Consider the following 116,512-nt stretch of genomic DNA (forward strand, 5'->3'; position numbering starts at 1 on the left):
GAAGCTCTTGGTTTAGATGCTCCTTCTCTAGGGAAGACTCCCTGATTCCTCCACCCTGACCCATGTCCCAGGGTCTCAACAATCTTCATAGCACCAGGCTTCCACGCGATTATTTGAAGTCTGTGTCTCATACTGGAATGTAACCAGGGCTTACATGGTTCTCTCCTATGACCTGCAAAGCTGCATGGTGTGCTCACAGTGAGTTTGTATGTCTGAGGTACCAGAGATTGAATCCAGGGCCTGGTGCATGCTGGGAAAGTGCTCTATTGCTGAGCTCTGTCTCCAGCCCTCTTTTTACTGTTTTCATCTCCCTAGTTTCTTGAGTTGGACTCCAATTCACTCTTTAGTCTAAGCCAGTCTTCAGCTTGCCATCTGCCTGCCCACCATCCCCAGGAGAGGGGGTTGCAGATCCTTTGTTTGTTTAACCATTACCTGGTTGAGAACCCACAGGTCCCCCCTTAACAGGGCTGACTAATACACACATGCATTCAGTAAGACTCTTTTGGAAGGCCACCCCAGTTTTAACCCTGATTCATGTGTCTGGAACCTTATTTGATTTTACTCACTCTGTTCTACAGAACATGGGAGTTACTAACTAGGGTCATTCTCCTGAAGGCTTACGTGATGAGCCTTCCTGCAATGTGCCCTACCAGAATCACACCAACTGTGTCAAGCTACAGGCATCACTCTGGCAAGAGGCTTACAAATCAGGGACACAGAAGAAACTACGGCTCACTGTTCAGAGTGTGACAAGGCTTCTATCCTTGGCCTAATCACATAGCCTCCGTTCTAAGCATTCTCTTGGCACATTTTGAGTAAAACTGTTTTAAATGTTTATGTATAATCTTGATTCAGAATTTTTTTGGAGGGGGTGTTTCTATTTCTGTTTAAAAGGTCTGTTCAGAAGTTCTAAAAATACCCTGTATCAGTCTTTTCTAATGCTGAGCTCATTTCTGGCAGACAAATTACAATGTAATTCAGTCACCCCCTAATATGCTGGTCTTAAGAATGATAATGACAAAATGCAAATCCTAAAGGCTAGTTTATCTTGCATCTCTTTGCAACACACCTGCCTGAGAAATTGCTCTGATATAAAAATAATGTCCAAGAGAAGTCGATCATATTAAAATTTGCCATTCTGAATTTCATGTTACTTCATAATAATCTTGTTGGGTGAAAATAAGTTTCTAAAGCTGGGCACGGTGACTTGACAGGTGGCATACTCCTGTCACCCCAGCACCTGAGAAACTAAGGCACGCCACAAGCCTGACCAGCCTGGAATACATAGGTGTCACAGCTATTTCAAGTCTATGAACTAAAATTATACTTAGCTATAAAATAATGTAGTGTTTCAACGCTGTTCTATCCTAAGCTTTCCTATGAAGCAAACAATTGGTGTTCCCTGTCAGCAGGCAGGTGGAGAGGCAGCCATGAGCATATCACACAAAGCAGGAAAAATTTACTATTTGGATTCTCAGTTTGGAACCTGGCCTTTCCAAGGGCATTCTGGATTCCAAATTTGGCAAACGCTGGTTCAGAATCAGGTCTACGTTCTCAATCTTGCTCAACACAACCACTCTGAAGAGAAAGCAAGTATTTATAGAGTGTAGCCAGCCTTACCCAGTTTCTTTTCAGCAGCCTCATTACAAAGGTGAGCTGAACAGATTTCCCCTCTCATGAAAATCATCTGGGAAGAAACCCTGAAGCCACTAACAAAGAGACATTGACCCAGCACAATACAACCTTCATCTGCAGTGCTAAAGGGAACACCTCCCAGAGAAATGAACTTGCTAGGCTGCATTTAAAGTTCCTTGTCAGCCTGTTAGTGGTGGCGCATATCTTTGATCCCAGCACTCGGGAGGCAGAAGCAAAAAGATCTCTGTGAGTTCAAGACCAGCCTAGTTTATAGAACTAGTTGCAAGAAAGACAGGGCTACACAATGAGACTCTGTCTCGAAAAACCAAAAAGAGTAAAAATAAATAAAAAATAAAGTTCCTTCTTTTAGTCCTGTACAGTAAAAGGAAACCAAATAAAATTGTTTTTATTATTAAAAATATTTTTATTGAATGAAACTGATCAGTTCTGGTAGAAAGAACAGAGGCAAATAGTATAATCTTTTAAAAAAATTAAATTACAAGTTAAAATGGAACTTTTGGTCTTCAATACATTTTATTAAAACCCACATAAAACGATCTTCCATCAAGGGCTGTCTTGTGTAAGTGAACTGCCTACTACAAAGCCAGAAATGATGTAGCTGTCGCCTGAGGACAGATGGGCCTGAACTGCAGCACCCCAGGTGATAGTGTCACATTTCAAACTTTACACCACTTTATCTCCTGTCCATCAACACAACAGAGTCCAGCACTGAAACCATAAGAGAAGAAGGAATATGTCACATACAGGAAGCTGACTCTGAGAAGTCAGTCATGATGTGAATATACACCCAAGCTTTAAGAAGGCAGACAACTAAAGCAGCACTTTACACGCAGGGTTCTCAAATACTGCAAGTGTCTGCATCTTGACAGAGTGGTTTTTTTTCCTTTTAGCACATTTCCAAACACGTGTAGAGAGCAAGGCCTCATTTTTTAGGCATGAAAATATCTTTTACAGAAAAATGGCTCATCAAAAACAAAATATAGAAGCTTTAAGAAGTGAACTTCTGAGTTTCTGCTTGCCTTTGTATTAAGTGCTGCTTATATGGGAATCACAGTCCTTTGTCTTCAGGTGAAGTATGGTATCCACTTTCTGCCTTCCAATTGGAGTCCTGCTTCCGGGAGAAAACAAAAACAGTCAACAAGACGAAAAGGAATTAGCACTGGATGGTGCCCTGAGAGTTCCTGGTGTCTGAGACCCTGACTACATATATGGTTTTCATCAATAAAGTCTCATGCTGTACTGTATACGTGAAAAGTTCTCAGCAATGAGAGCAGGGGCAGGAGGGCGAGGGGAGGCAGGCAGGGCCGCTCAGATATCTTGCCCTCCTGCTGGAAAGGGCCTTGTGCTTAACAGGAGACACCTGTAGCGCTTACACCATGGAATTCATTGACCTGCACTAGGAATGAAGGTCTGACAGAAGAAAACAACCCAAGAGTCACAAAGCTCGAAGTCATACATGATTCTTTCTAGACAGACATACAGAAGCAATGCTCAAATTTAGATGTCTTTTGAAAATTTTTATTTTCTGGGTCAAGGTCTCGCTTATGTAGCCCAGCCTGGCCTCCAACTCATCTTTCTGCCACAGTCTCCCAACTTCCTGAATACGAGGATTACCATAGTGTATGCCGCCATGGCTGGCCTCAAGGACCCTTCCTCCTTTTCTTTTTGAGACAGGATCTCACTAGATTGATCAAATGCCTTGAACTCATGATTCTCCTGCATCGGCCTCCCCATAGGGATTACAGACTGTGCCAGCAGACTCACCTAAGATTTTTGTTTTATTTTGTTTTTCAAGATAGGGTTTCTCTGTGCAGCCCTGGCTGTCCTGGAACTCACTCTGTAGATTAGGCTGGCCTAGAACTCAAGAGATCTGCCTGCCTCTGCTCCTGAGTGCTGAAACTAAAGGTGTGTGCTACCACTGCCCACCACCACTAAGATCCCAGTTTTAAAGGTTGGATCAATACACACTTTCCTTAAATTTAAAATTATCAGTATGGAGAACAAAAATATTTTTGGTCTGTATTTCTCTTATAAGCAATTGACATTCTACTCAGGTTAATTATATAGTAAAAGCAGATCAGGCAAAAGAGAAAGAATTACTGATCAGATGACTGTGTGTTCTTGACTCTACATTATCAACGTTCCTAGTTACTTATTAATATTAACTGTGATATAAGGACAAGCAAAGGTGACCTAAACATGGTCACTGTGAATGACCAAGTTGACTTTTGTTTTCCTTCAATGGCTGACAAGGGTGTTTTTTTTTTCATCTGGCTCTTCTGAGGCTTCTAATTTCTAGAAAACAACTCCAAAATTAGTGTTCAGGTTAGAGAAATTAAAAAATACTTTGGACAACTAGACACAGCTATAGTGGGGATGCCTTTCAAAGACCTTGGTGGGGACTGGAGAGATGTTTAGAACAGAAGCACTTGCTAAGCAGGCCTGACAACTTGAATCTGATACCTGGAACTTACAGTGGAAGGAGAGAAACACCTCCCTGACCTCTATGCAGACGCCAGAGCACACATGCAGCCAAATACAGATAGATAAACACACACACACACACACACACACACACACACACACGGTTATGTTTGCAGCTGGCCTAGCCTAAATTCAGATTCTTCTGCCTCGGTCTCCATGAATCTTGGGTTACAGGGACTCACCACTACTTGTATAGTTGTGTGTGTATGTAAGCAGTCACTGTGGCATATGTATATTGTTCAGAGGACAACTCTTGGGAGTTGGTTCTCTCCTGCCACTAGTGAGATCAAGAGAGAAGGATAGAACATAGGTTGTCACTCTTGCTGCCAAGAGCCTTTACTGGCTGAACCATGACCAACCCATCATTTTGTTGTTGTTGTTGCTGCCATTTTTAAAGATTCCTCAAAATTACACTTATTTGTGTATACGTACATGGCATGAGATCAAACAGCCAGAGCCTTTACCCAGAGACTTGCAAAGACATCTCAATGGCTTACTTGTGTGTGTGTGTGTGTCTTTTTGCCTTTTTTGATCTAGGGTCCCTCTATGTAGCACTGGTTGTCCTGTAATTCAGTATGTAGACCAGGCTGGCCTTCAACTCACAGAGATCCTCTTTCTCCTACCTCCAAAGTACTGGGATTAAAGGTGTGCACTATCACTTCCAGCTTAATTTTTCTTTATTTTATTGTTTGCTTGCACATTTGAGGCGGGGTCTTGCTATGCAGCCTAGCTGGCCTGGAACTTGATACTTGATGAAGCTGTACAGATATGGTATAGAATACATACATACAAAACATTCATACACATAAAATAACAATAAATATATCTATTTAAAAATACAAGTGTGGCCAGTCGGTGATAGTACATGCTTTTAATCTCAGCACTCAGGAGGCAGAAGCAGGCAGATCTCTATGAGGTTGAAGCTAGCCTGGTCTACAGAGAGAGTTCCAGGATAGCAGGGCTACACAGAGAAACCCTGTCTCAAAGGAAAAAAGAATACAAGTGTGTTAGTATGGGCTTGTAATCTCAGAGCTGGAGAGGCAGAGAGAGGTAGATCACTGACCAGCTAGACTAGCCTACTTAGTGAGTTCTGGGATTAAAGGTATGTACCACCATCCCTGACCACTTTTTTAAGACAGAGTCTTAGCATGTAGCCCAGGCTGGCCTTGAACTCATGAAACTCTCACCTCAGCCTTCTAAGTTTTAGGATCACAGGCATAAATTTTAAACTCATAAATAGAATGTCCTGTGTACTAGCCACAATGCCAAGCTTCGTTTAGTCTTGAGGTGTCCCCATTTTCATTTTCAGGGAGGAGCTTCCCTGGGTGTGGCCAGGCAGTACTACCATCTACTCTTCCCTTTTCTCTGTATAGTCAGGGTTTAAATTCCTGGAGTGCTGCTGCTGCTGTTGAGTAGTCAATACATTTACTCTGGTTCAAAGGAAAAATTATATTTTTTAAAAAGTGGGGCTAGTGAGATAATCTTTGGCAGTTAAAAGTTCCCGCCACAAGGTCTGATGGCTGAGTTGGATCCAAAGGATGCACATGGTGGAAGGAGAACCGTCTTCTGCAAGTTGTCCTCTGACCTCCACCCATGAGCTGTTGCACATGCACACCCACTCATCCAAACATATTCAATAAATAACAAAACAGAGTTAAAGCCTGTACAATGTAAGAAGGAGTGTGGTCTGCACTTTCCTTTGCATCCTGCTAGGAACAGTTATGGTCCCTGTCCTATGCAAACTTGAATTCTGCTATTAAGCAAAGCTGCAAGGAAAACCCAGAATTAGCCATTTTGTACCCATTCAGAAGTGCCTGGGAAAGTGACAAAGTGACACTGCTTGTCAAAGGATCAGCAGCCTTGCTGTTTCCTGCAGGAACATAATCTGGGGAGCTCCTCAGCATGGCAGGAGGGCATCTTTTCCACAGAAAGGCCTAAATTACTAACCTTTTCTTTAGCTACACATGGTGACGCCTCACAAAGGCAGACAGGCTGCTCAGAGCTTTACCCTGCTTGCTTGTTGCAAAAACAAGAATACTTTTTTATAAAACTATTTGCTTCTCCTGTTTCTGGCTTTAACAAGTTCAAAGGCATGAGGGAAGGATTAAGTGAAGCTTGTTGCCAAGTACATTTCTGCTGTTTAAATTCTGTTTTCCAACATCTACAGAATCAGTTCGTCCATCCAAAAATATATTGTTTGGAGCAAATGGGTTTTTTTGTTGTTGTTGTTGTTTTTACCAATTAACTGATTTTCTGATTTGGCTGTGGAATGCTGAGCAAGATTAAATCCCCTTCTCTCATCTATGAAATGAGGGGTTTGGATTACATATTTCTTTTTTGTTTTGTTTTGCTTTGTTTTGTTTTTGAGACAGCCTTGGTTTGTCCTGGACTCACTTTGTAGACCAGGCTGGCCTTGAACTCACAGAGATCTGCCTGGAGGGATCATATATTTTTTTCTGGGTCTTTCCAACACAAAAATTCTCTCAAACCAAATTTTTGCTGGCCTCACACAGCCTCAGTATCTTTTCAGTCGAGATCTGAGGTCACAGCTTTGCCCCTTTCTCTGCACTTTCCCCTCAGCTCTATTCAAGACCGTTACTGAGGAGCCTCTACAGCAGGTGATCAACCATTGTATACCATGGCGGAAACTCTTATGGAGATAAAATACACAGACATGAAGATCCACACCAAAGAGGCCAACATGACGGAGCTCTAGGTTAGACCTCTGTTAGGAGAGAGGACTGCACAAAAGCCCTACACCCTCTTCTGGCCTCCACCGGCACTGCACACAGACACGGTGCACATAGCACATGCAAGCAAAACACTCGTTCACATAAAAATAATCCTTTACAAAGTACAAATGTGTCAGAATGGGCTTGTAATCTCAGAGGCAGGGAGGAAGAGAGCGCTGAGTTACTGCCCAGCCAGACTAGCCTACTTGGTAAGTTCCAGTAGGAAACCTTGTCTCAAAAAAAGAGATGGGTGGCACCCGAGGAACACCACCACCATCATCCTCTGACCTCCCCCACATCTGCACATATATGCATTTGCCCCCGCACATACAAGCATACTCCTGAAGGCACACATAGTCATACGATGGAATACCAATTGTCAACGGAGAAGAGCAAAGCACCAATGTACCAACAACATGAATGAATCTCAAATTATCAAGGGGAAAGATGAGGCATATACAAAAGCTGGAGAGGTGGCCCCATGAGGGTTCCCAGCACCAAAATGGGTAGGGGAGTATATATTGCATGACTGCATTTCTGTAACATTCTAAAACAGGCATAACTAGTCTGCAGTGATAAAAATCAGAGCAGTCCCTGCCTGTGGGGTGAGTACAGAGGCACTCACTTCAGAAGGCACCCAGGGAGCTTCCTCTTCTCATGCAGTATTACATGGGTACATATGCATGACCACACTTAATAAATCAGCATGATTTTTTTTTTACTATTTTTTTAATTAAAATAGCAGGATAAACATTGAAGACATCTTGCGTTTGTGTGTGCACTCGCGTGTGTGTGTGTACTTATAAGTGCAGGTATGAATGCCTATGCATGTGAGTCAAGGCCAGAGAAGGACATGAGTGTCCTGCTCTTACTCTGCCATATATTCCTTTTTGACTGAGTCTCTCACTGACTCTAGAGCTAGGCTGGCAGCCAACAAGCCTCAGGATCCTCCTGTCTCTGACTCCTACCATACTAGAGTTTAGAACACATATCCATACTTGGCTTTTTATGGATCCTAGGAATTTGAACTCGGGTCCTAGTACTTACACCACAAGCATGCTTATCCACTGAGCTATCTCCCCAGTCCCACATTAAAATCATTCTTAATATTTTTTTTTCATTTTATTATATGTAAATTATACTTAAGATTTTATTTTTATTTGTTTTGAGGGGTGTTTCTTAGCCATGGAGATGGAATCCAGGGACTTGTATATGCCCAAAACACACTATACTCCTGAGCTACACTACCAGAAACGTTAATTTAATATAAAAGCAACTCAGGGCTTGTGAGTGGCTCAGAGGGTAAAGAAGCTTGCTGCCAAGCCTGACAACCAGAGTTCACTCACCAGAATCCACATAATGGAAGGAGAAAACTACCTCCTACAATTGTCCTCTGGCCTCTACACATGTGCACACTCACATTCACACACAATCAATACAATTATTTGTACTGGACAGTATTCTTGTAGACTATTTTATTATTTGGGGTTTTGGTCAGAGATACAAAATGGGTTTAACTGAAATGGCTTTCAAGCATCTTTAACTACAGAATGTCCAAGGAATGCACCTTGACTCTGAAGTGTGAAATGTAAGTTCTGAGCTCTTACTCCACAATTAGGGAATAGGCATCAAGTTTGGTGTGCTATACATTGTTTTGATAGAGACAATAAAATCTACAAGGCGCTTAAGCAACTACCATTGAACTCTTATTAAGTGCCATGACAGTTTTTTGGTACACATCTTTAATTCCAGCACTTGGGAGGCAGAGGCAATGGGTATCTGTGAGTTCGAGGCCAGCCTGGTCTACAGACCAAGTTCCAGGACAACTAAGGCTACACAAAGAAACACTATCTCAAAAACAAAATAAAATAAAAAACAAACAAAATCTTATTATGCTCAAAAGAAATAGACAAAATCAACATGTAAAACTCTGAAAGAATGACAGCTTTTGGGCTAGGGAGATAGCTTAGAAGAAGAATCCAGCCAAGGCCTTAGATCTATTCATCAGTGAAAAGGAGTTATAGAGAAAAAGAGAAAAGTGCTGTACAATACAGTGAGGGAAGAGATGGTAAGAACCAGAATATAGTTCTATCCCAGCCTCAAAACAAACAAAAAAATGATAAAGAATGAAAAGGTGGAGTTGGGAGCAGCAGCAGATGGATCTGTGAATTTAAGGCCAGTGTGATCTATATTGAGAGCCTCAGGATAGCCAGGGCTACATACAGGGACCATGTCAGAGAGAAAGAGAGAGGAGAGAGAGGAGAAAGGAGCGAGAGAGAGGAAAAAAGAAAGGAAGGAAGGAAGAGAAAGAGAGAGAGAGAGTGAGAAGAAAGAAAGAAAGAAAGAAAGAAAGAGAGAAAGAGAGAAAGAGAGAAAGAGAGAAAGAAGAGAGGGAGGGAAGGAGGAAAGGAAGGAAAAAGGAGGAGGAAAAGGGGAGAAGGGAAAAGAAACAATGAACCGCGTTTGGAGAGATTGTAGGGGAGGAAATGCAACAAAGAGAAAAAGATGTGTGAAGAAGTGCACTGCAGGTGAGTCACTAGAGGACAGACACTAAGGACTCGCAGCTGTTTTTCTTGAGTATAGTAACATTTATTATGGGTTGCTTTTTTTTTTTTAATGTCCTCATCTGCTGAGTATGGTGCCACGTGGCCATAATCTGTATTTTATGAAGGAGAGGCAGGAGAATGGTGATTTCCAGGCTAGTTCCACAGTTAGACCTACCCTCCCCCTCCAAAGAAATTAACACACCTGAAAGAGATGCGTCTTGAAGTATCTATGAGTGAAAGGCTATGTCTTAAATGTGCTCTAAAATGCTTTTGAAAAGCGTATAGAGAGACAGTGAAATGGCTCAGCAATGGCACTTGCTGCTAAAGTCTCGTATATCCTGACTCTGATCCTCAGTACCCAATCGTGGAAAGAAGGGAACAACGCCCACACACTGCCCTGACTCACTGCCACAACACACATGTACTATGTTACATATATGTATATACTGTATGTAGTATACACATATACTATGACACATTCTTGATCTCTCTTGCTGTCTCTCTCATACACATACACACACAGAAATACTAGACATACCAGCATATGCCTTTAATCCCAGCACTAAAGAGGCAGAGGCAGTCAGTTTTCCATGAGTGGGAAGCCAGCCTGGGCTCCATATTAATTCCAGACCAGCCAGGGTTATGGGTAAGACACACAAAAATAAACAAATATAACATTTAAAGTATACGAAGGAGCAAAATAAAATTTAAACAGCAAGTGTTTGGTGGTTGTTAGAAATAAACAATTTTATTTTTTTTCCTACTTTTGTGTGTTCTTAAAATCTTGTGTACATATTAAATTTGAAATTTCGAAGCCAAACATGGTAGCACACATTTAACTCCAGCTCTCAGAAGGCAGAGGCAGGAGGATTTTTGTGACTTTGAGGCCAACCTGGTCTACATAGTTCCAGAACAGCCATGTCTACATATGGAGACCCTGTCTCAAAGGAAACAAACATACAAACAAAAGCAAAACAAAACAAAAAACAACAAAAATTAAGTAAATTTGAAACTTTGTGTGTTTGAAAACCCCTCCAGGAATGTGGGCGGAAGGTAAGATACTTGCTACTTAAGGCCTTGGGCTCCTTTCTGGTTTTGTCTTACTCTAGTCCCACAGTATGGGTTTTTCTCCTCAGCACCTTCGGTCTATCAGAACAGCCATCTCACGGATTCAGACCCTGTCAGTGTATGGCTCAAGAAAAGGAAATCTGGGCTGGGGACACAGAACAGTCAGTAAGTGTCTGCCACACAAGCATGAGGACCTGAGTTTGATCCCCAGGACCCACATAAAAAGGCAGATGTGAAACACGTTCTGGAAAGCCCAGCGCTGGGGAGGTGGAGACAGGTGGATCCCTGGGACTTGCTGGCCAGCCAGACTAGCCTAAAGGTTAAGCTCTCAGTCCCAGGGAGAGGCCTTGTCTCAAACAAAAAGGCAGCCAGCCTAACAACATTGAGGCTGTCCTAGACACATGCACACACACACACACACACACACACACACACACACACACATCTCCCTGCACATACACTGATGCACAATTTTTTTTTCAAGAAAAAGAAAAGGGAACGCACACTTCTGTTGAGATTGTCACAGCCGATGGGCAGCAGGGTGCTCAGTTCCAGATCATTGACCATCTGCCGGGACTCAGCCAGCAGGCGCTGGAGCTTACTGGTAGGAGAAAAGTCATCCTGCGGAAACAATGCAGTGCAGCATTGTGAGCTGAGAGACATTTCTAAGTGTCTTTCCACCATCGCAACTTACAGATGCAGATGTCAACTTTCTGTCAACGGTAGGTAAGAGTTATACTATATATATATGTTATATATCTTATTTTAAGTATATATTATAAAAATACTCTATTCCTTTTATTTCTTATAACTATGCAGTAAAATAACACAACACAAACAGAACCTACTATGACTAATTATAAGAAAAGATTCTGAGACATTGTTTGGCTTTCCTAAATACAAACTCCAAGCCAGGATGGGTATGGTTGGCACACCTTTAGTTCTAGTGCTCAGGGGCTGGAGAGATGGCTCAGAGGATAAGAGGACTGCCTGTTCCTCCAGAGGTCCTAAGTTCAATTCCCAGCAACTACATGGTGGCTCACAACCATCTGTAATGAGATCTTGTGCCTTTTTCTGGCATGCAAGTGTACATGCAGGCAGAACACTGTACGCATATTTTTTTAAAATCTTTTAAAAAATTCTAGCACTCAGTAGACAGAGGCAGGTAGATCTCTGTAAACTCGAGGCTAGCCTAGGATACATAATGAGTTCTAGGCCAGCCAGGACTACATAGTGAGACTGTATATTTAAAACAAACAAACAAAAAAACAAACGAACCTCCCAAAACAAGTCATAATCAGCAGGTCAACGGAAAAACAGAACCTTGACACTAAAGGTATGTGGGCTTTTAGAATATGTGGAGATGTACTATGATAATAATATTAATCGTATTATTATAAATATAATAATCTTATCAAAAAGTATTAATAATTTACTATTAATTTTTGGTTTCTTGATACAGAGTGTCTCTGTATACTAGAGCCCTGGCTGTTCTGGACTCACTTTGTAGACCAGGCTGGCCTTGAACTCACAAAGATCCACCTGCTTCTCCCACCCAAGTACTGGGATTAAAGGCATGCGTCACCAATTCCAGATGAGATACACTTTAATTTAACCTTGCTAATTTATTTTCAATAGTTTTTTTTTTTTTTTGAGCATGATGATCAAAGGACAAGTTAAAAGAGTCAGTTCTCAAGCAGAAAATTAAGAGTCTGTACTCTTTCCAACATGTAAATTCTAGGAACTAAGCTCAGGCTGTGAGACTTAGTGGGGAGCATCCTACCCTCTCTCTGAGCCATCTCCATGGCCTTTAATTTAAAAACAAAAACATTTGTTTGTGTGTAGACCGTGTGTTCCATGGCATGAAGTCAAAGGAAAACTTTGCCAAGTCAGTTCTCCATGACTTCCCAGTGGAGTCAGGTGTGCGAATTCAATGCATCAGGCTTAGCTGTCCTTTACCCCAAACAAAAAACACCCTACAATCCAAATAAATAAATGCAAAGTGAGATGGCCACCTTGCCAGCTCTTTTTTGTTTGTTTGTTTGTTTTTTGGTTTTGGTTTTTCCAAGACAGGGTTTCTCTCTCCTGGACTGACTTTGTAGGACAGGCTGGCCTCAAACTCACATAGATCTTCCTGCCTCTGCCTCCCAGAGTACTGGGATTACAGGAGTGTGCCACCACACCTGGCTGGTTTTTGGTTTCTTGAAACTGGCATTTCACTCTGAAGCCCAGCTAGCCCAGAACTCACTGTGTAGCCCAAGTCAACTCAGGCTTACAGTCATCCTGCCTCTGTCTGCAGAGCAGCAGGATACAGGTGTGCACTACTTCTGCAGTGGTTTCCTTCCTTCCTACCAGAGTTGCCTGTTTAAAAAAAAAAAGGAAATAAAGTTTTGAAAAACTATTTGTTGGATCAAAGCTTATTGCTCTCACTTATTATTTGAAATCAGTCAGAAACGCCTCCTTCTTTTTTGAGACAGGGTCTCTGTGTAGCCCTGGCTTCCATGAAACTCCACTTTGGTCTACAGTTTGTGTACACCAAACTGGCCTCAAACTGACAGAGATCTGCCTACTTCTGTCTTCTGTCTTCCCAGTGCTGAGATTAAAGGTGTACACTCAAAGCCTGCTAGGGTTTTTTTTTTTCTTCTATACTTTTATCTTTTGAAAAAGAGGGAAAATGTAGCTGTAGTGGCTCATATCTATAATTCAAGCACTGAAGTGGAAGACTGTATTGAAACAGAGAGAGAGAGAGAGAGAAAGAGAGAGAGAAAGAGAGAGAGAAAGAAAGTGAGCAAGCACCTGGTAGTGGTGGTGGTGCATGCTTTAATCCCAGCAGAGGCAGAGTTCTAGGCCAGCCTGGTTTACAAAGTTCCTGGACAGCCAGGGGTGTTACACAGAGAAACCCTGGAAGGAAGGGAGAGAGGGAAGGAAGGAAGAAAAGAAAGCTGGGAAGTTGTGGCACACACTTTAATCCCAGAGGGAGGCAGAGACAGGCAGATCTCTGAGTTCAAAGCCAATCTGGTCTACAGAGTGAGTTCTAGAGCAGCCAGGGCTACACAGAGAAACCCTGTCCTGGAAAAAAAGAAAAAGAAAAAGAGAAAGGAAGGAAGGAAGAAAGGGACAGAGAGGGAGAGAGAGGGGGAGAGAGAAGAGAGAGAACCTAAAATGGGATGAGTCTTTTCATTGTCTAATGGAGAATAAGAGCAAAGTGTGTTTGTGTGTTTGTGTGCACATATGTGTACAAAATTGTGGAAGAATAACATTTTTCAAGTAACTTTAAAGGCCTATGACTTAAAACAAATTTAATGCCAGGTGTGGTAATACACACCTTTAGTCCTAGCACTCAGGTGATCTTTGAGTTTGAGGCCAGCCTGGTCTATACAGTGAGCTCCAACCAGGACTATGTACAGAGCCCTGTTTCAAAACCCAAAATAAAACAAAAAAAATTTAAATCCCACCATTTAGATGCATTTTATTTTACGTGTATGAGTGTTTTGTCTGCATGTATATGCACATGTGTACCTGATACTTGTGAAGCTCAGAAGAGGATTCCTGAAATTAGACTTTTAGATGGTTGTAAGCCACCAAACCTGGGTCCAAGAGCAGCAAGCACTAACTGCTAAACCATCTCTCCAGTGTGTGAGACGGTTCAGTCACACAAGGCCCATAAGTGTAAAAATCTAGAAACAGCCAAAATTAAGCAACAATGCTGTAGAAGAATAAAAAAAGCGTGTTGAGAAGAAACTTTGCTTGACTAAATTGAGAACTTTCATGCAAAACATAAACCTTTTCATTGGACAAGGCTGCATCTTTGCTGATGAATACACTCTTGGGTGATGTTCTTTTGTCAGGAGGTGCATCTGACTCATCTTCTCTTTCAGGAGACTTTGAGGAACCCAAACACTGAGGAGACTGAATGCCAGTGAGCTCACTGCAAATAATAAGACCAAAGAGAAAGAATGTCACACATGTGCCGCTCATACACTTAAAAAGTATGTTAAGAGGACAAAAAAAGTGACAAGGCTGAGTGCTCATGCTTATAAAGCCTGCAGCATTCAGTAAGGAAGCTAAAGCAAAAAGACTGATCAACCACAAATTTAGGCCAGTCTGAGCAACATAGTAAGTTCCATGCTAGCTGGGAGACAGAGTGAAATGCTATCTGAAGAAAAGGTTAAAAAGAACAAAAAGTGACGGGGTCCTGCTATGTAGGATGGCCTCAGACTTGTTAAGAAGCCCATGTTGGCCTAGAACTCACACTCCCCCACCACAGCCTCTGGAGTGCTGGGCTAATAAGCACACATTACTATCTCTAACATAAACATGTTTTTGAAATGAAGGAGTCAGGTGGAATGCAATAATGCAGATCTGGATAGAATATTATACATTCATGCACATTTGTGTAAGTAAGAATTAAAATATGTAGTTCAGGGTAACTATAAGAATAAAGAATTTCCCTCCTCCAAAATGTACAGAGGTAGGGCTAGATAAATGGCTCACTGATTAAGAGTAAGTGGTTTTCTTACATGGGTCCCAAGTTCATTCGTAGGACCCATATGGTCGTTCACAACCACTTGCAACTCCAGCTTCCAGAGATCTGACATCTCCCCTCTGGCCTCCACAGGCAACTACACTCATATAAACATATACATATACTTCATATACATATACAAAACATACATATATATGCATGCATACATCAGTTAAATAAATAATAAATAAATAAAATAATTAATTAAAATTTTAAACCTTTAGCTGGGCATGATGATCCAGCACTTGAAGGAAGAGGCAGACAGATCTTTGAATTCGAGGCCAGCCTGGTCTACACAATAAGTTCCAGGATAGCCAGCATCATAGAGAGAAACCCTGTCTCAGAAAAAAAAAAGAAAGAAAGAAAGAAAGAAAGAAAGAAAGAAAGAAAGAAAGAAAGAAAGTAAAAAGGAAAGGCCAGCACATGAGCACACCTTTAATCCTACAACTAAGGAACAGAGGCAAATGAATCTCTGAGTTCAAGGCAAGGCAGATCCATATAGTAAGACCCTGTCTCAAAAAAAAAAAAATCAATAAATGAAGCTTTGAAAGTACAAAAGGGCCACCAAGATGGCTCAGCGGGTAAAGCTGCTTGCCACCAAGCATTGGGAACTGACTTCAATTTCTAGAACCCACAGGGTGGAAGGCTAGAACCCACTCCCACAAGCTGTCCTCTGAGCTCTTCACAAGTGTGGCATGCACGTAAAAACAATGAACTACACTTGCTTATTTGTGAGCACAGAGGCTGGCGTGCACCGGGGCAGGTGACTACTTCCCTGCAGGTGCGGGATCTCAGGAAACACACAGGACAGCAGGAACCTGTTGTCCCCCTCATAAACAGCCCTCACTTGTTAACAGGAACGGGGCACAAATGTGAACATTTCTTTAGATAGTAAAGTGGACACACAGGTTCTTGTAACCTGGGGGTAACAGGAAAACACCACTATCTTTTCTACTTAATCACCCTCTTGGGCATGAGGCTCAGCTGGCAAAACAAGTTCACATTTAAATTATTGAAGTTAGTGAGGCAAAAAAAAAAAAAAAAAAAGGCCTTGAGGAAAAACCCTGAATGTAAGTTTGAATTTATTTGTACATTAAATTTAATATATGTGGTGTAAACACACGCTGTCCCCTCAAAACTACCCAATGCAGACTTTCTCCTTATACACTTAAGGCTGTAGCTAGTGTACAGACCCTGCCCAAGCATGAACAAAACCCTTGTTTCAATTCCCAGCACCACACAGACAAGATCTTGCTTACTAGGTACTGACAGATACTTTCTGATACCTGCAACCTTCCAAAGATCTTTAAAAATGACGTTTAATATGGCAACTTTTAATTCTGCATTTAACAGAATATCTGCATGGTTTTAATGACTCAAGCTTTTGTAAAAGTCCAAATACCCTACATATTGTAAGTATTAGCAATTTTAATCATAAAGCCCTGTGAAAGTCAATGCAGTCACTGAAGTAAGCTCTCAGTATAGAAACTCCATCCTTTCTGTGCTCTGAAGAGCTATGCTTTACTTCACAATAGCAGGCATTATCACACTGCCACTCAGCCACAATAAGACAGCAATAAGATTCAGCAGCAATAAGACAAGGCTGAATAACTTAACATATACTAGTTGTCTTAGGAAAAAAGAAACAGTTACTTTTATCAGTCTGCTAAACATCAATGCTCTGTCTTTCACATGATATTTAGAAACTAAGAAAGCCCAGGCAATGAAAAATTGGGAACAGGTGTGAACTGACAGAGGAATGGCATTGCGGGTATGTAATATGTGCAGTGATCCTAGACAAGGACAAACAGAAACTGTGAGATGCGGTCTATCCTGCAGTCTGGGCCTCAAAGGGTCAGTCTGTCAACTGTAAAGCATCCTGGGACAGGAATGCTCCAGAACAGCATTTCCACTCTGCACAGTGACCTGCTTGTTTGTTTTCTAACAAAACACCTTTGCCCAACTCATAAAGCAAAACCAGTGCTTCAGAAGCTGCCCTCAGTGTGAACTCTCCACTGGGGTCTAGAATGTCTCCTTGCACAGACTACACTCTGAAGAAGAGCAAAAGGTTTGTGTTAAGCGGGGCTGCCGTTGCCAGTGCTTTCTCTCTAGCCATAGGCATGGGTGTTACCGCAGCCCTTTCTGTACCTGCTGCAGCTTATGCACCTGTGTTTACAGATGTGACCACCACTGACCTTGCTGAGGAATTATATTTTACCCTGCTGTCGGCTCCTGAACAAGTGCACAAGGTTTTGTGGCGAACAATGCGTTGCATTTTGGAAGGTTTGAAAATGTTCATCCACTCTACGTCAGTCATGTGCCCTGGAGCTTCGATGATGATGTTACTTGGGTGGCAGCACTTGGACTCATACAGGTCACTGTCATTTATACAGGCTTCATTTTGGGTGCAGCATGAAATTTCAGGTGGTTCTGCAGGGTCGTGGCAGTCACCATCCAGCTTTTCTGGCTGTTTGCAGGCAGGGCAGTTGGAAAGGCCCAGAAAAACGTTGATGTCATGCCACTGCTTCTCATCGGGTATTGAGATGGATGTCTCCGAAAGCCGCTTCTCTTCCATCTGAAACTCCACTCCATTGCCTTTTGGTGATTTTGCATGAAGCCTGCATAGTTTAATTTTGCTTTCAGGTTCAGTCTTGATTTTTCCACCCAGAGACCAAGACTTTTGTTTCTCCAGTAAGTCTTTGGTAAATAGAGATGAGAGAGCAATTACACTTTTTTCCCCAAACGAAGTATTAACCTGTAGCTTCTTCTCTTTGCATGCATCACAACAGCTCTTGTCTGACCTATTGTGCTGAGTCAACGTGACCTCAAACTTTTGATCCTTAACCAATGACTTCTTATTTCTCTCTCTCTTAATATCGATTTTTGGGTAGTTATTGTCAAGGTCTGATAAGCACAAGTCTCTGCTACAGTGGCATTACAAAAAAAATAGAAGTTATAAGATAGACTTGATACTATCATCTACTAGTATTACCTCCCTGAAGCTTCATTAGTAGACCTAAGTTCTAATAAAACCCACTAGTTTGACTTTCAGAGCCCAATTTCAGCCCTACCTCCTAACAGGAAATCTTTCTGAGCATCAAGCCTACGTTCCCTCCCCCCTTTCATCCCTTACTCATTGTGTTTACCATCAAAACAAGGCAACAAAGTCAAGACTATTACACAAATGCAGCTGGACCTCTTCCCATGCCTTCCTCTAAAGTTATTCCTAGCGCGGATTCCATCTGTTTGATTTGAGATAGGTTCTCACATTGCATCCCAGGCTGACCTAGAAATTGTGATCTTCCTGAGTACAGGAAATACAGATATACACACTATGCCTGGCTTGTATTTACCAATTCTGATCCCTTAGAAAGCACAGCATTTCCTTCCCATGATGACATGAATTACTTCTTTTTTTTTTTAACTTTATACATAATTTATTGATTGATTTGGGGGGGGTAGGGGAAAATATGGAAGTCAGAGGCCAACTTATGGCAGCTATTTCTCTCCTTCTACTATGTGGGGGATAGGAATTGAACTCAGGTCTTCAGGCTTAGTGGTAAAGACCATTACTCGGGAGCCATTCCACCAGGCATGCATGAACCACTTCCAAGGAGCAAAACTCATTCAGTGTCTCCCAGTGTAGATGAAGTTCAAAGAGGAAAAAGACGTATGTCAAAGACTTGAAAGAGAATACTGAACGGCTCTGGGGTCTGCAGAGGCAGCAATAGAGGGGACACACAGCAACTGAGTGGCAACCGCTGCAGAGGGCATCAGGACAGAGGTGCAGCACAGCACGGTGAACCCTACTGCCAGCTACAGTTACAGACTCTCACAGTCTGACCCTGCAACTACTAGCTCCAGTTTTCCCAGGGAAAAGAGCTGGAGTCACCAGTCATGCCAATCTAGTTCAGACTTCATAGTTCTCTGCAGACTGGGGACTCCCCAATCCCCCCTCTTGTAAAGTACATTGGCTTTAGTTAGGCCTGCCAGCACAGGCCTGTAATCCCAGGAAAGACGAAGGTTGTCATTAGTTTTAAGACCAGCGAGGACAACTTCGTGAGACTATATCACAAAAAGAGAGAGAGAGAGAGAGAGAGAGAGAGAAACACCAGGAGGTGTGGTAGCTCATGCCTTTAATCCCAGCAGGGGCAGGTGGATCTCTGAGAGTTAGAGGCCAACTTGGCCTATAGAGTTAGTTCCAGAACAGCCAAGGGTATACGGAAAAGGGGGGAGGGGAGGGGAAGAGAAGAGGAAGGGGGAAAGAAGGAGAGCAAGAGTGAGCAAGAGAGAGAGAGAGAGAGAGAGAGAGGAAGGAAGGAAGAAGGAAGGGAAAAAAGATGGACTTCAGCTGTATTTTCTTATTTTAGTTTGTTATCTTATTAATTAGTTTGTTCACTTTGTTAGCTGTGGTATTTTATCTGCATTGTCAAACCACTCTTTAAGTGTTTCAGTTTTACAGCATCCCCACAATTCTTATCATAAGTGAGGGAAGGATGCCTCCTATTAACGGGCAAGCAAACCAGAAGATCTGAGCTCCTGCTGTAGCTACTGATGCTACATTTTGCATTATTCTTTGAGGAGGGTACCAAGTCCCATAGATCTTATTCCCTATGGTAAGCCCAGTGCCTAAGTACTGGGAATGTAGCATTAATGAAAGCCTGGCTATCTCTGTAGTGTCTACTGCAGTTCAGAGCCTTCTACCCACAGACATAAAACCTAGTCCATGGTTTTATTGTTAGGTGACTAGTTGACATCTACAGATCACACCTACAATTCTAACATCATGTCCCCCATAGCACTAGGATTATCATAATCATTAGTGTACACCAATTTCTATCCTACTGTACAAGAAACAGCAGCAGATACTGGCTTACATCAAGTACAGAGTAAAACTGACCTAATGAGGAAGTAAAAATCAACACCAATATCGTAAGTTAAGTTTACCTGCATTCCAGAACTTTTGATTCCTCCATCTTTGAGTCATGTATCTGTATTAATTCCTGAGAATTTTCTACATTGAAATTAAGAAACTGCAGGTCACTCTGTTGTTTTACATAAATCTGCCAGAGATATCAACAAATAAATACAATAAAAACAAAACCAAACTGAATTAACAGTTTGGTACTTTGAAATCCTACAACAGACCAGATGGTTTGCTTTGCTGTTTCTGTTTCCTATTCCCAGCATATTCCCACACATCTAGTCTCCTAATAACTAATCCCCACAGCCTAAATATGATGTATGTTTGATATAGTGAAGATCCAGGAGGCATCATTAACAAAATGAACAGGTGCTTGGTGATGGTGGCACTCAGGAGGCAGCAGCAGGCAAACCTCCGTGAGTTCCAGGCCAACCTGGTCTACAAAGCAAGTTCCAGGACTTCCAGGGCTACACAGAGAAACCCTGTCTCAAAAACAAACAAACAAACAATACACAAACACACCAACCCCCACAAAATCAACAGGTAGACAGCTTCCTAATTCCCCAACACTTCCCACCTGTGGTCACAGTGGACGGCTGGGACATACCTGTCTCAGACTGTGCAGCTCTGAATTTGTGCGCTCTTGCTTTGACTTTGCAATATCAAGTAACTCATCTTTCCTCTTTTCTCTCTCAACTGTATAAGGACAAAAATGACTGGACATTTTTCATCAGCAATATCAACACACATTTCTCAGGTTCTAAAGATTTAACAAGTAACACTTTTGTTGTGGTTCTTAAACTTGAAAACTGTAGAATGACTGACTGGGAAGAACTTTAATCTGTGATTCTGACTGGATCCTTCATGAAACAAGAAAATGTAATTAATGCTAAGTCAAAAGGGATTTAAAATATATGCACATGCTTATAGGAAAACATACGCACGCACTCGTGTACACACACGCACGCACGCATGCACACACACACACAAATGAAAGCAAGCCAGGCACAGAAGAAGCACACACCTGTAATCCCATCCAATTGGGAGGCAGAGGTGAGAAACTCAGGAGTTCAAGGCTAGCCTGGGTTACATGAGACCCTGACTCAAAACAAAAACAAACATGATCCTCTTGAAGCCTCTAGACTATTGGGATTATGGTGTCCTACTACCTTTAAAAATTTAACCTTTTCAATTATATGTATGTGAGTGCCTCCATGTATGTATGTGCACCACACACATGCCTTCAGAGCAGAAGAGAGCACCAGATCCCTTGGAATTGTACTTACAGGCAATTGTGAGCTGTTAGCCACCATGTAGGTGCTGGTAATTGAATCTGGGTTCTCTGGAAGAATATTCAGTGCTTTTAACTGCGGAGCCATCTCTCCAGGTCCAGGAATTTATTTTAAACTAGCTGGGTTTGGTGATATGCACCTGTGATCCCAGATACTCCAGAGTCTGACCCAGGAAAATCATTTGAGTCAACAGTTGTAAAAAGAGGGCTGGAGAGATGGCTCAGTGGTTAGGAGTGCTGTCTGCTCTTCCAAAGGACCCAGGTTCAACTCCTAGCACCTACATGGCAGCTCACAACTGTCCATAAGCAGTTCCAGGTGGTCTGACACCCTCACACCAATGCACATAAAATAAAATTAATTATTAAAAAAAGAGTTGTAAAAAGCCTTAGCAACATAGAATGCATTACAAAAATACAAAAAGTTATTTTATAAGATGGGAATATGACTCAGTGGCGGAGTGCTTAATTAACACATTGAAGACCTTAGGTTTGATCCCTACCACCAGCATTGTAGAAAAAGAGTATATAGAAAGAAGATACTGTAAAGGTATAAAAACAAGGTACTACCTGCAAACACACATTAACAGTGTACATAAGAATTGATCTGAAACCAGGTGGTGGTGGGGCACACCTTTAGTCCCAACATTTGGGAGGCAGAGGCAGAAGGATCTCTGAGTTTGAGGCCAGCCTGGTCTACAAAGCAGGTTCCGGGTCAGCCAGGCCTACATAGAGAAACCCTGTCCTGAAAAACAAAAACAAAGAAAAATCAATACCAAGAAATAGAAATGTAATTCTTATTTGGTATCTGACTTAGATACTTAGTATATAGTACTTTAGTTACTGTCTACTGCTGTGAAGAGACACCATGACCACAAAAACTTATAGAAAAAAAGAGTTTATTGGGGGCTTACAATTTCAGAGGATTAGAGTCCATGACCATCATGGTGGGGAGCATAGCAGCAATTGAGATCCTAGATCTTTATTTACAAGTAAGAGATAGAGAAAGGGTTGGATAGATGGTTCAGTGGTTAGGGGTGCTAACAGCTCTTCCAGAGACAAAGTTCAGTTCCCAGCACCCATGTCACACAGTTCATACTTGCCTGTAACTCCAACCCCAGAGGATCTTATGCTGTCTTTTGGCCTCCAGAGCACACATCCACAGATACACACACACACACACACACACACTTAAAAAAAAAAATCTTAGAGCTGGAGAGATGGCTCAAAGGTTAAGAGTACTGGCTGCTCTTGCAGAGGACCTGAGTTCAAATCCTAGCACCCACATGGTGGATCACAACCATCTATGGGATCTGGTGCCCAATTCTGACCTGTAGGCAAACATGCAGGCAGAATACTGTTTGCATAATAAATAAATACACCTTTTTTTTTGTAATGACTTTTTAATTTGCATTGATGTTTGCTTACATGTAAGATGTTTTCCTATGCAAGGGTGTCAGATCCCCTGGAATTGGAGTTACAGACAGTTGTGAGCTTCCATGTGGGTACTGGGAATTGAACCCAGGTCCCCTGGAAGAACAGCTAGTGCTCATAACCACTGAACCATCTCTCTAGTCACCAAATAAATACATTTTAAAAAATACTTTTTTAAAAAAGCAGAGAACGCTTACTAGGAATGACATGCACTCTTGAAAACTCAAATCCTACCCCCAATGACACACCCCCTCCAACAAGACCACACATCCTAATCTGAAACAGTTCTACCAACTGAGCAGCAAGTATTCAAACACATGAGCCTTTGGGGCATATTCTCATTTAAACTAGTATTAAAAATTTCATTGTTCTTGTTTGTTCTGATGCTTTATTTTGATGCTAATTACAGGTACTCAAGATCTGATTACTGCCAGATACACCTATCCTTGTCTTGTAAACCTGCCTAAGACATACCTGATTAGTTGATTAAAGGCCTATACCTGGGCAGGGCAGAACGGGGTAGGTGTGGTTAAGGTTCCCAGGCTTTGGAGGACAGGAGAATCATAGGAAAGAGACAAGAGGAAAGAGAGGAGGAAGGAGGATACCCCAATGGGTTATTGTGAAGAAACCATGTGGGCCGGGAGGAAGGACTCCAGCGTGAAAAGGCCCAGATGAAGAATACAAGCAAGTATCTTGGGATTATGGATAGAAGGTAGTCCAGATGATTAAGGCGGATGGTACTGGATGGGGGCTGGGAGATGGATGGTGGGGTTACTGAGACAGTGTAGGTAAAAATACCTGCCCAGCCCAACAATAAAGCAATTATAAAATTTAACACGTGTCTGTGTCTTATTATTTGTGATAGTGGGTTAAATACTACCACCGTAATAATAATAGGGTTAACAATAAACTTTATATAGCCTAACACTCATTTTTTATTTACTACAACATTTTATATATAATATATATGTGTGTCAAATTAACATATTGTACTTCATAATATATAATTTTTAGTATTATCTATGGTGTTAGAGAGATCAAATATAGGACTGGAGTACGTTTGGACTAATAACAGGTAATATTCTGAATTATGACTCACTTAAAATAAACTTTTGGAGCTGAAGAGATGGCTCAGTGGTTAAGAGCACTGGCTACACTTACTAAGGACCCGGTTCAGCTCCCAGCAACCATATGACAGATCACAACCATCTATAACTCCTGTTCCAGGGGATCTGATGACTCTTTGATACAGGCTCTTGTGTAATTCAGACTGACTTTGACTACCTTATGTAGCCAAGGTAGACCTGGAGCTCCTGATCTTTAGCTTCTATGTCTCAAGGGCTGGGATTATAGGTATGTGCCACCATACCCAGATAAATACTGCATTTTAGAACAACCTATTTCATCTGAAGCAATTGCAGCATAAATGGCCATACTTCCTCAGTCCAGACAGTAGTATACAAAGCTGTTGAGCTGAGGGATCAGAGTAGAGTGAGTCTGTTTATTTTTACAAGTTGGTTACAGAAACCAAAAAGGTAAAGGTGTGCGAATATCTCTGCCTGAGCACAAGACAGCATGGAGGAAGGCAGTCTGGGGTTTGAGTCTGGTTGAAGCTCTACCTTTTACTCACTGTAGCTTGAGGTAAGACTTAATGGGACAAGCCTCCATTCCTATAAGTCAAGACACACTAAAATCATCCTCTTTGCAAACTCCTTATGACCAATTGGTACAAAGAAATGAAACATGTCTCTAAGTTTATGTAAAGAACTTCAACAAGAGGATACAAATTTTTGAACTTCAAAGTAAACTTTAGAACAACTTCCAATATTGAATAAAATGTGTCAAGTTTCTGCCATAGTACTTCCATAGAACATTAAGCACATTAAGAACATAGCACATTAAGCCTTTTAAAATACTTTGTTACTTCACTCATTTTTGTTTCACTGAGTACTGAATCAGGGTCTAGTATATACTAGGTAGGCCCTCGGCTGCTGAGCTACATACATACACTCAATTCTTATTCTTTTACTTACTTCTGTATTTATTTGTTCGTGTACCCAGAGCCTAGAACATGGAGGCTAGGGCTTTACCACTGAGCTCATCCCCAGCCCTCACTTTTTTTCTTTTTAATATATGGTCTCACATAATCCAGGCTGGCCTTAAACAGAATGCTAACCTTGCATTCTTGATCCTTCTGGGATTACAAGTGTGTACCTATACCACCACACACATCTCTTGGTTTTTTTCATTGTTTTGTTGTTGTTGTTTTGTTTGTTTGAGACAGGGTCTTATTATGAAGCTTTGGCTTCTTGGAACTCACTATGTAGACCAGGCTGGCCCCAAACTCACAGAGATCCACCTACTTCTGCCTGCTAGGATTAAAGATGTATGCCATTACACATAGCTATACCTTAGTTTTTGTGAGGCTTGGGAATAAACTCAAGGTATAACAGGCAGGCACTCTACCCTAGCCCTCTGTATTCACTTTTATAATTAAAACATACAAAAACTGGCTGGGCAGTGCTGGCCCAACATTCAGGAGGCAGAGGCAAGAGGATCTCTGTGAGTTTGAGGCCAGCCTGCTATATGGAGTCCAGGACAGCCAGGACTACACAGAGAAACCCTGTCTCAAAAAACCAAACAACAACAAAAAAGTTATTTCCCAAATGGTTTATAGTTTTATTTAACAGGGTTGGGTGTGATGGTACACACCTGTGCGTCTCAGTTCAGGCCAATTTGGGAACTGGTGGTGTAAAGTAGCCTATAAGCTAGACTGCATCCTCTGCCCTTCCCATGTATGTATGTATGTGTGTATGCATATCTTAATATAATATGCAGGTAGTTGAAGGCTTGTATGACATTTACTTTTGGCATATACCTCAGAATACACTAGACAAAAGCAATCATTGTCTCTGTAGCATTTGCTTAGTACTGATTCTCTGTGGCATATAAGTGTCTCAGCCTTAGTGGAATCACATACACGCTGACCCAACTGTAAAGTGACAGATACACTGTATATTTTGTTACACACAATACACAACTAAGACAGAAATCCTAGAAATAATGAACACAGTGACCTCTAGTGGTGAAACTGGCAGTCCTTAAAAAGGAGATTAAAATGGAAGATTCCACTGTATTTGAAAATTCTAAAGGTAATGCTGTGTCTTCCCTTTAAGCTATAGAAATTTATTCTCACCTTAAAACGAGGGGGATTGAAGGCATGAATGACTGGATAAAAAAATGCCCATCTAACTTTCTCTTTGAAAATTTCCCTCTAAATCTGTGATTTTCCTAACACAATAGCTTACCTGAGACCCTACGGAAACCTTGATAGGCAGGGGTATAAACAAGCTCAATGTGTCGCAGTGAGAAGGGAGAGGACATCACCAGTGAAAACCTGAGGTGGGATGGGCAGGGGCAGTGCTGGGAACAGGGTGTGTGATGGAAAAGACTGGGATGATTACACATGAAACTTATTAATGAGGAGAAGTCATGCCTAACTTTCTTACTTTGAGTTACATAAACATAGCATGAGTGTTTTCCCAGCTTAGTAACTATAGGTAATTAATTTGAAAACTGAATGCTGAATTCCTAAAGGTTTTTAGCACTAGAGCTTAAGTCTAGTACTAGGTAAGTACTGTACACACTAGGTTATATACCAGCCTTTGAACTCCTAATTTTTTTCCATAAGATTCTTTTCAAATGATGTTACTTCTGATCCTTTGGCGTCTGCCTCCAAGCTCTGAGATTATGTTATATGCCATCAGGCCCAGCTACTGCTGGGGACTGAACTCACAGCTTTGTGTATTGGGCAGGCATTCGACCAACTGAGCTACACTCCTACTCTGTGGTAAAAGTTCCAGCAGGAATATTGTCTTTTGTCGAGAAGCATAATGACCCACTCAAGCTGGATAAGTATATAGCTCCCCTTTACAGGAAGAAACAGCTATGTGGAGGGAGAATAAAAATGTTAAAACTCAGGCCCAGTCCCTTACTGATTCCTCAAAAGACGGGAAAATATCCAAAAGCCTATTTTGAGGGAGGTGTACATCCTTTAGCCTATGACACAAAGCTGAGGTTACAAACATGCAATTATTCAAATACTTCAATCTATTTCTTTTACCAGTAAAAATCAATTCATCATGTAGACAACTCTTCTCTTGCTTGAGGCGAATGATCTCTTCTCTTTGTTCGTTGTTTTCTGTTGTCTTTTCACTTAGGTCCTCTTCAAAACAGAAGGAAGAAAAATCCTTAAGTAAATACCAGCCTCTGAGGACACACAGACACTACACAAAAGCTGCCTCTGAGGACTCTGTTGGGTCTATAGCCAGTACATGATGGGCCATTCACTATCTCTGGGCTGACTGGTCTCACAGCTCTGGCCTGGCCTTTCTTGCTACAACCCAGGGGACAAAGAGCAATCTCTAACAATAAAAACTCCTATGTCGTTTCTTAGTAAGAAGCCCTCCCTGCTGCATTAAGGATCATTACTGTAAACAACAAAGGCCGCAGTGACACGGTCTTCCCAGTTCCCTACCACTCTCCCTCTTCTTTTCTCTTCTTTCTCTTTCTTTACCTGACTCTCTTTGGGATAAAGAAGAAATAACGGGGGGTTTGCTGCCCATTCTTGGTGAATAGCTTCTGAATCTCTTGGAATTTCCTGAGTGATGAGTATGTCATTTAAAGGGAGCCCTCAGGAAGCTGAGGCAAGAGGATCACAAATTCAAGGCTATCCTAGGGCTATGCTTATGACAAGGCCATGTCTCCAAAATCAAACAAACCCAAATGAAAACAAAAAAGAGACCCTTCCAAATACCACTCCAGTTAGCATCTGGAACCCCACCAGCAAGTCCTAGGGCTGGAACTTTCAGGCCTATTCACCAGCCTCCAAACTAAGGGAAGGCTGAAGACAGAGCACTGGAGACTGAGAGCCCCTGCTACACATGCGTAGAAGGTTCAGGTGGCTCTGCACTTGGAGCCACTTCCATCTGTAGCTCTAGAGTTTCTGTAGAAATGGCAAAGTGCTTCCCTGAGCTGTCTGAGCCTTCCAGCAAATCATAAAGGCAGCACAGGAGGTTGTAAAAACTCTAATTTACTACCAATTGGTATGTAAGGCTCTGGTGGGATTTGGGACTGGTGTCTTAAATGGAAACAACCTAATGGGACATGAACCTATGGGATTTGTCACTAGCTCCAGGTACACAGATAACATCAAAAGCATTAAACTGACTTGAGAATGTACCCAACAAGTATAGGAGAAAGAGAGTTCCTTTTTCTAAGAGGGAAACAAACAAACAAACCCAGAATGTCCTCACTTAAAATCCACTCTAGGCCTTCTGCATTTGCTTTTCCTATCTTATGCCTAGAAGGTTTTCAGTCAGGTTCTGGCTAGTTCTGTCTACAATGCAGTTACAGCTCAAATGCTACCTCTTCAAATTGACTTTCTCAGTCAACCTGGACTAAACAAGTTTCTCGCCCTTGCTCTCTGTTCTAATTCCCATTACCCTACTTTTAAAATGCTTAAATAAATACTGGGCTAATCAAATGCTCAAAATACGTACAACAGACTTCTACTTGAACATTCTGCTTGGCTCACACACACTCAATAAACACTGATAAACCACAGTGTGTCATTGGTACTGTGCTAACTGAAGACGAGACACAGTCTGTTCCCACTACTGCCATGGGGCTTATGAAATGATGGCTTAGTTGACACTACAAATGGAGACAGGACTTATGACCATTGGTGAAGGCATGGTAAGGCCAAGATTATAAAATGCTGAGTCATTTACATTACATTGGTCAAGATAAAAATTTCAGATTTAGGAGGGTGAGGTTGACAGGTAGCCCAGGTTGGCCTTTCAAAAAGAAAAGATGGAATTTAACCACAATTTTGTTATCTTACATCACAAAACTTGTGGCACTAATTCTATATACATGAAAAACAGACACTGCATGTTAGAATCTATAGGCAGGAATAAGGATTAAGGAGACTCTGATAAAAAAATAAATTTCCAAGACAATGTACTACTATATAAAATTGTATTTCCTTACCTTTCAGTTTATTGACTTCAATCCTAAGTGCCTTCAATTTCTGCTTGTAATCTTGTTTTTCTTTCACAATACAAGTCTCTGCTACCTTAGCGTCACGTAAAGCATGCTCTAACAATTTAAATTTACCCGAACAGTCTGAAATGTGATTGACTGCCTCAATAATATCTTTGTCCTAAAAACCAAGAGGAAAGCTGTTAGCTAGATTTTAAATTTCAACTAATCAGTGAGGTTGTTCTTACTTAGACTGTATTATGCAGCAAGTTCCTATCTAAATGCCTTTCAGGTTAACTCAGTTGCTGTAACTCTATGCTAGCACCAAGTGACAAAGGAGTCAGCAGACAGAAAAATAAATTCTTATCTGACCATGGCACTGAAGCAACCACTTCAGTTTAGGTGGCTGCCCTGGAAAACCACCTGCTGCGATGACACCTTACTTTTTCTTGAAAAGTTGAAAAACAGACAATTTTCTTTTAAGACAAAGTCTCTTTACATAGCCCTGGATGTCCTGAACTCAATATAGTAACTGGGCTGGCTTCAAGCTCACGGAGATCCACCTGCCTCTGCCTCTTAATACTGGGATTAAAGGCGTGTGCCACCACATCCAGCAAGAATCAGACAATTTCATAGCCAGGCTAGAGTGTTCAGCAAGTGGCGAGTTGGCAGCTCTTTGATAAGGATGTTATTCTCTGGATCACAGATAAGTCCCGTGAGGGAGAAATCTACTTGCTGAAAGACAATTCTAATCATAATTAATGTATAACCATAAGTAGGGGGAAGTAGCTGTTGGAGATTGGTCTGGTACCCTGTGTACTCAGATGCTGAATCCTGGGCTCTGACATCTGGTTGCAGTTTGGATGTGGGCATTGTCATGTTCAGTGATCAATGTTGTATAAGCTTTGCTCCCCAATTATTTCTGATTGGTTAATAAAGATGCGGACACCCTATAGCTGGGTGAGAGAGGCCATTAGGTGGAACTTCTGTGCCCAGTTCCTGGGTCTCAGGTAGGGACCATGAAAGAAGAAGAGGTAGAGAAAGGACGTGACCATGAATGGAGCAGAAACAGCCCAGGCAGGGCGAAGATGGCAAGTAAATTGGGGCATATGGCTGGGAAATAGCAAAACTAGCATAGTAAGTTAAAATAGATCATATCTGCCTAGTTATAGAGCCTAACCTTATTAATAAATCTATTAACAAATCTCTGTGTCATTTATTTGGGAGCTAGAGCAGGAAAATAGAAAAGGCCCCCCAAACTATAACCTTATCTTTTCAGGTAGCTCAGTGGTAGAGCACTTGCCTAGCATGTGTGAGGTCCCAGGTTCAAGCCTCAGTCTCAGGGACACTTGCTGAAATACCATGATTAACAGGTGTACCTTGCTGAGCACAACCACTGCTACACCACCACCACACATGCTTTCTGGAAAAAAACCATATAAACTCAGAGGACTGATGGGGAGATAAAGGATTGGGGTGAACCACTCAATAGCCAGTGACTGGGCATGGTGGCATACATCTGAAAGCTCAGCATTCTGGAGGCTAAAGGAGAAGGAACAATGAGTCCTAGGCCAGCTTGGGCCACATTAACTTTCAGTCCAGCAGACAAAGCAAAATGCAATCAAAACCAGAGGAGGGCCTAAGGATGTAGCTCGGTAATGGTAGAGTGTGCATGCTTTCTTATTAGAAAGACAGAAGCAGGAACTCCTAAGCTCCTTGTTTAAGGCTGACAGAGACAGAAGGAGTTGTCTCTCTTGTCACTGGTTTAACTGTTTACTATTTTTAAACTGGTCTGATCACAAACTTTTGTTGTTTGTATGATTGTTTTGTTAAATAAAAAAGATTTGTTTATTAATGGTGCTGGGGACTGAACCCAGGGCCTTTTGTTTGCTAGATAAGCATTCTACCACTGAGCTACAAAAATCAAAACCAGAGGAGGGGCTGTTTGTCAGCTGCCTGTTTGTTTGTTTTTTAAGATTTCTTTATTTGGGCTGGAAAGATGGCTCAGCGGTTAAGACACTGGCTGTTCTTCCAGAGGACCTGGGTTCAATTCCCAGCACCCATATGGCAGCTCACAACTGTCTGTAACTCCAGTTCCAGGGCATCTGACACTCTCATACAGACATACATTCAGGCAGAACACCAATGTACATAAAATTAAAAAAAAAATTAAAAAAAAGATTTATTTTATGTATATGAGTACCTTATCTGCATGTACACCCATCTGCCAGAAAAGGGAATCAGATCCTATTATAGGTCATTTCTGAGCCACCATGTGGTTGCTGGGAATTGAACTCAGGTCATCTGAACGAGCAGACAGTGCTCTTAACCACTGAGCCAGCTCTCCAGATACCCCCCCCCCTTTTTTTTTTGGTTTTTCAAGACAGGGTTTCTCTGTGCATCCTTGGCTGTCCTGGACTCGATCTGTAGACCAGGCTGACCTGGAACTCACAGAGATCTGCCTGCCTCTACTTGCCAAGTGCTGGGAGTAAAGGCTTATGCCACCATCACCCAGCTTACTTGTTTTAATAAAAGACTAACAAGTATCTAATAGTCACTATCTTCAGCAGACCTACAGCAGGAAACAGATTTACTGAGGTGAAGTACAGTAGTTTTGGGAGTACCATGTGAACCTGTTTCTTTCATTTTTGGAAGGAAAAGACAAAATGAGTAATGCTGGCAGCTCTATGTTTCTAGGCTAAGGACTCAGGGTAAGATGGAGTGTGTGGGTGAGCTCTGCGAGCTAAGAGGTGTAGTGTTTCAGTTACCTTTAGCTTTATCATGGTAGTGAGGGCCTGTTCTCTAGCTTGCAATTGTCCTACCTGAGCAGAAAGTTCCACTAATGTGCTGCTGAGATTTTCGTTTCTAGCCTACAAAGAAACAACACAGAAATTGAGTCTGTCAACACTTCCTTGATGCTACTAACCACAAACACTCCTTTTTCTATTTTTTAAATTTAATATTTTTAATGAACAAAGTGGGCTAAGTAAGCAATCATCAAGAAGGAATGCAAATACCTATTTCTCTATAACACCAGCTCCCTCTAAAAACTTAAAAATTGTTCTAACACTACTGATTTATATAAGTTATGTTTATAAATATTTTTTTATTTTTTAAGTAAAATTTTATTTTAATTAACTCACAAATAAAACATCACACAGCTGGTTTAAGGAAGCCACTAAAAAAATCTACCCAGTCCCAAATTCTATGCCTTCTCTGACCACAGTTAGGAAAAAGATAATGAACTAATGAAAACTGGATTCTATTAAAGGAAATAGCCTTAGTGAATTCTGTTCATCTTTTTTGAGACAGGATTTCTCTGTGTAGCCTTGGCTGTCCTAGAACTTGCTCTGTAGACCAGGCTGGCCTCACAGAGATCTGCCTGCCTTTGCCTCCCGAGTGCTAGGATTAGAGGCGTGCACCACCACACCTGGCTGCACATCTTTTTTAACATCTAGACTAAAAGAACTTTACACTGGGTTCGGCTCAGTATGCAAATATACATTTGCCCCAATTCTCATATAGAAAGTAAAACACAAAAAGTGAGCCATTACATAAACTGGACTTGGGGTGATAATGAAGTGTCTATATGCATTTACAACAAATAGACCATCATGATGCAGGGCCTCAGAAGTGGGGGAGGCTGTGTGTGTGCATATAGCAAATATGAAAACTCTGTACTTTCCACTCAATTTTGCTGTGACCCTAAAACTGCTCTAAAATATAAAGCTTAGCTGAGCATAGTGGCATGAACTGTAATTAGAGTATTCAGAAGGCTGAGGCAGAAGGATTAAAAGTTTGAGATTAAGCTGGGTGTGGTGGCACATGCCTGTACTCCCAGCACTTAGGAAGGCAGAGGCAGGTGGAACATGTGAGTTCAAGGCCAGCCTGGTCTACAAATCAAGTCCAGGACAGCCAAGGCTACACAGAGAAACCCTGTCTCGAAAAACAAAACAAAAAGTTTGAGATCAGTCTGGGCTACATAATAAGACTATTAAATACATAAATAACAAAGACATAAAATACTGAAAACTAGATCTTACCAATTTTACCCCAAATATGTTACTATGTTCATGCCTGGTTACCATGTTTATATACGTTTGGTGTGGGTGTGTTTATCACATCAGGCAGACTTAGGTTTATCTCAGTACTTCAGAGGGACTGCAGGTGCGACACTAACTAGAGGAGACTTAGGGAGGCATGTTTCAAAATCAAAATTTAAAAACTAAAAATTAAAAAAATAAATGAAAATATAAAGCATTTCCATCTTCAAAGCCCTGGATTTAATCTTCACTGGAAAGGGGAAGAGAAAGCGGAGGAAAAGGAAGGAAGGATAGGGGAAGAATTCAGAATCTAGAAAGCCAAATTTGAAGCTACCAAAACTTAAAGGTTCTTATTTCAGACTTGGAGAAAGATTTTCTGAAGTAACCCATTCCTGGTAAAATGGATAGGGCTTCTAAACCACACAGCAAAACCCTTTATGGACCATGATGAAACTTCACCTCCAGAACAGAACAGTGCTCTGCAGCTAGCCAGAAAGCATGGAGAACACAAAGTTAAGATGGACAGAACACACACACTACACACTTCCACACACACACATACACGCACATCCATTTTTAATGGTGACATTTAAAGTTAATTTTTCTATAACTGAAACCCAGAATTTGGACTAATGAAGTTCATCAAAAATTAAAAGCAACCTCAAGGTCTTCTGAGAGAAGAGCAGAGTGTGTAGCTTTTTGAGCCATTTCCTGAAGCTGTTGCTGAGTCTTCTGAAGAGCTGTCTGACATTCTGTTTGATTGGATTCAAGGATCTTGACCTTTTTCATGAGTGACTTGATTATGTCGGTTCTCTTTTGCAGCTCACCTGAGAGAAATTTCAACCACTGTGTCTGTACTGAGACGTAACAGGCAGCATTTTCAAAATCAGCGTTTATAAAGTAAAGGCGTGTTAGACATCTTAAAAACCTTTTACTGTGAAATGCACAATACCATATGCATTCTAGAAGTAGACACTGGCACCAACTCAGAAGTCATCTGCCTAAAAGAACCTCTCTTAATTTCCACTTTCCAAGCCACTGCCCTCATCTTAGAATAACCACTTTCTTGCTTCCCACCCACTCCTCATGCTAAGGATGGTATGCCAGACACCTGCCCACCAATGAGCTACACTCCAGGGCAACATCCTGCTTCTACTGTTCTTATTCTCCTATCTCTGAATCCACCTGCAAAGCATAATCTGAGCCATCTACAGATGGAATTATACTCAAGAGTTTGTCTCCTCACTTGTAGGATCCTGCGTTTATCGCTAACACTGCTACGTGGCAGCCTATTAAATCATAACACCAACATGCATATATCTGCTCTGCTACCAGTAATTATCTAGGTTGTGTCCACTTTGCACTGTTAAACAGTGCTGCTCTGAATGCACACTCAAATGTGTCTTGGGGCATAACTGCTTTGCTACTCAAAATGTGGTCCTTGAACCTACAACACTGGCATCATTGGGGATACTGCTAGAAATGCACACTCCTAACTCAGGCATGGCAGTGCATATGTGTAACCCAAGGAGCCCAGTACTAGGCAGGTGAAGACAGTAAGACTAGGAGCTCAAGATCATCCTTTGCTACAGAGCAAGTTCAAATTCAGCCTGAACCATGGAATACCCTGGATCAAAATTTAAAAATAAATAAGTAAAAAACAAAGTGCAGAAGAGATGACTCAGCAGTTAGGATCTTATACTGCTCTTGCTGAGGACTCAAGTTTGATTCCTAGTACCTGTACTCAGCAGCTCACAACTGCCTGTAACTCCAGCTCCAGGGGATCAGACTCTGTCACCAGCACTCTCTCAGGCACCAGCACTCACTCATGTGCACATATGCACACACACATCCCACATAATAAAAAAGTAAATAAAGGCTGGAGAGATGGTTCAGTGCTTAAGAGCACTTGTTGCTCTTGCAGACTTAGACTTGGTTCCCAGTACCCATATGGCAGCTCACAACTCCCTGTATTTCCAGTTCCCGGTGATCTAACACCCTCTCCTGGACTCTGAGGGCACATATGTGATGCACGTATATAAATCCAGGCTAAGTACCTACACACATAAAATAAAAATAATAAATTAATCTATTTTAAAAATAAATAAAAACTGGGCATGGTGGCACACGCCTATTATCCCAGCACTCAGGAGTCAAAGGTAGGTGGATTTCTGTGAATTCAAGGCCAGCCTGATCTATAAAGCTAGTCCGGGGCTACACAGAGAAACCCTGTCTCAAAAAACAAAACAATAAAACAATAAAAAATAAGAGATTGCTGAACACGGTGGCTCATACTTTAATCCCAGTGCTTAAGGCATAGTATCTCTCTCTACCTGTCAAGATCTCTGTGAGTTCCAGGCCAGCCTAGGTTACAAAGTGAGTTCCAGGACAGCCAGAGCTACACAAAGAAACTCTGCCTCAAAAATAAATAAATAAATAAATAAATGAAACAACAAAAATAAAAACAACAACAACAAAAGAGGTTAGAGAAGTGGTTCAGGGATTAATAGCACTGGATGCTCTTTCTGATGACCAAAGTTCAAGTCCCATTACCCACACGGTGGCTTACAATCTTAACTCCAGTCCCAGGAGATCCAGCGTCCTCTTCTGGCCTCTCAACACACTTCATGCATGTAGTGTATAGACAAACATGAAGGCAAAAAAACCCATAGACATAAATTAAAAAAAAATTAAATAAAAAAGGCTGCATGGTGCACACCTTTAATCCCAAACACTCTGGAGGCAGAGGCAGGTGGATCTCTGTGAGTTCCAGGACAGGAAAATAACAGAATAAAACCAAAGAAGACTCTTAGTCCTAAATCTATTATATCAGAAACTACTTCTGTGTGTGTGGTGGGGGGTGTTTGCTGGGGATGGAAGCCAGGACTTTAAGAATGTTAAGCATACTTTCCCAATGAGTCATTTTCTTCAGCCCACAATCTGCATTTAGTAAGTTCTTATGGCAACTCAAGTGAGAATTCCTGGAGGTGGAAAGGCTGGGCCATGCTAGAACATCTTCCAGCCTTTGGATCCTTTCTTACAGATATATAAGTTTTCAACTTTACTAGTTACTGTGAAATGATTTCCCCAAGTATCTGGCAACTTATTTCCAACAGCAGCATTAGCCTTCCTGTGGTTGTCTTCCTGTACACGTGCTAAGAAGGCCTGAGCTTCCATGGCTTCCAAGGTTAGAAAACAAGAGACAGATGTTACAGCTGTAGAGCTGGCTCCCTTTACCAACACCTGACAGCCAGTCTAGCAAACATTAAGTGATCTATAATTATGGTTTAACTTGTGTTTCCCTAATGACTAATGAGAATGAGAACCTACTTATATGTTTACTGGCCACTAAGATTTCCTCTTTCCATGAAGAACTTATCAAGTCCTGCTCCTGTATGTGGTGCTAAAGCCTAACAAAGCTCTCTGCATGCTAGAAAAGCACCTCCTCTATTCTGCATACCCAGGGCCAGATCTCGTTTACTTCAAACACTAGATACTGGTGGCTACATACAATGTGTATTATTTAAGAAGCACCTTAGCTGGGCACAGTGGTGCACACCCGAAGTCCCAGCACTTGGGGAGGCAGAGGCAGGTGGATCTTGGTGAGTCTGAGGCCAGGCCAGTCTACAAAGTAAGTTCCGTAACGGCGAAGTCCTATCTCAAAAACAAAAACAAAGACAGGGTCTCACTGGTATCCCTGTCTGTCCTGGCACCCACTATGTAGACCTGGCTTCGAACTCACTCAGATCCACCTGCTTCTACTTCCTCAGTGCTGAGAATAAAGGTATGTGCCACCACATCTGGCTGTTTATGCTACTTAAAGAAATTTAATTACATTTATTGTGTTTGTGCATGTGCTTGTGCACATTTATCACAGTGCCTGTGAAGGTCAGAGGGCAACTTGTGAGAACTGGTTCTCTCCTTCTACCATCAGGCTCTTGGGGATTGAACTATGGTCCTCAGGCCTAGCAGCAAGTGCCTCTACCCACCAAACCAACTTGTGGGCCCTATTTATATTACTTTTAGTAAGCCATCTTTAACCACACACACTCAAGTATATATACATATATACATATACATACACAAATATATACACATATATATATGTATACATACACACATATAGAATTTGTATTTTTGCTTTATTTTACTTGAAATTTTTGAGACAAGGTCTCATGAACCTCAGGCCGACTTCAAATTTACTGTGTAGCCAAGGATGACCTTGAATTTCTGGTCATCTGACCTCTACTGACCAGACTGGTTTTATACGGTGCTTGGGTAGAACCCAATGCTTCATTCATGCTAAGCAAGCACTCTACCAACTGAGCTATGCTCTCAGCACTATTTTACATTTTTCTGAAATTATATTTAGGGAACAAAGCAATGGCACAGTGGTTAAGAGACCTGCTGCTCTTCTAGAGGACCCAGGCTCAATTCCCAGCATAATGGTTTCATGAGCGCCTGTACCTTTAGTCCCAGAGGGGACTCATCACCCTTTTCTGACCTCCTCTGTCATTGCATGTATGTGGTGAGCAGACATACATACACTCATACACATAAAGTACTTTTTAATTATTTATTTATATATGTGACAAGGCTGTGTGTTATAAAAACCAACAGATAATTTGTGAGAGTCAACTCTCTTTCCACTGTGAAGGTACTAGGGACTGAAATTAGGTTAGGCTTAGCTAGAAATACCTTTACCTGCTCAACCATCATGCTATGCCCTCTCTATGCTTTTTTTTGTTGTTGTTGTTTTTGGTTTTTTGAGACAGGGTTTCTCTGTGTAGCTTTGGCTGTCCTGGACTCGCTCTGTATACCAGGCTGACCTTGAGAGATCCACCTGCCTCTGCCTCCCACAGTGCTGTGATTACAGGGGTGCACCATGGTGCCTGGCTCCCCTCTGTGTTTTAATAAATGATTGTGGTGACCCAGGGCTCTGAGCATTCCCTAAGCATTGGGTTATACCTACAGCCATCACTCATGTTAACACTGTGTTTAACTGTAGTTCTGGCCAGCACTTTTCCTGTATTTGAGCACTCTGCCTCTCTTGTGTCTGTACATTTGAGGTGACTGTTTATAAAGTTCCCCCATCATCAGCAGGACTGAATTCCTGGATATCAAGAGCCATATTCTTTACCTCTTCCTTATGAGCCCTTTCAATGCGTCAGCACACAGGCATATACAACAGACGGAGCTACCTGTTTCTGACCTTCTAATTTGCTGCAACGTTCCTCCAAAGTCAACACTTTCTGCCGATCCTCTTCCCATGAAAGAAGTTGTCTCTGATGCACTGCAACCATATCATTGAGTTCTTTATCTCGATCTTTCAGTTCTCCAATGAGCAACTGCAGCTCCTTCCTTTGTTTCTCAATAGTGGAATTATCAACTTCTGATCCGATGTTCTAAACATGGAAGGTGATTCTGAATCAAGATAAAGCCAATACCACACATTGGCCACAATACACTTTCCAAGTAACTATATTCTTTTGTGGCCAACTCTGAATTGTGAAGTTGAGTTTTATCCTCTTTTAAGAACAACACATAGTTATACATGTTTAAAGCAAGTTTAAACCTACCACCCAGGCTGCCTCATACCACATCTTCCATCACACCACACATTCTTAAAGAGTAGGGCCATTCCAAAACTGGCTACACCACAATACACTCATCTTCTGCTTTGGCCCTCCCCACCCTTTTGCTGTCAATCTTCCTGTTCCGGTCAACAATGCTATTCCCTACCTTGCCCTTCTATGTATACACGCACACACACCTGCAGACACCTGTGTGTGCGTGCGTGTGTGTGTGTGTGTGTGTGGTGCTGGAGCTCAAACCCAGAACATTAATGAGCATGTGATTTAACTGAGATGCACTTCCAATCCTTGACCTAGAAATTTTGGAGAAATCAAGGAAAGGTAAATATGAACCAATTATTTTTTTAACAATATTATAATCAATTCTTATCAAAGAATGGAAATTTTAATCTATAAGAAAATAGTTAAGCTAGATGTGATGGTATGTCTTTAAGTCTCAGCACTTCCAGAGGCAGAGATAGGTGGATCTCTATGAGTTCAAGGCCAGTTTGGTCTATATATCAAGTTCCAAGCCAACCAGAACTACTTAGTTAGACCCTGTAGCAATAACAACAAAAATGAAGAAAGGAAAAAAATTAAATTCTAAATATTAACAGACACATTACTGAAATACACTCATTCTATCAAAGGCAATTTAATATTGTCCGAACTCAACATATCTAATTAAAAACAAGGGCAGAGACAATCTGGAGGACTTTGATTCTTAGTACTCACATAGCAGTTCAAAACTGTCTGTACCTTCAGTTCCAAGGGATCTGATGCCCTCTTCAGGACTCCTTGGGCACCAGGTACACACATGGTGTACAGATACACATGCAGGCAAAACACCCATACAAATAAAATTAAAAATAGACAACTATTAAAAGGGGCTCAGCAAATAAAGCTGCCTGCCCTACAGCCTGGCATTCTGAGTTCAATGCCCAGAACCAAGGAAAAGTTGGAGAGAAAGAACCAACCACCTCCACAAAGCTGGCCTTCATGTATGCACTTGTGCTGCATCCACGCATGCACATGTCATATGCACACACATATTTTTAGATAGGCCACGCATGGTGGTGCTTATCAACACAAGGATGATCTATAATCATTCTTGGTTATCATTATTTTGTTTTGTTTTGTTTTTTCAAGACAGGGTATCTCCCTATAGCCTTGGCTGTCCTGGACACACTTTGTAGACCAGGATGATCTTGAACACACAGAGATCTGCCTTCCTCTTCCTCCCCCAGTGCTGGGATTACAGGTGTGTACCACTGCACCCAGTGATTGAATTTTCAAGAGTATTTTGCTGTGTAGCCCTGGCTGTCCTGAAACTTGATCTGCAGACCAGGCTGGCCTCAACTCAACTCAGAGATCCACCTGCCTCTGCAGGGATTAAAGACATGCACCATACCTGGCTAACCATTTTAAAGTCCTGTGTATGGCAGATCCTATCAACCTGAATCCAGAGTTGGCCATTTGATGGTTCTATAACTTTAATCAAGTTACTTAGCACCTCTCAGCCTTAGTTTCTTGACCTGTAAAATGGAAACAACAGTTCTCTAAGGGATTTGCACATGCTTAGCCAAATATGCTATCACTGAGCAATATTCTTAACCAACTACTGGGCCATCGCTCCAGCTTCCACAGCCTTTAATTACAGCTTTTATTTTTTCTTTTAAAGATTTATTTATTATATAAAGTGTGTTTGCACGTACACCTGCACGCCAGAAGAGGGCACCTGACCTCATTTTTGATGTTTGGGAGCCACCATGTGATTGCTGGGAATTGAACTCATGACCTCTGGAAGAGTAGCCAGTGCTCTTAACCTCTGAGCCATCTCTCCACAGTCCCCTCCCCCAGCCTTTAAAAAAATATCTTTTGAGATGTAGTCTCACTAAATTGCCCTGCACTTGGGCTCACTCTGTGGCCTTGAAATTTCCAGCCTCCAAAGTAGCTGGGATTACAGGCCTGTGGCTTTTTAAATGCCTGGCATATAATAATCCCTCAACATTAACTGGTGTTATTATTATTACCATTATTTACAATTAGACAGGGACTTGTTTTGCAGCCCTGGCTGACCTTAAACTCACAGAAATTAATATGCCTTTACTTCCGAAGTACTTCCTGAGATTGAAGGTGTACACCACCACACCTGGCTTAATTCATATGTATGTGTGTAAGAGGACAACTTTCAGAAGTTGGCTCTCACCTTCTGCCATATGGATTCCAGGGACAGCACACAAATCATCAGGCCAGCTTCATGAAATCTTAACCCTCTGAGCCATCCCACTGGCTCAATATTAGCTGCTATTAAGTTGTACTATATACCATATGATAAAGGAATTATGTTTTGGTCTTGTGTATGAAAAGTGTGTGCAACTCTACCACCAAGCTAAGCCTAGCCCCAAAAGTCTTAACGACAGTAATTAAAGCGGGGATATGGTGGCTCATACCTATATACTCAGAACTCGGAAGGCAGAGGCAGGAAGATGGGGGTGGGAGTGATGCCAACATGGCCTGCACAGGGCATGCTGTGCAGTCCAAGTTCACAGGCGATTCGTGTGTAGGATTACACTTTTTTGAAGATTTATAGAGAATGATTTATAGTTACCTACAAGTAACCAAATACACATTCAAAAGAACTTGTAATTCCAAGTCACAATACCTGAATTCCAGTCTATAGGAATGGGCAGCAAGGGGCACGGAGCTCAGTGGAGGAAAACAGGCAATACACCAAGCATACAAAAAGTGGTCATATCATCCTACACTTATGCATGAACGCAAATCTTGGGCAAATTAAAACTTTCAAGACTGTCAAAGAAAGTCCATCCATTCGCTAGGCTACTGTTAAACAAACGAGGAGGGCAACGTCCCTGTCAACGTTCAACAGCAATGCGCTGGTGCTCGCGCCTGGTTGCTGGGTCCCAGGTTTTGCTAGGCCGAGGAAACGGCCCCTCCGTTCCCTCTCTGCACCGTCTCCCGGGGCACCAGCGCTCACCTGGCGCCGGACGAAGAGGGCCGACGAGAGGTTCATGGGTGATGCCCCCGCCCCGAGAGAGGGTCGGTGCCAGCAGCGCTTCACCTCAGAAACGCCATCGGTGGCGCCTGGCCGCAGGGGCGGTGGCAAGGCCGCAGCCCCGGACACCACGCCCTCAAGGCCACGCATGCGCACCCAAACCGCCCGACCACACTGGGGCGTCGCTCAGGAGGACGCTTCAAGTCTCGCGAGATTTGCGACCTTAAACCGGCTTTTCCATGCGCAAGGCTTCGGCACACCAAAGGTCTCCAGAGAAGCGTTGCAGCAGGAAAGACAAGTGAATTAAAAGCCGTCTCTGGGTCTCAGTGGCCCTGGTTCACTTGCTTTGTGGCTTTCCTTAACTCAGCCAGGGGGTGAGCTGTTTGCCTTCCTGTGACTACTTGGCTTGAAAGGGCGTAGCTCTCGGGAGTACTCAAAAGATCACTCAAGACCGAAGGATCAGTTATCCATCTGATCTCAACAGTGATGAGAACCGTGACATTCTATTATAACAATATTCATCATATTAATGCTGGATCCCGAGGCTGAGGAGGAAAGACCGGAGTACTAGGGGGAATATTTTTATGTTTGTACACTCTGCATGACTTGAGAGGAAAACTTATGCTAGACAGGCTGGCCAGCCATCCTCCTGCCAGGGTCCCAGCTCTAGGATTACAAATGCAGGCGACAGGCACCGGCTATTTTGTTTTATGGGTGTTGGGGGTCGGAGGAGGGCAAGCAGAATGGCCCTGGACCCTAAAGTGATTTCCACCCAGGTCTGATAACCTTAGAGCTATCCTAGGAATCCACACCAGGAGAGAATTCAAAGTTGTTCTCTCTTTGCACATAAGCAGACACACCAAAATAAATGAGTAAGTTTAAAATTACGTGTGCTGGGGATCAAAATCCCTGTCTTCATCACTGAAACAAACGCTTTACCACATACATACACACCAAATAAATAACGAACAAATTAAACAAACAAAACTAGCCCGGTAGTGGTCATACCTTTAATTCCAGCACTCAGGAGTCAGAGGCAGGCCGATCTCTGTAAATTATATAGGCCAGCCTGGTTCACAGAGAGTTTCAGGACAGCCAGGGCTACACAGAGAAACTCTCGTAAAACCAAACCAAAAGAAAACTAGATTGTGACAGTTAAGAATTAAAGTCAATCTTTGAACTACAGAGTACATTAAATTTCAAGAGAAAGGGAAAGTCAAGTTATCAATAAGGGCAATTTCAATCCTTCATTTTCTGGCAGTAACATCTGTTGATGGCTATATAAGGATTGAAAATGCATTTTTTCAAGAACTGTTTGGAAGCTGAAGAGGTGGCTCCATGGCTAAGGGTGCTTGCTCCTCTAGCAGAAGACCCAAGTTCCATTCCCAGCATGACAATGGGCGGCTCACAGCCACCTTTACCCTCAGGGACCTCTACGGGTTCTGGCATCTGTGGGAACCCTATCCACGGGGGCATGGTCCGTGGACATTAAAGTGTCTTTTCCATGAACACCATGTTTCTATACATGAGGATCTTACAGCACACCAAGAAATTACAGTGCATATGCCAAATAGCTATGACTAGTGCAGGAATAGCCAACTATTCCTACTTAACAAAATTCAGTTAGTGAAGAATCTCATTGTTAACTTTACATCTTTATTACATATTTTCCTAAGACTTTCAAACAAACTAAAAGCACTCTTTCATTCAAGAAAGGATGTTTTTGCATGGTAATTAACAATTTGGTGAATTCTACATTCTTAAAGGTATTGATAGCAACTTGTGTTTGTGATGCTATGGGCATGCGAGACAAGCAGTCTTTGCGCGGCCCAGCTATATATATCCCCACCTAGAGCAATCAGAAAAAAACGAGACTTTTCACATGTGACACCCGATTTTCAAAATTTAAGTTCATGAAATTCATTCATTAAAACGATCAGTTTCTCCACAAGTTAGTTTAATTGCTACTTCGCAAACTCTAGACTGAGAACAGATACATGCCGTTTTTAAGTCATTTTACTGGCAGGTACAGCCAGAAACAGTTCCTCCCTTTTCTGAGCATATTTCCACTCGTAACAGTAAGAATTAATGTCTAGGGCTAGAGAGATGGCTCAGAGGTTAAGAGCACTGGCTGTTCTTCCAAAGGTCCTGAGTTCAATTCCCAGCAACCACATGGTGGCTCATAACCATCTGCAGTGAGATCTGGTGTCCTCTTCTGGCATATATGCAGGCCAAATGCTGTATAAATAATAAATAAATAAATCTTAAAAAAAAAAAAAAAAAAGAAAGAATGTCTAAATCAAATTTGTGGTCTGACCCTACTCAACATCACCAAGCAGGTTCCTAATATTCTTGAAAAAGTCATTTTCAAATATACAGTATCCAACCACAGGCTGTATCATTTCTTTAACTATTCTGTATTATTCTTAAACTCTAACATCATCAGTAACATTGTGATTGGCACCCTCACCCGTGAGTTGTACAGAGGACTTGTCCTTAGCATAGGACAGTGTTGAAGTGGCTTACTGGGTCAGTGCACAGGCTTCTAAAGCTTTTAATGCACTTTAGCAAGTAATGTGCAGAATGGCTTGAGCAAACCTACCCACCCTGTGTTGCTACATCACAAGTGACCTTTGTTAATGAACTAATCCAACCAAAACTCCATTAGGTTCAAATTCTTTTGAAAAGTTGCTCAGCTTTCTGCCAATAAGATAACAAACAGAAACACTTCCCACAAAAAGGTTTTGGTGTCAAGAGTCTAGCTCATTAGCAGTGTTTCCCCAGCACACACAAGGCCCTGGGTCCCATTGATAGCACCGAATGGGAGGAGAGTATACAGTGTTTTTCTAAAATAAAAAGTTAAAAAGAGGAAAAAAAAAATCAGTACCAAATAACCAAAATGTTTTATTTGACTAAATTCAGATTCATGCATAAGCATGACAGTCTCTCTCTCTCTCTCGTTTCTTCAGACTTTGGCAATAAAAACAAACAAACAAACAAACAAACAAACCAAGCAGCCTTGTACAGAACAGTGAGAACGCCAAGGATGAGGAGTCTACAGCTTTACTGTAGGATATATATATACACATATGTACATATGTATATATTTCTGAAAGGCCTCTCCTCTGTTGGCCGTGTCAACTCTCAGGTCAGCTCGGAAGCACACAACCTCAGAATCACTTCTTCACTTCTCCAAGGTCTTCGATGCTGTCATCATCCACCTGGAAGAAAACAGATAAAAGAACTTCATGAACTGTGGCAAAAATTAAAAAGAAAGGAAGTTACTTGCTTTTAAAACTTGCTTTTATGGGTGCATACACCCCGTGCACTTACCTCTGGCCACTTTTCCTGAATGACATCAATTATGTCATCTGTGAAGTCTCCCTGAATGATGATCTCATCCTCTCCTGTTACTGAGGCACCGCAGGAGAATTTTTGAGCAAAAAATCTTTGTGCTTCTTTGAGATCAATTTCTGTTTCATTTTTTTTGTTTTGTTTTGTTTGTTTTGTTTAGAAAAAGAAAGGGCAAGAACATAATTGAAATTGTAAAACAAAGCCAATTCATTTTGAAATTTCATCTACATTTTAAAACCATTTAACAGTTGGTATTAATGATTTTTTTTTTTAATCTCAGAAGAGTAACTAAAACTACCATAGGCAGAGCTCTTAACACGTATTTTCAAGGTCACATAGCAACAGTACATACAACAGCATTCTTCATATTGCTCCATCACACAGTAAGACCAAAATAGCTGGGCATGGCAACATACAGCTTTAATCCCAACACTCATGACGCAGAGGCAGAAGGATCTCTGAGCTACAGGCCAACCTGGTCTATATAGTGAGTTCCAGGGCAGCCAGGCCCACATAGAAAGACCCTATTTCAAAACAAAACAAAAACAAAAAAACAGAATCCAGGAACACATTACTTACAAGCATCACATTCATTCATGTTTTAGCTACTTACAATAGAAAAACTGAAAACAGGACCAAACCTTTATACACAAGTCTTTATTTTTTGCTTGTTGAATAAACACAGAATTGCTACAGAGCCCAGCTGAATTGAATTTTTATTTCTAATCTTTCCCAAGTGGAGGGATTATAGGTATGTGCCACTTCAACAGGTTAAATCTTGGTATTTAAAAGGCAGGTTAGTGATGTATTTATCAATCTGTACAACTTTTATTGTCACACACAGAGACCTTGGTTTACATTTTACCACAGCCTCTACTATTCAGTTACCCTCTATAAAGGGCTTTGAACAAAACTTTGTGCCATTACCCACCTTCCCTTACCTCTACTGTCATTCCCTGAGATGGGCTATTTTTTCAAACCTCTCTCAAAAACTGTTGGAAACACAGGAACAACTCCTGGGCAGTGTTAAATCCTACCTGCATTCTGTACAAATATCCAAGCAGTAATCCCCAAAGATTACTGCAATCCCAGATACTTAGGAGGCTAAGCAGCCAAAGCATCATAGCAAGATAGCACCTTTTTTGTTTGTTTGTTTTTTGTTTTTCAAGACAGGGTTTCTCTATCTTGATGGACTTGCTCTGCAGACCAGGCTGGCCTTGAACTCACAGAGATGTGCCTGCCTCTGCTTCCACTGGGGCTCCCAGGTAAATAGTATCTTGTAAACAAAAACTGCTGGGAATGGTGCCGCACACCTTTAGTCCCAGCAATTGGGAGGCAGAGGCAAGCGGATCTCTTAGTTCAAGGCCGGAATGGACTACAGAGCAAGTCCAGGATAACCAGAGCTGCACAGGGAAACCTTGTCTCAAAACAAAACAAAAACAACCAGAGCAACAACAACACCAGAAACAGCAAAACCAAGCAAAATACTAGAAAGAAGGTGGTGGTGATGGGGGATGTACTAGTGTCTTCTACAAAAGACTTTAAATGTTAATTCAAAAGCTACAGTTAGAAATGAAAAACCTAGGGCTACAGATTTACTGAGTAAGGAGTCCTTGCCTAGTATTTGTGAGGCCCTCACTTCTATCTCCAGCAGTGGACCACATAAACTAGGCAGGGTGATACACTCCTATAAACCAGTACTCATCAAGGTGGAAGAAGGATCAAAAACTCAAGGTCATCCTTCACTACTAGCAGAGTCAGCCTGAGAGATAAGAGCTCCACTCACTCTTTTCTTTTTTTGAGGCAAGGTTTCATTATGTAGCCCTGGCTAGTCTAGACCTCCCTATGTAGACCAGACTGGCATATGCTTGCTTCTGCCTCCCAAGTGAGAGATTTAAAGGGGTGTACCACCACACCTGGTAACCCTGCCTTTATGGAAAACAAAGTAAGAACAACAACAAAGACAAAAGAAAACAAACAAAAAAAGAACCCTGTGCTGAACATAGCACATGCAACAACTAGAAAATAAGGTGGATGGACTGCCTGAACCGCCCAACATTCCAGGCTAGCCTGGGCTACAGAGCAAGACCTGTCTTAAAAAAAAAGGGAGGGGAGCTGGAGAGATAGCTCAGTGGTTAAGAGCACTGTCTGCTTGTTCGGCAGACAATGCATGTAGGTGAAACGCCCATATATGTAAAATAAATAAAAGCAAAACAAATGAAACCAGAAAGAAAGGTAAAACCTCTGTTAGTACCTTCTTGGCATAAACAGATACATGGCTGCTGGGGATGCTGCTCCCCCAACACCACAAAATCAAGTAGACAGCAAAAACACGGGTTTCATGATACAGACAGACTTTCAGGACTGTAAACAAACTAAAACCTCAACTCACCAAAAGTTGCAAGGCCACACACTCTTGTTACGTATTTTTTCTTTGCTCTGGGGATTTTGGCTATCGTGACCTTCTGTGGAACTGTCTTCTTCTTCTGCTTTATTTGACCTCTTCCACCTTAAGAAAGAATGCACATCAATTGTTTTCTTCTTCACAGTTATAAAACACTACACAATACCGAGTCTTTTATTTTTAAGTTTCTGTTCTAAATACAAAATCACCCAATAAACACTTATCAATTAGTACCTACTATGTGCCTGGTACTGCACTAAGAACTGAGGGTGCAGATAAAAAGGGCAGTTCCTATCCTCCAGACTCACAATCTATTAAAGTGAGTGGGGGGGGGGGGGTTAAAGCAGACATGGCGGCACAGGCCTACAGTAGCAGCACTCATTTCAAGGTCAGCCCAGGCTACTTAGTACGACCAAGTCTTAGTGGCCTGTGGATGTGTCATCCAGTAAAGGTGCCTGCTGTCAAGCCTGACGACTTGAGTTCGATTCCAGAATCCATGTGATACAAAGAAAAACTGTTTCCTCTCACTGACACACATGTGCACACCATACACAATAAATATATATTGTTTTGGTTTTTTGCAAAAGGCTTTCTCTGTGTAGTCCAGGCTATCCTGAAACTCAGAGATCCATCTGCCTCCTGAGCACTGGGATTAAAAGTGTGAGCCACCAATAAATAAATACAAAAAAAAAAAAAGAAAGAAAGAAAGAAAATGTTTCTGAAAGGAAGTACCCTCTAAAGTGAGTGTTAAGGAGCAGGGGAGTGTTTGTGTGATGACAAATGACCGGACAGGTGCAAGACACACAGACATTCAGTCAAGACATTATTGAGGAAGCATGCTGTCTTATTGGAGAAGGCTTAGTTACAAGTCAGTAAGGAACTGGAGCAAAACTTGGGCGTGACTACACTGGGCAAAGCAAAGTCATTGAAAAGAGAGAATGAAGAAAGGATTCAAGGTTTTGAGGACCATGTCAACTCTAGGGAGAAAGCTAGGCTCTATGAAGAGTAAGGTGGAAAGACAGGCATATGCGGTTCTTGCAAACCCCAGCAAACACTAATCAACGTATAAACCAAATGCAGCACCAGTAACAGCCGCTAGAGTACAGAGCAAGAAGAGAAAGAACAGATTTTAGGACTATTTAAAGGGAGCAGAGTCCAACACAGCTTTCAGGTTTCCAGCTCAGATGACAGGACTACTGTGCTATCTCTGCCAAAATGGGAGAAATGAAAGGACTCACTCAGTCAATTTAATTTTGGAAATGCTTCATTTGTGGTATCTGTGGGGACCAAACACATTTCCAGCCAGACATGGGCCAGGTACAGAGGAATAGACTTAGGAATTATAGGTATATAGTATAGCACAAGTTAGAGGTATGACAGAAACATCCTAAGAGAATAAACAGAACGAGAAGGTAAGAGGATGTAGGACAGGGTCTGGGAAGTTACTTTTAATAGACATAAAGAAGAAGAGAAGTCTACACACACAGGCAAAGCAGAGAAATTCACACTTCAGAAAGGCTCATGCGTTTTTCCACTTAGCAAATACCAAGACACTTTGTGACTGCTACCACAACAGTTTCAGGAAGGTAAAAGCCAGGTTTAGACAGAATGGAGTGAACAGTTAAGAGACAGATGTGGGGAGGAAGGTGAGTCAATTTTAGTAAAGACCTCTGTCTAAAAACAGATGAGAAGCAGGGCTTAGCGGCACTCACTGCCTGTAATCCCAGCACTCTGGGAGGCAGAGGCAGGCAGATCTCTGGGAATTTGAGGCCAGCCTGGTCTACAGAATTCCAGGACAGACAGGGCTACACAGAGAAGCTGTCTCAAAAAACCAAAATAAACAAAACAAATGAATACACACACACGTGAGAAAAGTAAGGAGAAAATAGCAAAAAACTCTTGGCAGAGTTCTTTTTTTTTTTTTTTTTAAGGTTCAATGCTTAGCACTGGAGGAGGTTGGGGGTGGGGAGGAAGAGAAGGGGAAACAGGGAAAGGCAAAATCTTTAAAATATTTAAAATTTGGGGCTGGGAAAATGGCTTGGCAGTTAAGCACACTTGCTGTTTTTAAAGATGACCCAGGTTTGGCTACTGGAACTCACATGACTGCTAACAACCACCTGTAACTCCATTTCCAGAGATCTGACTCCTACTGTCATATCTTCCATGGGCAAAACACCCATACATATAAAATAAAAATAAATCTTAAAAAATTATAAGCTGATTTTAGTCACAAAGTAATGAAGAGATGGGCAGGGGATGGGTGCCACAGCATAAATCATCTGTTTTAGAGAAGAGAAACCTAGTTGTAAGTAACAGAAAGGAAGTTCCTTCAACAGAAAGGAATCTTTAGCAGGCTAGTTGCATTTTAAATGCACACAGGGTAAACTCACATACATTCTGAGTAAGTTTTAATTTTTCCTTTTGAGACAATATTTCTCTACATATTTCTGGCTGTCCTGGAACTCACAGACACCCATCTACATCTGCCTCCTAAGTGCTGGGATAGAAAGTGTGTGCCACCATCACCAGTTAGTTTTTGCTCTTTTTGAGACAGAGTTTCATTATGTAGCTGAGGCTGGCCTTGAATTCCCAGCAGTCCTCTGGCCTTAAGTCTCTAAAATACAAGCATGAACCACCACACCTAGCTCATGCTAACAGGCAGAAATTCTTCACGTTGGAGCCCTCATCAACCCACCTGTCTTCTATAAAGGAAAGGTGTTTGTAGAAATCAAACCTGGGCTTAGGCCTTACCTCTCTTCTGTTTTTTCTTCTCCTCCTCTTCCCCTACAGGTCCTTGGCCTTCACTAATTCCAGCTTCTTGTTTGGGTGAATTTTCTGGATATAAAAATGAAATGCAAGAGCATGAATATCATTTTATATTAATATTAAAAAAAAAAAGGAATCAATCACCCGCTGAAGATGTGGCTAGGGCTGAAGAGCACTGGCCTGAATGCAGAGCCCTGGGTCCTACCCCCACTTTAGTTCCAGCACTGAGGTAAAGGCAGAGTATCAGCAATGCAAGGCCAAGATTTTTTTGCTTTCCGAGTGTGTCTGCTGACGTGTTTCCTCACCCCCAATAAATGCTATTCTACAACTGCTGGTTGTCTATAGTGCTTGAGATTTCTCTACTGCTACCAGCTTTTTCCTACTTTTTTTTAATTATTTAACTGGTGGAAAAAGTAACCTGATCAAAACCCTTAGACTGTATCATTTTGGGGGACTTGTGTTAGATTTTTTTTTTTTTTTGAGAACCACTAACAGAGGCATCTCTTACTGGTAAGACACTGACAATAGGCCTTCCTTCTACAGGATTCTAATGTTTCTGCTAGACAGTCCAGCCAGCTACAAAATTATGCCTCATCTTATTAAACAATACTTACATTAAACATGTCAAAAATCTTTCCTCATTAACCTTGTATCTTAATGTTCCCAATGAGGTTAAAATAAAAGAAACTCAATGGCCGACTTAAAAGCCTAAACTGGTTTATAATATACAGTTTGTTTGTTATGGTCTCTGACACAAGGTTATACTCTCTGTAGCCCTGGCTGTCCTGTAATTCACAAATGTAGACCAAGGATGGCCTCAAACTCAGGGCTCCACCAGCTTCTGTTTTCCAAGAGCTAGGATTAAAGGTGTGCACCATCATGACCACTTACTCCTTGAACTCTTAAACCTGACAGAGGGCCTCCCCAATAGTGTATCTCTTATGGTTGACAAAGGTGGCAGAGAAGTCATCAGTCTCACTGATACCTATGACAGAGCCTTCCAAGAATTACTCAGGTGGTTTTCTTACCTGATCTCTTCCTCTGATAAGGGTAAACCTGTCCTAGCTATTTTTTCAACTACACTCTAAGCTGGAATTACAGCTTACTTACTAACAGCCTCACATTTTATGCTACAGATGCTAACTCACTCCTATGACAAGCTCCAAAAATACATACCATGACTATAAGGCTGTCTTATGCTCTAAGCCATTGCCACTGGTTAAGTTTTACTGTAGCCCCTTAGACAGACTGCCCTATGAGGCACTCTTGACTGCTGCCCCATCATCCTGACCCCAAGTCCCCTAAGAACAATTAGAGTGACCTCTGGTGTGTATGGGGGGGATATTAGGAGTTGGGCAGACTCTGTGGTAGACAAACAGACAGGAAAGAGAGGCCATCGCTGGGTAATAAAGGTAGAAATATCCAAGATGGCCAGTTTCCTTCCTCCTCATCCTCCAGACTTGAGACAATCGCCTGAAAACTTAAAAAAGGCTTTATAGGCTTCATCCCCTGCTGCTGATGGACTGGTTCAACAAATTCAAGGCCTGCTCAGGACAAGCCAACAGTTCTGGGCCACCCAAGTATCCTTGTTTTCTTCAAACTGACCAACCCTCAATGAGGGGAAGAAAATGCTCCAGAAGCTTTAAAAGTGGGAAAAGTCCCCACTCTGCTTTGCTGAGGTTTTTTTTTCCTGTGTCTGCTACATTTGTGTTTCCTTCTGTCTTTCCCAATAAACTCTAATAATAAACTGCTAATTAAAACCCAAATCAAAAACAAAAAAAAAGTTCAAGGACATCTTTAGTTTTGTAACAAGTTTGAAGGTAGCCTGGACTACAAGAGAACTGTCTCAGAACAAAATGAAACAGGGCTGTCCAGACAGCTCAGTGGATAAGGCACTTGCTTCAAAGCTTTACAACATGAATTTGTTCCCTGGAACCCACATTGGGAAGAGCTCAGCTCCCACAAGTTGTCTTCTGACCTACAAAGACAGACACACACACACCCCACTAAATGTTTTTTAAATTTCATCTCTGAGCAACCTCATAAGTGAAGCATCCCACACTAGCTGAATATTAGTAGTATCCAGAAAGCAAATGGCTACACTACACTTGAAATTGAACTCTAAAGTATCTCAGTAAGTGGTAGAGTCTGGTTATGTATCCTTCAAAGGTCCAGATGTTGAAGACTAAAACTGCAGAGGGTAATTATAAGACCAGCCTTAAGTGTCCTTGTCCAACAAAGAATGACTATGTAAGTAGCTATCATTGTCAAAGACCTTACCAAGGAAAAGGGTTTTTTTCTCTTATGGAAATATGAAAACTGAACAGCAAAGATAAGGGCAACACGGGATGTACTGGAGTGGATTCTGCCTGTTTTAGGCCTAGACTTTTCCTTGTTCTGCTACTACCTTTACTTTAACCAACCTTAGGAACAGCTATCAAAGGCACTAAGGGATCTGTTCCTCCGGTCTGTGACAGCCCAGCACCTCCAACCCCACTGAGATGCCTGAACCTAAGCCCTACATGCTCCTCTTCATCTTCCTCACATTCAACATTCTCTTTAAAACAGACCAGTTCTTACCACCAGTTTTTAGCCACTGTTGCCATTCTCAGCCAAGTTATTGCCATTGTCATCACTGAGACAAGGATCTTTGAACTGATCATTACCCAGGCTGGCCATGAATTTGCCCTGATGTCAGGTGTCATCTCCTTATTTCAGTCACTTGAGATTATAGGCCTGTACTCTCTGCCCAACTTCCCTAAATAAGTCTAAATAAATAGGTTAGAAGACAACTGTATGGAGTTGGTTCTCTCCTTCCATCTTTACGTGTTCCAGGGAAACTCAGGTGCCCAGGTTTATGTAGCAAGCACCATTACCCATGAGCCATCCTGGCAGCCTGAAGCAATTATCATTTTTCCCCCTTTCTGCTTACCAGTATCTGTATGATACTTGATTTGTCTCCCCTTCAAGAATTCGTTCCCACTGCTTTGTCTTCAGATCCTAACAGCATACAGCATATGTATGCTTTTAATAAATGTGAATATAGCCAATTGTGGTAGAGTATGACTTAATCCCAACATTCCAAAAACAGAGGGAGGTAGATCTGTGAGTTCAATGCCAGCTAAGGATACATAGTAATACCCCTTCTCAAAAAACAAACAAAAAATTGTAAACAAATATATAGATAATAGATATATCCCCTAAATCATTCACTCTTTTATCAACTGATACAAAGATCTATTTTCTCTCGTTAGTTTAAAGTTAACCAAGATTAGCCGGCATAGTGGCACACACCTATAATCCTTGCCCTCAGGGAGGCAGAGGCAGACAGAGCTCTGTGAGTTCCAGGCCAGCCTGGTCTACAAAGCAAGTCCAGGACACCCAAGGCTACACAGACAAACCCTGTCTCAAAGAAAAAAGTTAACCCAGATTGGTGAACTTCATAATATCTTGTAAAAGGACTTTCACATACACACACACACACACACACACACACACACACACACACTGAACCAGGACTCTGCACGTGATAAGTAGGCACCTCACCACTAAGTTACATCCACAACTCTCTTTTACTTTAAGAGACAGGGTCTCTTAAGCTGCCCTGGCCTTGACATCACCCTCCAACCTCAGCCCACCACACAACTGGAGCAGCAGGCCTCCACCTCCAGGTCCAGCTAAACGTTTTATGTTTAAAATGCCCCACCATGTATCTGTTTCATTAATACAATTTTAATAAAAAAAAAAAACACCTATGTTCAAAAAAGGAAAAAGTTCATACCTACAGTCAGTTTTGCAAACTCATTTGGAAAATTCTTCTCTAACCACTGTCTACATTTAGCAACATCAGGCATATATTCACAGTACTAGAAGGGAAGGAAAAGAACAATTATGTGAGAAATCATGCATTTCAATCAATACAATTGCATTAAAAACCATCCATACTCCCTACACAACTAATGGATAAACTACATACTCTCTGTTTCACTATGTAGCCAGGGAGGCCTCTAAATCTAAATCCTTCAGCTTCCAGAGTGCTGGAATTACAGTCACTATGCTCAGCGTCGCCTGACGCATGCTCAGGAATAATTCAAGTAGGAATTATCATGTAGGAAATGAAAACCCAGATCAGGACCTCCTCAGAGCAGCTGGGTCATTAGAAAGAGTAACAGCCAGGTGCAGAAGCATATGCCTGTAAGCATGACAATCAAGAGGATCAGGCTGGAGGACTGTGAGGTCAAGGTCATAAACCATACAGTGAGGCCATCTAGTCTGAGAAACAGGAGGGAAGGGGAGAGGGGAGTCACAAAAAAAAAGTTTCTTGCTTTGGCCACAAAAGGCCCTCATTATTTTCCTGACTTGCCCACAGAGCTTGAGGGAAGGAAAGTCTTCTACACAATTTCCACTCCTCATTCTTCCTCTGCTTAGGCATGCAAATCTTGGCTCTCAGGTTACTTTTGCTCCCATCTGACTACTCATCAATTCCATACAAAAATCTAAAACATACAGCCAAGTACAAAAAAGATGTACAGGTGGGGCTGGAAAGATGCTCAGCAGTTAAAGAGTATTTACAGATCTCGCAGAGAACCTGTGTTCAGATCCTAGCACCTACCCGTCGGCCCTCAACCATCTGTAATGCCAATTCTAGTGGATCCACTGCATTCTTTGACCTGAGAGCACTGTTTACACATGATGGAAATAACTCTTGTAGGCACATGCACATTAAATAAAAATACACATAAACTTTTAAGAAAAGGCACGCATACATGTATGCACGCATACGTATGCACGCACACGCACACACACACACAACTAAGTATTCTGATCCAAAATTGTCTACAGAAGGTTGAAACACTATCAAATGATAGGAAATGAAAGACAGCAGCTCTTAGATTAATAACTCTAAAGTCAAGAATGATCTCACACACAGAAGAGAACAAAAAACCCAATAAGTAGAACTTACCTCTGTTGGTAATGAACAGACTAGAGAAATGGAGAGGAAAAAAAAAATGTGAAATATTAAAACCATGAAAACACGAGACTCAAAACTACTTTTTATCTGACAGAATACTTTTTTCCTTCTAGTGTTTCATTTTGTTCTTTTTAAAAGACACATATGTGTTATCACCTCTCCTACATTTCAATCAAATATTCTACTTGAGGGTTTTCCCTCTCGCAACCTTCCAAGAATATGGAGTATCAGTCAGGAAGCACATGCTAGCTTTAGACTCCACGGCCTTCCTACTGCAGCCTCTCCAGTGCTGAGAGTACAAGCGTGCACCACCTTGTACCACTCACCTTTCAAATACTGCTCTGCAGAGGTTTCCGAGATAAAAGATACATGATTATTTCAAACGACAGTATTCTGACATTTTGATCTAAAGACAACTGTCAGTTAATGTAATAGAAAACCTTTAGCATTTAATAACTTATCTGTGTTTGTTTTTAGTTAAGATGAGAGCTTCCTCAAGACAATTACATCTTACTCATGTCTCTGAGTAAAATACAATGACACAGAGCAGAAACCCAAAACATGTTTTCTAAATAAATTGAAGCTGTTCTCTGAATCCCTGCTAAATCTCCAGCTGAGAGATGAGAGCAGTTTCCTCTAACTTGCCTTTCTCCAGGGGTGGAGAGGTGGTGCAGCACTTTAGCACACCTGCTGCTCTTGCAAAAATGTAAGGTCCCAGCTCCTCCATCAGTGGCTCACACCATCTGTAACTCTAGCTCCAGATCTGACACCCTCTTCTGGCCTCTGTGGGCACTCACAACTGTGGCAAAACACAGACTTCAAAAATAAAAACAGACAGAGACAGGGCTACACAACACTGCTGCCCAGGCTAGGCTGGAATTCCTGGTCTCCACTGATCCTTCCTCAGTCTCCTGAGCAGCTGGGACTACAAATGCTTAGCACCGTATCTCGACTCTTCTAAACCCCTGCTAAATTCTGACTAAATCTTACTATAGGCTAGTCACTACATTTGCTTCCTCCAGCTTTTTACCCTGCTGCCAGACGTGAAGCTATGTGAGAAGACAGCTTCTTTGTTCAAAACCTTCAGTGATGTATACAACAGCTAAGAATAAATCCTGACACTCTGATCCCAGACACCACTGTCCTTCAATTTCCCGCTCCTACTCTGAAGATCCAAATGTTGTAGCTTTGCAGGTATTGCAAACTTACATTCCTCGTCCTTTCCTACCTCTCTTCCTGCTCTTTGGCCTAGCATATCTGCCCTTCAGTGCCTGCTTGAACACTACCTTCCCTCCAAATTCCTGTGTTCACCTCTACAGTCTCTCCTGACTCTACAACTCAAAGACCCTCTCTCTCCCTTTCCACACCACCATTGTGACTGTCCCAGATGTGTATCTGTCTCCCTCTGCTACCAATTACACCTGTATGCCCCTCTCCCACCAAACACTAACAACCAGTTGTTACTCCCAGAGAACAAACAGAGCCTTGCTATTTTACAACCTTTTCATAATCTAGTGCAATACCTTAGGCAAGTATACTGTCGTCACAGATTCATTGTGACATGGGCCCTATTCAGAATGCCACTGCACACAGGTGGTAATGGCACACACCTTTAATCCCAGCAGTCAGAAGGCAGAGGCAGGAGGATCTCTGTGAGTTCAAGGCTAGCCTGATCTACAAAGCATGACTAAGACAGCCGGAGCTACTACAAAGAGAAACCATGTCAAGGGGGAAAAGAATGCCATTGCACCTTCCTACCCAGTTGGCTAATGAAGCCTAACATCACATGCTACAGTTGGACTATAAGTACATCTTTTGATAGCCTCTGCCCTACAGACCTGGTTTACTAAGCCTCGGGCCACAGAAAATACATCTTATCGTTGACTCACACAGACAATCAACAAAAAATGCTGTTTCCCAGGAAGCCATCATTTAATACTTACTAAGGCTTAGTAGAGCCCATTTCCTTGTCACCTCCTTACTTCACTCTTCACAGAGACCGTTCCCTTCCTTGACTCCTAATTCACAATTGTATCACTATTTTTAAACTCAGTGTTTTCTATTCCCTAAGTGATTCTCTCCTTCTACCATGTGGTTCCAAGGACTAAACTCAGGCCATCAGGCTTGGCAGCAAGCTCCTTACAAGTGAGCCCGCTACTGTCAAGTGTCACACATGTAGATCTCAAACTCCAAGAATTAAAAGCACTCCTTCCCATAATTAGGGAGAGAAATTTTTAAAAGTACACTTATTTTAAAAAGGCTAGGGACTGGGAACACAATGATTTGGCAGTTAAAGACACTTTCAATCCGTCTAAGCCTGATTACCTGAGTTCAATTACTGGAATCCTGAGCTCTACTCTTTTACATACACAAAATAATATCAAAATAAACAACAGCAACAAAAGGTTAGGAACTGCTCATCAGTGGGACAGAATGAATAGTGTCTCCCTTTCAAAAGCCAACTTAGAAGTGACATACAGTCTAGCATTGTAGATCAGTTTATTATTTTTTCTGGAAACCCTGGGCTCAATTCCTAACACTCCATAAACTAGGCATGGTGGCACACAGCCAGAAGCAGCACTCAGTGTTAGGATGATCAGAAGTTCAAGGTCATCCTCATCTACACAGCAAACTCAAGGACAGCCTGGGATTCGAGCCTTTTTTTTTTTTTTTTTAATTTTAATTTAGTAGAGAGTGGTGATTCACACCTTTAATCCCAGCAGGTAGGAAGCAGAGGCCAGCCCAGCATACATTATGAGTTCTTGACCAGACAAGGTGACACAGCAAACCCTGTCTCAAAAACAAAAACAAAAATACCTTTTTTTTTTTTAAAGGTGACACAAATGGACTGGAAAGTGGTTAAAAGCACATACAACAAGCTGTAGACACCTCTCACGAATATATATACATAAACAGAAATAAAGTAAATCCAGGGGCTAAAGAAATAGCTCAATGGGTAAGAGCACTTCTTTTCCAAGGGGTAGGGTTTCGAGTCCCAGAACCACCTGTTAACTCCAGTTCTAAAGGGTCCAATGTCCTTTTCTGGCCTCTGTGAGCACCAGACATGCAAGTGCTGCACAGACAGACACATAGGCAAAACACCCATCTATACCCATTAAAAAAAAAAAAAAAAAAATTAAAAAACACAAGCAAGGCCTCAAACTCAAGAGATGTGCCTACCTCTGCCTCCTGGGATTAAAGGTGTGCTCCATGTGTTTTTTAAAGATAGGGTCTTACTCTGTAGCCCAAGCTGGCCTCAATCTTGCAAACCTTCCCCTCTCCATCTCCCAAGTGCTGGAAATACAGGCCTGAGCCACCATGCCCTGCTTGATCTTCATTAGCTTATTATGTGTGTACATAGGTACATATACCATGGCCTGCTTTCAGGGTAGGTTTATTACTTCCACAATGTGGGACCAAGGGTTCCAACTCAGGTTGTAAGGGTTCATAGCAAGTGCCTCTACCTGCTGAGCCATCACAAAGGCCCAACAGATTCAAGGCATTTATTACCACTGGAGACCACTACAGTCACCCTGGTCTGGAGGTTAAAAGCTCCAAGGAAGTAGCCATTGCCATCCAAGGAACTGTCATTTTGGCCAAGCTTTCCACCATCCCTGTGCAGAGGTTACCTAGGTACAAGAACTGCACAGCTCATATAAGATGACAGGCTGCTGTAGCTTTGTACTGGTTTATCTAATCTCCATCATAAAGGACAACGGCAGCTGTGTCTTGGCTCCTGTGTCCAAAGAGCTGGAACCAGTGGCCAGTATTAATGATGACCACTATCCTTCAGTCAGGGACTACACAACCACCTGATCAACTTGCCCAAGGCCACCTCTGATAACTACAAAGACCCACAGCTACTTGACTCTCTGGAAAGAGACTGCATTCATTAAAATCTCCTTATCAAAAACTTACAGACTATCTTGTAAAAACTCAGACGGGAATCTTTATGCATAGGATCCAGGATTTGACTACAGCTACCACATAGTTAATAAACACACAATAAGCTTAATCAAGCTTGTTTAAAAGAACAAAGGGTGGGGGCTAGAGAGATGGTCAGTGCTTAAGAGACCTTACTGTTCTTACAAAGACCCAAGTTTGATTCCTAGCACTCATATGGTAGCTTAGTCCACCTGTCACTCCAGTTCCAAGAGATCCAATGCCCTCTTCTAATCTCCATGAGTTCCTGCACACATGTGGTGCACATACACACACTCAGGCACATACACAAACCCATTGAAAAAAGTAGCCGCAGCTAGGCATGGTAGCATATACCTTTAAATCACCACACTCTGAGCAGATCTTCAAATTCCAAGCTAGCCAAGGCTACAAAGTGAGTCTCTGTCTCAAAAATAACCAATAACAACAATAACAATAAAAAGAACAAGTGAATGATGACTGGAGAGAACCTGTCCCAAGCTTTCCTTGGTGACTGGGGGTGGTGTGCAAAAGAGAGAGAAAAAAAAAAAGCCTGTTTCTCACTAAACTCCAACCATATTTTATTAAAAAGTATAGGCAGAGCCAAGCAGTGGTGGTGCACAACTTTGATCCCAGCACTCAAGAAGCAGAAGCAAGTGGATCTCTGTGTTTGAGGCCAGCCTGGTCTACAGAGTGAGTTCAGGACAGCCAGGGCTACATAGAGATCCTGTCTGAAGAAAAAGTCTGGAGCTGGAAGATGCCTTAGTCTTATTCATTAAAGTACTTGCCACATAAGCCAAGAGTTGAGTCACCTGGGCACGGTGATGCACACCTATAATCCCAGCACTCCAGGACAGCCAAGGCTACACAGAGAAATCCTGTCTTGAAGTTGAGTCAGGATCCCCCAGCAACCTCAGCGTCCATGTAAAAGCCAGCACCGAGGCACAGAAGCTAAGTCCCAACACTGAAAAGGCCAAAAGCCCATAGTGCTTGTTAGCCAGCCAGTGTAGCTCATTAGTGAGCACCAGATTCAGTGAGAGACCCTTTCTCAAAAACATGGTGGAGTATGATCAAGGTAGCCATCTAACGCTAACCTCTGGCATCACGTGCATATACGTCCACACACAAATACACACATAAAACCTAACCATATTATTCAAACTAGACTTGCCCAAGTCTGTTCCACTACATATCACTCTGACCTCATCTTCTCTACTTTTAACCAACACCCTCCATGTACTTTAAGAATTCAAGCCAGGCACACAGTGGTGGCAAAAGCTCTTAATCCCACCACTTGGGAGGCTGAGGCAGGCCTATCTCTTGAGAGTTCAAGACCACCCTGGTCTACAGAGTGAGTTCCATGACAGCCAAGGCTACACAGAGAAACCCTGTCTTGAAAAACTAAAAAAGAATTCAAAATTGCTCAAGGGTTTAAAGCACCTGATAACACGCCTGTGGGCCAGAGTTCAATCCTCAGGATCCACATGGTAGACAGAACTAAGGTCCACAAATGGTCCTTGACATCCACAAATGGATTGTGGCACAAGTGCACACATGGACAAATAAAATTAAAACGTAATAATAAATAAATAAAATTGCTCAAGATTCTAGTTAGACATCAAACTCCCCCCCAGAACACCTCCTCACCCCAGGACAGGGACTGAACCCAGAGGCTCTGAATTTTCTAGACAAGTGCTCTGCCACTAAGCAACATCTCCAGGCCCTGCCTCCTCCTCCTAACACCTCACTTCCTTTAGGATGCCCTTTCTCACTTCTTCCATACTTCACTCTCATTAAGACTCCCTATCTCTCAAGAAGCTCTCCGTAACAGCGCAGTTCACATCGGGCTGCGATAATCTACTCACAAAACTCTATTCCAACTGGACTGTAAACTCCTCCAGGCAAGGAAGCAAGACCCAAATGACTCAGAAAAGAAGGAATATCTGTTAACCTGTCCTTACTAGGAACCCCCTCTTCTATTAAGAATCCACCAAACCACACAGACAGTTGGGGGACCAAACGCGAACCACCAACATTAGGTGTAAAGACAGTGAGCACGAGACATTGCTTTTCCCTTCTAACACTTGCCTCCACAATAAAGAACTCGAAGAGGGTAGTCCGTATCTAACTTGGCACCGTTCCTCGGATCGCCTTTGCAATCAGCAGCACCACTGGACTCAGAAATGTCAGTAGCCATCTCACAAACCTGGAAACAAAACAACACAGCTTCACTGTCTGGTAACTCCACCCCAAAAAGCAGCATTGGCGTGCAGGCTTGGCTTCCACTCTGACAACTATTTCCATATCCCTGAACCCCAAAGCTGTTTCAGTTCTATTTAAAAAAAAAACACAAGTCTCATTAGATTCACAAAACGAGCAACTGTAGGCTTATCTACCTGCTCCACAGACTTACAGGGAAGCAAGAATACATGGGCCATGAAGGCTAAGAGTTGGACCGAGGGCAAAAGGGATACCAGGGCAAAAGAGAAAGCGCGGGGGGGGGGGAGGTAATAGTTGGGGTGTGTGACTTCAACAGAGGCAGGGCAGGTCTGAGGTTGATACGGGAGGGATGCAAATTGCAGTAAAGGCTACAGACATCTCGGGAGGACGGGGGCGAGTCACTCGAGGTGACCAGAATGCAACGTGGGGCGACAGCAAAATACCAAGGGAGAGAGACGGAGCCAGGGACGAGGATGTAAGTGCCAAGGCCTTGGGAGATAAAATCGGGACAGAAGGAGCAGGAAAAGGGCAAGTAGCCCATTGGAGGGCTGAGGCTAAGGGGAGGTTCCGGGGCCGCCACAAGAGGCCCCCATGTGGGCGGGCGTGGAGACGCTCGGCCCGGCCCCCTTCCTTTAGGCAGTGCCTCGGCTGCCCTTACGCGCTCTACCAGCTCCTCAGAAGCCTCAGAGGCGGGAGCGCTCGTTACCCAGCCGGCCGCACAGTCCCCGCCGCCTCCGCTCCCGCCAGCTGAAGCGACACATGCAACTCCTCTTCCCTGGCCACGGCTGCCCAAAAGCCGCCTGCTAGGCACGCTCGCGCGAGACAATCAGTCTCTATCGCGAGATCCCGGCAGCCGCTAGGCAGATGTCGCGAGAATCCGGAGTGCCCTGGGTGGGCGGGGCGAAGAGGGAGGAGCATCCGCCCTGCCCTGAGCAGGGGAGGAAATGGGGCTGAGTTGCGTAGATGCGGATGGCCAGTGGGAGGCGCTCGTTACCTGTTGGCGAAGAGGAGCGTGCGGCTCTTCTGCGTAGTGGGGCGTGGCCTGGACTGGCAGAAAGGCGCTTGAGTCATAGGTGACTCCCTATTAATGATGTGGCCAGCCTTGCCCCAGTGTCTGGGCTACATCCTAGAGTCCCGACCAGCCCGCGGCCTGATAGATAAGTCATCCCTCTGCGGAGAGACTGTGGCTGGATGAGACGGGGGGTTTCATTTCATGACTATTTCCTAAATTGGAATTACTCTTGCAAAGATCGTATCGATTGCTGTTCAAGCTTATCTCACCAGGCTGACAACTATTTCCATAGGCTCATTTGTGCATACCGCACCTCATACGTGTTCTATGCTGGAATGCTTCTATCACATCTCTGGATTTCTGGTTTTAACCACACACACCCTTGCCTTACTTTTGCTTCCTTGTTTTCGCTTTGGGGAAACCCCTTCACCAGCATACTCAGCCTCAGTCCCTCCCGTGAGACGGGAGTAACACCGGGACACTTCAGAGCTCGGAAAGAAAGGGCTTGGTAGATAGCTGCTCTTTTGTTTTGCATCACCTTCGTTCGCACCTGCCGGATTCAACCTCCTTCAACGCCAGCTTCATTCACAGCCGTTGCTCCCCTCCCTTTAAGTTTCTATTTACAGCTTTCTTTGTGTGAACGAAGTTATCCAACACAGTCTTCACCAGAGATTCATCCACCGTGGGCCCCTCCCAGAACTTTCTTTAGGTACTGGGAATTGAACCCAGGGCTTTGTGAATGCTAGACAAGTGCTATGCCGCTGGGCCCGAGCCCCTCTAATAACTTTCATAAATAAATAAATAAATAATTCCAGCTGGACAGTAATGGGGCTGGCCTTTAATCCCAGCATTTGAGAGACAGAGGCAGACATGTTTTTGAGTTTCAGCCCAGCCTGCTCTACAGAATGAGTTCCAGGACACCAGGGCTACACAGAGAAACTCTGTCAAAAAAAAAAAGCACGTCAGCATCCCATGGTGATGCAAATTTTAATCCTATCATGGAGGAGGCAGAGGCAGACAGATCTTTGTAAGTTCCAAGCCAGCCAAGGTTACCTAGGAAGACCCTGTCTCAATTAATTTAATTTAATTTAATTTAAAATAGGACTAGAAAGATGCCTGAGCAGTTAAGAACGCTGGCTGCTTTTCCAAAAGACCCAGCTTTAATCTCCACCTCCTAAATGGCAACTTAGAATCATCTCTGTAACTCCAGTGTCGTCCTCTGGCCTTCATGGATACCAGGCATGTTCATGGCACACAGACATAAATGCAGACAAAATGCCGATACACATAAATAAAATTAAAATAAGTAAATAGAAGTTAACAGTCACAAGCATCTTAGCTGATTTAAACCACACCAAAATCCCATGTAGTGTGACTGTCCCTAATTCAAGATGGTAAAGTCCAAGTTCAGAATTCAAAGCTGTTGACCTATAGCTCAGCTGTGGTGCATTCGCCTAGAATGAACAAGGCTCTGGGTTCAGTCTACAGACTGGAAAAAAAAATCACACAGCAAATAGCACACTTTGCTGAGCATGGTGGAGCACACCTTTAATCCCAGCACTTAGGAGGTGGAGCCAGGTGGATCTCGAAGTTTGAGGCCAGCCTGGTCTACAGAGTGAATTCCAGGACAGCCAGGTGTACACAGAGAAACCCTCTCTTTAAAAAAAAAGAAAAAAAAAGAAAGAAAAAAGTAGCATATGTCTGTAGTACCAGCATCCAGACTGCTGAAGCAAGAGGATTGCTATGAGTTTGAGGTCACCCAAGACTACACAGTAAGACTTGTGTTTAAAACACACACAGGAAGGAAGAAAGAAAAAGGAAGGAAGGAAGGAAGGAAGGAAGGAAGGAAGGAAGGAAAAGAAAAGCACACTCCAAGATGCAGGAGGGCTGGGGTGTGGCCCCGTTGGTAAGCATGAAGACCTGAATTAGATTTCCAGGATCCATGTCCAAAGCCATGCATGGAGCTGGAGACCAGTGAGATGACTTTAGCAGACAGAGGACTGCCACACAAGCCTAACAACCTGAGAGTTTGGTCCTTGGAACCCACAGTAAGCCGGAAAGAGAGAACCAACTCCACAAAGTTGTCCTCTGACCTCCACATGTGTGCTGTGGCACTCCCAATCATATAAAAACAATAAACAAATAAATGTTTATCAAGCCAGATGTGGTGCCGGATGTTTGTAGTCCTTGTGCCGGGGACCTGGAGACAGGAAGATCCCTGGAGCTTACTGGGCAGCCAGCCTACCCTAGCTGGTGAGGTCTAGGCCAAAGAAGAGCCTTTGTTTCAAAGGAAGTGGACAGTTTCTTAAGATGACACTCAATGCTGCCTCCACCTACACACACACACACGAACATGCATCTTCCTATTAAAACATCAAAGTGCTCAGCTACGACTTGTCAGCATTGGTCAGTGTAGTTGGCAACATTTTAATGGTACACAAAATAATTGTGCGAGTAACAATCTAAGTCTTTGGCTCTTAGATGTACTTCCCCAGTCAAGGAGCCTGAAAAGGTCGTTGTCAAGTTTTTCTACGTTTTCCTACTCCGATTTTTCCAGAAGGGGGCGCTGTGTAGACTGTTCTTTCCGTTTCTAGCTCGGTGTTCAGGCAATGGGAGGCAGCCGTGGGAGCAACTTTCGTCCACCCTAAGCAGCATATCTGGCGCCATCTGCTGTGTCGTGTGTCCCCTCACGTCACCCCTATCCCCTGACCCCTTCGCTGTTAGGGGATCCCTCTCCTTGGGGATTCTGTGAAGTCGCACCCACTCTGAATCTAGCCTCTAGCTCAAACCCGTGTAACCTTCCCCATTCTGTTTAACATTTCAACAGTTTCATCCCACATGAAACCGATTTTCAGAATTCAGACATCTTTTGCTCTGCAGGCTTACATGGTGGTTTGGGGTTTTGGCTGGACACTTAGCATTGAAGCCCAAACTTGCATTTCCTCCTCCTCCTTTCTCCTCCTTCCTTTTTGGTTTTTTCAGGCAGGGGTTCTCTGTGTAGCCCTGGCTGCCCTGAATTCACTTTACAGACCAGGCTTGCCTCATGGAGATCTGCCTGCCTCTGCCTCCCAGAGTGCTCGGATTAAAGGTGTGCACCACACCTAGCTAAACTTGCATTTTCTGTCATAACATACAGTCTGAGCTCTTAGGTCCAGCAAGTGCCTCTGAACAATTGGAAGACTCTTCCTCTGAGCTGTGAGGTCTTCTACTCAAGGGCAGCCCTTCTACTCAGGAGCCTGGGAATGTAGCTTAGTTAGTCCTTGCTGAGCAGACAGGAAGTCCTGGGGTTCAATTGCCAGCCTTCCATAAGCTAGGTTCAGCAGCTCAAGCAGTTGGTGGAGGCAAGAGGCTCAGAAGTTCAAGGCTGAGCTGGAGAATTGGCTCAAGTGCTTATGAGTGCTTGCTGCTCTTCTCGGAAGGCTGGACCTCTGTGCTAGCACAACTTACAAAACTCTGACACCTTTCCTGTGCTCAGGCACCTCCACATAGATACATACACAAGATTAAAAACAAACCTTTTAGGGCTGGAGAGAACCCTCAGCAGTTAAGAACACTGTCTGCTCTTACAGAGTCCCCGAGTTCAATTCCCAGAAACCACATGGTGACTCACAGCTTCTGGCATGCAGGTGTACATGCAGATAGAGCACTCATACATAATAAATAAATCAATCTTTAAAAGTAAAACTTTAATGAAAATAATGGCTGCCTGGTACAGGCATCTTCCTGCTCACATATGCTAATTCCTGGTGGCACATGCCTTTAGTCCCAGCATTTAGGAGGCAGAGCCAAGAGATTCTCTGTGAGCTCAAGGCTAGACTGATCTACATAGCAAATTCCTGAACAGCCAAGGCTATATAATGAGACCCTGTTTCAAAAGAAAAAAAAAACAAAAAACAAAATCCTGGCTGATCTGGTCCTAGTGTTCTCTTCCTTGCCACCTTCATCTTTCTCTGTCTTTGGGGTTTCACAATTGGGTAATACTGATGCCAACAGATATGCAATGCAAATGAGTCTTACTTGGAAGGGCTGTGTCTAATCCTCTGTGGATGGTAGAAAGTTTCTCATTTATACTGACATTCAGCTCAGCCTTTCTGATGGCCTGTGTCTATAAGGATGTGAATATTTTGTGTTGGATGCACACACACACACATTGGTTTTCCTTGTTTTTGTTTTGGTGTGTTTGTTTTTATTTACTTGTTTGTTGATGTTTTTAATAATATTTATTAAGAACTCCCCTTATCCCAGCTCCTCACAATGTTTGTATTCTCTCTCTCTCTTAAAACAAAATCACAAGACAAAATGCCAAGCCCAGCTCCTGGACTTCAGACCTGCCCTGAAGTGTGATCAACACACCAGGTCTCTCCATTGAAGAAAACTGATTTTGCTATCCTAGAAGCAATTAAACGCCAACAGCTCCTTAGGCAGGGGTGGGACTGCGCGCCCATCTCTGTTCCTCCATGCTGGATTTTGTCTGGCTTGAGTTTGTGCAGATCTTGTACATGCTAACACAGTATCCATTTATGTGCATCTCTCCTTGTTGTGTCTGGAAGACCTCCTTGAAGTTAACCAGCACCTCAAATCCTTGCAAATCTTTCCATCCCCTCTTACACATAGATCCCTGGGCCTTGAGGGGAGGCTGAGCATTCTGAGGTCTCTTATTCTCTGCACATTCTCCAGTTGTGGGTCTCTGTTAATTACCATCTACTGCCAGGAGCAACTTCTCTGATGAGGGGCTGACCTGTGGGTATAGAATTAAGTCATCAGGAGTCCTTTATTTGCTATGTCCATTTAGCAGGATAACAGTAGTAGGTCCCTCTAGGGTCCATGACATACCTAGCACAGGTTCTTGACCTCAGTGACAGTGTCAAGTGTGGGTTTCATTTCCCTGAATGGGCCTTCAATCCAATGAAAAAGTGATTAGTTACTCTCACAACATTCATGCCACGGCTGCATATACCAGCGTGTACACCTCGATAGGCAGGTCAGCATCATAGCTTGCAGGGCTCATGGCTGATCAATGGTTAGTCTCTTCTCCAGCAGTGTGTACGGCCTATTTTGGGTGGTGCCTTTCCCAGCTTGGTGGTCCTGGGATCTATAAGAAAGCCGGCTGAGCAAGCCAGTAAGGAGCACCCCTCCATGGCTTTTATATTAGTTCCTGCCATTTTGAATGTCATTTTGAATGACTTCCTTCAGAGATAGTGATGGTAAAGCAAAAGCCAAATGAGTCCTTTTCTCCCCCAAGGTGTTTTGGTCGTGATACCTCATCACAGCAATAGTAACCTTAACTAAGACAAGCCCCGAGCTTTTTTTTTCTTTTGGTGCTGGAGAGCGAAGTCGGGCATTCCAGGCCCAAACTGGTCCTTTGAGATACACCCAGGTAGATGTCTTGCTTTGTTTTGAATTATTTTTGAACTTGTAATTAGCATTGTCTCTTGTTCAATAAGGACAGAAATAAAATTTTTTGTCGTGTACCTTTTATATGTGGATGAATCATGGTTTTTTGTTTTGTTTATTTTTAAATATTTTTGTTTGTTTGTTTTTTAAGACATCAGGGTTTCTCTGTGTAACAGCCTGACTGTCTGGCTGTCCTAGAGCTCACTCTGTAGACCAGGCTGGTCTCACAGAGATCCTCCTGCCTCTGCCTCTTGAGTGCTGGGGTTAAAGGCATGTGCCACCACCACCTGGCACAAATCGTATTTTTATCTTTTTAAAAATGGCATAATTTTAAATAAAATCATTATGTTTATTTCTATGTGTGTGTATGTGCCTGCACACACACCTGCATGCCACAGGGCACCTGTGGAGGTCAGAGGACAGCTTGCAGGGGTTGGGTCTTTTCTAACATGTGGGTGCTGAGGATTGAAAGAAGGTTGTTGGCTTGCTGGCAAGTGCCTTTACCCGCTAAGGAGTCTCTCCAGCCCTCAATTTTTTGTATAATGTAACATTTCCCAGATAAAATGGCAAGACTACATTTAAAAAGCTTCACCCTTCCATGGTGAAGCTGTAATCCCAGCGCTCGGGAGGAAGAGGAAGGCAGATCTCTGTGAGTTCAATGCCAACCTGGTCTACAAAGTGAGTCCAGGACAGCCAAGGTTACACAGAGAAACCTGTCTTGGAAAAAAAAAAAAAAGTTTTACCTTTGCTCCCTTCTTGACTAGATCGTATACATAAGGCAGAAGATATAAGTGGCTCCCCTTGGGACCACAAGGACCAAATCTAAAAGTCTAAGAATAGAAGTTCTATACTAAGGACTATGATATTGTGCTAATGACAGCCGCATGGGGCTGCCTGCCTTTCTCCATCCTGGCCTTCTTATTTTGAAAGACAAACACTCAGAGGCTGGAGAAAAATCTCAGTCTGTAAAGCGCTTGCCCTGCGAGCCTGAGTCTGTTTCCCAGAACTAAGCTTACCCGCATATTCTTACAATACCAGGGATGTGGAGGCAGAAACAGGCAGAATCCAGGGCTCACTGTCCTGGAGCCTCTCCAGCAACACAATGACAAATCCTGTGTTGTTTAAAAAAAAAAAGGAGGTGGGTGGCAGCCCAAGGGTGGCACCTGAGGTTGTCCCCTGGCCTACATACACAGAACAACACCAGCCCCGTGTGCTCAAACCAGCACAATAGGGTTTGCTCTTGCACTATAGAACAAACACAGGACTGATACCGCCAAGAAACCAGACATTTCCTTTACCGAAAGAGAGAAATCTGTGGTCATACTAAGCATGTCCACAGTCAGGTGAGAACAGCCTGGCTGAACAAGGGGGAAGTGACGATGCGTGACCAGCCATTCAGCTGAAGCCTGCAGGAAGGGGCGGTGTTGACATCCTTTTCTGAGAAGTCTCCTGCTGAGGAGAACCAGAATGCTCGTCCTGGGCTTTGTGACGGTCACGTGATACTGTACCAAAAAGCCCAGATTATCCAAAACCACAGGCTTTGTCCTTCCCATCTTGGGTCTCTACCGGCACTGAGGCACAGGTCTCTTTTTGCCTGGCTTGCCTGGTTCTTTCTGAAGATGTTTCAAAACAACTAATCAGCCGTGGTGATATGTCATTTGAAAATGGTTTTAATTATGTTTCTCTCTCTCTCTCTCTCTCTCTCTCTCTCTCTCTCTCTCTCGGTGTACGTGTGTATGTGTGTTTGTGGTGGTGGGCATACGTGTCAGGGCAATTGTGTGGGGGTCAGAGGACAGACCTACTGAAGTCATTTCTGTCCTTCCACCGTGCGGTTCCAGGGACCGAGCTCAGATCATCGGGGTTGGTGGCAGGCACGTTCACCTGCAGAGCCATCTTGTGGGCCTGGGTATTCGCTCATGGCCTTGTGAGCAGCCATCGCCTCTCAAGAGGTCCATTTTGCTTGAACAGCTTTTTGAGACAGGGTCTCACTTCGTAGCCCTGGCTGGCCTGGAATTCACTGTGGAGACCTGCCTTCCCAAACTTTAGACATTAGGATGTAAATACCAAAATAAGGGGTTCAGGATGCTGAGGTGACCATTACGGCACACAGACACTCCATCTCCTCAGCAACCTGATCCCAGAGCCCTGTGCAAAGCAAACAGGGTTGGGGGACTGAGGTCGGCTCCTCAGAGGTTAATGAAAACCAACCTGTTTGGCTCTTCCAAAAATTAGACATCTAATAAGGTCACCTGCTATTCTAGCAATACAAGACTGGTAAGAGACTCAACCAGTTTCGCCACAGGCTACGCATGAAACTTTTCCACACAGTAGATCAATTTAGAAAGATAACACTCTGTTATCAAAAGGCAGGCCTGATAAACCGTTTATGCTTAGTCAGCCTGTGAGCTCTCCGGATCTGAGGACCACAAGGCCAGGAGAGTACTGAGAGTTCTACAATTCATGAAAGCCTCCTATTAAAATCTCATAAAAATGTCACAAGCTACTTGTTGAGAAGAAAAAAAAAAGTTGAAGTCTGGTGGACCAGTGAGCTGATTCAGGAGGTAAAACCTGCCTACAAATCTGAAGACCTGAGTTGGATCATAGGTCCACAGTGTAAGGACAAACAAGGCCTCTGATCTCCATAGAAACTCTGCGCTTGAGGGTGCACACACACACAAACACACACACACACACACACACACTAAAGTGGTTTTTTAAAAGCAGCACAGCCGAGGGAAGAAGCATTTGTCCTCTCCACAGCACAGCAATGAAGAAACAAATAATTAACCCTGGATAAGGTGTCACATTTCTATAATTCCAGCCGTTGAGAATCTGAGGCAATCTTGAGTTTGAAGCCAGCCTGGGCTACATAGCCAAACCATTCCTCAAAAAACAGGTGGTGGGGCTGGACAGATGGTCCCTGGCTGCTCTTGCAGACAGCTTGAGGAAGGTGATCCACCTTGCTTACAACTTGCAGCCAGCCAGATGTGGTGGTTCGTGCTTGTAATCTCAGCCCTCAAGAGAATGGGCCTGTTCAAAGCCAGCCGGGGCTGCACAGCAAGATCCTCTCTCAAGAAAAACAAAAACAGAAATCAAAACAAAATAAGGGGCTGGAGAGATGGCTCAGCACTGGCTGCTCTTCAGAGGACCTGGGTTCAGTTCCCAGCAACCACATGGCAGCTCACAATTCTCCGTGGCCCCAGTTCCAGGGGATCTGACACCCTCACACAATGCACAAAAATTAAATCAAATGAATTATTAAAAATAAAACACTACCGCAGAGGGCCCCTGAAAGACTACCTAGCACTGTATCAAAGCACTGAGACCCATAACCAAACCTTCAGCAGAGTGCAGGGAACCATATGAAAGAAGGGGAGTTTGTATGATGTGGAAAGGATAGTTGCTCCACAAGGACCAAATATATCTGGGCACAGGGGTCTTTTCTGAGACTGACACTCCACCAAGGACCATGTATGGATATAACCTAGAACTTCTGCTCGGATGAAGCCCGTGGTAGCTCAGTAACCAATTGGTTTTCCTTAGTAAGAGGAACAGGGACTATTTCTGACAGGAACTCAATGGCAGGCTCTTTGACCTCCCCACCCCCCAAGGGAGGAGCAGTCCTGCTAGGCCACAGAGGAGGACTTTGCAGCCAGTCTTGAAGATACCTGATAAAACAGGGTCAGATGAAAGGGAAGGAGGTCCTCCCCAATCAGTGGACGTGGAAAGGGGCAGAGAGGAGATGAGGGAGGGAGGGAGGGTTTGGGAGGGAATGAGGGAGCAGGATACAGCTGGGATACAGAGTTAATAAAATGTAACTAATAAGAAAAATAAAGAAAAGAAAAAACAATAAAATCAACATAAAAAAAGTAAAAAACAAAAAAACAAAGCACAGCAGAAAGATCTCACAACCTGTGAATTATCTTTAAACCCATGTGGCAGAATTCAGAATATGTCTTCCATGTCCCCTCCCTGCCCCACAGTTGGTGAGTCCTTTACTATTGGATTAAAACTCTAACCCGGGCCCAGATTTCATATATAACATCTCAGATTTTTAGTTGCATGTATGACATATACACTTTTAAAAGTTACACTTACTTATCATGTATGTTTGTGCACCATTTACATGCCCAGTACCCTTGGAGGTCAGAAGACGACATTAGATCATCTGGGTCTAGAATTAGGAATGGTTGTGAGCTGTTATGCGGGTGCTGGGACCTGAACCCAGATCTTCTGCAAAAGCAACAAGTGCTCTTAACCTCTGGGCCATCTCACCAGCCCCATATACATTTTTGAGGCAAGAGCTCATGTTTCAAAGACTGGCCTCAAATTCATTATATAGCCTAGGATGACCTTGAGCTCCTGATCTTTCTAACCTTAAAGTGCTAGGATTACATGTGGTTTATGTAGCACTAGTACTGGGCTTTGCGTGTGCTAGACAGGTGTTCTATCAACTGTGATACTGCCCCAGACTATATATATATATATATATATACTAACATATATATGTATATATATATATTAACATATATATATTAACATTGAGTTGAAAGTCACATAATGTAATATTGATCACTTAAAGTGAATACTGAGCCAAGTATGGTGGTTTGTACCTGGGAGGCAAAGGCAGAGTATCACAAGTTTGAGGACAGCCTGGTCTACATAGCAAGTTCCAGGTCAGCCATGACAACCTAACAAGACCATATCTCCAAACCAGCATGGAAGCAAACAACTGCCCCCACGACCCGATGAGATGTAATCAATCTTTTGAAAGTATTTAAAAGTATTTGGCTAAGCTGGTGTTATCAGCCTGTATGTAATCCCAGCAACCTGGGGGATGAGAGAGCAGGATCACAAATGATGAGTTCGAGCTCAGCGTGTACAGCTTACTGAGACCCTGTGTGATGGCTCGGGTGAGAATGGCCGCCATAGGCTCTTGTACTTGACTGTTTCGTCATCAGGGAATGGCACTACTTGAGAAGAGCTGGAGGTGTGGCCTTGCTGGAGGAGGTGTGGTCTTGTTGGCAGACGTGTGTCACTGAGGGGTTAGCTCTCAGGTTTCAAAAGCTCAACTCAGGCCCAGGGTTGCTCTCTCTTCCTGCTACCTTTAGATCCAGATGTGGAACTCTCAGCTACTTCTTCAGCGCCATGTCTGCCTGTGTGCCCCCATGCTTCCTGCCATGGTGATAACGGACTAAATCTCTGAACTGTAAGCCAGCCCTAATTAAATGCTTTATTGTGTAAGCGTTGCCTTGGTCATGGTGTCTCTTCCCAGCAATGGAACACTGACTTTTCATAAAGCACCTCCTTTCAAGATAAAAAGTAAAGAGATGTAACTCCGTGTTAGAACTGCTTGCTTGGTAGGCTCAAGGCCCAAGTGAAGTCCTTAATACAAAAAAAGAAAAAAAAAAGAATATTTGCTTTTTAAAGAAAACTGTGGTGTGTGTGTGTGTGTGTGTGTGTGTGTGTGTGTGTATGTGTCACAGCACAGAGCATACATGTGGAGAACAGAGGGGAAAGAGGGGAACCTGTAGGAGTCAGGGCCCAGGAAGATAAAATCCATGTTTCCAAGGCTTTGCTTACTGAGCCATCTCAGTGACAACTTTCTTCTTTATTTCTGTTATTATTTCAGTGCAGTCTAGAACCCAGGGCCTTGCAGATCCTAAGCAAGCTCTTGAACACAGAGATAGAATTATAGGCTTGGGCCACCATGATCTGTCCTAGTACGGACTTGTAACATCTAAGGACTGTTGGTCTGGAGAGAGAGCCCAGCGGGTAAAGCTGCCAAGTAGGACAACCTCCGTTCTATCTTTGGGACCCACACGGTGAAACGAGAGACTCCTTCAAGTCATTCTCAGACCTCTACAGTGTGTCAAGGAAAATGCACATTTCTTCACAAAAAAATTAAGGAATAAAAAATTTAAAGGAACCTTTCTTTAAACGTAACCAAAATACCATTATTAGCCATAACTACTAACAATCACTTAATATTCTCAATTTGTCAATCAATAACCATACTTCCCTCAATGTCTCTGACTTTTGACTTGGGACTTTGAATCAGATTTTGAAAGGGTTAGGCTAACTTTGTAACCTATGTCTTCTAAAGCCTATAGCTTTGAGTTTTAGGTTCAGGTTAAGCTAAAGCCTCTTAGTACCTTTCCAGAGAATGGAGGAATGTGACCCTATCTGTGAGGACAGATATAAAAAAGGCAAGCAAGCAATGACCTTCAGCAAAAGAAGGACCAGACCCTTGTCTTTGAGATAGTGTTTCTTAGCAACAAACCTAGACTTCTTCTGAGTAGCTTTTGACCTCCAGCCAAAAGTCTGTAGCTCCTAATCTTCAAGGATGAGCTAACCACCCCCACCTTCAATTGCAGCTGCATCCACACTTGGCAGGACTGGCCAAGCTTGAGCACCTAAGACTAACCAATTATCTTATTTTATAGCTTCCTCATCCAATCCTAAGTTGCCAAAACTGCAACTTCAAATTTTCCGCAATTTTTCTTTTAAAAACCTAAAGGCCTTTGTCTCCCGGTGGTGCCACTCTTTGCTGACCAGCAGGGGTGACCCCACTGTGCAATGGTTAATAAACCTTTTGCTTTTGCAATGAGTCTTGGTCTGGGGGAGTTTCTGGGAAGGGTGCGATCTTAAACTCCTGAGCTGTGAGACCCCAGGTCTTATAATTTCAGTCACTATGTTTCTTAAATCTAGAGTTTTTCTCTTTTAAAACTTTTCAACATTTCACATGTTGAAAGAATCCATCATTTGTAGTTTTGTTTTGCTGTTTTGGAGTTTATTTTGAAATGGCAGGGAACTTCCTTCAGAGCCTGTGACAGGTCAGCCTGTAACATAGTCACACTGTGAGGCAATCCTTGCTTCTCCCCTTAGGAGAACTTTCTCCCAGCTTTAAGCCCTGGGCCAAAGCTGCCTGTAGAAGAAACAAGCAAATAAGAATATACTATGAATCACTTAAACCTTGAATTTAGTCAGTAATTCTTCTTCCCTTCCAAAGAGGTGTTCTGAAACACTCAGGTATAAAGGAACCCCAGGACTCAAACACTGACAGTGAAAAGCCACTCTACTGTAATAGTGTAAAATTATGGCTTTCTATGTCTGTCCTTGCTCTGAATAATGACACAGGAACCTATTTTCTTTATTAAATGCTTTAGGCACTGTAGCTGGACAAATACTCAGCTATTCTACCCGGATAACACTGGCCTGGCCTTCTTCCCAGCCACGCGGCCCATCACCTGCCATCTTAGTCTCTAGTCCTGCCTCCTGCTACTTCATCCATTATCTGCTGGCCACTTTGCCTCTCTCTGGTCCCTGCCTGGGACCCCTCACTCCTGGAAGTCCTGCCTTAACTCAACCCAACTATTGGCCATCCAGCATATTACTTAGCTAATCAGGTGATGGAGAACAATGTTTACAACATACCAAGACAGGAAATGCTTCATAACAATGCCAAAGTCTGGACTGCAAGCAGCTCTCTAAATACAGAGATCAGCATTTGAATACACAGTGCACAAAACAGCCTCCAACATAATAGACTCTCTTAAAACACACATCCAATCCCTGTGTGTGTGTGTGTGTGTGTGTGTGTGTATAATTATTTTGTGTGTGGGTGGGGTTGGGTGTTTTGCCTGCATGTATGTCTGTATAAATATGCATGCCTGGTGCTGGATAGAGGCCAGATGAGGGCATTGGATCCCCTGGAACTAGAGTTACAGACAGTGGTGAGCTGCTATGTGGGTGCTGGGAATTGAACCTGCATCTTGAAGAAGAGCAGCCAGTGCTCTTAGCGGATGATCCTTCTCTTCAGCCTCTCATACTGATTTCTAGAAAGCTGGTTTCAGGTGTCTAGCGACTACGATTTTCTCTGGAGGAATCATATCATTTAGTTGTACTTAAAGATTACCCAGCACATGGGAGACTGAGCCAGCCTTACCTACATAGAGAGACCCTGTATGATAAGCAAAACTGAAAAAACATTGGGCTAGAGAGATGGCCTAGTGGCTGAGTATAAACTGCTTTTCCAGAGGAGCCAAGCTGAGTTTGATTTCCAGCACACACATTAGGAGGCTCACAAATGCCAGGGAATCCACCACTCTCTTCTAGCCTCCAACAGTATCTGCACACACACACAGACACAGACACAGAAACACACACACACACACTATATATATATATATATATATATATATACACACACCATAATTAAAAACTAAACAAATCATTAAAAAAAAGAAACAAAGGTTGAAAGAGGGCTTAGCTGGGCAAAGTTCTTCTGTGCATATGTGAGGACTGAGTTCAGATACCCAGTATCTGTATAATGCCCAGCACAGCTCTCCTACAGTGAGGTGGGAGACAGACAGGAGAATCTCAGGAAGTTCACAGACCAGCTAGCCTGGTGTATGAAGCAAAGACTTTGTTTCATGTACAGAAGAAGACTAGGACGTTGGCACTCATACACACAAATACACACACAGATTAAAAACAAAATGCTAAAATGAGATATTTTTGGACTAGCTAGGTCTTACATCCAATAGAAGATAGAAAAGCCACATGGAGTCTGGGTCCATAGCTCAGTGATGGAACAATTGCCTAGCTTGTATGAAACCCTACGTTCAATCCCCAGCACATACATGCACACACACACACACACTCTCACACATATATACACATGCACACACTCTCATACACACATAAGCACACATACACATACATTCTCTCTCTCACACACACACATATACACATAGAGGCAGAAAGACAGAGACCCGGAAGACTAAGCCCAGAAGGTGTAGAGAAGATGCAGCCACAAGCCAAGGAAGTTGGAGGAGGGAAAAAGCAGAGCCTGTCGAGCCATGGCTGATGGCTAGATTTCAGCCTCCTGGCCTGCAGAGCTAAGAGAGCCTAACTTCAGTCGCCACACGCGTGCTAAGTTGTTACATCAGAATAGGGAAGTCTGGGCACTCCCACCCACGGCCGGGGAAAACGTTTTGGGGAAGCAGGGTTCCTGAATTCATACAACTCCTTCTCCCACAGCCCGCTACGAGGCGGCCCACTGGGAATCTCACTTCCTGCCCTTGTCACTGATGAAAAGGAATGCCAACTTATAAAAGTGCCCGAGTAGGCAGCACCAAAGGGTGTGAGCGCCCTGGGCTGATCCCAGACTGGCCTGGCGGGTTCCAAGCTCTCTCCACCCTTTCTTCCTGCCCATGGGTTGGCAACCACCTGCTCTTTACTTAGGATGTTCTGGCTGCGTGTTTTCTCCATCCCATGTGTTGGGCTCCATAGGCTCTGGGAAGACACATGAGGAAATCATCATTGCAGTCCTGCCTGCTATGCGCCTGTGTGTGGGTGTCTGAGTGCGTGTGGGTGGAAGACTGGTGAAGGAAGTGTTCTCTCCTAAGATTCCTGTACAGTAGCACTTCTCAAACCTCTCTCAGACAGACGTGGTGGTGCACACCTTTAGCGCCAGCACTTTCCAGGCTGAGGCAGGCAGGTCTCCATGAGTTCAAGTCCAGCCAGGACTACATAATGAGACCCTACCTCAAAAACAAACAAACAAAACTAGTTCCTTCTTTTCTTCCCCTGAAGAGATTCTAAGAGCCTCTCCATCTCCCTAAACTCTTCCTGTAATCCAGGGCCCAGAGGCCCAAGGTACCAACTGCATTTCCCTAACTCCCACCAAATCCACACCTAATGAAATAAAAGCGTGTTTGCTGTTCTATGACCCCCCTGACCAGCTCATTTTTCCTATTATCTCTGTGTTATCTACCACATTTAGGAAATACTATCTCAGACCAGAGAGTGTCGGTGGTGTGAATGAGAATGGTTCCGTAGGGTAATATATTAAAATGCTTCCTAGTTGGTTGAAGTGTTTGGGAAGAATTAAGGGGCCTGTGTTGGAGGAGGTGTGGCCTCGTTGGAGGAGGTGTGGCCCTGGAGGAGGGTTCGAGGTTTCAGAAGCCCATGCCAGGACGGTGACTCTCTCTGCCTGCAACTTGAGGATCAGGTTCAAGCTCTTGGCTCCTTCTCCAGCACCACGCCCACTTGCCTGTTGCCACACCCCCTGGCGTGATGATCACAGATGCACCCTCTGAGACTGTAAGCCTCCAACTGAATGATCTATTAATTGCCTCGGCCATGGTGTCTCTTCATGGTAGCAGAAGTCTAACTGAGACACCCGCTCACCCCACCAAACAGCCTAAGCTGGACTTGAGTTTATCCTCCTGCCTCAGTCTCCCAAGCGCTGGGATTAGAGGCCTGGGCACCGTGCAGCTCCCGACCGCTTTTTCTGGTTAGCTGTGCATCTCCCCAGCTATGCTCTGCTCCCGACGTCCTGTGACGGTCGAGATGTCCGGAAGAACCAAGGACAATGCCTCAGGGATACATTCAATAGGCTTTTTTTTTTTTTTTTTTTTTTTTTGAGACAGGGTCCTTCTATGTAGTTCTGGTTGTCCTAGAACTCACTATGTCGCCCAGGCTGGCTTAGAGTCACAGAGATCCACCTGGGTCTGCCTCCTGAATATGGGATTAAGGGCATGAGCCCTGTTCTGTGGAGGAATTTTAATTCAGAACATGGTTACTCTGGCAAGAAATCACATCTAAGACCCTTCTAGGTCTGTGTGATCCGGCTGGAATACAAACACACCTTTAACCCAGGAGACACAGAGGCAAGCAGACCTTAGTTCAAGGCCAGCCTGGTATAGAGCAAGTTTCAGGTAAAGAGAACCTTAGGTCCAGGTATGGTGGTATGTGCCTTTAATCCCAAACAGTGAAGGTAAAGATAGTTTGTAGGAGGGAGCACCCATGTTTGAAAATGATGTTTAATTGAGTGGCAGAAACAGTGACAGATTCGATTTGACAGAATAGGACACACCCAACTGTCCAGAGAACTGGGAGAAACGGGAAGCTGCTTAAAGGAGCAAAACAGAAAATGAGAGAAGCAGGTTTTATTTTGTTTTGTTTGTTTGTTTTTTGTTTTTGTTTTTTGAGACAGTGTTTCTCTATGTAGTGTTGGCTGTCCTGGATTCCATTTATAAATCAGGCTGGCCTTGAACTCACAGCGGTCTGCCTGCCTCTGCCTCCCTGAGTGCTGGGATTACAGGCATGAACCACCTTACCCTGACAAGAAAGGAGGCAGTTTTACCAGGATAGATATACAGAGATGGATTGAAGAGAGAACAAGCTAGACACAGGTGAAGACAGAATGAGCCAAAGAACGGAGGAGCCAGAAGATTGCTGGGGTCAGTTTGAGGCCAAGCAGAACAATCAGTTTCCGAGAGAAAAAAGCTAGACTGAATAAATTAGCTGGGAAGGGAGTTTGAGCCAAAGCAGCTGAATTGAACCAGCCAGCCCAGAGCTCAGTGAGAACAAGTAAGGAGGAGCTTATTAAGCATAAGTCTCAGAGGCTGAGAACATTCTAGGCTTGGGTTAGATTGTACGGAGGCCAGAAGCTTCCAGGACTAGGCCTAAGTTAGCAGACAGAAGCAATAATGCTCCAAAATGACAATTGAAACAGGTGAATAAAAGTTCCTTTTACACTGTTCTAAATATTAATTTAAAAATGTTATGTCTGTGTGTATATGTGTGTGTGCATGTGGCTGCAGACTCCAGAGGAGGTGTTGGAAATGCTCAAGCTGGAGCTAGAGGAAGTTGTGAAGCCACCAGGTGTGGGTGCTGGGAACGGAACCTGGGTCCTCGGCAGAGGTAGTAAGCAGCAACTCCAGTTCCAGGAGATGCAGTAGTTCTTTCTGATCTCTTCAGGCTCCTGCATGGGAGTGTGGAAGTGAGGAGGTGGAGCAGGGTCTCCGGGGAGAGGAAGGAGAAACTGACAAGGGAGGTGTGAGGAGAAAAGTGGCAGAAGAGTAAAGAGGAAAGGCGGAGAGAGAACCAGCCACAAAGAATCTCTTGATTACTCCAATAAATAAGAACTCCAGCCTGGAGTAGAGAGCACTAACCCAAAAGCCCGCAGAGACCAGGAACAGAAAGGACAGAGACCACTCGGTGCAGACTGTGGCAAACTGCAGAAGTCCCATGGGGCGGGGGTGGACTGGCTGCTGCTCTCTTGCTCCTGCAGGCTGTTGCTGTGCTGGACTACAGGCCCAGCATGGCAGATCTTCCAGCCTCCTGTGAGAAGGTAGAAGCTGGGAGCAGTGGTTCCTGCCTGCAACCCCAGTACTTCGGCGTAGGAGCTAGGAAAAAGATTGCCATGAGTTTGAGGCCAGCCTGGCTTGCACAGTGGGTTCCAGGCCAGTTTGAACCTCAAAAAGAGATGGTGTCGACAAGCAAACGAAACCAAAACAATCCACATAAAGATGCAAATAGATAAAATACAGAAAAACAGAAATGTGAGTGGGCAGTGGTAGCACACACCTTTAGTCCCAGCCTTCTGGGCCAAGTGGATCTCTGTGAGTTCGAGGCAAGCCTGGTCTACAGAGCAAGTACCAGGACAAGGGCTACACAGAGAAACCCTGTCTCAAAAACAAGCAACCAAGCAAGCAAACACACAACAAAATGATAGCAAAAACAGATGTGGGTTATTTTTTGTTTTGATTTTTGTTTTTTTGAGGGTTTTTCTGTGTAGCACTGTCTGTCCTAGATGTGCCTTGTAGTCCAGGCTGGCCTCGAACTCACAAAGATCCACCTGCCTCTGCCTCCTGAGTGCTGGGATTAAAGGTGTGTGTCACCATGCCTGGCCAGAAATGTGACTTTCTAAAGACAATTCAAATCTCTTACATCCTGTGAGCTAGCCAAGCATGGTGGCTCAGGCTTGTAATGCCAGTACTCAGGAGGCTGAGGCCAGCCTGAGCTACAGGGAGCAATGACTCTGCCTCAGCAAAGTCAGATAAATCACCTGGGGATGTAGTGCAGAGGTGGGGCACTTAGCGTGAGCAAGGAGTTGGCCTTGATTCCCCAGCACTATACAGTGAACAAATGGGCCAAAGCAAGCAGACCCTTTTGAATTCTGTGTGCCCCACACTCTCGCCCTTTCTCAGCCTGCATGGAGTAAATGAGGCCCTTGGATGAAAAAAGAAAAAGGATTATAATGACCGAGCCTTGCTGGCCGTGGTGGACTAGGTCTGCATTCCCAGCTCTTGAGGGAGTGGAGGCGGGATGATCACAGATTTAAGATCTGCTTGGGCTACAAACCAAAGTCAAAAGCAGAAAGATAATCTGGACAATTTAGAGAGGTCCTGGTTCAGAATAAAGGCGGAGGAAGAGGAGAGAAGGGGAGAGGAGGGCAAGGAAAAGAGGAGGTGGAGAGGAAGGGGGAAGAAAAGGTATCGGACACACATGCACGCACGCATGCATACATGCACGCACGCATGCACACATGCACGCACGCAGCCCCAGCTCAGGGGTGGCATTGGTCTAGAGTACATAAATACCCGGGTTCAATCCACAGAACACAGAGATGTTAATTTCTCAGTTGGACCTCAAAGACCAATGAGAGGAAGTGAAAGCATGTAATTTGAAATGGCTTCTTCAGACATTCGGAAGGTGACAGTGTCAGTGATGGGGGAGTACTGGGTGACGACACGAAAGTGATGGTGACAGTGATGGGCGGTGGGGGACCTATGAGGCTGATCTGGAGTCTAGTATTTGGAGTCTAGCGTTCAGTTGGGAGAACGTGAGCACCTGGCGCTGTGACTCATAAGCTTTTAATCTCCGTAGCTGGAAGATGGAAAATAAGGGATTCAGGGTCATCTTGAGCTGCAGGGCAAGTTCAAGACCTCTTCCAGAGGTTCCCAGGCCCACCTCACCACCACAACCACCTGTAACTCCAGCTCAAAGGACTCAGCGCCCTCTTCTGGCCTCCATGGGCACTTACACATAAATAATAAATCTTTATTTAAAAATCTGTGTGTGTTCCAGACCAGCAGCAGCACGTCCAGCTCAAACCTAGCTTTAATCAGCATGTAGAAGAATGAACTTGTGCATTCCTTTGATACACTCCCCTCCCCACTGTTCCTAAAATTGGAAAGGCATAGAGCAGACGGACACTGTCTCAAGCCAAAGAACAGGAAATTTTAGAAGACTTCAGTTTTGTTTTTGGTTTGTTTTTGAGACAGAGTTTCTCTGAGTAGCCTTGGCTGTCCTCCACTCACTCTGTAGACTGGGTTGGCCTCAAACTCATAGAGATCCACCTGCCCCTGCCTCCCAAGTGCTGGGACTAAAGGTGTGTGCCACCACCATGGGGCAAAGACTCCAGTTTTTTAAGCAGTCTCTGAGATTATTTTAGAAATTAATTCCTTAAACAACCATTTGATTCCTCACTCACCTTCACTAACAGGCTATACTGAATGTTTGGTTCTCTGAGCCACCGGTTGGAAACAGAGCCAAAGTTTTGCAAAAGTAACTAACTAGGTTCTGATTCCCAGGAGAGCTGAGACCTGACTCCCCTATAAAAGGCTGCCTCATGGAGACAGAAGGAAAGGTGGAATTCTTCATATCGTTTTTGTGTCTTTTTGGAGGGCCTGGCCATAGGGCAAGAGCCCAGAATTTTACACATACTGCCTCTGAGCTACAACCTCAGCTCATAAAGAATTCTGCTGCTACTGGACAGATGTCATGTTTCAAACTGTTTGTCCACGGACCCTCCCAGGTTGTGGAGGCTGTCCTTCTGGGTGTGGGCACAGGAAGTGGCCCTGAGAGCACATCTCCCCCCCTCTGGCACTGCATGGGGGTGTCCCAGGAGACTTGGAGAGGCCGGGGCAGTCAGGCAAAGGTTAGGGAGGAAAGCAGCCAGGCAGAAGCCCAGAACGGCTCCAGGAAATGTTTAGATTTCTCCACCAGGAGGGAGGGCAAACAAGCTTTTTTTTTCTTCTTCCTCCCCCAAGCCTTCTGTGAAGCTCTGAGCATTTTGCAGCCCAGACTGTGCAGAAGAAGGCAAAAGTAGAGAAGGAATATCATCCCCGGGGCTGGAACCAGCAACAGCCCTGAAGCATGCATCCCGTCAGACCCCGGGGCTGCATCCCAGAAAGGCGCACTCACGGAAAATGGCTTGCACCTCAGAGCCTGGTCCAGCTGCAGGCTGCACCTCTCGTGGGGACAGGCAGCTTGTGACCCAGCCTGAGGAGAAAGGCTGTGCTGCCGGCTTTCGTTTCCTGGCTGAAGTTTCCCTTGTGGGTATGTCTGCACCCCAGGTTGATGAGGTTAGGTGCTGAGCTGCTGGGGGCGCGGTAGTGTTCAGACAGGCATCCGTCCCTTTGTGCCAGCCACCTTGGACACTCTCTCCGACTGCCATGGACAACGGGTCATGCTGTCTCATCGAAGGGGACTCCATCTCCCAGGTGATGCCGCCGCTGCTCATCCTGGCCTTCGTGCTTGGAGCCCTGGGCAACGGGGTAGCGCTGTGTGGCTTCTGCTTTCACATGAAGACCTGGAAGCCGAGCACTATTTACCTTTTCAACTTGGCTGTGGCCGATTTTCTCCTCATGATCTGCCTACCCTTTCGGACAGACTACTACCTCAGACGTAGACAGTGGATTTTTGGGGATATTCCCTGTCGCCTGGTCCTCTTCATGCTGGCTATGAATAGGGCTGGGAGCATTGTCTTCCTCACTGTGGTGGCTGGGGACAGGTATTTCAAAGTGGTCCACCCCCATCATTTGGTGAATGCCATCTCCAATCGGACTGCAGCCGCCACCGTCTGCATCCTCTGGACTTTGGTCATCTTGGGGACGGTGTATCTTCTGATGGAGAGCCACCTGTGTGTGCAAGAGACGGTGTCGTGTGAGAGCTTCATCATGGAGTCGGCCAATGGGTGGCATGATGTCATGTTCCAGCTCGAGTTCTTCCTGCCCCTAGCCATCATCTTGTTCTGTTCCCTCAAGGTTGTTTGGAGCCTGAGGAGGAGGCGGCAGCTGGCCAGACATTCCCGGATGAGGAGGGCCACCCGGTTCATTGTGGTGGTGGCTTGTGTATTCATCACGTGCTACCTGCCCAGCGTGTTGGCTAGACTCTACTTCCTGTGGACGGTGCCCTCCAGCGCCTGCGACCCCGCTGTCCACATAGTCCTCCACGTCACCCTCAGTCTCACCTACCTGAACAGCATGCTGGATCCTCTTGTATATTATTTCTCAAGCCCCTCGTTCCCCAAGTTCTACGCCAAGCTCAAAATCTTCAGTTTGAGACCTGAACACCAGGGATGCGCGAACACACGGAGGTCAGAAGAGATGCCAATTTCGAACCTTTGTCGTAAGAGCTCTGTCGATGTGGCAGATAGTTCCCAAAGGCCATCAGACGGGCAGTGGCATCGCCAAGTGTGCTGAATGGCACTAAGACAACCAGCCCAAAAGCAAAGGCAGAGAAATGGGCAACTGTGAGTTAAACTGTACCGAAGGGTGGGGGGCTTGAAAACTGCCCCCACTCCTTCTCAGCTGTGTCCTTCTCGCTCACGTGGAAATGAAACCCAGTCACTCGATCTTTTCTAGAAAGTTCTAGTTGCTCAAAGAGAGTTGGTTGTGTTTAAATACTCTGATTGCTATTGCTACGGTAAGGGGACTGTGTGTGTGTGTGTGTGTGTGTGTGTGTGTGTGTGTGAAGAAAAGCACGTGTGTTGGGTTAGGAGCTATCTGGAGCCTGTGTTACTTTACATGGCTGAGAAAATAGGTGTGAGTGTTGCTGGGTCTTGTTCTTGCTCTGAGAGAGTTAATGATCTCAATAACTTGTCAGTATTTCCTGGACTTGAAAAAAAAGAAACTGGACTGAGTCAATACACTTATTTCCAGCTGAGCGAGACCCTTTACATCAGGACACTCTGTCCTAGCCATTTTGTCATCTTCCCTGGGGAGCCTCCATATATTTCATTTTCAATGTTTGAACATCCGGGTGGCTCAGGAGGGCAGCAGAAAGACTCTAGTCTAACCTACCAGCTCCACATGGTTCTGATTTTAGGTGGTTTGTTTGTTTTTCTTTTGTTTGCATTTCAAAGAAGATGTCTACCTGCTCCAGTTTCTCCAGTGGAAGCTGGGAGGCTGGGTCCACCTGCCAGGCTCCTTATTGGAGTTTGGGGCATGCTAGTTTAGTCGTGATTGTTTTTGACGGCTTGATACATTGAGTATGAACGGAAGTTATTCGTTCACTCATTCTCAGTTCCTTACCGAATCCATAATGCATTGTGCTGCACTATCCCACATCCTCATCTGTGTTGTCTTCGGTGCTGGGCATCGAACTTGGGGCCTTACACGAATTAGGTAAGCACTCACCACTGAGCCCCATTCTTGGTCCCCTTGTGCCCCCTTTCACTGTAGCGTTGTTAGCCAACTCTTAGGAGAAAGTAAAGTTCTAGAGGTGGCAGGGAAATTTCATCTCCTCTCCCTTTCATCAGACAGTGTCTAGATTCACAGTCAACCATCAGGGGTCTCCTCCTACTGTAGGGATGAGTGTTTCCCCAAACACTACCCGGAACACTCACAACCACCTGATTCTGTGAAGTGACAGGCTGCTCCTGTCCTGGAGAAGGGAAAACAGATCCCATGTTAACTTCCCCTCCCCTTCCAAACCACAAAAGTGGTGACAGTCATTTTTTTCTTTTATTTATACTTTCTCTGATTCCCAGTGTACTCTCCCCATGCAGGGACCTTGTCACCTTTTATATCTTTAGCCTGAGACACTCTTCTAGGCTGTCCCTATGGTTTCCCTTGCCAGAGGTATTGTACAGCTTAGTATCAAAAAATATGGTCTGACTTCGGGGCTGGTGAGTTGGCCCAGAGGACAAAGGGGTCTGCCATCAAGCCAACAACCTGAGCTTCCCTGAGACTCATGTGGTGGAAGGGAAAAACTGACTTCTCAAGGCTGTTTTCTGGCTTCCACACATGCACACAGAGAGTTAATGTAATCACAGTTCTATAGGCTACACAGTCAAGTGGATCTCAGTTTGCATCCTAGCTCAACTACTTATTGGATATGAGCTCTTAGGGACAATGTTATTCGACCTTTAGCCATGCTCAGTTTTGATTTGTTCAACAGGAGTAAAACCGATGCCAAAGGGTTTGGGGGTAAATTCAATGGGTGTATAATCTCAGTACAGCAGATTTCCTTGTGCTTATACAAGGAAATCTGTCTCGTCCCAGGTGCCTAGAAGAAGCCCGCCTGCTTATAACGGATGGTAAATACGCCACATTTGCTCAGTGACTATTCTCACAGAAACATGAAGCTCTACGTCTGGCTACGTTCAGTAATGGCTTTCTGTGTTACATGTGGGTTGTTGTTGTTTTTAAGCTTGAGCATAATTTTATTAAAGTTTAAAAGAAGAAAATTCCAGGGCAGGCAAGCTGTAAATCTCAGCAAATGGAGGAGGGAGACAAACAGAGGAAGAGAGAAAGCTGTGGCTTTTGTCAACAGCCACAGAGTGGATGAGGAGCGACATGGTGGGGAGGAAGGAAAAAAAAAAAAAAGAGTAGAAAAGCCCAAAGTGCCAGAGATGGGAGGCTTCAGGCTCTGGCTTGGGAAGAAAAGGGGAAATTTATGCCTTTGTGAGCCAGGATTCAGAATCTCAAGGTGTCACTACAGTGTCTGACACATTCATGTATGAAGAAGCAGACACAGATGCCTGTACAATAGAGGTGCAAACCTTGAATCGAGGCCAGCCTGGTCTACAGAGTGAGCTCCAGGACAGGACGGCAGAGAGAAACCCTGTCTCGGAAACAAAACAAAACAAAAAAACAGTCAACAGCACCCCAAGCAGCACCCTGTTATCACAGCCTGACCTCTCTTTCTTAGGAAGGAGCCAAGCATCAAGGAGCACATACCATTTTTCTTTTTCTTTTCATGATGGTGATTCTGTTTTTGAGACAGGATTTCTTTGTGCAGCCCTGGGCTGTCCTGGAACTCATTCTGTAGACTAGGCTGGCCTTGAACTCACAGAGATCTTCCTGCCTCTGCCTCCCAATTGCTGGGATTAAAAGCATGTATCACCACGCCCGGCTGCCTTGCTGGTTTTGGACTTGAGATCTGCCTGCCTAAATCTTGGAAACTGGGCTAGGGAGATATTTCGATCAGTGAAGTGCCTACCACCAAAGCACAAGGACCTGAATTCGGTTAGAACTCAGACGGTGGCACATGCTTGTCATGCCAGGGCTGGGGAGGCGGGGACAGGAGAGGGTCAGTGGCCAGCCAGCATGGCCAAATGGGTGAACCCTAGGTCTCAGTGAGAGACTCTGTCTCAAACAGAACGACAACCAAAGCAGACGAGGTCAGGGTTTGGTAAAGGTGACATGATGGCTCCGTGAGTAAAGGCCCTCGCCACCAAGGCTGGCCACCTGAGTTTGATCCACTCAGGACCCTGTGCAGGGGAAAAAGAAAACAGATTCCTGCAAGTACATCTCTGGTGTCCACTTGTGTGTGCGTCCATGCATGTGCATGCACACACACTAAATACATACATACATACATACATAAGCAATTTTTTTTCCCAAAACAGGGTTTTTCTGTGGAGCCCTGGCTGTCCTGGACTCTCTTTGTAGACCAGGCTGGCCTCAAACTCACAGAAATCCACCTGCCTCTGACTCCCTGAGTGCTGGGATTAAAGGTATGCGTCACCTCATCAAGAATAAGCATATTTTTTTAAAAGGTCATTCATGAGGAATGACTCCACAGATTGACCTCTGGTCTCCACATACACTCACACTCAAGCACACACACACACACACACACACAATCCTACATGCAAAAATAAATAAATAGACATCTGTGAAAAAAGCCTGCTTTTAATTCTATCCTTAGGCATAATTTTTTGCTCCTTTGTTGCTTGATCCTAATAAAACAGATTTTGAAAGAAAGTGTGTCTCTTACGAGTGACTCTAGCTTAGAAGACTTTCAGAAAACTTTTATGATGTTGCCCTCCAAGGGAAGGAAGGAAGGGTCCAATACTCAGAAGCCATGGCAGGCCCATGGACTGAGGCTCTTGCCACAGAACGACCAGAGCAGACCCAAAGCCAGGGACATCAGACAGAACCTCAAGTAGAGCCTGGACGCTAGCCACACTTCCCTTTTGAAGCTGTCAGAGTGTGACACAGTCTGTCTTACCAAAAAGCGTTCTTAATAGAACTGGTGAGGGAGAGGAGGAGGGGGGTAGCTTTGTTGATGAGTGTTTATTATCAGGAACAGGAAAATAATAGTTTTAGAGGAAATAGTCTGTAAGGACAACGTGGAGGAAATGACAAGTGCCTTTAATTGACAATGACAATGGAAAACATGTGAGTTCTGGAATATCCTCAGAATCGATATTCTTAACCTTTTTTGTTTTATGACAGGGAGTCACTGTGCAGGCCTGGCTGGTCTGGAACTCTTTATATAGACCAGGCTGGCCTCGAACTCACGGAGATCCTCCTGCCTTTGCCTCTTGAGTGCTGGGATTAAAGGTGTTTGCTGGGACTGAGAGGCGGTTCATCGGTTAAAAGCACCTGCTGCTTTTGCAGAGGCTCTTGGTTCAGTTCCCATCACTCACGTGGTGGCTCCCAACAGCTTAGAACTCTAGTTCTGGGAGATGCAGCATCCTCCTCTGGCCTCCACAGGCACTACACGAATGTGGTCGACCTAAATGAAGGCAAAACACTAATACACATAACAAATAAAAATTTTAAATGTCTGGAAAAGTCTTTGCCACCATGCCTTACCCTCCAACTAAAGGTTATGATGAGGCCTGATGCATGCACAGTGCTTGGAGAGACTGGATTTCCGGCACATGAGGAGTTAAAGCAGCTAGAAAAGCTTTTGTACCGGGAGCAGGGAGACTGTGTTGCAAGGTCTGGCCTCTCACGCCTTCTGGGCCTTCAGCTCCAGATCTGGTTCCAGAATGATGCAAGACCCCAGTCTCCCCATGGATGCACCCATAGCTGCCGGGCTGCTGGGCTGCCGGGCTGGCTCCGAAGTCTGAAGGGTATAAGGTAAAATGGAAATTTTAGGGCCCTTTTTAAAGGAAGCATTGAAAAATCTCAAGATGGCACCAAGCATAGTGGAATATACGGAATATACGTAAGGCCCTTATATATACATCATACATCCATACATATATAAAGATATATGTGTGTGACAGGGTCTCTCTGTGTAGCCTGGCTGTCCTGGAACTCACCCTGTACCTTTTTTTTGGGGGGAGGGGGAGGAGGCATTTGAAACAGGGTCTCATTATGTAACTACGATGCCAGGCTCTCAGAACTACACTTTAAAACTAAAAACCTGAGCTTGCTCTCTGCTCTTCCAGAGGACCTAGATTCACACATGGCAGCTCACACAGGCACTCGTGCAGGCAAAACACCAGTGCACATAAAATAAAAAACAATAAACAAATAAACAAACAAACCAAAACCCCCAGAGGCTGGGATGTAGAGCAGTTGGTAGAATGCTTGTTCAGTGTGCACAAAACTCTGGATTAAATCCCCAGTGTGGCATAGACTGAAAGTGGAGGTGTGCACACCTGAAGCGCCGGCTCTCAGGAAGCAGAGGCAGGAAGAGCACACGTGCACAGTCATTCTCAGCTATGGAGGAAGTTCAAGGTCAGCCTCGTCTGTGTGAGATCCTGTCTCAAAAAAGAAAGTGGGAAAAAAGATTCAAGCCAGGCAAAGTGGCACACACCTGTAATCCCAGCACTCATGGAGGCAGAGGTAGGCATATCTCTGTGAGTTCGAGGCCAGCCTGGTCTACAAAGCAAGTCCCGGACAGCTAAAGCTACACAGAGAAGCCTTGTCTTGAAAAGCAAAACAAAACAAAACAAACAAAAAACTGGGGGCTGGAGAGATGGCTCAGAGGTTAAGAGCACTGGCTGCTCTTCCAGAGGTCCTGAGTTCAAATTCCCAGCAACCGCGTGGTGGCTCACAACCATCTATAATAGAACCTGGTGTCTTCTGCTAGCATTCAGGCAGAACACTGTATATGTAATAAATACATATAAAAAAAAAAGAAAGAAAAAGAAAAACCACAAAAACAAAGAAAGAAAAGTTTCCTTCTTCAGTCCCCCTCATTGTATTTATTATATATATATATGTATATGTATATATATATGTATATGTATATGTATGTACACTAATATATACCACAGATATGCAGCTAATGTCCTCTCTGCCTCTTCTATCACTACATCTACTTTATTAGAGCCCCAGAGCTGTCCTGTCTCCTGAGTGGGAGATCTTCCACAGTGTCCTCCAGGAAACCTGCCTCCTGTCCCCGGACCCTGCGAGTGTCTCCTGTCCCAGGGGAACATGAAATCCCGCTGTGATGCGGTAGGGGTGGTGTTCTGGGATTCCCAAGCCAAGCATTCAAAAGGTCTGTCCGGGACTCCCGGAGGCCGGGGAAGCCCACCTCAGCCCAGCCTACCCGGTGGACAGGACAGGCGGCACAGCCTCACCAAGATCGGCACAACTGGACAGAGAGGGGTCCGTTAGGATTTAGCCTCCTTGTCAACCTGACTGCATTAACAGTCATCTAGGGGATACACTTCCGGGTGAACGGGTTGGGGGGTGGCTGTTCTCTGGCCTACATGAGAAGACCCGCCCCGAGCGCGGGCCGCTCTTTTCCATTAGCTGGAGTCTGGCGCTGATATGGAGGAGAAAGCAACCTCAAGTTCGCCTCCCTCCGCTTCCAGACCGCGGCGCGCGCTGGCCACCCGCCTCCCGCTCACGGCTGCTGCAGTCACACCATGCCGAACCGCACCCCCTCCAACCGAAAGCCAGAACCTTAAGTTGCTTTTGACCAGTCCAGCCGCGTCCAGCCAACCCCATGGAAAGAAGTGACAGTCGTCGTTATTTTAAGCTACTGATGATCCGCTAACCAGTGAAAGATAACTAAGACAGAAGCCGGGTTAGCCACAGACGTGAGAGAGTTACCTACTTAAAAAAAAAAAAAAAAAAAAAAAAAAAAAAAAATCGCTGAGCCAGTGGTTCTCAACCAGTGGGTCACGACCCCTTTAGGGGTCAAACAACTCTTTCACGGGGGTCACTTATCAGAGATCTTGCGTATCAGATATTTACATTGTGACTCATACAAGTAGCAAAATTACAGCTATGCAGTAGCAACGAAAATGATTTTATGGTTTGGGGGTCACCACAACATGAGGAACCGTATTGAAGGGTCGCAGCATTAGGAAGGTGAGAACCGCTGACCTAAGCCCTTTTTCCCAATCTTGAGACAAGGGTCGTAAGAACACCTTTCTCCCAGGGCTTGTGTGCAGATACCCTGACGTCACACGCGGAGACCCCTCAGTCCAAGGTCTGGTGACAAACAGCAAGCATCTGACAAAGGACAGTTGTTATCCTCTTTTTACATTTGTAGTGTTGGGGACCAAACTCTGGGTGTCAGGCATGCTGGGCTAGTGGTCTACAGCTGAGCTACAGCCCTGGTCCTGTCGTATTTATTTGCTTAATTGCTTATTCTGTCGCGTTTGTTTGCTTTTGAGACAAGGTCTCCACACGCAGCTGTGGCTGACCCAGAACTCCGGATGTAGACCAGGATGACCTCAAATTCAAAGAGATCTGACTGCCTCTCTCTCCTTGGTGCTATCACCCCTTGGTTTTGTTTACTTATTTTTAATTAGTGAATCTTTGTTTTGTTTTATGTGCATTGGTGTTTTATCTGCATGTATGTCTGTGTGAGGGTGTCAGATCCCCTGGGGATGGAGTTACAGGGAGTTGTGAGCTGCCGTGTGAGTGCTGGGAATCGAGTCAGGGTCCTTTAGAAAAGCAGTCAGTGTTCTTAACCACAGAGCCATCATCTCTCCAGCCCGCTGGTTGTCTGTTTTTTAAGAGAGGGGCTATACAGCCTTCCTGGCTGGCCTGAAATTGACCCTATAGACCAGAATGGCTATGAACTTGCAATCATCCTCCTTCCTCTCCTTGCTTCCTGGGTTCTGGGCTCACAGGCATACACCACCACACCCTGTCAAACATTTTAAAACTGTTTGCTGGGTGCAGTGGCAAACAGCTGTAGTCCTAGTTACTCAGAGGGCTGAGGAAGGAAAAATCCTTTGACCCAGGGGCTCAGGGTTAGCCTGGGCAACATATTGAGACCCTCCTTGTCTGAAAAATTAATTAATAGCGACTTCTGTGCGCACCGTGGCACATCTCCAAGATGTCCCACCCAGCGTAGAGGCTCACGCTGGCTGTGAGAGTCATACTTACGAGTGTAATCTCCTCTCTGCCAGACTGCAGGGTCACTGCCTGACTCTGTAAGTGATCAGTCGTAACAAGTTTCTGTACAGCTCATGCACCAGTAAGAAAAAAAAAAAAAAATCAGAAAAGAGCAGCACAAGACAAGGCGTGCCCTCCAGAGGTGGGAAGACTGGAAATTCCATACCCGGTCCTGGCACCCTCTGAGTAGCTCCAAACTTCCTGTTTAGACACTCTGAATGTGAGCATTGTAGGGGTGGGTGGGCAGGGGCAGGGTGTCACCTCGTTCCTCAGTTTCCACAGGAGGAAGCTGAGGGGCAAGTGAAGGGCTTCACGGTCCACTAAGGATGGAGCTAGAATTAGAAGCCAGCTTACAAAGCCAGCTTTCTCCTTTTGCAAACTTAAGGGATGTTGTTACTCTAATTTTATGTGTGATAGGCCAGGCTGAGGTGGTGGTGCTGGCGGCCCACACCTTTAATCCCAGTACTCAGGAGGCAGAAGCAGGTGGATCTCCAAGTTTAAGGTCATCCTTAAACTACAGTGGGAGTTCCAGGGCTACGAAGAGAAACCCAGTCTCAAAAAAAAAAAAAGAAAGAAATAATTACCCATGACTGTCTGGTTTCATTTCTGTGTACTGTGAGAAAATACGCTGACAGAAAGCAGCAGCGTAAGGGCTAAAGAGGGGTTTGTTTCAGTTTAGCATTCCTTTCCGCTATTGTGGGGAAGTCAAGGTAGGAAGCTGAGGCTTCTGGTTACATTACGTCCACTCTCGAGAGCAGAAAGAGATGAACGCATGCAAGCTCGCCCTCCCGCTCACGTTATGCCCAGCTCAGTCTCTCCACTCTCACACAGTTCAGGATCCTCTGCCCGGGAAAAGGTGCTGCCCGTGGCGGGCTGGGCCTTTCTACATCAGTTAACTTCATTAGGACCACCCCTATAGATACACCCACAGGCAAACCCAATGTAGTCAGTCCCCTCGTTGGAAACTTCCCAAATGATCTGGTCACGTTAATTTAACAATTAAAGCTAACCATTACAATGGCTACTTTTTTTTTCTTGTTGTTATTGTTAGTTTGTTTGCTTTTGTTTGTCTTGAGATCCTGTCTCATGTAGCTCAAGCTCGCCTTGAATTCTTGAACTTTCTGTTTCTGTCTCTCTTGGTTTTTCGAGACAGGGTCTTTCTGTGTAGCCCTGGCTGCCCTGGAACTTACTATGTGGACCAGGCTGGCCTTGAACTCACAGAGATCTGCCTGCCTCTGCCTCCTGAGTGCTGGGATTAAAAGTGTTTGTCACCACGCCCAGCTCTGCGTGTCTTTTAAGGACTGGGATTACAGGATCCCAGGTTTAAGGTTTTTTTGTTTTGTTTTTTTAAAATTTATTAATTTTAAAGGGGTTGGGGGAGCTGGTAGGATGGCTCAGTGGGTAAAGCGCTTGATATGCAAACACTTAATCTGAGTTCAGATCCCATGTATGAAGTTGGGCATGGTGGTGCATGTCTGTAGCCCCAGCGCTGGCCAGTGGGGATCAGGACAGGTGGTTCCTGGGAATTTGAGGGCCAGACAGTGAATTCTGAGTTTAGTAAGAGACCTGACTCAAAAGAAGAAAGTGGGAGGCAGCTCAAGCAGCCGCTCAAAGTCAGCGTTCGGTCACCACACGCCTTCGAGCACACGCAGGCGAGTGCACCCTCGTGTGCGTGTGTGTGAGCATACATTTATAGAATGCTAGCTCAGGAAGGAGACTCCGCTTTGGATTCTGGAAGCCGGCAATAATTAGGGCTAGCTGCTTCTCTCTTAGTTCACCAGGCCCTGTAGGATGAATTCACAGCTCTCACCTGAGTCTTCACGTCGTCGTGACCAAACACCTGACAGAAACAACTTAGAATGAAGAGGTCTGTTTTGGCGTGAGCATCCCAGGGTCACGGTGACCTAGAGCAGCAGGACGTCACCAGCCCCTCAGTCTGTGGTAGCAGGTGGCAGCAATGCCTGGAGCTCCTCAAACGGTGGCTGGGCCTGCAGAGAGCAGCGCAGGCCTCAGCCTTCCAGGCCCCGTCCCTAGGGATCTGTCTCTACCAGCTACCATCCTCAGTTCTCAGGCTCCAGGACAGTGTCAGCTGCTGGGGACATAGGAGGGGGGCTGGGGAGCTGGGGAGTGGGGGTGGGGCTTTACATTCTACAAGTAGCCAGGTAAGCAAGTGGGAGTGTCAGCAAAGGCAGTTGCAGGAGAAGGAGGAGTGGTCTGGCTTGGTGTTCCAGGCCTATAATCCCAGCACTCAGGAGGAGCAGGCAGCACAGCCAACTGGAGCCCAGCCTGAGCTCAGGGAGATGCTGTTTAAGGGTCTGGGGAGACGGCCAGGTAAGAGCGCCTGCCCTTGCAGAGGACTTGAGCTCAGTTCCTGACACCCATATCAAGGGACTCAGACCCACCTGTGCCTGCTGCCTTAGGGAACCCGACACCTCCTGCTGGTTTCTGAGGGCACCTGCCCTACTTACTTACGTGCGTGTATCTACACACACACACACACACACACAATTTTTAAAATGTTTTTAAAAGCCTTTTTAAAAGTACAGTAACATTTGGCAAGATGGTGTATTTCGTAGAGGTGCTTGCTGCCAAGACTGACAGTCTGAGTTCAGCCAACACCCAGGTAATAGAGAACCGATTATTTTAGGCAGCCCTCTGACTGTATTCCTTTCCCAAATACATGAATGTAATTAAATTTTTCCAATGAATAAAACAAGTTTAAAAAGCAGTGTATCACAATGACGGGAAACAGAGCTCTGGAGATGCGTCAGATTCCAATCCAAGCTCCGCTGGGTTATCTCAGGCACACTGCTCTCTGGGTGTCACTTACCTCGTTTGGAAATCGTAATCAACAAGCGTTTTGGAACCATGAGCTACAGAGGATAAGACAAGATGATATGTTTAAAGCATGGAGGCTGGAGAAATGGCTCGTCTCTTAAGAACACTGGCTGCCCTTGCAGAGGACGAGGGCTCCGTTTTTCAGTGCCCACAAGTTGGCTCACAAGCGTTTGTAAGTCTAGATGTGACGCCCTCTTATGGCCTCTTTGGATACTGCAACATGTGGTACATAACATTCTGGCACGGGCAAACAATCACGTTAAAACACAAATTGGCTGGGTGTGGTGCTGCACACCTTTAGTCCCAGGTGTGCAGGCAGGAAGATCTCTGTGAGTCCGAGGCCAGCCTGGTCTACAGAGTGAGTTCCAGGACAGCCAGGGCTACACAGAGAAACCCTGTCTCGAAACAAACAAATACTAAAATATAAATAAATCTTCAAGGCCTGGAGTCTGGCACATTGGAAAGCGCAGCGTGGGAACTATCGGTCTCAAAACTCTCATCTTCATTGTCACCATCTTCATGAAGTGTCCGCAATCCTATAGGACCCAAAGCTGGGCCACCCTAAGCCTAGTCTACAAAGCTCTGTCACACGCCATTGAGGATTTTGGTACTATAAGGAATAAATTTCCAAATTCTAACTCAAAGAAGAACAACAAAACCTTTTGCACACACACGTATGTATATATGTGTATATGTATATATATGTGTGTGTGTATATATATATAATGCCAAAATATTCAATGGCAGATACTCTGTACGAAATTGTTGTCTTTCTGCAAGGCAGAGCGCAATGCCTTGGGGCTTGAAACCCAGATCTATTTTTACAGCTCTCACACAGCCAAGCCATGGTGCTTCACGTCTGCAGTCCCTGCCCTTGGGAGGCAGAAGCAGGGAGATGGAGTTCAGCTCCCAGCATCCCCACTGGGTGGCTCACAACTGCCTACAGCCCCAGCTCCAGGCCATCCAGTGGGCTCTGGGTGCACCTGCACTTACATGCACGTACCCACACAGACACACAAGCGTGCACATAATTAAAAATAAAAGTAAATCCTCGAAAGGAAAAAGGAAGGGGGGGAGGGGACCTGTATACCCATAGTAAAATTTCACATGAATTCTTACTGCTTCTGGAAAGCATTCAGCAACAATGATTGCCGCCATTGTTAACATATTAATTATGTAAGCCAAGCGAACGGCAGTGGATGAATTCTCCAAGGCCAATTAACTAATCATTGTGTGTGCATGCAGCCTTTGGAAGGAATGCCCCCATTCACTCACTCACAATTGACAGTCTGCTTGCCTAAACTTATCCTGTACATTTAGAAAAAAAAAAAAAATTGTGGGTTCCCGTCTGCCCAGGGGATTTTTTTTTTTATTACTTGTTTATGAAAACAGCAAGTTGCACAAGAGCCTTGCTAGCTTTTTTTTTTCCCCAAACGATTTCGTAGTTTCCTGGTAACCATTCAGTCATCTCTTTCAACACCCTGACATGACATAAAGCTGAGGCTGAACCACCCGCTCACCACACAAGACACACACTTGCCTTGAGCCTTGGCTAGGTGAGGAGCTCGGGGCGGACTAACCAGATTCACTCATGAGCAAGCAGAACCATCTTCTGGTGATCAACGGCAAGAACTGCTGTGTATTCAGGGATGAAAACATTGCCAAAGTCTTGCCGCCGGTGCTGGGGCTGGAGTTTGTGTTCGGACTCCTGGGCAATGGCCTTGCCCTCTGGATTTTCTGTTTCCATCTCAAGTCCTGGAAATCCAGCCGGATTTTCTTGTTCAACTTGGCTGTGGCTGACTTTCTCCTGATTATCTGCTTGCCCTTCCTGATGGACAACTATGTCCAAAGATGGGACTGGAGGTTTGGAGACATCCCCTGCCGTCTGATGCTCTTCATGCTGGCCATGAACCGACAGGGCAGCATCATCTTCCTCACTGTGGTGGCTGTGGACCGGTACTTTCGGGTAGTCCATCCCCACCACTCCCTCAACAAGATCTCCAACCGGACAGCAGCCATCATCTCTTGCTTCTTGTGGGGCGTCACCATCGGCCTGACTGTCCACCTCCTGTACACGAACATGATGACCAAAAACGGCAATGCCAATCTGTGTAGCAGCTTCAGCATCTGTTACACCTTCAGGTGGCATGACGCGATGTTCCTTCTGGAATTCTTCTTGCCCCTGGGCATCATTGTGTTCTGCTCGGCCAGAATCATCTGGAGCCTACGGCAGAGACAAATGGACAGACACGCCAAGATCAAGAGGGCTATCAACTTCATCCTGGTGGTGGCCATCGTCTTCATCATCTGCTTCCTGCCCAGCGTGGCCGTGCGGATCCGCATCTTCTGGCTCCTCTACAAGCACAACGTGCGGAAGTGTGAGATCTACTCCTCGGTGGACCTGGCCTTCTTCACCACGCTCAGCTTTACCTACATGAACAGCATGCTGGACCCGGTGGTCTACTACTTCTCCAGCCCATCTTTCCCCAACTTCTTCGCCACATGCATCAATCGCTGCCTTCGAAAGAAAACAATGGGTGAAGCAGATAACAACCGGAGCACAAGCGTGGAGCTCACGGGGGACCCCAGCACCACCAGAAGCATTCCAGGGGCGTTAATGGCCGACACCGGGGAGCCATGCAGTCCCTCTTATCTGGCCTCCAGGTCTCATTAAGTCCCTATACCAAGAAGGGAGATTGCCACTCAGGCCTAAGCTCTCTGGAGAGACGATTTGGCCGTTGCACAGAGTAACATCATCAGACTTGGCTTACACGTTCTTGGAACTTCCAGATTCAGAGAATCGGATTTAGAGAAACAGCGTGGTGCAGTGAGCGGCTTGGTTGCAAGATGCGGGTGGCCGTAGAAATCTCAGAGGAACAGAAAGCAGTTTCCAGACGGCAGAAACCTCTTAGCCTCCCAAGCCTACAGAGCTAAGGAGTCCTGCAGAGTCTGAGCCCAGACAGGTCCATCCGCACCTGTCTATGGCTGGCTAGTGTCCTTCCTCAGGCGGCTCAAAGCCTCAGATGCTCTTTCACCCCTAGGGTCCTACCTAGCCTGTCGGTGGGACCCTGTGAGGACAAGGAGAGCCAAGAACCTGGAGAGGATCTCTGCCCAGGTGTCACTGAAAAGCCAGTGGGTCACTTGTGTCCCCGGGGAACCGATTTACTTTTCAGGCAATCTTTAGCAGGAATCGAGGAGGTGGGGAGATCTGATTGTTCTCTGAGTCTCCAATGATGGTAAGAAGGGGACAGCCCTGGGAGGGACTGAACTAACAGTGTTGGGAGGGAATCAAACAAATCAGCAAGAAATTCAGCTGAGCAGTTCAAAGGCTTCAGAAAAAGCAGCTGCTTCCCTCCTCTGCCAGCTTTTCTTATTAAAGGGGCTTTAAATGTGTCCACAGGTGAAGGGGGCAGGGGAGTTCCTCCCAGTTCATCGCTTGTGTTTCTGTACTTATCATCTACCATTTCAATAAATTTCGACAGGAGGCAGCCTGCTGTGTCATTCGTCTGGGTTAGGGTTCACAGAAACGGTCTTCTAGGACCTGTCTGGGTTATGAACTGCATCCTAGCAGAAAAACCCGGTGTGCTGCAAAGCACGGGAGGGCACGGAGCTCCGTCATGGGGCCACTCAGGGGACGTGTGGCGAATATGGGAGGCAGCTGTTACAGAGTTTGCCGAGGAGCTTTCCCCCTCACAGTTTGGTGGGCGTTGCTATAAATAGCTGTATATTAAACAAATAAAATAAAACAATCAGACTGGAGTGGGATTTTTTTCTCCACCCCCAAGAAGGGGAAGATGAGCTTCCTGAGGAATGGTTTCAGTTCGTAGTTCAGAGACGGAAAGGAGATGTACAGGTTTGAGTCTGCCAGTTGAGAAACAAGTTTCTGATGTCTTTTCATTACCAGTTTCTGTCCCTCCTTGATTCTTTGGCAAGATGAGACTCACTTTTCCCTCCTGAGCTGGATGCAGATTAAGAATTCAGACGCTCAGATTTCTCAGCCCTGGGTGGACAGATGGAAGGTCTTGAGTTAAAAAGTTTGCAGTTTACTGTCCATTACAGTCAGCTCCTAGAGGTAGGAATTTAAAAGCAGGGGCTGCCTTCTGGCAGATGACAGACAGGAGCCCGGAGCTGAGCAGGATTTCCCCAGTCTGGACGCATGAGTCACAGGGACCCTGCTGGTGAAACTCCTGGTCCTCCCGCGCTTGAAGTCAGCGGCTTCCATCCATTCGTCCATTTTTTACGTGTGCCAGACACAGTTCTGGGTGGTGGTGACACAGCCAGGGGCAAGGTGGATAGATGGTCTTCTTCTCATTGACCTCACATTTAAGACGGGGGCCGGACAGTAATGAAGGAAAGACATGGATGAAACACTTATTGTTGTGAAAACAGTCAAGCATGGCAGTGGGCAGGACTGGGGTGGGGATGGCTGGGCAGGCCTCCAGGAGGAAGTGACATTGAGTTGAGCCAGGAGTAACAAGACGGAGCAAGCTATGAAAAACTCTAGGCTCAGGAGGGGAGGGGCGTAAGTGCGAAGATCCTGAGGTGACCAAGAGCTTGATGGGTGTGAGTCAGTCCTCCTAAGGACTTGCCTAAATAAAGAACCCTAAACTGAGCGGCTTAAAACAATAGAAATTTGTTTTGTCAATCTGGGGAGGTGTTGGCTGGGTTTGGCTCCAGCATAGGCTCTGCCGGAGAGTAAGCTCTAACCTCTGTGGCTACAGGCAATCCTTCTGCAACTTGGCTTGTTGAGACAGCGCTCTAATCCCTGCCTGCCAGGATTACAGGCAAGTGTGTACCACCATGCCCAGTTTATGTGGTGCGAGGGCTCAGATCCAGGACTTCCTACATGTCAGACAAGCACCCTACCCACATTTGCAAATATTGTGCTATTTATTGAAGGGATTTGAGCATCCTCAGATCTTGGCACTGTGGGCATCCTGGAAGCCAGTGTATGAATGCATGTGTGTGTTGGTGCAGAGGACAACTCTGTGGAGTCAGCTCTCTCCCCCAGCTTAACTGGTCTGGAGAATCAAACTCAGCTCAGTTTGCAGCCAATGCTTTTACCCTCGGAGCCATCTGACTGGCCCCCAGTAACCCAGATTACGGGAATTTATGTGTTTTCTTTTACGTCCTCTAAATCTATCTTGTAGCTGCTTTCTTTACTTTGGGGGCGGGGCAGTTCTAGGGGCCACACATTCCAATGACTGAACTATGTAAGGAGAGACTTCCTTTTAGTTAGTCCCAACAACCTCTTCCAAACATGGACAGATCATCCCCTAAGGCCAGAACCAGAAACCAGGGGTTCAAAACTATGCCCATTTCTGATGTCAGGAGCTGTCCTCCCTTCCAGATTTATTACCCCTAACCCGGCCCTAGGGCCTTTTGTAGACTGGGGGACTCTGAATGACATCCAGCATTCGAACAACAACACATCCTGGCCCTTCAGCTGTGGCTCAGTTTAAACACTTCCTGAGCATGATCTGCTGCTGCACTGGACTCACTGTTGATAATCATCAGCTGCCCGAACAGATGACCTATCCAGGGGCCTCTGACCCTTTGCCCCTGCCTTTTCTTCTGTAATCAGTGATTTAGCTAAGGAACTGGTTCTTCTAGGTCCCTCAGACACTGGCAGTGTTTGGCAAAGTCCTAGCAATTTACCACTTACTGACAGCAAGTGGTTTGGGTCATCTTCAGCTTGCCCATCTTTTGCTTCAGACTGGTGATGTTTTCACACTGGTACAATGCTGTTCCTATAGAAGTGTGTAGTCTACTTGGGAGGCTGAGCAAGAAGGACAGCTCAAGCCTGGGCACTCTGGGCCAGTCTGATCAACACAGGAAGACCTTGTCTCAAAGCAAACACAAAAGCAAAGGGGAGAGGGCATGGCTCAGTTGTTAAAGTGCCTGCAGCTCCGAGTTGGGTGTGTTGGTGTGCATCTTAAATCTCAGCACCTGGGAGGCTGGATCTCTAGGAATTTGAGGCCAGCCTGGTCTACACAGAGAGTTCCAGGCCAGCCAACACTACACATAGCATGACATAGTCACAAAACAAAAACAGAAACAAAGAAACGAATAAAAGAACAAAACAAAACCCCAAACTAACACCCCCCCCAAACCCAAATCAAACCAAACCAAATAAAACAAAAAGGCACAGCAGCACGCACATGTAACCCTAGGGTTGAGAAGGCAAAGACAGGGCATCACTGGAGCTTACTGGTCACTTGGCCTAGCAAAACTGATAGCTCCAGGTTCAAGAAAAGATTTTGTATTTAAAAAAAAAAAAAAAAAAAAAAAAAGGCTATTGAAGAAGCCTCATTCCATCAACCCCTAGCCTTCATATACACTTGTAGTAGCAGTTTTGGTGTCTTTAAAACCTGTTATGTTATTATAAACATGTTTTTGTTTTATTCCCAGGTGTGGGATATGGGGCTGATTCACACTGTCCACAGCAGCAGACTATTTGCCTTGTGCGGGCTCCGAGAGGGGCTCTTTGCCAGCTGCAGGATAGTTTAATTCTGAGCACTCTGGGGAAGGGAATCAATGCCAGAGCCCAGAGAGAGGAAGGGGGCTTCGAGAAAGAAGGCTTCTGGTGCTTCCTCCCACCTCCAACCCTGCTGCTCCTGGTTGCTGTCGTTGCAGTTTGACAAGAAGGAGTTGGAGATATCCTGAAACGGAGGTTGGACTTGCCCTCAAGGAACCCAAAGACCCTGACCAGCAGGAAGTAGCTAAAGAGAACTACAGCCCCTCTCCCCACTAAGCTTGTTTCTCTCCTACCTGGCGTTGGAAGGGACTGGGGTGGAGAAGGGAGGCAGAGGCGTAAGAAATGTAAATAAGAGTTTTAAAATATACACCAACATACACTTCCATTTATTTTTTTGTTATAGTAATAGGAAAATAGTGTTTTCTTTTTTATAACGACTTAATGCAAGGGTCCTTGTGCTACAAATAACTGAGTAACCACGTCCTCCCAGTTGAAACATCACCTTGGGAGGGAAGGGGAGATGCCCAAGGCACTCACAAGAAAATGACAGCTCCAGAGGGCCATCCTGGGGATCTAGAAGCAGCAAGCTCTTGCTGTGGAGGGGAGTCTCTTCAGTGGAACTGCCTCCAAGTTGTGCTTGGAATCCCAGAGGTACAGTGCTGTGAGCTGTTGCTCACGCTGGGGTGGATTTTCCAGGGATGCAGCTGTCTTTTATTCAGCCATGTTCCTGAGAGTAACCTCAGTAAACTCAGTGGCTCACTGAGCTCAGCTTGAGAAGATTTAGAATTGTTTTGTTGTCCGTCCAAGAAATGCCTGCTTACCTCAGATAGGATACCTTATCTCAGGAAACTAATGCAACTTCAAATTAACTTACACAAGAAATTAAAAGTAAAGGGGAAGGCTGTGTGAGGGGAAACTAAGGAAATTAAACCAGGGTGGATGTGGTAGCACCTATCTGTAGCTTCAGCCCTTGGAGGGGTCAGGCAGGAGGATCATGAGTTCAAGATCTTCCTGGACTCCACAGTGTATTCAGGGCTACATGATGAGTCCCTATTTAAAGAAAAATAAACTTGGCTTGGGCAACTCCAGGTCAGTACAGGGACCTTAGCCATAAATGAGACTCCATACACATCAGTCGAGTCAGATTTTCACACAGGAGAAACCTCTGACCCCAAACCACTGCTTAGAGAATATTACCAAGCGGACAGCATTGTGGCTCGGCAAGCGCCAGCCTGGCAGCCTGAGTTCACCGCCCTAGAACCCACATAAAGGAGCCGGTGGTGTGCCTCTGTAGCTGCAACACCCCTGCAGCGAGATGGGAGGCCGAGAGGGGCACCGGCCAGTCAGCCTGGAGCAAGAGACATGTCAGAAACAGGAGCAAGCCTTCTTCAACGCGCTGGAGGGAGAGCAGTGACTCCCTGGGGGCCGTCCCAGACATGCGCCATCACACTCATGTGCCCACACACCCGCTCTCACATCATATACAACAATTAATTTAAAAAATTTTAAAATACGTTACAAAGACTGCACTGCCCACGCACAGGAGTGTATGTGTTTCTGTGTATTTTTATTTGCACATTTATTTATTGTGGTATGGGAAATCCATCCTAGTGGTTCAGGCGGTACGAGGCAAGTGCTCTAGCACTGGGCTACATTCCTGGTCCTCATTTTTATATTTCCATCAGGGACTGTAGGGGACACGCCTCCTCCCTGCCGGCATACTCAAGCTGGGGTCCTGGGGGTCATGGTAGGGGCAAGGCATACTGGGCAAGGTCCTATGATCTGCAAGGGGCATAGCAGTGGTTGGTGGTCCTGGTGGTCCCTGAGATGCCCCCAGTGTAGCGGCTGAGTGGTGACCGAGCGCTAGGGAGGCAGCAGACACTAAAGGCGCAACCAGCTTTCTTAGAAGAGTGAAATATTTCCGGGCCATCTTGCTCTTTCAGCTGCATCGTAAACCACGTTTTACAAACTAGTCTGCGTACAAAGATATGCTCTCTGCCAGGTGTTGTTCGGCTCAGGTTTCAGGGAATGCTCCACTTCACCAGCAAGCCTGGGCTCTGGGCCAAGCCCATCTCAGCTCTCTGCAAAAATTTGCCATGTCAGCCACATTACAAAGCTGTTCCTACCAATCACATCCAGCAGCCTTTGGGAGCAATTTACATCATCCAGCCCAAACCCATCCGCCTGTGAACTTCTAGGCATGTAGTCCAGAGCCTAGAGAAGGCCTTCCCAGAGAACGGAGGTCTTTGTAGCGTTAAATATTGCTCAATAAACTTGGAAGTAAAGAAGGGACCAGAGACAGTTCAGTCAGTAAAATGTTTGCCACACAAGAATGTGGATCCAAGCTTGGTTACTAGAACTCACCCAAAAAGCTGGGCATGGTGGCACCCACTTATAATCTCAGTGCTAGGGAGGCGAAGACAGGCAGATCCGTGGGGTTTGCTGGCCAGCCAGACTTGCCCACTTGTCCAGCTGCAAGCCAAGAGAGAGACCGTGCCTCAGAAGACAAGGTGGGGACTGGCGAGATGGCTCAGCAGGTGAAGGTGTGTGCCGCTAAGCTGGAAGCCCTGGGTTCACACTCTAGAACCCTCAGAATGGAAGGAGAGAACCAATCGCTACCAGCTGCCCTCTGACCTGTGCCACTCATGTCCCCTTCACACACACAGAGACAGAGAAAGAGAGGCAGAGAGGGAGGGAGAATACATAAATGCACACATGGACTACATAAATGTATTTTAAAAATTAAAATCAACAAGATGGATGACTCCAAGCTTGAACTCTGGCTTTCACACATGCACACACACACATACATTGTCACCCACACACGCAACCACCTGAATACTCACCAAGACAGACAGACAGACACAGACAGACAGAAGTTCTGTCCCTTCCTTGTCTTCGATGGCCAAAGGAATATGACTATTTCATAATCAGAGCTACACTCTCTTTGGACCCAACTGTAACATTTGGCTGCACTCTGTCTCTTCAGGGAAAAGGGGGGCTGGAGTGAGGCATTGCAAACTTCAGGGCCTGACCTAAGGTCCACAGTCCCATGGCCCTGTGTGAGGAAAGGGAGGCCCTTCTGGGCTCTCAACAAATATTGATCTGCCGGGAGCCCTGACCACACCCAGGTGTGGGTTGACACTGGAAACAGCACCTGACATCCTCAAGGCAAGTCGGCAAAGAAGAGAAACAAATTCTGTTGGTGTTACCAGGTTGAAAAGTACCTGGTTTCTTCTCAGCATTTGCAGAACATGTGACATTTGGGTGGTGGCAAAACAGCTTTGATGAAGTGACACGAAGGACAGGTTCTACAGGGGAGGGCTCTCACTCGGTGCAGTCGTTGGATCAGTGGGTTATCTGTAGCAGCTGAGATCTGCTCACCAGTATCTGGCAGGTAGACCCTGTGCTCTGCTCACTCAGACACTTCCGCTCCATCCTACATGGATGATTTCCTGCATGGATGACAGCTGGCAGCCATCCTTCTGCCTCTGCCTCTGCCTCCAGAACACTTTTTGGGATTCCAAGTGTGGGCCACCATGCGGGGCCCTGCCTTACTTTCACGACACCGTAATCAACATTGTCAGAAACAACTCTGGAGAGGAGAGATTTGTCTTGGCTTGTGATTTGAAAGCATTTCAGTTCATTTTGGTGGGACACATGTGTTCACTGAGATGGCCGTGTGGTGGCGGTGGGTGTTTATGTACCATGGTGTCAGGAAGCAGAGAGCCAGGCAGGAAGAGGGCAGGCATAATACCCTCCCCCGAAGTGAATGACTGACTTCTGCTGCCAGCTGGGCCCCACATCCTAAAGGTGACACAGCCTCCCCACATAGTGTCACCACCGTGAAACAAGCACTAAATGCTTGAGCCATCAGGATCGAGGTCAGATTCAGGCCAGCACACTCTTAACTGTGAGGAGAGAAATGTCCCTCATTGCAGCAGCCTAGGCTGGACTGCTCTGCATCAAAGCCCCTGGCTGATGGAGATGCGATCTGATTTTCAGCCTTCTGTGGGGACTGGCTAGTGGTTCTGGGGTGGAAGGCCATATGCGTTTGCTTAAAAATGATTTCTCAGCTATAAATCTGAATAGAATTTGACAAAAGGCCTGGCTATGCTGGACACAGAGAAATTCAGCATCGGAAAAAGCAGGGTTACAGTAGAGACACATTGACTTTTCATAGCAAACCTACCTCAAGTGCTTCCTCTCTCTCCCCATCTGCCTTGTTTGATGGTAAAATCAATCACAAAGATCAATTAAAATACAACTTCTAAAATAATAATAATTAAAAAAAACTTGCCTGGCAAGATGGCTCAGTGAGCAAGGTACTTGCCGCCATCCATGATGAAATGTGTTGAATCCCAGACCCACATGGTGGAAAAGACAATGGACCCTTGCAAGTTGTCCTCGGACCTCAATGTACAAACAGACTCAAATAGATATTTTTTAAATTAAAAGAAAGAAAGAAAGAAAGAAAGAAAGAAAGAAAGAAAGAAAGAAAGAAAGAAAGAAAGAAAGAAAGCCAGGTGGTAGTGGTTCATACCTTTAATCCCATCACTCAGGAGGCACAGGCAGGCTGATCTCTGTGAGTTCAAGTCCAGCTTGGTCTACATAGCAAATTCTAGGATAGCCAGGGCTACGCAGAGAAACCCTGTCTTGAGGGGGGAAAAAAATCTAAGCAGGTTTGTATCAGACTCTTGCAAAAGAGAAGGATTTCAGATGGAAATCCTGACCGTTTCTGTCAGGGAAACGATGCAAACTGCCATCTGTCAGCCAAGCCCTAGAGAACAGTGTGGGAAGTGGATGTCTCTCAGGGCCCACGAGGGAATGTGGGGGAAAGGAAGAAGAGAAAGTGAGAAGAGAAAGTGCTGGGAAGTTCCCATTTTACTGGGGCGAAGGAGAAAGGAAGACGACACCATGAGAAACGCACATTCACCGCTGCCGCTGCTTTCTACCAGGGCTTCTCAGGCCCTGGAACGTCCTGGGTGATGAGTGAAAAAGGCTGTGTCCTCTTCCTTTGTAGCTAAGGTTGTCCTTCGGCACCACCCGCCAGCCTCAGCTTCTGAGTGCCACTGTATGCATGAAGGGTATTGAAAAACTTGCAGGAGCCAGTTGTTTGGTTCTACCGTGAGGCTGGCTGCGGAACCAGCCGTGCCTGTGTGATGGCGCCCCGTGAAAACCCTGACAGGCAGTGCTCGGGGTGGCTTCCCGGTCAGCAAACACTGGAGGACTGGGCAGGGGAGGAACCCACAGAGGTCACGTGAGGTTCAAGCAGGTCTCTCACCTCATGTGTTACACCACACGGCTCTTCTATCTGAAAATCTTAAGTGTTCCTTATTTTTAATTTTTTTTTTTGCATCAAAGTACGCAGTCTCTGAAGGTTCTAGAAAAGCAGTCTGATTTATACGTAACTGGCATGTGAACTGCACCACCTTGGGCTCTAGGTAGCTGAGCGGTTACTAAGAAGAAACTCACCCTAGAGTGTGGGCTCCAAGATTGCGTGATTCCTTTTCACCCGAAAACTCCCCCGACGGTCTCCAAGATTATTATTCTAACAATCTACCGTAAATGTCCTTTCAAAAACCCTCTGGGTTGAGCAGTGGTAGCGCATGCCTTTAGCCCCAGCACTCAGGAAGCAGAGGCAGGTGGATCTCTGAATTCAAGTCCAGCCTGGACTACAGAGCGAGTCACAGAGAAACCTGTCTGGTAAGAACAGAAACAAAAACAAAAAGTCATCCTTGGCTACATAGTGAGTTGGAGGACAGCCCAGGCTACTTAAGAACCTGTCTCAAAAGAAGCAAACACAAACAATAAATGTAGCCGAAGTGTCTTCCTGTGAGCCTTTCTAGAACAGTGGTTCTCAGCATCTAATGAAGTGACCCTCTAAAACAATTCTTCATGTTGTGGTGACCCCAATCATACGGGTCATGACCCATAGGCTGAGAACCATTGTTTTAGTCATGGAAGAGCAGCCAGTGTCGTAACCGCTGAGCCATATCTCCAGTGCCCTAGTAAGCCACAAGGAAAGGACTAGAATTTTCCCCACCTTAAATTCCAGCATGCAGGAGGCAGATTTCTGTGAGCTTGAGGCTAGCCTGGTCTACATAGCAAGTTCCAGGCCAGAGCTGCATAATGAACCCCACACTCGGCTTGGGGCCAGTATTTTTTAGAACTTCCCAGGCTCCCAAACGTTAGGTCCTCAGGCCCCTTCTGGGCTGCCTGGCACAGTGCCTAGAACTTGGAGGCAGTTCTAGAAAGGCTGGCTCCTGTCTCCAAAGCTGGGTGACCTTTCCCTCCTCGTTAAAGGTTCTTAGTGCATTTGCTTCTTTTTTCTCTTCTTAAAATGTCCGTTTCTCTTCTGGGCGGGAGAGATGGCTCAGGGGTTAGGAGTGCAGACTGCCCTCGCAGAGAGCCTGAGTTGTGCTCCCAGCATCCACACAACCTCTGATGACCTCTTCTGGACTCCAAAAGCGCTGGTATTAAAGGCCTGCCTCACTTCCACCCTCTTCTGGCCCCCAAGAACATCTGCACTCACGTGTACATACCCACACAGCCTCAAACATTATTAAAAAGAAAATAAATCCTTTAAAAGAATTGGTGTGTGGGGGGATGGAAAGATGGCTCAGTGGTTTAGAGCAGTCCTTTCTCTTTTGTTTTGTTTTGGTTTTTGTGTTTTTGAGACAGGGTTTCTCTGTATAGCCCTGGGTATCCTGGAACTCTCTCTGTAGACTAGGCTAGCCTTGAACTCCTAGAGATCCACCTGCCTCTTGCCTCCCAAGTGCTGGGATTAAAGTCGTGTGCCACCATTGCCAGGTTCAATTAAATGTTTAAGCTATCTTTTATACGCTTCTATGGAAAAATATGTGTTTGCCGCTTGCGGTTTGTTCTTGTGATTATATACAGCTTGAACTCATGAGAACTTTACTCAGAATTGTCCGAGGCCCTGGATAAAGTTAATCATGGCATGAGACTTTAGCCTTCTTTGGTTACTCTGGAACTTTAGTTAGAGACGTAAGCTAATGTGGTGCTGGGAACGGAACCCAGGTCCCCTGCAAAAGCAATGGATGTTCTTAACCACTAACCCATCTCTCCAGCCCTTTGAGGAATTGTTTGAGTAAGAGACACGGCCTATTTGAAAGCCCACAGAGAGCTGTCTCCCTGGCACAACTCCTGATATCACCCAGGAGTTACCAAGAGCTTAGTAACCTGTCAAGATTTGATGTCAGGCCCCTCTCACTGAGAAGCTGATCCACACACGTGGCTATGTCTTACTTTCTGTGACTCTCTCTTCGGGAAGCCACAGCCTTGATTCTCACTCTCTTCTCGGGGCCCCTCTTCTTCTGAACCCCTGTGCTTAAGCTTGAATTAAAATGTCTTGGCTGGTGAGATGGCTCAGGGAGGGAAGGAGCCAGGTCTGACGACCTCACAGGGCTGAGACTCACATGGTACAAGGAGATAACGGACTCCATTAGTTGTCCTCTGGCCCTTGTATGTGTGTCAGAAAATGAACACATGCACACACTCAAGTAAGTAAATAAATGTAATAGGAAAAAATTAAAGAAAATGAAAAATGCACTATTTATGAAGCAACAGGACTTCCTTTGTATTGGAAGAGACGATGTCGTGAAAGAGAAGGAAGCGATATCACTTTAAAACAAGTCTCGATGACTAATTTTTTTCCAGTGTCCTTTATATAGACCTCATTAGCATTTTAAGCAAAAAACGGCTGCATGACACATAGCTCCTACTATATTTTATACCTCAAAAAAGGGAAGTGGTAATTCACAAAACTTTCCTCCCTGCTTCCTGCCCCATGACTGCACCTGCCTGCCTGGTGCTGTGGTCATATGGCAGCCATGTGTCCAGGAAAAGTTTCATCATCAGCCCCTGGGTGCAGAGATGTGCCTTTCCTCTCTTTCAGTGACTGGAGGCCACCCGGAATACACAAATGATAGTTCCATGGTTTAAATTTACCATGTCAAAAATAACATCTCTGCACATGGGCTGGTGTGCCTCAGTGGTAACCTGTTGGCACAGCATGCATGAAGCCAGGGGTTCTGCCCCCATGGCTGCCAAAAACAAACCAACAACCACCACAACAAAAAGAACTGTTCGGTGTAGTGTTTCATCAGGAGCCATTTTCTTAGGAAGCTATTTTTCTTGTACCTCAATTGAGTGAGATTCATGGTGATATTTTTCTGTCTTAATTTTCACTCATAGGCTTGCAGGGAAAGGGGACCGTGTCTGATAGAATAAAATAAAGACATGTATGACCAAGGCTGTAAGATAGTGAGAAGACAGTGGGCAGTGGTGGCACACGCCTTTGACCCCAGCACCTGGGAGGCAGAGGCAGGCAGATCTCTGCGAGTTCAAGGCCTACTCCTTTGAGGGTGGGCTTTGAGCATTTGTAGGCGTGGCCTACGTCAGGGTACTGTCTTCCTTATGCTTGCCTTTGAAGAGATGCTTTCTCAGCCCTGCCTGTCACCCACAGCCATGCCCGTAGCCTGCTGCCATGCCCGTCACTCGCCACCACGCCTGCCGCCTGCCCTCACGCCTCTTAGCTGCTGCTCCACCTTCCTACCGCGACGGACGGCTATTCTTCTGGAACTGCAAGTCACCCCGAACTTTCTTTTGTAAGTTTCTTTTATTCATGGTGTTTTGTCATGGCAGCAAAAAAGCAACAAATGTACCCTGTCTCAAAAAAACAAAAAATAAAGCAATGAAAAAACGAGACAGCGAAAAAGAAGAGTGTCGTGTTGGTGTGTTTTGGGGTTGCTGTTTACCGAGGGGTAGCCTGTAGTTTCCATTCTAAAGATAGAACCCGGAAGCTGATTGCCGTGGCACACCTTTAATCCCAGCACTCCGGAGGCTGAGCTCAAGGACAGCCTGCTCTACAGAAGGAGTTTTGCTGTTACACAGAGAAACTCAGTCTAAAAACCTAAACAAACAAAAAGAACAACAGGAATTTGTTCTTCATCCAGTTCTGGAAGCCAAGTGTTAGGGTTTGAACCTTAAGGCTCCTCATCTGATGGAGGAGATACTTTGAAGGTCAGGAAATTTTGGAAGTGGGGCCTGGCTGGTGGGGAGTGACGTTCTGTTTTCTCTGCTTCCTGGTCAGCCATGATACGCTGCTATCTGCTTTGCTCTCACGGCTGTGAACACCATCATGCCTTCCTGTACAATGGACTCAAACCCTTCTGAGACCATGAGCCAAAGTATAGCTGTGCTGGCTAATTTTTGTCAGTTTGACACAAGCTGGACTCACCTGATGGGAGGGAACCCCCATTGAGAAAATCCCTCCACAAGATCAGGCTGTGGGAAAGTCTGTAGGGCATTTTCTTAATCAGTCCATTCCCGGTGGCCCACCTCTTGTGTCGATGGTCCTGAGTTCTATCAGAAAGCAGGCTGAGCAGGCCATAAGGAGCAAGCCAGTGAGCAGCACCTGTCCATGGCCTCAGCTCCTGTTCCAGGTTCCTGCCTTTGATGATGAACAGTGATGAGGAAGCAGAGGAGGGATGGGAATGACAAACAAAAACCCCTTCTCCTCCCCAGATTGCTTTTGGTCGTGTTTCAGCACAGCAACAGTGACCCTGACTTAGACTAAAATGTTGCTCCCTTAGGCTGTTTTTTATTAGGCACAACATCTCAAAGTGACTACTATACCCCATTTCCCAATCCAGGCCCTAGATTTCTGCAGGATGGTGCTCCCTCCAGTCAAATCCTAAAAGGATGAGTCTGTGGCTGCAGACATGGTTTAGCTGATAAACTGTTTGCCATGCAAGCAGGAGGGCCTCATCCCTAGAACCCACATTATTAAGCCAGACTCAGTGGTTCAAAGGCTCTAATCTCAGTCTAGGCGAGGTGGAGACAGGCCAGTCTCTCTCTCTCTCTCTCTCTCTCTCTCTCTCTCTCTCTCTCTCTCTTATTATTTATAGTGTTCTGCCTGCATGTGTGTCTGTGCACCAGGAGAGGGCACCAGATCTCATTATAGATGGTTGTGAGTCACCATGTGATTGCTGGGAATTGAACTCAGGACCTTTGGTAGAACAGCCAGTGCTCTTAACCTCTGAGCCATCTCTCCAGCCCCAGGCCAGTCTCTTGAACTTGCTGGCCAGCCCCTCTAGCTTGATCAGCAGTGAAGGGTCAGTGGGATGGCTCAGTGAAAAAAGCACATGTTGGGGCTGGAGAGATGGCTCAGAGGTTAAGAGCTCTGGCTGCTCTTCCTCTTCCTTTTTTCTCTTCTTTGTTTTTATTATCGATTGATTGATTGTACTTTTTACAGGGTCTCACAGAGTCAGACTTAGCTGCTGCTGAGTTGAATCTACAGGAATACACCCTTGGGCCTGCTTGTCATGTACGTGTTAATGACCCTAATCGAATCTATAAAAACCCTGCTTAGTCCACAGGTATGGGAGTGGTAAGGGTTTGTGGTATTGCTCAGTGGGCCATTCACAAGGCCCTGGATTCTAGTTTCAAGGAAGTCAGGGAAGCGCATTGGATCCTCTGGAACTGGGGTTACTGGTGCTTATGAACCATCTTGTGGGTGACGGGAACCAACCCCACATGCTCTGGAAGGAAAGCCAGTGTCCTTAGCTGCTAAGCCACCTCTCCAGCCCTGTTGCTTTTGTTTCTTTGTTTATATACAGGGTCCCATGTGTCCCAGCCTGGCCTGTGATTCACTATGTAGTTGAGAGCAGTCTTGAACCTCTGATGCTCCTGCCTTCACCTCACGATAGGACCACAGGCATGTGCCCCCACACCAACTTTATAGAATGCTAGGGATTCAACTATGCCGCATGCATCAAGGCAAGGATAGTCTGCTGTGTCCCAGCTCCAAGTTTGTTTGCTAAAACAAGTCCTCAACCTCACAAATCCTGAGACCACATCTGAACACCACCACATCCAGACAAAGGGTAATTCTACAGAAGAGTCCTGTATTTTCTGCTCCTCCCAGGTCGTTCATGGGGAGCAGTCTCCCCCGCCTCCTAACTCCCACCACACATTTATCTGCACAGCTCCGGGCAGCTCTCTGGCTTAACTCTAGTCCTGATACCCACAGCTGTCTCAAAGTCAGCAGGATCTTGTGTTTTTGTTTCCTTTTATTTTAGCTCACTCACTTATTGTTTTGGAAATATCTCGAATTCCAGGCAATTCTAGACTCTAACTAAACAGCTTACCTCTGCATAGACAAGACCCGTGGCAGTTAGTAGGAGAAGAAGAAGAAGAAGAAGAAGAAGAAGAAGAAGAAGAAGAAGAAGAAGAAGAAGAAGAAGAAAGGAGCGAGTCCCAAATACCAAAAGCAAGACATAAAGGAATGTAATTCTTCTCCCTAAGTTCTCAGAGCTGGAGGAGGGATTTTGCAAGCTCGCTTCCTTCTAGAGCAGCGTTTCTCAATATGTAGGTCATAACCCCTAGGGGGGGGTCACACATCAGATGTCCTGTACATTAGATATTTACATCACAGTTCACAACACTGGCAAAATTACAGTCATGAAGGAGCATCAAAACAATTTTACAGTTGGGGTCACCACAGCATGAGGAACTGTATGAAAGGGTCGCAGCATGAGGAATATTGAGACCCACTTCTCTAGAGAACCAGAGTTCAGTTCCCCGTGTCCAGCTGCTCACACGCCCGGTAGGCTGCACCTGCCCGGAAGTCCAGCTCCAGGGGACCCAGTGCTCTCTTCTGACCTCCACAGGCACACACACATGCCGCATACACTCATACACACACATCCACACGCGTTTGAGAGGGATAAATCTTGATGCATCTCCATCACGGTTAATTTCCCACAACCTCAAAACCTTTATAAAGGAGTTGCTAATTCATGGCTGAGGGGATGAGAAGAGACTGACCTCCTCGTAAGCAGATCAGCCTCTAATCAGAACGGTGAAGGGCCTCAGCCTCTCTTGGGAATGGTGACCGTGCCCCTCAGTGAAGGGGGCTTGGGGCTTTCTAGGGCAGAGAAGGGAACTTTAGGGTGGAAGATTCCACATGCAGCTGTGTAAACTCGGTGGGAGGAAGCCACGTGGGTCACGAGCTTTCTGGGATCCTGACATCCCGAAGCTGTTACCATTGTGTCCACTTGGCTGTCTGGAGTGTCTCAGTCTACCTGAGGGCTCTGAGGTATGAGCCCTCCAGTAGGACAGTGTGGCGAGCTTCTGCTCAGGGCCTGTTTCTCTTAATCCATCAGCTGTGCAAGCAGGTTTGACTGCAGGCGACTTGCAGGCGTTCATTCTCATAGTGGATGTTACACAATGCCTGGGTGTTCGTGCTAAGCAATATAGGAAGATCCAGTCCAACAGCATTACGGACATTAACCCTAGATCCGCCTCCACACGCCTCACTCAGAGGCCTGGCCGAGTCCCTTCTCCTAAAGCTTCTACCCATGTGGAGTAGCATGAACCTTCCAGGGAGCTCCACCAGAACATTCCAGAACTGCGGAAGTGTGAGGGGTGAAGCACAAAGGAACTGCTCAGTTTCTCTGCTCTTTCCCAGTCATACCCTAGAGAGGGAGAAGGAACCCAGCGCTGGGGTGTGTTTCTGAGACAAAGCACTTTCTGGCATGTGTGAGTCCCGGCCTTGGATCCCGCATAAAAGCCGAGCTGACTTTGGACAGGGACATTTTCACCTCTCAGCACGGAACCTCACACAGAAAGAACGAGCTTTTTAGGGGTCTGGGTCTTGTTTGGGAGTGGAATTGTAGGCTCAGATACTGATTCAGCTCCCTTGAGAGAAACCCACAGAGTTCAAGGATATGCCTACAGGTCCTGTCTCACCTGTATACTCAGCAGCTGGCAACTGTGTGATTACTTCAATATGGTACAGAAAGCTGGTCCATCCTGTTTCCTGAAACACTAAGAGATAACCAGGAGGATGATGGGACCTGGGTCATCTCAAGCCTCCCTCCCACTCTGCCCCTGCCTCCCTCCTGCCCCACCCCCTTCTTCTTCTCTCCCCCTGAGAAATCAAGCTAGGAGATTTTTGTTTTGTTTTTGGATAGGGCCTCACTGCTTGAGAGTAAAGGCAAAGGCCTCTACTCCCAGCCGGGAATGTTTTCAAAAACATTGTTTAGGCCTCTCCTCTGAAAAGCTGATTCTTCTACCCAAGCTGTAGCCACACACAAGGTTTTCTCCAGAAGGTTTAGGAGAACGCCACTAGGAAGGCAAGAACAGCACTGTTTGCCTTTCAGTCTTGCTCCCCTTTAGATGACGCTATTATCTTCTTGTAGTGGAAGGGATATTGGACTCCAGAAGGCTTCTCTACCCCAGCTAGTTCCCAAATAATGGGGACAGAGACCTTTTAGAATTATAAAAGCTTTAAGGCACCATAACGGGGCAAATAACAACCCCCACGGTTATTTTGCTCTTCCCCAGCTCACACTCCAAGTTATTCACCATGGTTGTTCCTGCCTGGGCTGCTTTGGTGCTGTCAGGCCAGCCCTTATGCCAACCTCCTTCTTTCCGGCTTCCTCTCCTGCTTCTCTTTCCTCACGGTCCCCATCTGGCCCAAAGCCCGGGAATCTACGCTCTGCCTACTTTTCTTCTGGCCAGTTACAGGCTTCTCACTATTTTTATTAACCAACCAACTTTAAATTGGGGTGCGAGGTTTACCCAAGGGTACACGTACATGAAAAAGTGCTCATGTGGATAACGGTTGCATCCTGGGGGACAGTATTTAGCATTTGAAATCACAGCAACAGACCAACCCCCAAGATCTTCTGTTTTAGACCCTCGCTGTATTACGAAGGGTATCTTTTACTGGTGGAATTTGGGGGAGGCATTTAATGGATATACAGGGGAAATCAGGGTCCCCTCCTGTTGTTCTTGGTCTCACTATTAAAGAATTTTAAGAGTACTCAGGAGCTAAAAAACACTGGCATGTAGGTCAGACATGGGGCAGACAAGCACCTACAGGACAGGGAGGGGAGTTTTAGAGAAAGAGTAAAAAAGCCCAAAATTCTGTGGGAAAAGCCCAAAGTGTTAAGGAAAGCATGCTTAGAGAAGTCACATTTTTTTCTGGAAATTTCAGAAAAGTGAGCAAACCCTGTGAGGCTGCAGCTCATAATCTACTGCACTAGTGTAAGACCTGGGGTCTCACAGCTCAGGAGTTTAAGATCGCACCCTTCCCAGAAACTCTCCCAGACCAAGGCTTGTTGCAAAAGCAACAGGTTTATTAACCATTGCACATTGGGGTCACCCCTGCTGGTCAGCAAAGAGTGGCACCGGGAGACAAAGGCCTTTAGGGTTTTAAAAGAAAAATTGCGGAAAATTTGAAGTTGCAGTCTTGGCAATTTAGGATTGGATGAGGAAGCTATAAAGTAAGATAATTGGTTAGTCTTAGGTGCTCAAGCTTGGCCAGTCCTGCCAAGTGTGGATGCAGCTGCACTTTAAGGTGGGGGTGGTTAGCTCATCCTTGAAGATTAGGGGCTGTGGACTTTTGGCTGGAGGTCAAAAGCTACTCAGAAGAAGTCTAGGTTCGTTGCTAAGAGATGCTATCTCAAAGACAAGGGTCTGGTCCTTCTTTTGCTGAGTGAAGGTCATTGCTTGCTTGCCTTTTTTTATATCTGTCCTCACAGATAGGGTCACATTCATTCCTCCATTCTCTGGAAAGGTACTAAGAGGCTTTAGCTTAACCTGGACCTAAAACTCAAAACTATAGGCTTTAGAAGACATATAGGTTACAAAGTTAGCCTAACCCTTTCACTAGGAAAACCACAGTAGCTCATTAGTGATTAGTTACTATCCTTGCCTCCTGCATGATGGATGGTGAGCCCACCTTCCGAGCATGGTTTCTGGCCAAGGGAATGACGGGCCCAATGGAACATTAGGTCTCCATGCAGAGATCCCAGTTTCTTGACCTGGAGGTGACTTTGTTCTGTTTATTCTAATACTTGGACTGCACAGGATAGATATTCAACTGGAGAGACGGCATCAAGCAAAGATGGCACCTGTGAGCCTGCATAACCAAGAGTTCTGGAACAGGCCCGCGACAGAGTCAAGAACCTGTTCTGTTTTTGTTTTTGTTTTTGTTTTTTTTTTCTGCCACTGGGGATCAAACCTGAGGTATCATGAATGCACTCAAGCATTCCGCCACTGAACTACATCCCTCAGCAGTAAAAACCTAGAATTTGGGGCTTGTTTGTTTTTCCTCTGGGTAGCCCTGGCTGTCCTGGAACTGGCTCTGTAGACCAGGCTGGCCTCAGACCCACAGAGATCCGCCTGCCTCTGCCTTCAGATTTCAGTATTAAAGGCGTGCACTCCCACTGCGTAGCTAGAACTTAGTTGTTTTTTTAGTGTTTCTCCCTGCCATCATTTAATGTCCTGGTTTGCTTGCACTTGTCACCTCAAGATACAAAAAGGGCTTGTCTGGGCCAGGGATGTGAGTCAACCTGAGGACCTGAGTTTGACCCCTGGGGCCCACATGGTAGGAGAGGACACAATTCTGAAAGTAGTCGTCTGACCTGGGAATTGAACACAGGGCTTCGTGCATGCTAGGTAGACACCCGAGCTGTATCCTCAGCTCCCAAAAGCCCTTTTAGAAAAATCAGGAAAGTCTCTGCAGAGCAGCCTGGACTGTTACATCTCCAAGTCCACAGCATCGTCTAGGCAACGGGCGGGCTAATCCCACCCTCCTCTGAAGCTTGGCTGGGATCCACTCAGCTCCAAAAGGCGCATTTTTAGAAGA

At 44.8% G+C, this 116,512-nt stretch overlaps 4 protein-coding genes and 1 long non-coding RNA gene across 13 annotated transcripts; 2 read left to right on the forward strand and 3 right to left on the reverse strand.

The window, feature by feature from the left end:
- Positions 1-2,035: 2,035 nt before the first annotated feature.
- On the reverse strand, positions 2,036-41,486 carry Ccdc62 (coiled-coil domain containing 62). Of its 7 annotated transcripts, none has more exons than XM_060382364.1 (13): positions 41,317-41,486; positions 37,958-38,150; positions 33,406-33,572; positions 31,471-31,572; positions 28,712-28,883; positions 26,781-26,882; positions 20,543-20,631; positions 19,959-20,074; positions 17,207-17,935; positions 14,270-14,414; positions 10,991-11,107; positions 2,676-2,764; positions 2,036-2,364 (listed from the first exon to the last, which is right to left on the reverse strand). In XM_060382364.1, the coding sequence occupies exons 1-12, from the start codon at positions 41,482-41,484 to the stop codon at positions 2,705-2,707; spliced, it is 2,160 nt and encodes a 719-aa protein (XP_060238347.1). In that variant the 5' UTR covers positions 41,485-41,486; the 3' UTR covers positions 2,036-2,364; positions 2,676-2,704. The 7 variants fall into 7 exon arrangements, with proteins under 7 accessions (XP_060238347.1, XP_060238348.1, XP_060238346.1 ...); XM_060382365.1 differs by adding an exon at positions 39,730-39,853 and having other exon boundaries at positions 2,036-2,764; positions 41,317-41,454; XM_060382363.1 differs by having other exon boundaries at positions 2,036-2,764.
- A 2,732-nt stretch (positions 41,487-44,218) lies between these two features.
- Positions 44,219-61,821, reverse strand: Denr (density regulated re-initiation and release factor). Of its 2 annotated transcripts, none has more exons than XM_021652765.2 (8): positions 61,678-61,821; positions 60,840-60,957; positions 54,822-54,841; positions 53,640-53,724; positions 49,844-49,927; positions 47,081-47,197; positions 44,668-44,807; positions 44,219-44,555 (listed from the first exon to the last, which is right to left on the reverse strand). In XM_021652765.2, exons 2-8 carry the CDS (start codon positions 60,946-60,948, stop codon positions 44,511-44,513), a joined length of 600 nt encoding a protein of 199 aa, XP_021508440.1. In that variant the 5' UTR covers positions 60,949-60,957; positions 61,678-61,821; the 3' UTR covers positions 44,219-44,510. The 2 variants fall into 2 exon arrangements, with proteins under 2 accessions (XP_021508440.1, XP_021508442.1); XM_021652767.2 differs by having other exon boundaries at positions 61,630-61,783.
- A 20,314-nt stretch (positions 61,822-82,135) lies between these two features.
- On the forward strand, positions 82,136-89,744 carry Hcar1 (hydroxycarboxylic acid receptor 1). Its single transcript, XM_060382369.1, has one exon. The coding sequence runs from the start codon at positions 82,632-82,634 to the stop codon at positions 83,658-83,660; it is 1,029 nt and encodes a 342-aa protein (XP_060238352.1). The 5' UTR covers positions 82,136-82,631; the 3' UTR covers positions 83,661-89,744.
- A 6,101-nt stretch (positions 89,745-95,845) lies between these two features.
- Positions 95,846-97,830, forward strand: LOC110558036 (hydroxycarboxylic acid receptor 2-like). The gene is given in 2 exon segments (XM_021652741.2): positions 95,846-97,014; positions 97,017-97,830. Coding segments are annotated over 2 exon segments (1,158 nt in total). The 5' UTR covers positions 95,846-95,937; the 3' UTR covers positions 97,098-97,830.
- A 4,546-nt stretch (positions 97,831-102,376) lies between these two features.
- Positions 102,377-105,908, reverse strand: LOC132653691 (uncharacterized). Of its 2 annotated transcripts, none has more exons than XR_009591487.1 (3): positions 105,368-105,908; positions 103,189-103,296; positions 102,377-102,905 (listed from the first exon to the last, which is right to left on the reverse strand). It is a non-coding gene; the product is annotated as an uncharacterized LOC132653691 (long non-coding RNA). The 2 variants fall into 2 exon arrangements; XR_009591488.1 differs by lacking the exon at positions 105,368-105,908 and adding an exon at positions 104,052-105,095.
- Positions 105,909-116,512: the final 10,604 nt, after the last annotated feature.

This window comes from Meriones unguiculatus, chromosome 4 (genome assembly GCF_030254825.1).
Source record: "Meriones unguiculatus strain TT.TT164.6M chromosome 4, Bangor_MerUng_6.1, whole genome shotgun sequence".
NCBI classification, from domain to species: domain Eukaryota; kingdom Metazoa; phylum Chordata; class Mammalia; order Rodentia; family Muridae; genus Meriones; species Meriones unguiculatus.

Coding starts and splice junctions, on each gene's coding strand:
- Ccdc62 (XM_060382364.1), bottom strand. CDS start 41,484: ATGCGTGGCCTTGAGGGCGTGGTGTCCGGGGCTGCGGCCTTGCCACCG. Junction 26,883..28,711: donor TGAAGTCAATAAACTGAAAG/GTAAGGAAATAC, acceptor TCTGTTTTGAAG/AGGACCTAAGTGAAAAGACA. Junction 17,936..19,958: donor TCAAAAGTTCTGGAATGCAG/GTAAACTTAACT, acceptor ATGCCACTGTAG/CAGAGACTTGTGCTTATCAG.
- Denr (XM_021652765.2), bottom strand. CDS start 60,948: ATGGCTACTGACATTTCTGAGTCCAGTGGTGCTGCTGATTGCAAAGGC. Junction 54,842..60,839: donor TCGAGTTCTTTATTGTGGAG/GCAAGTGTTAGA, acceptor CCATTTCTCTAG/TCTGTTCATTACCAACAGAG. Junction 47,198..49,843: donor GAAGAAAAAACAGAAGAGAG/GTAAGGCCTAAG, acceptor TTCTTTCTTAAG/GTGGAAGAGGTCAAATAAAG.
- Hcar1 (XM_060382369.1), top strand. CDS start 82,632: ATGGACAACGGGTCATGCTGTCTCATCGAAGGGGACTCCATCTCCCAG.